This window comes from Bufo gargarizans, chromosome 5 (assembly GCF_014858855.1).
Source record: "Bufo gargarizans isolate SCDJY-AF-19 chromosome 5, ASM1485885v1, whole genome shotgun sequence".
In the NCBI taxonomy this organism is placed as follows: Eukaryota; Metazoa; Chordata; class Amphibia; order Anura; family Bufonidae; genus Bufo; species Bufo gargarizans.
The window spans coordinates 463,877,353-464,021,531 of NC_058084.1; the positions used below are offsets into that span (position 1 = coordinate 463,877,353).

At 46.1% G+C, this 144,179-nt stretch overlaps 5 protein-coding genes across 11 annotated transcripts; 3 read left to right on the forward strand and 2 right to left on the reverse strand.

The window, feature by feature from the left end:
* Positions 1-14,055: 14,055 nt before the first annotated feature.
* Positions 14,056-23,817, forward strand: EFCAB1 (EF-hand calcium binding domain 1). 2 transcript variants are annotated; one of them, XM_044295791.1, is made up of 6 exons: positions 14,056-14,217; positions 18,061-18,216; positions 18,295-18,399; positions 19,630-19,781; positions 22,701-22,805; positions 23,598-23,817. In XM_044295791.1, exons 1-6 carry the CDS (start codon positions 14,139-14,141, stop codon positions 23,646-23,648), a joined length of 648 nt encoding a protein of 215 aa, XP_044151726.1. In that variant the 5' UTR covers positions 14,056-14,138; the 3' UTR covers positions 23,649-23,817. The 2 variants fall into 2 exon arrangements, with proteins under 2 accessions (XP_044151726.1, XP_044151725.1); XM_044295790.1 differs by having other exon boundaries at positions 18,061-18,399.
* Positions 18,244-34,278, reverse strand: RBM48 (RNA binding motif protein 48). 3 transcript variants are annotated; one of them, XM_044295785.1, is made up of 6 exons: positions 33,850-34,277; positions 31,128-31,318; positions 30,808-30,953; positions 28,937-29,424; positions 24,010-24,143; positions 18,244-18,380 (listed from the first exon to the last, which is right to left on the reverse strand). In XM_044295785.1, the coding sequence occupies exons 1-5, from the start codon at positions 33,952-33,954 to the stop codon at positions 24,054-24,056; spliced, it is 1,020 nt and encodes a 339-aa protein (XP_044151720.1). In that variant the 5' UTR covers positions 33,955-34,277; the 3' UTR covers positions 18,244-18,380; positions 24,010-24,053. The 3 variants fall into 3 exon arrangements, with proteins under 3 accessions (XP_044151720.1, XP_044151722.1, XP_044151719.1); XM_044295787.1 differs by lacking the exon at positions 18,244-18,380 and adding an exon at positions 18,416-19,344 and having other exon boundaries at positions 33,850-34,278; XM_044295784.1 differs by lacking the exon at positions 18,244-18,380 and having other exon boundaries at positions 23,964-24,143.
* A 183-nt stretch (positions 34,279-34,461) lies between these two features.
* PEX1 (peroxisomal biogenesis factor 1) lies at positions 34,462-91,566 on the forward strand. Of its 4 annotated transcripts, none has more exons than XM_044295771.1 (24): positions 34,462-34,627; positions 37,509-37,649; positions 49,810-49,893; positions 51,159-51,273; positions 52,868-53,565; positions 55,891-56,010; positions 56,477-56,600; positions 57,924-58,027; positions 58,953-59,041; positions 59,794-59,926; positions 61,503-61,599; positions 62,142-62,312; positions 64,108-64,262; positions 67,407-67,596; positions 68,583-68,749; positions 68,911-69,045; positions 78,863-78,927; positions 80,706-80,848; positions 80,931-81,034; positions 82,148-82,324; positions 82,770-83,009; positions 87,248-87,424; positions 88,495-88,622; positions 91,400-91,566. In XM_044295771.1, exons 1-24 carry the CDS (start codon positions 34,511-34,513, stop codon positions 91,473-91,475), a joined length of 3,750 nt encoding a protein of 1,249 aa, XP_044151706.1. In that variant the 5' UTR covers positions 34,462-34,510; the 3' UTR covers positions 91,476-91,566. The 4 variants fall into 4 exon arrangements, with proteins under 4 accessions (XP_044151706.1, XP_044151707.1, XP_044151709.1 ...); XM_044295772.1 differs by having other exon boundaries at positions 82,770-82,997; XM_044295774.1 differs by lacking the exon at positions 87,248-87,424.
* On the reverse strand, positions 41,176-45,379 carry LOC122939647 (E3 ubiquitin-protein ligase UHRF1-like). Its single transcript, XM_044295776.1, has one exon. It carries the CDS (start codon positions 45,266-45,268, stop codon positions 43,001-43,003), a length of 2,268 nt encoding a protein of 755 aa, XP_044151711.1. The 5' UTR covers positions 45,269-45,379; the 3' UTR covers positions 41,176-43,000.
* Positions 91,567-100,456: 8,890 nt separating the features above from the next.
* LOC122939648 (E3 ubiquitin-protein ligase UHRF1-like) lies at positions 100,457-104,248 on the forward strand. The gene has a single exon (XM_044295777.1). It carries the CDS (start codon positions 100,565-100,567, stop codon positions 102,821-102,823), a length of 2,259 nt encoding a protein of 752 aa, XP_044151712.1. The 5' UTR covers positions 100,457-100,564; the 3' UTR covers positions 102,824-104,248.
* Positions 104,249-144,179: the final 39,931 nt, after the last annotated feature.

Below are 144,179 nucleotides of genomic sequence, written 5' to 3' on the forward strand. Positions count from 1 at the left end.
CACAAGGGTGAAGTGTTTCTGCACTGTAAAAACCCTTCTGCATAGGCAACAGTCATGATTTACACCCTAATTTCTGATATGCACCTCATTCTGATTCTGTGCGTTCTCCAGTGTGCAGAAGCCTGTTACAGAATGGAGGCTCTGCAGAGCACTGCTTGAAAGAGGCATTCAGGATGTGGAGTCCCCCTGCAAGCTGTGCAACGCAGGAGGATTTTATCTGGTTATAGGGACCGTACGCACAAGTTAGAGGACACCTCTGATGTCTCCTGCCAGAAGTTTAAGGGTACATGCACACGTTCAGGATTCATGTGCGGAGAATCCGCACTGAAATCCGCAGGTGTTCACAGGCAAATCCGTGCGGTCAATCCGCATTAATTGGTGCGGATTTGCGTGCGGATTCGGTGCGGATTTTCTGCATGCGGATTTCACTAAGTGACTTAAGAAAATCCGGTCAGGAAAAAAAATATTAATTGACATGTCGCGGATTTTAAAATCTGCACCGCAGGTCAAAATCCGCACGGAAAAAATCCGCATTGTGTGCATTGAGAATTTCAAATTCTCATAGAATACAATGTACATGACCTACGGTGCGGATTTTCCGCACGCAAATCCGCGCGGAAAATCCGCACGCAATCCTGATCGTGTGCAGGGGGCCTTAGGGTCCTTTGCTACACAGTTTCAGGGTGAAATCCACAGTGAACACCCGCAGTACATTGATATGCTGCGGATTTGTAACCCACCCCAGCATGTCCCAGCAAGTTGAGGCAATGCAGGGAACATGCAGTTCTTCAGAACATGGTGAATTTGTTTGACAATTTCTTGGACACTGCTAGAAGCTACACATAAATGGCGGTGGCGTGATGTCACCGTAATGCATATTTATGGCCATCGCGTCCCCAAGGGAGGTCAGACGGTCTACGGTCCGCTATCAGTAGTGCAGATCGGTCTAGTTCAGTGTTTCCCAACCAGTGTTCCTCCAGCTGTTGCAAAACTACAACTCCCAGCAGGGCATGCTGGGAGTTGTAGTTTTGCAACAGCTGGAGGCACACTGGTCGGGAAACACTGGTCTAGTTGACCTCTGTGGACTCGTTACTGAATTCGTCAGCTTGTATAAAGTTGCATTTGTTTTGTATTTTTTTATATATATATTAATATTTTAACGGCTTCATATTGAAGCTGAGCTACTTAGATTTTGGTACCAGACGCCTTCAGAACTTGTCCTGTTTTATGAAAGTGAATTATGAATTGAAATAAAACATCTTATAATGATTGCGTTTTACTGTTGTCATCAAGTATTTTTTTTATATATATATATATATATATATATATATATATATATATGTATATATATTTCTTTACAGAGCACTTCAGAAAAAAATGGCCACTTAAAGGGAATTAAACAATGATGACCAATCCGCAGGATCGGTCATTATATTTTGATCAGTGGGGGGGTCGACTCCTGAAACCAGCGCCAGTCCGCTATTTGTGTCACAGCGCTCGAATTGGTGCTTTGGCCACTTCATTGTACACCAAGCACAGCGCCGTACATTGTATAGTGGCTGTGCTTGGTACTGCAGCCCCGGTCCATACACTTGAATAGGACTGAGCTGCACAAAGGCCATGTGGCTGATGGACGTGATGTCACAGGACGAGAGAGACTGCAGCGCTCAACCAGAGTCCGTTCAGACACCTGAGGTGTATACATTGTTGTTGAATGCATGCTGCGTTTTTTTTGCAGATTTCACCCTCTGCGTTGCAAAAGGGGGCAATTCACAGTGAACACCCGCAGTACATGGATATGCTGCGGCTTTGTAACCCACGCCAAAGGTCAAGTTGTGTGTCTGGATTTCGTTGGGGATTTTTTTTATTTATTTTTTTGCAGCTTTTTGATTAGATTTTTCTAAAATCTCATCCACTTTGCTGCTACTGTAATATACTGTGGACTTGCTCTGCTTACATTGTTCCATGACTCCATTCGCCTCTCACGGGGTCCATCGGGTTTCCATCACACTACAAGAACTGGTTGTAATGTGAAGACGCCTTTTTGATTTTGTAGTTTGATGAGACTATTTCAGAAAAAGCTGGTGAAGGGGCCAAAAATGATGATATTTCATACACCCTGATCTGATTCTGCCTCCTCATTCCGGCCGGGGGAGGGGGGGGGGGGGTTCTTCCCGGACGTGTTGTCCCGTGTGCAGGAGTGGCGGTTCTGGACGTGCATAGAGGTGAAATAAAATGTGGAATAAAACTTCAGAGGAGTCTTCTAGATCTTCTCTTGACGCCATCGTACCTCCCAAAACTGACAGATCAAGTAAGACTCAGACCTGGGATACCGCCCTGTCCTGCCGGGGGTGGTCAACGCAGCATTTCTGTACTTACAACTGTGCTGACCCCTGGCAACGGAAAACATTGCAGGAGAGGTCAGTGTGCGATTGCGCTGTTTGATAATGTTATGAAACTACCTGGCAGTCATCTTGGTAAGATGGACACTGGCTGTAGCTGGCAGCGTTATGGGGGTCACTGGCTGTAGCTGGCAGCGTTATGGGGGTCACTGGCTGTAGCTGGCAGCGTTATGGGGGTCACTGGCTGTAGCTGGCAGCGTTATGGGGGTCACTAGCTGTAGCTGGCAGCGTTATGGGGGTCACTAGCTGTAGCAGGCAGCGTTATGGGGGTCACTAGCTGTAGCTGGCAGCGTTATGGGGGTCACTAGCTGTAGCAGGCAGCGTTATGGGGGTCACTAGCTGTAGCTGGCAGCGTTATGGGGGTCACTAGCTGTAGCTGGCAGCGTTATGGGGGTCACTGGCTGTAGCTGGCAGAGTTATGGGGGTCACTAGCTGTAGCTGGCAGCGTTATGGGGGTCACTAGCTGTAGCAGGCAGCGTTATGGGGGTCACTGGCTGTAGCTGGCAGCGTTAAGGGGGTCACTAGCTGTAGCTGGCAGCGTTATGGGGGGTCACTAGCTGTAGCAGGCAGCGTTATGGGGGTCACTAGCTGTAGCTGGCAGCGTTATGGGGGTCACTAGCTGTAGCTGGCAGCGTTATGGGGGTCACTAGCTGTAGCTGGCAGCGTTATGGGGGTCACTAGCTGTAGCAGGCAGCGTGAGGGGGGTCACTAGCTGTAGCAGGCAGCGTTAGGGGGGTCACTAGCTGTAGCAGGCAGCGTTAGGGGGGTCACTAGCTGTAGCAGGCAGCGTTAGGGGGGTCACTAGCTGTAGCAGGCAGCGTTAGGGGGGTCACTAGCTGTAGCTGGCAGCGTTATGGGGGTCACTAGCTGTAGCTGGCAGCGTTATGGGGGTCACTAGCTGTAGCAGGCAGCGTTAGGGGGGTCACTAGCTGTAGCTGGCAGCGTTATGGGGGTCACTAGCTGTAGCTGGCAGCGTTATGGGGGTCACTAGCTGTAGCTGGCAGCGTTATGGGGGTCACTAGCTGTAGCAGGCAGCGTTATGGGGGTCACTAGCTGTAGCAGGCAGCGTTATGGGGGTCACCAGCTGCAGCTGGCAGCGTTAGGGGGGTCACTAGCTGTAGCAGGCAGCGTTAGGGGGGTCACTAGCTGTAGCAGGCAGCGTTAGGGGGGTCACTAGCTGTAGCAGGCAGCGTTAGGGGGGTCACTAGCTGTAGCAGGCAGCGTTAGGGGGGTCACTAGCTGTAGCTGGCAGCGTTAGGGGGGTCACTAGCTGTAGCTGGCAGCGTTATGGGGGTCACTAGCTGTAGCAGGCAGCGTTATGGGGGTCACTAGCTGTAGCTGGCAGCGTTATGGGGGTCACTAGCTGTAGCAGGAAGGCGTTATGGGTGTCACTAGCTGTAGCTGGCAGCGTTATGGGGGTCACTAGCTGTAGCAGGAAGGCGTTATGGGTGTCACTAGCTGTAGCTGGCAGCGTTATGGGGATCACTAGCTGTAGCTGGCAGCGTTATGGGGGTCACTAGCTGTAGCAGGAAGGCGTTATGGGTGTCACTAGCTGTAGCTGGCAGCGTTATGGGGGTCACTAGCTGTAGCAGGCAGCGTTATGGGGGTCACTAGCTGTAGCTGGCAGCGTTAGGGGGTCACTAACTAGCAGGCAGCGTTAGGGGGGTCACTAACTGTAGCAGGCAGCGTTATGGGGGGTCACTAGCTGTAGCTGGCAGCGTTATGGGGTCACTAACTGTAGCTGGCAGCGTTAGGGGGGACACTGGCTGTAGCTGGCAGCGTTAGGGGGGTCACTAACTAGCTGGCAGCGTTAGGGGGGACACTGGCTGTAGCTGGCAGCGTTAGGGGGGGTCACTAACTGTAGCAGGCAGCGTTAGGGGGGTCACTAGCTGTAGCTGGCAGCGTTATGGGGGTCACTAGCTGTAGCAGGAAGGCGTTATGGGTGTCACTAGCTGTAGCTGGCAGCGTTATGGGGATCACTAGCTGTAGCTGGCAGCGTTATGGGGGTCACTAGCTGTAGCAGGAAGGCGTTATGGGTGTCACTAGCTGTAGCTGGCAGCGTTATGGGGGTCACTAGCTGTAGCAGGCAGCGTTATGGGGGTCACTAGCTGTAGCTGGCAGCGTTAGGGGGTCACTAACTAGCAGGCAGCGTTAGGGGGGTCACTAACTGTAGCAGGCAGCGTTATGGGGGGTCACTAGCTGTAGCTGGCAGCGTTATGGGGTCACTAACTGTAGCTGGCAGCGTTAGGGGGGACACTGGCTGTAGCTGGCAGCGTTAGGGGGGTCACTAACTAGCTGGCAGCGTTAGGGGGGACACTGGCTGTAGCTGGCAGCGTTAGGGGGGGTCACTAACTGTAGCAGGCAGCGTTAGGGGGGTCACTAACTGTAGCAGGCAGCGTTAGGGGGGTCACTAACTGTAGCAGGCAGCGTTAGGGGGGTCACTAATTGTAGCTGGCAGCGTTAGGGGGTCACTAACTGTAGCTGGCAGCGTTAGGGGGGACACTAGTAGAGTTGCCACTCGACCGGTATCTCGTCGGCAAGGCTGGTGTTTTAGTGGCCCTACCGATGCCAGTGATTTTTTTTCTACCGACAATGTTAGAAATGGAGAAGGTGAGTGTGTTTTGTTTTTTGTTTGCAGAAAAATAGAAGGGGGCACTAATGGGGGACATTATTCTAAATGGGGGCATTAATGGGGGGCATTATTATTGTGGGGGGCACTAATGGGGGGCATTATTATTGTGGGGGGCACTAATGGGGGGCATTATTTTTCCTGGGGGCACTAACGGGGGCATTATTTTTCCTGGGGGCACAAATGGGGGGGCATTACTCTTACTGGGGGCATTAATATTACTAGAGGGCACTAATGTGGACAGTATTAATTCTAGGGTTGCTAATATTCCAATCCCTTCAGTGAAGAAGGGATTGGAATATCCCGAAACGCGTCTGGGTAACAGACACTTCGCAACTACCTCCGCAATAAGGACTTTTAGCATGGCCATGCTTTAAAGAAGATCTATGAACAACTGCCTCTCCGTGCTGACAAATACTGTCCGGGATATCCGAGTAAGCGCTGCTACGAAACGATAGCTCCGCTCCAAACGTCGCGAGACTTGAGCGAGACCAGCGTGGAACCCGTGGAGACAGAGCGGCGGACATAACAGTCTACTCAGCGTCCTCAAGAAACTTCGCCTGAATATAGGAGACCAGATCTCGGACGGCTCCTTCCAGGCAGAGGTAAGACTACAGCTGAGTTCATTACGGGACTGCATTCAATATAGCCAAGTCTTTCTGTGCGATAGCCAAGTCTTTCTGTGCGATAGCCAAGTCTTTCTGTGCGGTGGCATATACACCACAGATTCGGACTTATCCACTCCCCACAGGAACTTTCTAATCAGCGAATACTTTCAGCAACTTGCGCTATTACGCGCTGGATTTCAATCACTATTGTTCACAATAATGTCACTTTATTGATTTTTTTCACTTTATTTATTAATGCAATTATATTATAACTAAGTTCATAATTTAGCACTTTTCATCTCATCACCCAAATTTTATTGGAATCCTTATTATTTTTTGCTGTATAATCTTATGGTCGACCATAGCTATTGTTTTAATTGATTTGTTTTATATTATCTTATTCATTTTATGTCATTTTAATTAGTGATATTTTAAATAATAAAATCTGAGTGTGTGCCATAGCCTTGAGTGCTCGCTTCTATATTTCTGTTATTGTCTTTCCACTTGAGGTGTGGCGTCCTCAATTTTAGTTTGAAGCACCATACCGTCCATTACCAGCAGTGAGCCACTTCATTTAATTATTTCACTAGCAGGTGTAGCTGGCAGTGTTATGGGGGTCACTAGCTGTAGCTGGCAGTGTTATGGGGGTCACTAGCTGTAGCTGGCAGTGTTATGGGGGTCACTAGCAGGTGTAGCTGGCAGTGTTATGGGGGTCACTAGCTGTAGCTGGCAGTGTTATGGGGGTCACTAGCTGTAGCTGGCAGTGTTATGGGGGTCACTAGCTGTAGCTAGCAGTGTTATGGGGGGTCACTAGCTGTAGCTGGCAGTGTTATGGGGGGTCACTAGTGTTATGGACTATTGATACAAAATGGATACTTGCTTGTTGAGCTAAGATGGTGGCCAGGCATTCAGCCTACACCTATAAACTAGAATCTTACTTTGTGTTTTTATCATGTGTTTCTTTGTGGTTTCTGTTCAGCTCAAGCAAGCAGCTACAAAGAAAGAAGTAACGGTTTCACCCAGGGGGGAGGGAGAAGGAATTTCCTCTGGCCGTCAAGGTTACAGAAAAGTAGAGAGTTCATAGCCAATAGAAAATATATACTTTATCTTTCACCCCCCTCCCACTCCCTCCTCTCATGAAACCCATGTTGTTTTCAGAAATAAACCAGAGATACTGATTAACTCCATGTAGTGAGTTGTCTGTCTGATCTCTCCGTGCACGTATCTTAATTAATTTGGAGCAGTACATCAAATCAAACTGGCAGCTTTGTCAGAACCAGAACAATTTTGGCACCCAGCGTGGGGCTCGAGGATTGGACCCTCTGTTCCCGTACCCCCAGAGACCAGACGAGGAGAGGCGCACTAACGGACACCGGGATCGCAACCCGTGATATGAGGTAGGAAAATTGAGTCATCTTGCCTATAAAGTGTCCCCTGGTGTAGCCTCTTGGTGTTCGTCTGAGAGAGGGGTGCGGAAGCAGTCTGGGACGTCCTCGAGGGCATGAAAGTAAGAACCCCATATGTTTTCTTAAAGTCTTGATGTACTGTGTTGTGCCTATAAGTTGTGAAGACCCTGTTGACAAGTATCATTGACTGAGACACGGAGTTCTCCTGTGTGCCTGTATCGGAGTTCAGCCCGGTGTCTGACTCGAATCTCCATAAAGGGGACGATCACAGATGGGTGGAGAGCGGTTCGCGGTAGCCCAGAGTGTGCTGACCGGGACTCAAAGGTCTTCACGTCCAGTGATTACTCTATGCAGAGGTCTTTAGGCGGCTTCAGTAGGTACGAGAGATAATGGGAAATGAGGAAAGTGTCCCGAAGGGTTACTGTTCACCTGAACAGTACGTGGCGGACAGGAGAGGCAAACGTTTCATAAAAGGATTAAGTAAGTTGGAGAAGAGTTAAAGGTGTCTGTAAAGGAGGCATCCTATGTAGTGCCACCTGGCAAGTGTTAAACGAGAAGAGAGGGAAGTTAGAAGATGATGAATTGACAGACATGGTCCGTGTGTGGTTGGACTGTAGTAAAGAATTTGAACAGACCGGGGGGGAACTAAATTTTGATGAGAAAAGACAGAGATATTTCTGTGAGCCTGGTGTTGCATTGATACATGACTAGCCACCACCCTATAATGGCGCCGGGAAGAAAGCAGGTGGGTGGACCTGCAAAACATGTGGTCAACAGAATCCCTCCTCCCGTGATACGTGCCTTCCCTGTGGGGTTCCCCACCCACAAAACCACACCTTGGTAACTACTCCCCGGCACGTCCCATCACTTCCCGCGTGTTAGCTACAGCGCCATCTTGTCCCCAGGCAACGCCCATGAACGGACCTTTAATATCATTCGGTCCGGACCCCCCCCCGTCACTCCTATGTCACCCTTGCCCCTTCCTACTACCTTGTACCCGATGATAAACCCGGACGGTACATTCATGCTACCCCACTCACCTGCCACCCTTACTCCTATAATGGTAGGGGGGCAACCTGATGAAGCAGAACAGGGGGATGCAGACGGTGCTGCAGAATCCACAATGGGCATACAAAATGCACCGGGTAATATGCAGACTCCTTCGCGGGGTACCCCAACAGACTACGGTGATCCGCCAACTTTACCCCTGGCACCACAGTGGACTGTACCCATGACCGTGCGCCCATCACGACGTTCACAAGATCAAATACTGCAGGGTCAGATTACAGAGTTACAAAAGAACTTACAGAAAATTGAGCAGGGAAACCTTGAGACACTGAAAGAAGCCCTAGCACTTAACCGGCCACAGGGACCACCAAAATATGTGTCTTTCACCCCACAACAGTTATTCACCATAGTGAATTTACTGCCTGACCCTGAGACCCATCCCATGCCCTTTTTGAGGAAACTGTCCCAAGTGCATCAAACCTATGGGTGCACATGGTCGGACCTGCAAAGTATAGTGGAAAACAAGACAGGTGAATACTTCTCACTGATAATGGATCAAATCCACATCCCTGAACTTAAAGGTGCTAACTTTGACCCCCGGGATCATGAGTCTGGAAAATTCTTTATAGAACAACTACAGAAATGGACAAAAGCTAAAATAGCAGATCATTCCACATTGCAGGACAGCTGCGGGGGATCAGTTGACCCCCACCTTTTTTCTTTTCACAGAAATGTTAGTTTCTTCTGTGTTAGTTTAAGCTCCTCTTTCTGATAAGAAACTGTCTCGCTTCTTGGTCTTTGTGGTTTTCACTCAAATTATGTGACACCCACGGCTGCCGGATGTCTGACAATAAAATTCTGCACTGATTTATATGAGCAAGGGGATTCGCTGCAAACCATTTTGCACCTCATCCCCAATACTCTCTGGGCCAGAGGACCCCAGGATATTGGATACCTCAGTGTCCCACCAGTCACTGTGACCCTGAAGGACCCCAAAGTCCTACCATACAAAGAGACTGGACCCAGTAGCCAGAGAAGCCCCTTCCTGTGTCAGAGCTATCCATGCTGCCAGCTCTCTTCTAAACGTCACATCTGACGTTGTGCTAGGTCATCCCCTCACTATTCTGGCTCTCCATGACATTTCTGCCATCCTCCAGCAGACTCAACCTGAACACCTCACTGCACAGCGCCACCTCCGGCTTCCGTGTAGTTTGCTTCTGCCGGATAATGTCACCATTCAGAGGTGCCACATCCTCAATCCTGCTGCACTCCTTCCTCTTCCAAGGGGGGAGTATACTGGAGAATCTGAAGATTTTATTGATCTACAGGCACACTCGAGCTGACACCTCTGAAGCCAGAGGAAAAGCCCTAGCTGATCAAGCAGCAAAGGAAGCAGCAGTGAAAGAGGAAAGAGTCCAGTCAGACCAGATTATGATAACACAGGAAGACCTGGAACAAGAAGAAATCACATGGGACCTCCTGAAACAAATACAGAAACAGGCCACGCCACAAGAAAAATTGGATTGGCTAAAAGAGTCAGCCCAAGAAGAGAAAGAATCTGGACTGTGGACCCAAGGAAAGAGCATCTCTGCCCAAAGCTCTCTATCCTCTGATAGCTTCAATAGCTCATGGGCCCACCCACCAATCTAAGACCATCATGAAAGAACTAATAGACAATGGCCCCAGGGATAACCCCTGTCCTGGTGAGGCATACTCAGTCTTGCCTCATCTGTGCGCAGTGCAACCCGGGAAGACCTGAGCCTACACCAACCAAATGTCTCCCCAAAGCCCAGTACCCGTTCCAACGGATTCAAATTGACCACATCCAGATGCCAATGTGCCAAGGGTTTCAATATGTGCTAGTAGTGATAGACTTGTTCTCTGGGTGGCCAGAAGCCTACCCCGTCCGAAACCAGACAGCAACCACTACTGCAAAAAAAAACTGATGCAGGAGCTTGTCTGTAGGTTCGGAGTACCTGAGGTCATTGAGAGTGATCAGGGCCCAGCATTCACTGCTAGATTAACCCAAGAAGTCTGGAAGATGGTAGGGTCACACTTAGCCTATCACACACCCTACAGACCCCAAAGCGGCGACAAAGTCAAACGACTGAACGGGGTACTGAAGTCCAAGATGCTGAAAATGACTGGGGAGACAGGGCTCAGTTGGGTACAATGCCTGCCAATAGCACTATTTTCAGTTAGACACACCCCTAGGCCTACCACACCAAATTTTGTTTAGGACACGGCCTAGGATGGGACAGTACTTCCCACAGCAATTGCAAATGCATTATGAATCTGTTGCTAAATATGTGATTGCCCATAGTAAACAATTGTCTAACATATGTGCACAAGTTTTCTCTTCCATTCCAGATCCTGACTCCCTAGAGGGAATACACAATCTCAAACCTGGAGAGTGGGTGGTGGTAAAGAAACACGTCAGAAACACCCTCGAACCACGATACGAGGGGCCTTACCAGGTGTTGCTGACTACCCCGACCTCTGTGAAACTCGATGGAGGCTTACCTGGATCCACGCCTCACATTGTAAAAGAGTAAAGGCTGTCCCGACGACCCTGGAACAATAAGCCATGAGGATTCACATACTGATCATGACTTTGACAGTGGGCATATCTGCAGTGTTCACACCACTGGGTAATGAATGGGACACTGGGCTAATGTCACATGTTTTCCTAGCTGGACACACTGTTATTGTCTCCAAGTACAAACCAAAGGTATGGCATTTAGTCCACACATACACTCAGGTTGCAATGATTCAAAAACAGACAGCCACGTGCAGTGTATTGGTGTAGATGCTGAGAACGGAAAGGATCTGCCCTGTAACAACCGTACTGTACAGGATCCCTGGACAGGCATATTAGCTAACGACACCGAAAGTCAGTCAAAAGGATATGAGTTGGTGAAAGGGATACAATTAGCCAAACTAATTACCCGATTATTCAATAGCACAGAAGTTCCAGAAGATATATACTTAGTTTGTGGACACAAAGTGTACAAATGGTTATCCGAGAATGTCACAGGACTGTGCACCATCGCCAGGCTTACTCCTGCTACCTTTATAGTACCACACTCTGAAATTGGCATAAATGCAGTACCTAAACACACCTTGAATCGTAGGGCCAAAGATAACACACCCAGACCAAATGGCAAGCCACATGTAGTAGAGATGAGCATTACCAACAAAATTGTTAGTTCCATCTTCATATATCCCATGATAGCGCAGATGTGGGATCATCTGGTAGTAGCAACAGACTACCTGGATGACCAAATATGGGAAGTGATGAGACTTATGAATACCTCAAACATTGTGCAAAACCAGTTAATCATTGTCACCAACCAACACACATTAGTTCTAGATTATGTTACAGCTAAAGATGGAGGTATGTGCCAGGTTGTGGGACCCTCTTGTTGCCATTACATAGACCCGCAGGGTAATTTGCAAGTTAAGGTGGGTATAGAGAAGAGGGCGGATTTAAGGGATAAATGGCTGGACGCACATAAAGCTGGTAAAGATACATGGTGGTCTGATACCTTCTCTTCCCTTAACCCCAATAACTGGTTCAAAGGTATTGGGGGTTGGCTCATGGGAATTGTCCAGGTAATATTGCAGGTAGCCCTAATAATATTGGTGATATATGTAGTGATTAAGCTCGTTCTTATTTGTGTGACCCGCTTTTCAAAAAGAATGAAGAAAACTGATGAACGACCTATTATGCTCCTCTACGATGAGGAAGGACAGAAGGAAACATCGTTCAACACAGCTCCCCCTCCTCACAATGATGCCTGGCTGAGATAGGGTGAGATGAATCCCAGGGTATTACCACAAGTCCGAGCAACCGGGAGCCTACCTATAAGGGGTAGGTTGTCGCCACTGCGGGTGAAGAGGATACGAATGGTATGCCCAGGGGATTCGCTAGGCGAAGGGAAAGTCTACAATCAAGTCTCCAAGGGGGGACTGTTATGGACTATTGATACAAAATGGATACTTGCTTGTTGAGCTAAGATGGTGGCCAGGCATTCAGCCTACACCTATAAACTAGAATCTTACTTTGTGTTTTTATCATGTGTTTCTTTGTGGTTTCTGTTCAGCTCAAGCAAGCAGCTACAAAGAAAGAAGTAACGGTTTCACCCAGGGGGGAGGGAGAAGGAATTTCCTCTGGCCGTCAAGGTTACAGAAAAGTAGAGAGTTCATAGCCAATAGAAAATATATACTTTATCTTTCACCCCCCTCCCACTCCCTCCTCTCATGAAACCCATGTTGTTTTCAGAAATAAACCAGAGATACTGATTAACTCCATGTAGTGAGTTGTCTGTCTGATCTCTCCGTGCACGTATCTTAATTAATTTGGAGCAGTACATCAAATCAAACTGGCAGCTTTGTCAGAACCAGAACACTAGCTGTAGCTGGCAGTGTTATGGGGGTCACTAGCTGTAGCTGGCGGTGTTATGGGGGGTCACTAGCTGTAGCTGGCGGTGTTATGGGGGGGTCACTAGCTGCAGCTGGCGGTGTTATGGGGGTCACTAGCTGTAGCTGGCGGTGTTCTGGGGTCACTAGCTGTAGATGGCTGTGTTCTGGGGGTCACTAGCTGTAGCTGGCTGTGTTCTGGGGGTCACTAGCTGTAGCTGGCTGTGTTCTGGGGGTCACTAGCTGTAGCTGGCTGTGTTCTGGGGGTCACTAGCTGTAGCTGGCTGTGTTCTGGGGGTCACTAGCTGTAGCTGGCGGTGTTGTGGCGGTCACTAGCTGTAGCTGGCGGTGTTGTGGCGGTCACTAGCTGTAGCTGGCGGTGTTGTGGCGGTCACTAGCTGTAGCTGGCGGTGTTGTGGCGGTCACTAGCTGCAGCTGGCGGTGTTGTGGGGGTCACTAGCTGCAGCTGGCGGTGTTGTGTGGGTCACTAGCTGTAGATGGCTGTGTTATGGGGGGTCACTAGCTGTAGATGGCTGTGTTGTGGGGGGGTCACTAGCTGTAGATGGCTGTGTTGTGGGGGGGTCACTAGCTGTAGATGGCTGTGTTGTGGGGGGGTCACTAGCTGTAGATGGCTGTGTTGTGGGGGTCACTAGCTGCAGCTGGCGGTGTTGTGTGGGTCACTAGCTGTAGATGGCGGTGTTCTGGGGTCACTAGCTGCAGCTGGCGGTGTTGTGTGGGTCACTAGCTGTAGATGGCTGTGTTATGGGGGGTCACTAGCTGTAGATGGCTGTGTTGTGGGGGGGTCACTAGCTGTAGATGGCTGTGTTGTGGGGGGGTCACTAGCTGTAGATGGCTGTGTTATGGGGGTCACTAGCTGCAGCTGGCGATGTTGTGGGGGTCACTAGCTGCAGCTGGCGGTGTTGTGTGGGTCACTAGCTGTAGATGGCGGTGTTCTGGGGTCACTAGCTGCAGCTGGCGGTGTTATGGGGGGTCACTAGCTGTAGATGGCTGTGTTATGGGGGGTCACTAGCTGTAGATGGCTGTGTTGTGGGGGGGTCACTAGCTGTAGATGGCTGTGTTGTGGGGGGGTCACTAGCTGTAGATGGCTGTGTTGTGGGGGGGTCACTAGCTGTAGATGGCTGTGTTGTGGGGGGGTCACTAGCTGTAGATGGCTGTGTTATGGGGGGGGTCACTAGCTGTAGATGGCTGTGTTATGGGGGGGGTCACTAGCTGTAGCTGGCTGTGTTATGGGGGGGGTCACTAGCTGTAGCTGGCGGTGTTATGGGGGTCACTAGCTGTAGCTGGCGGTGTTATGGGGGGGTCACTAGCTGTAGCTGGCGGTGTTATGGGGGTCACTAGCTGTAGCTGGCTGTTGATACATCCTCTCATTATAAACCCTATTGGTAGTATCTGTCTGTGCATGCGGATGCCGGTAGATATGAATAATTCTGTAGCTGGCAAGAGCTTTATATATAGTCACGTGGTATCCATACTACAGCAGGAACGACCAATGAGGTAAGTGGCGCAGGCGTGATGACGTTACCACAACGCAGAAGCCGATTGGCTCGGGTTGTCACCATGGCTACGCTTGTTGTGGTGCGAGAAGTGTTGCTGAGGAGTCCCGAGTAAGGACCACGGACTACGAGACCCAGCAGACCGCACCATGTCCCAGCAGGTGGCTGCCATGAACCGCAAGAACCTGCAGAAGCTGGCCGAGACGCTGAGCAAGAGCGCCCGACACTGTAGGTATTCCACGGTAGAAGTACTGTAGGGGAAAGGCACAAATGCTGAGAGTTGTAGTTCCTCAGCAGCAGGTATACTTTAGTAGATCTAGCATGCTGAGAGTTGTAGTTCATCAGGCCGGAGTGCCTTTCCAGTCCTGGTGTCTGTGGATCCCCACAGCTGAGGGTTCGCTGCAGTTGTGTTCATTGTATACAGTCCTGAGCTCGGTACAGGAGCAGCACAGCTCTCCCAGGATTGCCTGGACTGGATACAACTGTAGCGAACTCACAGCTGTGAGAAGTATAAGGGGTAGGTTCACCAAAAATCCACCGGATTTTGCCCAAAATGCCAGTGAATCTTCAGTAAAAACGGTCTGTGTGACGCGGATGTTGCCGGGGATCCACCGCACTGTTACGTGCCAAAATCTGCATGAGGATCCTGCCATGTAAACGCGTCCTTAAAGAAACGGAAACTGCGACGGGTTAGGGATTAGCCCCACTGAATGGGTGTATTCACACAAGAGTGTTTTCCATGCGGAAAAAATCCTGATGCAGAATCTGCTTCAGGATTCCTGGTGGTTGTTTAGGACGCGGTTTTATTGCAATGCGTTTTTCACGTGTTTTCGATGCAGTTTTGACATGGCTGTTCATCCTGCCCATTTTGAAATAAACTGTGGATAAAGAACGGACACAGAACTTCTTCTCTTCACGGCAGAAAAAAATAAGTGAAATATGAATTAACTAGACCTTCCTCCATTTAATTCAGAGGAGATTAATTGGATTTATGGGGCATTTTTTTGTGTGCGGAATCGGAGCCAGAATCCATGTCAAGTAAACTCCATGTGAACATGGCCCAAGGGGGCTAATCCATGAGCAGATCTGCCGCAGAAATCTGAAATATTCGTAGCTGGAGTACACCCGTAGGTCGGGTTTAGCTGTCTGGATGTTAGGGAATTCTGGTTACAGGGCATCTGTCAGCAGTTTTGTGCCTATGACACTGGCTGACCTGTTACATGTGCGCTTGGCAGCTGAAGGCGTCTGTGTTGGCCCCATGTTCCTATGTGCCCGCATTGCTGAGAAAAATGATGTTTTAATATATGCAAATGAGCCTCTAGGAGCAACGGGGGCGTTACTGTTAGGGCTCATGTACACAAACGTATTTTTTATCTGTCCATTCAGGTTTTTTTGCGGCCTGTATGCAGAAAAAATACAGATGTAGTCACACGGATGTCATGCGTTTTTTTGTTTTTTTTCTGATCTGTGTTTTGCAGACCACAAAATACATACAGTCATGTGCATGAGCCCTTAGACCTAGAGGCTCTGCTCTCTCTGCAACTGCCGCACCCCTTGCACTTTGATTGACAGGACCAGACAGTGATGACTAGGGATGAGCGAATCGACTTCGGATTAAACATCTGAAGTCGATTCGCATAAAACTTCGTTCTAGTACTGTACGATTCGCACATCTCTAGTGATGACATTTTCACAGCCTGGCCCTATCAATCAAAGTGCACAGGGCTGAGCAGAGCCTCTAGGTGTAATGGTAACGCCCCCGTTGCTCCTAGAGGCTCATTTGCATATAATAATTTTTCTCAGCAGTGCGGACACATATAAACATGGGACCAACACAGATGCCTTCAGCTGCCAAGCGCACATGTAACAGGTCAGCCAGTGTCATAGGTACAGATCTGCTGACAGAGGCCCTTTAAAAGAAGGGGCATTCCATGCTCAGGACCCTCATCTGGCAGTGAGAGCAGCTAAAAACATCCCTCCTGCGAAGGATCGGGGACATTACACTGACAGTCCATTGGTCTCAATGAACACTTACTGCCTGGTTCCCCCACAGGCTCCAGCTGGTCACTAGGGGTCCCAGCAGCGAAAGCCCCCCCTGCAGTCAGTTTATAAATATGTTACCCTTTCTGAACAAAAAGGAATTATTCTAGGCAACCAAAATAATGTTTTGCTGTTTACCATTTATATTTGTGGGGTTTTTTTATACTTGCAAAAGTAAAACATTACAGTCGGTTACCTATTTTATTTTGATGCATAATCTGCGCAGTGCGGGGGGGCTATTGTGCTGAATTGTTTTGGTTGTGTTTTTTCATTTGTATATTACTGTTTACTTATATTTGTGTACAGTATATATTACATCACATTCACCCTTTATATATTTATTTTGCTTTTTTCCATTGTAATGTAGCAGTAGGAGCCACCAGCTGAGAACTGGGGACAGATAATCAGCAGCGCTGATTTGGGTGTGCTAAGATCCAGCAGCTCTGCTAGGCCAGACAGCACCCAGTCGATACTCATGTTTATCAGGTCCAGTTGCAGCAGCTGCATTGCTTCTTCCTCTGCCCTCATTGACCACTGTGTACCCTGCAGAACAGAAGACAGAAGCAGCGATAAACCTCTTCAGTCTTCTTCTAAGGGCTGTTTCACAGGAGCGTGGGCAGTGCGGGAATCATGTTCCGCGTCAGAATGGAGAATCACGCTCACACCTTGAACGTGAAACAGCCGTAAGGGTCCTGCAGTGGACAGGGGCTGTTCCGCCAGTAAACTGCAGAACGAACAAGAACACTTTCCTGGCGCTCCCCTTTTCAGGGGCAGATCTGCTGATTCCTCAGCTCTTCTTCTGCCATCTAAGATGGCAGCACCGCTTCTCAGACTACCCGGCGTACATTGTGCATTTGGTAGTTCAGGACACTTCCTGCTGCTCTCGGATTTTCCAAGGGCAAGGCTTTGTCAGCAGGAAATGGTAGCGGTGCGGCCATCTTGGATGGCAGGAGAGGAGCTGAGGAATTGGCGGATCTGCAGCTGAAAAGATGGAAAGGAAGGCACCTGGTAAACGTTCTGTTCCTTTCCCAGTTAAAGGGATTGTATAGTTTTCTGATATTGATGATGTATCCTAAGTATAGGTCATCAATATCAGGAGCCTGGAAACCCCTTTAACGTGATTTTTATTTTTTTCTTCAACCAGCAGTCACTTTTTTTTTTAACGGGCTTATCCCATGACTAATGTAAAAAACTAAAATCAGACATCATATAATACATAATAATCTTTCTAACAAAGCTAGAACCAGCCCTGTACCTCACATGGGTCCAGAGACCTCCCCATTTATTGCTCTGCTAGATCTATATCAAGCTGGCAGCTCAGGGGGCGTGTCCATGCTCTCCCTATCACAGCTCAGGGGGCGTGTCCATGCTTTTCCCATCACAGCTCAGGGGGCGTGTCCATGCTCTTCCTATCACAGCTCAGGGGGCGTGTCCATGCTCTTCCTATCACAGCTCAGGGGGCGTGTCCATGCTCTTCCTATCACAGCTCAGGGGGCGTGTCCATGCTCTTCCTATCACAGCTCAGGGGGCGTGTCCATGCTCTTCCTATCACAGCTCAGGGGGCGTGCCCATGCTCTTCCTATCACAGCTCAGGGGGCGTGCCCATGCTCTTCCTATCACAGCTCAGGGGGCGTGCCCATGCTCTTCCTATCACAGCTCAGGGGGCGTGCCCATGCTCTTCCTATCACAGCTCAGGGGGCGTGCCCATGCTCTTCCTATCACAGCTCAGGGGGTGTGTCCATGCTCTTCCTATCACAGTTCAGGAGGCAGTTGAAGGATGAAACTGAGCATGTGCGGCCTTCTGAGTGAGCAGGACAAAGAAATAAAAAAACAAAAACAAACAGCAGGTGGCGCTGTACAGATACATTTTATTTAATAGCTCAGTTGCTGTGCTACATTTTTGATGACATACAATTACAAACTTATTCAGATCCAGGTGCTGGTATCATAACTGTAGAATATTTTTTGTGGGACAACCCCTTTAAGCTTTATTTCTAAGTTTAATCAGGAGTTGTGGTGTGATTCTTGCAGTCACTAAGCATGAAGTGGAATGTCTCATACGGCTGTACAACACGATAGTCAGGCGTCCTATAGATCCAAACACCAGAGGAGGCATCGACAGGAACACGTTCAGGAACATCCTGCATAACACCTTCACCATGACGGACGACATGATCATGGACAGGGGTGAGTGCGCCTCGGTCAGCAGCAGTATGGGCACGCACGTGGCACTCTGCATAGTAACCGCTGTGCTTCTATCACCAGTCTTCCGCGGATTCGACAAGGACAACGACAGCTACATCAGCGTGAGCGAGTGGATCGAAGGCTTGTCTGTATTTCTCCGTGGAACGCTGGATGAAAAGATTAAATGTAAGTAACAGGTATAAAACTGTACGAGAATTTAAAGGGAGTGTTTAAGATTAGAAAAAAGTTTTCCTGTTTCCCAGAAACAGCGCCACTCCTATTTCATAGGTTGTGTCCGTTATGGCCGGTCTGGGCTGCAATACCACACACGGCCCCGGGTAAGGGTGGCGCTGTTTCCAAAACACATCAGACCTTTTGTCTTATCACTGACATCCCCTTTAAAGGAGAACTTACCTGTTTTTCTAAGTTGCCATTAAAGGGATTGTCTGAAATTGGAGGAAAAAATCCCAGGCTTTTTCCTCGTCTCATCGGCGGGCTGTGTCTGGTATTGCCAGCCCCATTCAAGTGAAGTGGTTAAGCTGCAATACAAGCCCTATGAAGCCATCACCCAGCTTTCCTCAGTGATTCACTGTACCCGTATTTAAAGGGGTGCTCCAGCCAAAAACATGTATCACCTATCCACTTGGATAGGTGATAAATATCAGGTTGGGGTCCAACAGACCTTCAGTCATTGATAGATTGAGGGACCCCAGTACATCACCTTCACCTCCAGGAACCCAACTGAGCATGACCACTGCCACTCCAATCAAACTTTTTGGGACTGCGGGAAACAGCCATACTTGATCATAATGTAATTCCTGTGTGCTGTGCTTACGGTCAGTGAATGGAAACATTTTTGTGATATATACAGATCTGATACTTCAACACAGCTGGGGTTTTGCTACACTTGCATCCAGTCTAGACAATCCTCCTGCAGCTGAGCAAGTTTTCCATTTCCCTTCAGCGTTCACTGATTACATTCAGTGGACGTCAGCAGTCCTTCAACATCCGCTCCATCTGTCAGATCACGTTGTTTGCTCGGGATGTACAGGAGCAGAAGCAGCGCCTCCGTCGTCCGCAGGCTGTGTATGGTATTGCAGCTCAGCCCCATATCCTTGTACACCAGACACACTGCAGAGTGAGAGCGGAGCCATTTCATTTCTGATCTCACAAACCCCTTTCTGTATAATAGTGTGCGCTCATCTCGCCTGAACATAGGGGGAGATTTATCAAACTGGTGTAAAGTAGAACTGGCTTAGTTGCCCATAACTACCAATCAGATTCCGCCTTTCATTTTTCTCAGCTCTATTGGAAAATGAAAGGTAGAATCTGATTGGTTGCTAGGGGCAACTAAGCCAGTTCTACTTTACACCAGTTTGATAAATCCCCCCCCCCCCCCATTATTTTTTGCTGCAGATTGCTTCGAGGTCTATGATCTGAACAGTGACGGCTTCATCTCCAGAGAAGAGATGTTCCACATGTTGAAGAACAGTCTACTCAAGCAGCCGACGGAGGAAGACCCAGATGAGGGCATAAAGGACCTGGTAGAAATTACACTGAAGAAGATGGTATGGAAGTTTTATATGTATCAGTCTTGATTACAGTTCTCCCTGTCTATCTTTACTAACCTGGGAATTACAGTCAGGTCCATAAATATTGGGACATCAACACAATTCTAACATTTTTGGCTCTATACACCACCACAAGGGATTTGAAATGAAATGAACAAGATGTGCGTTACCTGCAGACTGTCAGCTTTAATTTGAGGGAATTTACATCCAAATCAGGTGAACGGTGCAGGAATTACCACAATTTGCATCTGTGCCTCCTACTTGTTAAGGAACCAAAAGTAATGGGACAATTGGCTTCTCAGCTGTTCCATGGCCCGGTGTGTGTGATTCCCTCATTATCCCAATTACAATGAGCAGATAAAAGGTCCAGAGTTCATTTCCAGTCTGCTATTTGCATTTGGAATCTGTTGCCGTCAACTCTCAAGATGAGATCCAAAGACCTGTCACTATCAGTGAAGCAAGCCATCATTAGGCTTAAAAACAAACCCATCAGAGAAATAGCAAAAACATTAGGCGCGGTCAAAACAAGTGTTTGGAACATTCTTAAAAAGAAGGAACGCACCGGTGAGCTCAGCAACACCAAAAGACCCGGAAGACCACGGAAAACAACTGTGGTGGATGACCGAAGAATTCTTTCCCTGGTGAAGAAAACACCGTTCACAACAGTTGGCCAGATCAAGAACACTCTCCAGGAGGTAGGTGTATGTGTGTCAAAGTCAACAATCAAGAGAAGACTTCACCCGAGTGAATACAGAGGGTTCACCACAAGATGTAAACCATTGGTGAGCCTCAAAAACAGGAAGGCCAGATTAGAGTTTGCCAAACGACATCTAAAAAAGCCTTCACAGTTCTGGAACAACATCCTATGGACTGATGAGACCAAGATCAACTTGTATCAGAGTGATGGGAAGAGAAGAGTATGGAGAAGGAAAGGAACTGCTCATGATCCTAAGCATACCACCTCATCAGTGAAGCATGGTGGTGGTAGTGTCATGGCGTGGGCATCTATGGCTGCCAATGGAGCTGGTTCTTTTGTATTTATTGATGATGTGACTGCTGACAAAAGCAGCAGGATGAATTCTGAAGTGTTTCGGGCAATATTATCTGCTCCTATTCAGCCAAATGCTTCAGAACTCATTGGACGGCGCTTCACAATGCAGATGGACAATGACCCAAAGCATACTGCAAAAGCAACCAAAGTGTTTTTTAAGGGAATGAAGTGGAACGTTATGCAATGACCAAGTCAATCACCGGACCCGAATCCGATTGAGCATTTCACTTGCTGAAGACAAAACTGAAAATGCCCCAAGAACAAGCAGGAACTGAAGACCGTTGCAGTAGAGGCCTGGCAGAGCATCACCAGGGATGAAACCCAGCGTCTGGTGATGTTTATGCGTTCCAGACTTCAGGCTGTAATTGACTGCAAAGGATTTGCAACAAAGTATTAAAAAGTGAAAGTTTGATTTATGATTATTATTCTGTCCCATCACTTTTGGTCCCTCAACAAGTGGGAGGCACATATGCAAACTGTTGTAATTCCTGCACCGTTCTAATGCTACAGATGCCGTGCTTGCTATTGACAGTGTGGTTACATGACCAGGATCAGAGTCATCTCCGTTCCCAGTCACAGCTGGCAGGTGTCCGCTCTATAATGCAGCCGACACCTGCCGTATATAGAGCGAGCTGAGCACATGAACCTGCTCCAGTCCACACAACCTCTTAATGCAAATCACGTACCCCTCAACTTTCCTAGTTTTGCTAAATCCATTGTTCTATTAAAAGGGTTGACTCATCAGAATATGGCCCCAGCTGCTCAGCCAAAATCTCAATCCTAGCAAAGTTAAACGGGTGGCCGGGAGCACGCATAGGCTGGTGCTTTTTCCTATACTGTGCAAGCACGACCACCATTGATCGATTGCAGGGTGGTCGTAACTAAGGATGAGCGAATCGACTCCAGATGAAACATCCAAAGTCGATTTGCCTAATACTTTGTTTGAATACTGTACGGAAAGAGCGCTCTGTACAGTATTAGAATGTATTGGCTCTGATGAGCCGAAGTTATTACTTCGAAGTCTCGCGAGACTTCGCATTATAACTTCATAAATGAATTACTATTGTCAAAAAAACTTCCCGAACTCTGCTTTCGTTCCAAGGTACCACTTGGAACAGAAACTGAGTTCAGAAAATTGTTTTTTACAGTAGTAATTAATTTATGAAGTTATTATGCGAAGTTTCGCAAGACTTTGAAGTAATAACATCGGAGCCAATACATTCTAATACTGTCCGTACCTTCTGCTTTGTACAGTATTCAAACAAAGTATTATGCGAATCGACTTCAGATGTTCCATCTGAAGTCGATTCGCTCATCCCTTGTCGTAACCATGGAAACGAGCAGTGTATAATGTGATGAAAAAATGAATCCGGACAGCAAAGGTGGCAATATGGACAATCACAATACATTAGTAAGTGCCTTGTGTTACCGTAACTTTCTCGACATGATAAATGCCACTTGCTGAAGGGACGCAATCCCTTTAATTTTGCCATGGGAAGCTGCGGATAGACAGCAGTGGAAATATAGTATTACATGGCACCATTCAGATGACTGTACATCCATGTAGCACAAAGATGGCTCAAATCCGTCAGTGTGCTGGTAGAGATGCTGTTGAGGCTCACACAGGCAGATCGCTTCTATCAGCTCTTTATGCCGAATGGGTAATCTTCACTTGCACGATTTTGTTGTGAGTTTCTTTAGGATTGTTGGGGGTTCTGTATTTCTGACCCTCCACCGATCGCTGATGGCCGTGCAGTGGGAATGTGTGTAAACATAGAGTACAGAATTCCAGCCCTGGAGCATTTCTCATGTTCTGACCATGTAGTCAAGTACATAACACGCGTGTGCTCTGCTTTCCTCCACAGGATCATGACCATGACAGCAAGCTGTCCTTTTTGGATTTTGAGAAAGCGGTCAGAGAAGAAAACCTCTTACTGGAGGCATTTGGCCCTTGTTTGCCAGACAGTAAGGTGAGAAGGTGCACGATATGTTTTCAGCTAGAGTCCAGCCCCATGCACCTGAGCGTATGATCGTAATGTATTATACATTGGGGGACAGTTTTCTAAAACTTACGCAATAGAAAAGCATGGTACATTGTAGGACTGGGCAATTTTGCCTCCCTCAAAAAATAGATTAAAAAAAATAAATTGATAATTATGACCTATCCTCAGGCGCAACCGCCGATCAGCCGTTTTTAGGGAGCCACTGTGCCTACCGAAGCTTTGGTGAGAGCAGCCGCCTTCCGGCAGCTTTCCAAGGACAGCGCCGTACATTGTATAGTGGCTGTGTTTGGTATTGCAGCTGAGCCCCATTGACTGAGGCTGAGCAGCAACTAGGCCATGTGACCAATTTACGGTTACGTATTATTTTATCTCACAAGGTACACTTAGTTCATGACATAACAATGTACGGTGATGTCACATGGCCTAAGAAGAGGACGTGCCGCTCACGGAGCACCAGACTAACAGCGGATCGGTGGGGGTCTCGGTTGTTGTAACCCCCACCGATCTAATAATGATGACCTATCTAGAGGATAGGTCATCTATAGTAATACCCAGATAACCCCTTTTAAGTACGACTATCGCTGTAACCCTATGAGGGCTTGTTTTTTTAAGGGGCAAATTGTATTTTTGGGGAACGTATATTGATTATAGGTCATCACTTAGATAACCCTTTAATGCTCTGCAATAATCTGGTGCTTGCAGGTTAGTATGCAGATTGTTGTCATACTGTAAGTAATAACCTGTATTTTCTTTTCGCAGAGCATCATGGCATTTGAGAGTCAAGCATTTTCAGAGCCCAATGACCTATAGGCATGAACATTGCACAGGCAGGAGAGGGATTTGGATTTGCTTCAAGACTAAAGCAAGAAACAGGATTTTAATGAGAATATATCTGCAAATCGGGGAGAGTGGGGGTTCTACCCCAGTCTGCATAATACGACAGAGCGAGTACTACAGTATATATACCCCGCTATAGCTTTTCTGCTGACATCAGCTACACAAGGCTGGGTATGAAGGTCTACACCGGACTCTGTGGTTGAAAGGACCAACCAGTCCATGTTAATTTCTGTGGCTGGTGACACTGAACCCTGCACTACATGAATACAACAACCCAGGCACCACATGTCCTATAATCTACCATAAAATGATTTATTCTTGACTGTTCGCTTACTCAAATATACAAAAGTTTTTTTCCCACGTTCTTCCCTCCAAGGGTCATATTCTTCTTCTCTGTTTTACTGGAGGTGCAGATTGAGTGTCCACAGCCTTGTCCTCTGGTGCGGTTAGTGGAAAGAATTCAGAAACCTGTAGATAAAAAATAAATAAAATCAATTATCTATACAAAATCCACTGGTACGGAGTGTTTCCAATCATAGGTGATATATGTACGATCAGTTAGGGTCAAATGCCGTCCTGGCACCCAATGTAAGTCAATGGGGACGGATCAGTTTTCAGTGACAATATGGCACTATAGAAAACGGATCCGTCCGCCATTCACTTTCAATGGTGTTCAAAACGGATCCGTCTTGGCTATGTTAAAGATAATACTAACAGATCCGTTCTGAACAGATGCATGCGGTTGTATTATCGGTGCGGATCTGTCTGTGCAGATCCATGACGGATCCACACCAAATGCGAGTGTGAAAGTAGCCTTAGTTATGGTTTGCTAATGATCGTATTAGGATTTGACAAAGATTTTATGAGAGACCTTCCAGAACAGATTCCTAAAACCACCTTTAGACTTAAGATAATCGCCCAGATCGGAAGGCCTTAAGCCTGAGACTGCACTGCTGGAGAGATTCCGAAGACAACATATGATTGGAGGACAATTATAAACTATTGTGGCGTTAAAATGTCACACACTATGGCGTACCCCATATTTGCATCATAGTTTGCAATTTTCTAAAGTGGAGAAAAAGGTGCTCAGCGGGAGGTTTGGGGCTTAGTGCAGCGTTCTGGATTTACTATAACTTGTGCCAGAAACTGGTGTAAGTTACTGCACCGATAGATTTGAGTCTCTGGTGCAGAGAGTGAAAGAGATGCACCTCTTACTATAATATGCTAGGCACATCTGACTCCAGCGCACAGATCAAGAGTGGCCTACGGGAACGCCAGTCTTGATTCAATTCACCATATTCACCAATATCTACATCCAATCTGGCTCAAGAGGCAAAAAAGTGTGTCTATGTGTAAGAAATACTGTATTTTTCATAACTAGCCCCCCCCCCCCCAAAGTGGGGGGAAAAGAAAATGACAGTGTGTCTTATAAAGCGAATACTAATTACCGCTTCCCGTTGCTGGATTTACTCACCATTCCCTGGTCTTCTCCAGGTGCTCAAAGAGTACAGCATCAGGATGTAGTGCGCACTATGTGGAAGAGTGGTCTCCTGTGTGGTGGCAAGTTGTATATTTTTTTTTGTCTGATCTGAGGTCCGATGAAGATTTAGAGGTCTGATAAAATCACAGTGGGACATCATCAGGTTCTCTCAGTTCAGCAGCCTCAGGCATGGGGCCCAATATCTCTCTACATTCTTAATAAACTTATTTCCAAATATGTGTATACTATAACAGTGCTCCAGACTAAAAAAAATACCTAGTAGCCATTGGCTCCTGAACTGAAAAAATGTAGGAGCCAAATCAAAACCGAATCAAAATTTTGGTATCGTGACAACGCTACGCCGATCAGATCGGCATAGGGTTGTTTTGATACCAAAATTTTGATTAGCTTTCGTCACCATAAAAAAGTATTGCGATACTCAATACCGCGCAAAAAAAAAAACCACCAAAAAAAGCCGCATGCATTTCGCATTTTATGAAACATTCGGCCCATAATAGAACAGTCCTATCCTATTTTTTGGGGTGACAAGGTGACTAAAAAATGGCGAATGCTCACCGCATAGGAGATATTTTTTAATAATTTAATAGTTTGGACAGCGCTATGTAATATGTTTATTTATTTATTGTTTATTTATTTTATATGTAAAATTGGGAAAGGGGGGATTTAAACTCAATATTTTAGGGTACTTTCACACTTGCGTTTTTCTTTTCCGGCATAGAGTTCCGTCCTAGGGGCTCTATACCAGAAAAGAACTGATCAGTTATATCCCCATGGATTCTGAATGGAGAGTAATCCGTTCAGGATGCATCAGGATGTCTTCAGTTCAGTCATTTTGACTGATCAGGCAAAAGATAAAACCGCAGCATGCTACGGTTTTATCTCTGGCGAAAAAAACTGAAGATTTGCCTGAACGCCGGATCCAGCATTTTTTCCCATAGGAATGTATTAGTGCCGGATCTGACATTCAAAATACCGGAATGCACCCGCACCAAATCCTGACCCATTCACTTCTATGGGGCTGTGCACATGAGCGGTGATTTTCACACATCACTTGTGCGTTGCGTGAAAATCGCAGCATGCTCTATGTTGTGCGTTTTTCACGCAACGCAGGCCCCATAGAAGCTAATGGGGCTGCGTGAAAATCGCAAGCATCCGCAACTCATGGTTGCTAGGTGACAGTCTATTCACTATTATTTTCCCTTATAACATGGTTATAAGGGAAAATAATAGCATTCTTTAATACAGAATGCATAGTAGAAGGTCAATATAATAAACATTGGTGGCGCAGTGCGCCCCCCCCCCCAACACCCCAGTATGATAAACATTGGTGGCGCAGTGCGCCCCCCCCCCCCCCAACACCCCAGTATGATAAACATTGGTGGCGCAGTGTGCCCCCCCCCCCCCAACACCCCAGTATTATAAACATTGGTGGCGCAGTGTGCCCCCCCCCCCATATAATAAACATTGGTGGCGCAGTGCGTCCCCCCAACACCCCAGTATGATAAACATTGGTGGCGCAGTGTGCCCCCCCCCATATAATAAACATTGGTGGCGCAGTGCGTCCCCCCAACACCCCAGTATGATAAACATTGGTGGGGCAGTGCGCCCCCCCAATATAAGAAACATTGGTGGCGCAGTGCGCCCCCAACACCCCAGTATAATAAACATTGGTGGCGCAGTGTGCCCCCCTCAATACAATAAACATTGGTGGCGCAGTGCGCACCCCCCAACACCCCAGTATAATAAACATTGGTGGCGCAGTGTGCCCCCCTCAATACAATAAACATTGGTGGCGCAGTGCGCACCCCCCCCAACACCCCAGTATAATAAACATTGGTGGCGCAGTGCGCACCCCCCCCAACACCCCAGTATAATAAACATTGGTGGCGCAGTGTGCCCCCCTCAATACAATAAACATTGGTGGCGCAGTGCGCACCCCCCCAACACCCCAGTATAATAAACATTGGTGGCGCAGTGCGCACCCCCCCCCAACACCCCAGTATAATAAACATTGGTGGCGCAGTGTGCCCCCCTCAATACAATAAACATTGGTGGCGCAGTGCGCACCCCCCCCAACACCCCAGTATAATAAACATTGGTGGCGCAGTGCGCACCCCCCCCCAACACCCCAGTATAATAAACATTGGTGGCGCAGTGTGCCCCCCCCCTCAATATAATAAACATTGGTGGCGCAGTGCGCATCCCCCCAACACCCCAGTATAATAAACATTGGTGGCGCAGTGTGCCCCCCCCCTCAATATAATAAACATTGGTGGCGCAGTGCGCATCCCCCCAACACCCCAGTATAATAAACATTGGTGGCGCAGTGTGCCCCCCCTCAATATAATGAACATTGGTGGCGCAGTGGGCAGTGCCAATGAGGGTTAAAAAAAATAATAATAATTAACTCACCTCCTCCAATTGATCGTCTCCTGTTCTTTCTTCAGGACCTGTCAAAGGACCTGTGGTGACATCACTGTGCTCATCACATGATACATCACCATAGTAATGCACCATGTGATGAGCTCAGTGACGTCACCACAGGTCCCGAAGAAAGAACAGGAGACCGGCAGCTACGCGATCAACTGGAGGAGGCAAGTTAATTTTTTTACATTATTTTTTTAACCCTCATTGGCACTTCCCACTGAGCCACCAATGTTTCTTATACTGGGGTGTTGGGGGGGGGGGGGGGAGCACTGTACAGGGAGTCTAAGAAAGAATCAAATGAGTCACTAAGTCGGATCTTTAGATTCTTTTAACCTGAGACTCATTCGATTCTTTCTCGACTCCCTGCACTTGTGTCAGTGACTCAGACGCAAAGCTGCTAGTGCTTGCCTTGCCTCAGCTCTGATTGGTTGGTGGGCGGGGAGGGTGGGGCTGGCAGAAGCAGCTTCCACTCTAGGATCAGATTACACTCCTCCCGAGCCCCTCCCCTCCCTGCTGCCAGCGGCTCTGCTATTGTGTGCTGTGACCCTCCAGCTCTGATTGGTTGGTGGGCATGGAGGGGAGGGGCTGGCAGAAGCAGCTTCCACTCTAGGATCAGATTACACTCCTCCCGAGCCCCTCCCCTCCCTGCTGCCAGCAGCTCTGCTATTGTGTGCTGTGACCCTCCAGCTCTGATTGGTTGGTGGGCGGGGAGGGGAGGGGCTGGCAGAAGCAGCTTCCACTCTAGGATCAGATTACACTCCTCCCGAGCCCCTCCCCTCCCTGCTGCCAGCGGCTCTGCTATTGTCTGTGTACTGTGACGGAGCTGACTCAGACTGAGAAGAACATCGGCAGCGGCGGCGGGGCAGAGAACTATCAGCTCCTGTGCCCGTCGCTGTTCAACTGCAGAGCTACCGCGGAGGGTCTAGTCGCAAATGGCGACAAGACTAAAAAGTCTTGTCGCCATTTGTAAATTCTAAGTCGCATTGGCGACCATTTTGGTCGCCATCTGGAGCCCTGTATAAGATCCCTTCAGAAATGAAATAAAGGGCTTAAACTAAGTTAGCAAAATATGGTATGCTTTCTTCCAAAAACAGTGCCACGCCAGACCATAGGTTGTCTCTGGTATTGCAGCCCAGCTCTATTTACTTCAGTGGAGCGGAGCTTCAATGCCACACATAATCCATGGACAGGTGTGGCGCTGTTTCTGGTAGAAAGCAGCCATGTTTTCTTTGATCTTGTAATAACCCCTTTCAGTACCTAATGAATACCTCTGGCATTTCCTTGTAACACATATGATCACGTGCTCAGTCCAGGAACGCCTGTATGTACGCACCTTGTTTAGTTTTCCTCTTATTAATTTAGCAGATGTGTTCAGAGAATCGTCCTCCAGGTCTAATTTTGGCAGTTCAGCAAATCTTGGTCCTAGTACAACCTCTGGAGAGTCGGCTAGAGATAGTGAAAGTGCCAGGCTTGCCTCCCGTCTCTTTTGTCTCTCTTGCAGCTGCGTAGTCCTCGGCATAAACCTGGTCGGGTTACTCCTCAAAATGTTGTGCGCTGGATTGACTGTTCTCTCTGGTCCACAGCAGGGTGGGGGATGCACACTGCCTCCGGAAGGCGGGTTTCTGGAATAAGAGCTTGAGGGAGAAGTCGATCTGTATTCCTGGTAAGGTTCAGGGGGCATGGACGGCAGCATGGGTGAAAAGTCATCAGGCTGCGGAGAGGGGCCCCAAGTGGAAGTGCCCGGAGAGCTTGATTCCACAGATGCAGACAATAAATGGGACTTCTCAGGCACAACCTTTCTCTGTTCTGCACTTTGACAGTCTTTAATAAAAATAGGTGTATGTTAGGGTCTCGAGATGTCACAGCACAACATACAACTAACAAGGGAGACAAGTAATGTTTGTCCTTAACAATTTTCATACTGGAATAGGTAAGAATATAGCTACTATAATACTGCCTCCTATGTACAAGAATATACCTACTATAATACTGCCTCCTATGTACAAGAATATACCTACTATAATACTGCCTCCTATGTACAAGAATATACCTACTATAATACTGCCTCCTATGTACAAGAATATACCTACTATAATACTGCCTCCTATGTACAAGAATATACCTGCTATAATACTGCCTCCTATGTACAAGAATATACCTGCTATAATACTGCCTCCTATGTACAAGAATATACCTGCTATAATACTGCCTCCTATGTACAAGAATATACCTGCTATAATACTGCCTCCTATGTACAAGAATATACCTGCTATAATACTGCCTCCTATGTACAAGAATATACCTGCTATAATACTGCCTCCTATGTACAAGAATATACCTGCTATAATACTGCCTCCTATGTACAAGAATATACCTGCTATAATACTGCCTCCTATGTACAAGAATATACCTGCTATAATACTGCCTCCTATGTACAAGAATATACCTGCTATAATACTGCCTCCTATGTACAAGAATATACCTGCTATAATACTGCCTCCTATGTACAAGAATATACCTGCTATAATACTGCCTCCTATGTACAAGAATATACCTGCTATAATACTGCCTCCTATGTACAAGAATATACCTACTATAATACTGCCTCCTATGTACAAGAATATACCTACTATAATACTGCCTCCTATGTACAAGAATATACCTACTATAATACTGCCTCCTATGTACAAGAATATAACTACTATAATACTGCTCCTATGTACAAGAATATAAGTACTATAATACTGCTGGTATGTACAAGAATAATACTACTATAATACTGCCTCCTATGTACAAGAATATTACTACTATAATACTGCTCCTATGTACAAGAATATAACTACTATAATACTGCCTCCTATGTACAAGAATATAAGTACTATAATACTGCTCCTATGTACAAGAATATAAGTACTATAATACTGCTGCTATGTACACGAATACAACTACAATACAAGTCCTTTATGCTTATACGTTAAAGGGATTGTTTGGAATGTTCTAAAATTTGGTCCCGTCCTGCAGCGATGCATCATGTAAATCTTTTACATGACCGATGCAGCCAGGACAGGAGTAGAAGTGCTGTAGCGGTGTAGGACTGAATGGGTCAGTATATGTTATTCCTGTATTTTATATCACCTCCTACCGTTTTTCTCAGGTTTTTTAAATTCCAGGATAACCTCCTCAATAAGCCAGGACAGGACTGACCTCTATCAGCCGTTGCTCGGGCCACATACCGCCTTCTGTCTTGAAGCTTTTCTCTGGTCTCTTGTACGCTCTCGAACTCTGGGGCATAGCAGACATGAAGGACACCTCCGAAGAAACTGCATTCATCTAATTTCCGTTTGGCGACTCTGCCAAGTAAGGAGAGAAATAACAAGGAAATAATATACAAGGGGATCAGAGGGACATACAGCACACGGGGAGGAGGAAGGTCCTCCACAGCTCTCTGTAGAGAGGAGTTCTCTACCAGGGACATGGATCACACGATCCCAAGCGCACCCGCTGCCTGGCGCTGTGACTCTCACCGTGCGCTCTGCACCCTCTGGAATTTGATGAGATAGACCTCTGTGAACTGCTCGGCCGGGTACTCATCCAGGGGATTGTATTCTTCTATTGCTCCATAGAGAGCAAAATGCTCAATCAGTTCCTTCATAACCCCGATGGCCGGGACCCCCTGCACCAGCAAGTACCGAGATTCCAGATTAATGGTGTAAACCTAAAGACAAGAGGTCACAGCAAGTTACTAAACACTGGTCCATGCGCTGCAGCACCTAACCCAATAGTCACCATCTCACCGTCTATATAATTACAGAACAATCTTCTTATAAAGTAATTTGTGTGCATACTTTACTTATCCTATATTATACCCCAGAGCTGCACTCACTATTCTGCTGGTGCAGTCACTGTGTACATACATTACTTGTGCTGTACTGATCCTGAGTTACATCCTGTATTATACTCCAGAGCTGCACTCACTATTCTGCTGGTGCAGTCACTGTGTACATACATTACTTATCCTGTACTGATCCTGAGTTACATCCTGTATTATACTCCAGAGCTGCACTCACTATTCTGCTGGTGCAGTCACTGTGTACATACATTACTTATCCTGTACTGATCCTGAGTTACATCCTGTATTATACTCCAGTACTGTACTCACTATTCTGCTGGTGCAGTCACTGTGTACATACATTACTTATCCTGTACTGATCCTGAGTTACATCCTGTATTATACTCCAGAGCTGCACTCACTATTCTGCTGGTGGAGTCACTGTGTACATACATTACATTACTTATCCTGTACTGATCCTGAGTTACATCCTGTATTATACTCCAGAGCTGCACTCACTATTCTGCTGGTGCAGTCACTGTGTACATACATTACATTACTTATACTGTACTGATCCTGAGTTACATCCTGTATTATACTCCAGAGCTGCACTCACTATTCTGCTGGGGCAGTCACTGTGTACATACATTACATTACTTATACTGTACTGATCCTGAGTTACATCCTGTATTATACTCCAGAGCTGCATTCACTATTCTGCTGGTGGAGTCACTATGTACATACATTACTTATCCGGAGTTACATCCTGTATTAGGGCGCCTTCACACATGGCAGAAATTGTTGCCACTGAAAATCAGTTCCATTCATTTGAAAAGGGCAGCAAGCACATGAATTTCTGCAAGCCCCATTAAGGTGAATGGAATTGATTTTCAGTCACAGAATTTTCTGCCACATGTGAAGGCACCCTTATACTCCAGAGCAGTGATGAGCGAACTTCTGTTTTAAGTTCGGCGTCTAAAGTTCGGCTTCCGGTTAGCGGAGAATCCCGATATGGTTCCCGATATGGATTCCGACTTCCGTTGTGGTCCGTGGTAGCGGAATCAATAATCGGCCATTATTGATTCCACTACCACGGACCACAACGGTATTCGGAATCCATATCGGGATTCTCCGCTAACCGGAAGCCGAACTTTAGACGCCGAACTTAAAACAGAAGTTCGCTCATCACTACTCCAGAGCTGTGCTCCTTATTCTGCTGATGGAATCACTTTGTACATACTGTATATTACATCAGTTATCACTATCCGTCCAAAGCTACAGCCGTTATATAGTCCAGAGCTGTAGTCACAATATTGTAGACTTCTGAGCTGAAATCTCCCACAATTCCCTGTTTTTTCAATTTAGAACTTGCTCTGGTGCTTTGCATTCAGGGATGACCAGTCTTTATACCAGGTTCAGGAAGGGTTATGGGTCCTGTTCATGAGAGAAGTGATTCACAAAGGAGGAATTTATAGGAATTACTATTTAAGCAATTTTCCAATCGCTGTGCTTCCCTCGAGGGCAGGGATCAGCAACCTGCGGCGCTCCAGCTGTTCTGAAACTACAACTCCCAGAATCCTCATTTTATGGGAGTTCCAAGAATAGCCGAGTACGTTTTCATGCTGGGAGTTGTAGTTCCACAGCATCTGGAGTGCTGAAGGTTGAAGGGAATGAACTGCATGTAGTGACATCTTCCTTACAGGAGGGGCGCTATAGGGTAGCCAAAAGCAACACACATACACTACTCACTACAAAAGTTGCTTGTGGGTGAAATTTCAGGATAAACCTAAAATGCCCTCTTTGCAGGTGACAATAACATGACTTTCTCTAAACTTTTGAATGCACATGTCCAACGTGTCAGTACCTTTTGCACAACTTGCTGTTCTCTAACAAGGAGCTTAATGGCAAAATTCTCATACCAGGTGTTTGATCCATGAATCGCCCAATAAATTTCCCATTTCAATTAGAATTGGTAGTTAAACAGTCCTCCTCATCATGAGACCAAGACGACGCCTAACAATTGATCAACAGTACCTCAGCATTGCGGGGCTTCGTTGTCAAGCTGTAATTGATGACAAGGCCACATGACAAGTTACTGAGACACTGACATTTTGTGGCGGTATACCCAGCACTGGGGTCAGCTTTGGTGTCAATAAATTGTTTGAGATGAGGCAATCACCATTGCTGCTTCTACTTAAATGCCCGACTTTCATCATATAATATCACTAGAGCGGGAACTTTTTATATTTTCCATAAATTTCACCTGAAAGTCAAATATCCCTTACTTATTGTATGTTACGGACTACCCGAGTATCGCATAACGTCCAACTATATGACTGCTAGGACTACAAGTCTCATGCTGGGGATTGTATTTCCACAAGTGGCAGCGTTAGCGCTCTCATAATAACTCCACGCACTTTGACTGCTCTCGGCTTCCGTCCATCGCGGTACTTGGCCCGTGAGGCGCAGATCTTCCGCTGCTCGTGGTGTGGATGCACCTCTAGTTGAGAACGAGGATCCATCGCTTTTCACCCGGGGGAAACAAACCACGACTCGAGGCCGTTTTCCCTACTACTACATCCGACTACCGGTACATAGGACAGCATCGCTGTGGTGTCTGCGAGGAACCATTTTACCGAAGCTAATTTGCTTAGGTGGTAGAACTATCAGCCTTCGGAAAGATGGCCGCCGTGGTGTTTGGAGGCGGGGACATCTCCTGTCACATGCGAGTCATTCTCTAGGAACCCCTGTGACCACAGCACCCGGATATAGGAACTACGAATTTGATTGGACAGGAAGCAACCACCATTCAGAACATCGCAGGGGGAGCCAGTTTTCGTTGTAACTGATTTAAATAAAGTAGTATTTCACGACAAGGCGATATTTTGTTTCATTCCCTTATTAAAAATAGAGTGAATTGAGGCTGACGTCACCCGGGATTTGCTGTTAGAACCCGTGTCTGACACCTGTAAGCTGCTATCCTCCCCCCCCCCCTTCCCGATAGAATGCGGTGTCCCAGTAGCGGTGTGTTCCCCTGCACACTTGGAATGATGTTGTGATCCGGAGCCGCTGCGGGGAATGCTGGGAGGGGGGATCACGGGGGCTGCTGCTGCTGTCACCCTGACCTTAACCGGCGCTAAGGATGCGTTTCTGCGCCTGGCCCCCGAGCTCAGGGCACAGCTGCGCCTGGAACAGGTGAGACACCGCCGTGTATGGAGGGGCCACACTTACATCCTTATATCCAGGTGCTTCTGGTTTCCAACTGTTGCAGTATGACAACACCCAGCATCCTGCTGTCAGGACCTGCTGGGGGTTGTAGTTCTGCAATAGCTGTAGATCTAGGGTTTGTGACTAATTGATAAAATGACTGCAAATGAGCACTTAAAGGGGTATTCTGGTTGTTTGAAGTCATCGGTTATTTTTTTGGTGGGAATCCTGCCGCTGGGTCCTCCGTATCCTGTGGAGCCCCCCAAAATGAGCAGAACAGCGAAAACTCCCATAGAAAGGAATGGCGTGGCAGCATGCATGTCTGACTGGTCGCTGGTTAATGACTGGTGGGGTTCCCAGTGGTAGGACCCCCACCAGTCTAATAGTTATCCCCTGTGCTGTGGGTAGGGGATCATTTAAAACAGTTGGAATACCCCATCAAAGGGGTTGACCCAAGATTAGTGTTGAGCAAACTTGTGTTTTAAGTTTGGCGTCTAAAGTTTGGGTTATCGAAGAATCGCGTTATGGTCCATGGTAGCGGAATCCATAAGGCGATTGTTCGATGACGCCGAACTTAAAACACAGGTTCGCTCAACACTACCGAAGATCAATGCTTCTTCCCCTGTCCAACCATGGGGCCCCCCATCGATCATAACAGGGGTCTTGTGTATGAATGAAGCAGTACTTGTTCATGCGTGCTTTGTCTATGGGACTGACGGAAATACACGAGGGGGTGTTCCCATCTTGGACATTACTATGTGCCCCTAATGTCTGATAGGTGCAGGACTCATACCTATCTTTAGAACAGAGCCCTCAAAATGCTGAAGGGTGCACTGCGCATGCGCGGCCACCCTCCAGTCATTCCTCCGAGAGTGCCGAAAATAGCCGATCAGTGAGCCCCATAGAAGTGAACGGAAGCGGCGGCCGCTGAGGTGGGACATGCAAACAGCGGGTCTGCAACATACGGGCACCGGTCGTGTGCGTTCCATATCAGGGATGTGTACACATTGACTTGAATACCACAAGATATGGAGCGCTGCGGAGGCGAGGCATGGAGTGGAAGCACTGCAAAGCGCTTCTGTGGGATTTCGGTCCGCGCCTTCTCGTCGCAATAAAATAGAACGTGTCTTGTTTTGTTTTTTTGTGGTGCGAGACGTCTCTTGTGGATAGCAGTGAACATGGCCGGTGTCTGTATACTGCAGACCCGCTGTTTGTGGTCCGCAATACAGGCACGGGGCACGAGTCCCATTGGTGGATAGTATCGGTGATGAGCGTGGGTCTTCGTACAACCAAAGAGGAAATCCAGCCATAATGATCCGAGGTTTTAGACTTATGAATCTAGGCCTCCGTAGAACTCGGTTCCCTTCGGCACTGCTCAGAGATTTCCATTCTGGGTTATCGGACAACCTTCTGCAGGGACTGTGCACACAGCCATTTTCATTGCGTTTCCCCTTTGTCTGAATCTGCAGTGTTCTCCGCCACCTTGTGTGTTTGCTGGGTCTTCATTTCATTGCAGCAGCGATGCCCCCCCCACTGGTACGTGAGCTCCGTGGTGTAACTCCACACGATAATAGAACCTTTGCTCCTGGAGAACACAGTGATGTTAATGAGTAATGGCGTTCAGAGGCGTCCAGACTGGGGGAGGGTTCTGGACCCATACCCCTAGGGAAACCAGCTGATAAGGTGTATGTCGCTGTGATCTGGGGGCTGTCCGCATCCGTGCGTCCGTTCAGCGGCTTTGCCAAAGAAATAGAATATGTCCTATTTTTGTCTGTTTTATGGACAAGGACAGGACAGTACTATAGGGGGCAGGACATTTTGTAAAATGCGAAACGCATATGGACAGTACCATGTTTTGCGGATCCGCAATTTGCAGACAGCAAAACCGGCTAGTGTGCATGAGCCCATGATTTTCATACTGATTGCTTATCCTCAGGCTAGGTCATCAATATCCTATCAGTGGGGGCGCACCCTCTGATCAGCTCTATGAAGAGGCTGCGGAGCTCCGTGAGCACCACGGTCTCTTCTTACGCCAGTCACATTACATTCATCGGCAACGTGACGCAGTTTATTCTTTATGCAAATCAGTGCAGTAATGGAGGGGGGAGGGGGGGGGGGGGGTCCAGCACTGGGAAAGCTGAGAAGGCAGAGGGATTAGGGCCTCGGTGCACGGAAGCCTTCATTTGCATAAATTATAAGGGGTAATGATATCAAGACGGGTGTGTGCTGTGCCGACAGATGAGCAGCTTTTAATCCAGCACCTGGATCTGAATACTTTTGTAATTGCATGTAATTAAAAGTTTAGCATAGCCACTGAGTTATTCAATAAAATGTGCCCGTATAGCGCCACCTGCTGTTTTTTTTTCCTTATTTCTCTGCCGACCTCTCTGAGGTGGTCGCACATGCTCAGTTCCATCCTTCAACTGCCTCCTGAGCTGCGATAGTTAAAAGGCTACAGCAGAAACAACGTGTCCCAAGCCACGATAGGGAAAAAAACTGCAGCATAGAGGACATGCCCCCTGGGCTGTTAGCCTGATGTAAATCTAGCAAAGCACCATGTGAGGTACAGGGCTGTCATGTACTATATGATGTCTGATTTTCATTTTACATTATTCATGGGACTCATGACCGGTCACATAAGGCACAGCCTGCAGCATTCCTTGTACTCGGCCCGCAGTGCCTATGGACTGAGGATTGTCTGACCTGGCATCCATTGTACCCACCTCTCGGCAGTACCCTGTCTTTATGGCAGCCAACTCCAGTAAAGTTCAGTGGAAGTGAATTATGTTTTTAAAACTAGAAATAAATCAGCGCAGGTTTTTGGGCTTCTCAGGTTTGCATCTCTATTCATTGTAATTCTCTCTTCCAGGGCTGCGCGGTGGAGGTGACATGGGACGAGCAGCCGGTTTACCTCGGCTGGATGGAGAGCCGCAGCAGAAATGCAGACTACACGGCGGTGGAACTCAGCAGACACATGGCAGAGAAACTGGGTCTTGTGGACGGACAGCAGGTAGTCGCCGTGTAGCCCAGAGCTGGTCTCCAACCTGTGGCTCTTCACGTGTTGTGGTAACTACAACCCTCAGCATGCACAGTGTATGAGGGCATGCTGGGAGTTATAGTTTGTACAACACATGGAGAGCCACAGGTTGTGAACTAGTGCTCGGGGGGTATGTTCGTCTTTAAAATACTCTATGGCCCAAATTTATTGTTGTGGCTGCTGCTGAATTGTGGTGTAGTTTGGCGCATTTAAAATGTTTATGCCGCAAACAAGCCAAAAAGAACTCAGGGGACGTGGCCTGGGGGGATGCACCATTTTGCCACAGACTTTTGTCTCAGTCAGCCACCCTATAGGTGGTATAAAGTGAGACAAGTGTCTAGTCCCCTCCAGCCTGAGCCCCATCTTGTCTGAGGTGATGTTTCTGTCCAGTCAGAACACGGACCCATTTATTAGAAGACGTATAGTCACATGGGCGATCCGCTGTGCACACCATTGGTCTGCATAGTAAAAAAATAGTTTTATCTTTTGTCCATTTTTCCTGCAAGATTTATTCAAATGGCTATGCAGGAAAAAGATTGGCGGTTCGATTTAACACTTGTCCACGTTTCCAGTCCGGGCCTGAATCTCCACGGGATTAGTCAATCTGACCCCTGACAATCAGTTTCCTCCAGCAGGATTCCCCTGCACATTTGAATACAACTACATCCAAAACGCCTTAAGGCCTCTTTTAGACGAGCGAGTGTCACGCTCTGGACTCGCAGCGTAGCACCCAGCCTGGACTTCCAGGGTCCCATAGCATTATATTGATTTATGATGCCATGTTACCCCTACAGTACTGGATAACACTGATATAATAATGCTATGTGACCCCGGCAGTGCTGGATGTTCGGGCGACTCTGCAGCGTGACTCTCTCTTCTGAAAGGGGCCTTAGGCTACCTGCACAGAGGCGCGGTTAGACTTGCAGAAATTCCACACAAAAATCTGCATGTGTAACTTGTGGATTTGAGGCAATTTTGCTGCAGATAAAAAGGCTGAAATCCACACCAAAAATTCATATGCGGCAGATTGCAACATCTACACGAATGGGAAAAAAAGAAAAAGCCTACATGAGATTTATCTAATCTCAAACTTTGCAGGTACTGTATCACGCTGCAGGTTTTTACACACGAGAATCCAAATGGAAAAGCTGTGAGTAATCCGCACTGTGTGCAGGCAGCCTTAGGTCTCATAAGAGGGCATGGCAAATGATAGTTATTGGTAAGTGTGTGGAGACCCCCATAATTTTTTGGGAAAAAAATAGTAGTCCCTTTGTGCTGTCATAAAGCAGCTTAATTCTCGCCCTCAGCACTAAAAGGTACACGTTCCCCATCATTGGCCCATATAAAAGGTGCCACCAGTCACCCACTGAAAGTGTAAACACTCATTCATCGGCTGAAATAACAGATTGTGCTGCGTGAACAGAGATCTGTTGCCCAGAAGCATCAGCAGTAGCCATCGCTCATCCCAATGTAGTGGAGGTGATTGTAAGTGCAACTCATCTCCTCTGAGGAAGAAATGGTTCCTTCTCCAGCGCATGTAGATGCACCATTAGGCTACATTCACACGACCATAGATTTTTGCACTGATAACGCCCCGTGCGCGTTCTGCAATTTGCCATCATAGAAAATGCCTATTCTTGTCTGCAATTGCGGACAAGAATAGGACATGCTCTATCAATTTTGCGGGACTGCAGAACGGAAATACGGATAGTACACGGTGTGCTTTCCACATTTCTTGTGGACCCATTTATACGGTGGTCTGAATGAGCCCTTAGACTCCCACCAGTACTGTATGAAGACAGAAATGTGTAGTCACCCACAGATGCCCCACCACCATAGAGAACATGGACTGTTTGTATCTTGCATAAAAGGAAGATAAATTACAACATCATGAATGCAAGAGAGTGTATTTATCGCGAAAGAACCAAAATATATAAAAGTGTACAGACAGAGCTAAAGAATCAACAAAATAAGAAATAAGTGTCCAACCTGAGTGAGAGATCAGTGACGATTAGCACTGGGATTATAATTATACCATTGTATTCAGTGTGGCAGAAACGGGAGAACCGTGCCCGAAACTGCCAATGGTCATTACAGTTTATATAACTTACAAAACATTGGATATGAGAGGAAAGCAAGGAGAAGGACTGCAGTTTAAGGGCTGTGCGGGTAATCCGCTGCGTGAAAGAGCCAAGCCCCATTCCGGACAGCAGAGACCCGGAGCAGTAACATGAGTGAATGCTCCGTGCTTCTCGATTTTTATTTTTTGCTACAAAATCGCAGTGACAACTTTATCTTAGGCTACATTCACACGTCAGTATTTTTCTATAATCCGAATTTCGGTCCGTTTTTTGCGGATCCGTTGTTCCTGAAAATGTTTCCGTGTGTCATCCGTTTTATGCGGATCCGCAAAAAACGGAAACATGTATACATTTCAATAATCAAATAAAGTTGTTTGGATTTCTTTGAAAAAAAAATATATATATCCGAGTGGCACGGAGCAATATCAATCGTGTTAATGCTCCGTGTCTATGCTGTCCGGAGCGGAGCTTGGCTCTCTTTCACACAGCGGATCCGCTTGTGTGAAAGAGCCCCTAGTGTAAGCTGGCTGCGAGACTCAATGTACCAGCAGTTATTTAGCCTAGCTGCCCTCATACTAGAATAGGACATCCTGAATGTTTATTTAAAGGGGGTTTTCTGAAACTTTCATATCATGGACCTATCCTCTGGATCTGTCATCAGTATCTGATTTGGGGGGGGTCTGAGACCTGAGGACCCCCCGCTGATCAGCTATTTGAGAAGGCATTGGCTCTAGCAGTAGCGCCACAGCCTTCTCTCAGCTTTCCGTAGGTCATGTGACATCACGTTAATCGGTCACATGACCTAGGCGTGGCTCAGCCGCATTGAAGTGAATGGAGTTGAGTGCAATACCAAGCACGGCCACAATGCAATGTACAGCACTGTGATTGGTGAGCTGAGGGAAGGTCACGGAGCCCCGATCTCTTTTTTCTCAAACAGCTGAGTGTCAGAACCCCGCCGCTCAGATACTGATGACCTATCCTGGGGATAGGTTTGAGAGATCAGTGATGGCTGGCACTACGATGATAATCATACCATTGTATTCTGTTTGACCATGTCCAGAATGGACAGTATAAAAGTCTTGGAAACCCCCTTTAAGACTGAAGACTTGCACATTGTAGATTGCAGCACATGAAGCACAAGGTGTCCACAGTGATGGGTTCTGGCATCTAGTTTGGACCTATAGTGCAGTCCTCAGGGCACCATTACTAGCAGATGATGTATTTGCACCTGGTGCTTAGCAGCCTGTAATACTTGCACATAACATGTGGTCTTATGAGAATGCTTATATACACAGCTTTTACGCTGGGTTCAGACCTGAGCGTTTTACAGCGCGTTCCTACGTGCTGTAAAACGCCCGACGCTCAAACAAGTACAGGAGCTTTTTTTGGCGCGCGTTTGGGCCATAGACTCTTTGGACAACACTGCTGTCAATCACTCAAACGCGCGTTCACTATTAAAAAAAACGCGCGTTTGAGAAACGCCTAGGTGTGAAACCAGGGTCAGGGTTTGGTCAGATTTCCTGATGCAGTTTTGGAAGACCATGACTGGATAATAAAAGGAGAGAAGGTATAAAAGGACTGATACTACATTTTCTGGACTCAGTCCTGGTTTTAGAAACTATATCAGCAACATGACCATGTGGCCGCACCCTTAAAAAAAAAAAAATTCATCTGACATTGTACAATAACCTCTGGAGGATCTGATTTCAATGGATTTAACACTTCTGCTGACACAAAAATTGCACAACCTTGCATAAATACAACGGAGACAGGAAATGTCTGCAAATCCAGCAGGGGGCAGCACAAACAGTATTAAGTGTTTTCTCCCAGCAATATAGATATGATATGCCGTCTGATCTGCAGCACGTTGTAGAGCTACGAGAAAGATTTATAGTTACTTACAATTTATTCATCAGTGTTCATTCTGGGCTTAGTCTCATTCAGCGACCACTAGCTTTCCCTCTGAGGCTACGTCCATCCAGCACGGTTGTGACGCGGCCGTAGATGGCTCTTATTTGCCAATAAAGACTGCGCTGTTTGGTCAGTCTGCGTTGTTAATGTCTGTGTGGTGTTGAAGGGGGCTGCACCACCATTAGTAATGCAGAATGACTAAATACTAAAGCTAAGTCATCATTAGTTAAATAGAGCTGACTGCGTCACAACCTCGTACCCCAGGACATTGCTGCCAGTCAGTAAGTACGACCAACTGGACCCCCCCCCAGCCATAAACAGGCAGGGACTTCAAGCTATGACTAGAGATAGCTTATGAAATTCGTTTGTTAAAGGTGAATTGCGTTCTAGATTCCGTCACCACGGACCATAACACAATTCTATGACTGAATGCCTTTAGAGGCCTTCCATAATACTAGAAGCCTATGGGCTGCAAAACTGATCCGTCCCGTTATGCAGAGGAGGACTCCCCTGCATAACTGAAACGGGATGGATCAATTTTGCAGCCGATTAGTCTTCTATTATGACAGAAGGCCTCTAAAGGCATTCAGTCATAGAATTGCGCTATGGTCCATAACGCAATTCACCTTTAACCAACAAACGAAGCGTGAACAAATGTCAAAATATGACATTCGCTCATCTCTAGTTATAATGAATCTTTTCACACAAACCTGTATTTCTACGTCACTCCTATCAGGGACAGTTCTCTTAACAGCAGCACTGGAAGTATTCACCTCCCCGATTCTAACTGGAATATTAACATGTCAACCTCTAGGACCCCACTGACTGTGAAAATGTAGGGGCAGGAGCAGCACACCTTTAACATTGCTCCCGTGGACAGCAGTGCTCCTGTGCAGAGACCTGTAGCAGCGTGGCATCTAAGCTGGCTGCAGGTCCCCGGATGGCGGGGGCACAACAGAAGGGACGTAGCATTAAACCAGCTCTGCCGTCTCTTCGTTTTCAAGATCATTGTGAGTCCCAGAGGTCACCCCCCCCATCATGATGGCATAGCCCAGCAATATGAGATAGGAATACCCTTGTAATATGGGACTTAGTTTCAGATGTCTTCAAGATGCAGATTTGATGTCTATCCCAGGTTTAGAGAACCACACATGGAGAGCGTAGCCTCACACCCACATACAGGTAGACACGGGCGTGCTAGTAAGTTGTCATTTCAGAGTTCTTGAGAGGAATGGAGCGTATATTGTGGCCTCTGATCTCTTATAGGGTCGTAAAGGACAGAGCGTTTTCTGCTCAAAGAAGGGAAAGTAAGACACAGTGAATAAGCAGGAATTATCGTCCCCTCTCGTAGCCGGGGAAGAGCTGGCTGAGAAGGGTCTGCAGGGGCTTGTTCACACGCATGTTGTGGTTCTTGCCCAGGTCGTGCCTGCAGGCCGGACAGTTGTACACGGAGGCTTTGAAGGAGCGGTCGAGGCAGCTCTTGCAGATGTTGTGCAGACACTCGGTGGTGATGGGCTCATACACCACCTCCTGGCAGCAGATGCACAGAAAGGTCTCCTCCACCTTATCGATGAATCTTGGACCCTCCTGGAGATGTGTCATCACTTCATTCCACAACTTGACGTTCATCTCATCTTTTTCAATCAGCTCCTTCTGCTCCGGGGTCAGGTCATACTCTAGTTCGGTTTTGGTTTTCTTAGGCGTTCCCTCGTCGTCCTCTTCATCATCATCATCCTCAATGACCGATTTCCTTTTTCTCTTTCCTTTGACCGGAGTTTCCAGTTCATCCGAATCTATGTTTTCCTTCTCTCTCTCCTTGTTGGCAACGGATTCTAAGTAACCCGCAGGGTACTTCATGGTGAGGCCTAGTTTCTTTGTGCGCTCTTTGCCCTCCTTGGTCCATGGCGCCGGCTCTTCATCATCTCTCCTCAGCAGGTAGCGCCAAATGAGGAAGCCGGATTTACCCTGCTCAGGCCAGTACTTCACCACCTTGTAGATGCCGTCGTACCGGTTGCCGTCCTCTGGGGCGTATTTGCTGTGTTTCCTCCCCTTGGCATTGCGCACTACACGTACGGGTTTACCCGCTTTCCAGTCTTTAGCTTCAGCCCCTTGCTTGTCATTGATGGGGGCATTGCAGTTAAGGGCCAGGGCCCGATTCATGTTAGTGAGCTTCTGGTCACATGACTGCTCCGCCGTCCGCTTGTTCCCCGAGAGGTCACGACCTCCGCTCCCGGTGTAGGTAAACTCAGTCCCATCGTCAGCATCATCCTCATAACCTCCCGCCAGCACCAAAGAAAAGGAGCCATCATTGCTTCTTCCGTGGATGCCAGCCACATGAGGCCGGTGCACCCCCGCCTCGCTGACCTGCACCCTGAACTTCCACATGGTGCCAACGGGTACGCCGGGTATCGGGCCATAGTGATTGGACGGAACAATTGTGCATTCTCTGGAGCGCCCGACACATGCCATGCCTTTACCCCAGTCTCTCTGAGAGGATGAACTGGCAGACGCCATCTTGGCTTTCTTCTTGCTCTCCTTCAGCTTCTCACCGGCCAGCACCACCTCACTGGTATCGTTCCTACAGTCCGAGCAGTACCAGTCATCAACATCGGGCAGGGCGGACAGTGGAGGGTGAAGACAGAAGATGTGAAAGGCCATGTCACACTCGTCACACAGCAGCTGCTTCTCAGGGTCCTGTTTGCCCCCGCAGACGTGGCAGGCACACATGCGGCACTTTGTTTTGGGGTCATCCTTGCAGAGCTTGCACTGTGGACCCGTCTTGGGCTTTTGAGGAGACTCCTTCGGAGGCAGGGTCTCAGCGGGGACTGGGGTACCCGGCACCTCGATTTTAAACACCTCATCCACGAACAGGATTTTGCATTCATCTGGGGTGTCCCCTGTGCCCTCCAGTAACAGCTTAGCGTACAGCTCTTTGCAGGCTTTGCCCTCTTTTTTGCGGAGGATCTCTGCGTCATACCAGTAGCCCCTCTCCTTGGGGTCATCTGGGTTGAAGTTGACCATGACCACCAGTCCAGCACGCAGGTCCTCCCAGGATAACTTGGTCCTGGCCCGGGGTCTGACATCTTTGCCCGTTAGCTGCACCACCCCCTGCTCAGGATAGTCCTCGTACGTTATGTGGTAGATGACGTCATCAGCAGGGGTTCCCTGGGTCACACTGACCACCTCAGCCTCGAACCAGGCGCCCATGTGCAGGTCCCGGGCGTCCACCAGCTCCTTCACCCGGTACAGGCCGCGGGCGGGGGGCTCGGCGGGCGGCTGCTCCTCCGGCTTCAGCTCTTCGGGATCAGTCTCGGACATGGGGGTGTCGTCGGTGTCCTCCGCGGAGACCGGAGCAGGGCCCGGGGGAGGCGGGAGCTGGCGGACCAGCAGCTGCACGATGTCATTGAGGCCAACGCTGTAATCAAAGAGCGTGTGTCCGTCCTCCATCTGCTTCCCCCGGTAGAAGAGCCGCTGGCGGTCCTGCTCCACCCCGAACACCTCATGGATGCGCTCCCGCAGCTCCTCCACCTTGGTCAGCTTAGACAGGGAGTCAATGCGGTGAGTCTCCCGGCCGTCCATGGTGCGCACCTGGATCCACATGATGGCGGCGGCTCTGAGGTGAAGTTCCGCTGTTTTGTGGTGGCGGCTCCGGTTTTTCTGTGTGACAAATGCGCCTTGACGGTGGAAGCGTGCACCGAACTCCCGCTCTCCTCAGACTGCGCGGTTTATACATTGGCGGGAGTTTGACCCGCCTAGCGCCGATTGGTTAGATAACAGACAGCGGGGAGGGGCTTACTAGACGCAACTCCGCCCCCTTCTCACTGTCTCGAGCTTCCCGCCCTCTGTCACTGTTGGCATGGATACGTTGCTCGGTATATGGCAGCGCCAGGTCTCAGTCAGAACATGACGAGGCTGAAGTTGGTTTCTTATTCGTCAGTTTCTTATTCACATCATTTGTATTTAAAAAAAAATAATAATTAAGAATTTTGAGGAAACCTCATCAACAGTAACAGAAAAAGTTGCACCGTCCGTGCCTAACGTACATCAATTGAAAGCGACATTAAAATACAAAAGATGGGTACAAAGTGGGCAAAAAAAAGGTGTGATTTAAGGAATTAAATGAATTCGCACTGCCAACATACAGTTTGTGACGCCTCACATCGTATACAGTTGAGGTCAGTCTGGCCTGAACAGGTCCTGGATCTGAAAACTGGCATCAAAGTGGGCAAACATGCACTTTTCACTGATTTGAATAAGTGATGTTTTTAAGGGGTTAAATGATTTCAGGCCACTGATCTTGCACTGCCAACATACAGAGGGCGATGCATCAGATATAGTGGAGGTCAGTCTGGCCCAAACAGGTTCTGGGCATAAAAACTGGTCTGCCCATTTTGATGCCAGTTTTCATGCCTAACCTGTTCAGGCCAGGCTGAACTCCATTGTATATGATGTGGGGCATCACCCTCTGTATGTTGGCAGTGCGAGATCACTGGCCTGAATTCATTTAGGTTACTTTCACACTAGCGGCAGGGGCTGTTCCGGCGGGTGAACAGCCTGCCAGATCCGCGCTGCAGCTAGTGCACGCATGCCGCTGGAGGTCCGGACTAAAACTATGACATGTAATGGGGCCGGAGCGTACATCCAGCGGCACGTGTGCACTAGCGGTAGCACTGATCCGGCAAGTCTGCTGCTAGTGTGAAACTAGCCTTAAATCACACTTTTTTTTTTTTTTGCCCACTTTGATGCCCACCTTTTGTATTTTAATGTCAACTGATGTACGTTAAGCACGGACACTGCAACTTTTTCTGTTACTGTTGATAAGGTTTTCTCAAAACTCTTTAAAAAAAACTAAAAATACAAATGATGTGAATAAGAAACTGACGAATAAGAAACCAACTTCAGCCTCGTCAGTACATGTACCTCTCAGTATAATCCACGGGCCGTGTCCCGGTACATTCGCCGCTTGTGTTATCCTCATGACCTATTCATATAAAGGAATACACGGTTATTATACGGTGTCATTATGTGTCTTATTATGATATGGTCTCAATATTACAGGGGCGCAGCTAAGGCTCATGGGTCCTGGTGCAAGAGTTCACCTTGGGTCCCCTTTTCTCAGTAGTTTGTGGCCGGGGAGCACATAGCCTTCCTTCTGCCTGAGGAAAAAATTTAAATGGCACCCCAACTCCCCCCCCCCCCGTCCCAGAATGCCCGGGCCCCTCCTCTAGAGCCTACTTACCTGCTCCCCAGCGCCTGCGTCCCTCAGGATCCCTGCACAGCTGCTGCTGGATCAAAGCACTCAGCGATGGGGCAGGCAGCCAATAGCAGGCCCTGACGTTGACCAGTGGCATCACGGGTGCCCCCCCCCCCCCCAGTATTATTCTGTCTCCATTAGTGTCCCCTAGTATTACTCTGGCTCAGTTAGTGGCCCCCCAGTATTATTAAGGCCACCATTAGCAGCCTCCAGTATTAATAATGCCCCCCCATTAGCGGCCTCCAGTATTAATAATGCCCCCATTAGCGGCCTCCAGTATTATTAATGCCCCCCTCCGCCCTTCCTTCCCATTCTGCTTGTGCCTCCTCTATTTGATGGCGCTGATGACTGGATGCACAGGACAGGACCTGCTCTCCAGCTTGATGACATTTTGCAGGTCCTGCTGCTTTCGGTCACTCCCCGCCTAGCAGAATGGGAGGGGGGGAAGGTAAAGGCTGTACTAATGAGTGCTCCACAATGGACGTGCTTATTAGTAATAGTGCCCATCTGGAATCTGAATTATTTTTTTAGGTCCAAAAAATAGGATGTATGGTCACCCCAGGGGCTAGATCACCTTTTATTTTTCAGAACTCCTTTGGAAAATGAAAGGCAGAATCTGATTTGGTTGCTATAAGCCAGTTTTCTACTTTACACCAGATCTGATAAATCTCCCTCATTGCTTTACATTGAGGCCTAAACCACAAATTGCCCATTGAGAAAAGGTCATCAATATCGAAAGCTGAGAGAACCCCTTTAACGTTTGTGACCTCACACCAGGAGTTAGGGTCCATTCACACGTCCGTAAGTGTTTTGCGGATCCGCAAAACACGGAAACCTGCAATGTGCGATCCGCAATTTGCGGACCTCACATCACAGACACTATAATAGAAAATGCCTTTTCTGGTCCGCAATTGCGGACAAGAATAGGACATGTTCTATTTTTTTTTTAAGGAACGAAATTGCGGATCCCGAAAATGCGGATCCAGGAAATGTGGATTTGCATCCGTTCAAGCCCCATTGAAAGTAAATGGGTCCGCAAATTGCGGAACGAATGCGGACCCAAATTACGGACGTGTGAATGGACCCTAAACGTCCACCTTGAGGCGAGCAATCACAGTAAGGTCACCTGTAAGCGCTGCAGATTTTCTGTGACTTAACACTCAGTTCCATTCCTCCAAATTGGGTTAATTTGAGGGAAAGCACATGGATTTCTCTAAGCATCATTCAGGTGAATGGAACAGATTTTCAGTTGCAGACATTTTTTACAACACAATCTGAGGCGTGTGAAGGTGCCCCAAAATCCGCTGCGTGGAGCTAAACCGCAAACAGGCCGCCGCTGTAGACCTGCGAGATGTCCACTTCAAGAATGAACCTGTACAATCCTGGCACGGTCTGGAAATCTCTGCATGAACTGCGGCACAGTCTTCCATGGAAAACCATCCGCACTGAAACCTGCACCCAAAAAAACCTCCATCCCCAGGTCTGATACTGATGGGAGAGGTCCCAAATCCTGACACATCAGCTTTGATTATCATCCCTGAGGACAGAGAACATCATCCCCAGATCTCACACATGCGTCATTGTGTCCAATCTGCAGTGAAGAGGGGCGTATTGCGCATGTGCCAGAATAGGTATCGTGAGTGTCCTCAGGGACGTCAATCAGAAGTGATGGAGCAGGATTTCTAAGGCGAGCGAGCTTGACTTCAGTTCTCAACGTCTCCACCTCCTTGACTCCAAACGGCTCATTTGCGTATGTCGAGAGTGGTGCTTAAAGTGGAATTTTTGCAAAAATAAGCCAATGTAGGACACCATAGGGCACGTGAATATCAGAACGGTCAAAGTCTTCCGGTGGACCACAATTTTTTGAATATTGTGGTCCAATATTCTAATGCACACGGCCGTGAGCGGTCCGTGGTAACACGGCCTGGATTCCGGCTGAGAGCAGGAGCGCACGGCGTAATTGGTTGCTATGACGCCGGGCACTTCATGCTGCACTACAGTAATACACTTGTACGAGTATTACTGTAGTGCAGCGGCTGCATAAAGCGCACGGCGTTATAGCAATTAATGATGCTGTGCGCTCCTGCTCTCAGCCGGAATCCAGGCCGTGTTACCACGGACCGCTCACGGACGTGTGCATTCGGCCTTAGTGAAGACAGAGGATCTAGTTTATGGCTCTCCATCTGTTGCAAAATTACTCCTGCAACAGTCAAGGCATGCTAGGAGTTGTAGTTTTGCAACAGCTTTGGCTTTCTGTTTGTAAGATCCATTCCGGGTTCTCACAGGCGGTTCAAACGGATTAGTTTTGCCCATATACATTCTGAATGGAAAAGGATCGGCTCAGAATGCATCCGTTTGCCTCCGATCAGTCACCATTCTGCTCTGGAGGCGGACGCCAAAACGGTGCTCCGGCTGACAAAACTGAGCCAAACGGATCCGTCTTGGCACACAATGTAAGTCAATGGGGACGGATCTGTTTTCTCTGACACAATCTGGCACAATAGAAAACGGATCCGTCCCCCATTGACTTTCAATCGTGTCCAAGACGGATCTGTCATGGCTATAGAAGACATAATACAAGCGGATCCGTTCATGGCGGATTCATGCAGTTGTATTATTGTAACGGAAGTGTTTTTTTAGATCCATGAAGGATCCGCAAAAAACGCTAGTGTGAAAGTAGCCTTAAGGAGTCACAGGTTGGAGACAACTAACTTTAGGGGTTTCTGTAATTCCTATAAATTGTAATAGAGATAGACCACGGATGGGTGGTCTTTTTATCCATCTAGAACTGGGAACAGTCCCTCTAAGTATCGAAGGGAGTCCCAGATGTAGTTATATGTGTGATTGCTGTACTAACATTTCACATTTTGTTTTGTTTTCTCTCCAGGTTATCCTCAAGCCGTGCAGCATGGTCCCATCTTGTAAGGAAGTGACTGTTGAACCGCTGTCTGCTGATGACTGGGAAATACTGGTAAAATGCTGGTTTTATTTTTACAGCATCTGCCACTAGGGGGAGCTCACTCCTAAATTTATATTAAGATCCTATTGAGGTCAATGGGAGGAATATAAATGCATAGTCAGCTGTGCTGGGATTTTATATATATCTAGGTCACCATTGTCTGAACAGTGGGGGTCTGACACCCGGGACCCCTGCCGATCAGCTGTTTGAGAAGGCAGCGGTGCTCGCAGTACTGCAGCCTTCTTTCAGATTTCCCTAGGCCAAGTGATGTCACGTTCATCTGTCACATGGCTAGGCGCAGCTCAGCCCCATTGGTTCTGAGCGCAATACCAAGCACAGCCACTATATGATGTATGGCGCTGTGCTTGGTAGGCTGCTAGAAGGCCACGGCGCTCACAGGAGCCCAGGTGCTTTCTCAAACAGCTGATCAGTGGGGGTCCCGAGTGTAGGGCCCCCACCGATCAGGTACTGATCCAGAGGATAGGTCATCAGTATTAAAATCTTGGAAAACCCTTTTAAAGAGGACCTGTCGCACTGTCTGCTAGAGTAACTACTTGCATCCTCCATGTAATAATAATCCTGGAGCATCTACTCTTATGACTGCTTGTTGTGCCGTTACTGTTATTTCTAGTTCTGATTGAATTGTCAGCAGTCTGCAGTAAAGGTACAGATGGGTGTTACCAGTTGGGGGGGTGTCCTTGTACAGTCCGACACCCGCAGCATTGATTGGACAGAGTCAGACTCACCAGCTAATGGTAACACCCAGCAGTACCTTTACTGCAGACTGCTGGCAATTTGTTTGTAAACTTCTAGCAGGAATAATAGAGGCATGGCACAGCAAAGAGTCATAAGAACAGAAGCTCCAGAATTGTTATTACCTGGGAATGCAAGGGGTTACTAAAACATGTCAGGAGAGGGGAGAGCTCCTCTTTAACCCCCACCCTTAAGCTTGCGATGAGGCAGGTTTTAGTTTTGAGTGTCCATTGCAAACTTGCTCACAGTCTTGATTTCCAGTCTTCTCCATTTGCAAAAAAAAAGTATGAGCCCCCCCTTTAAATATAACATGCAGGAAGAATAAATACAGACCATGGCAGCTCTCTGGCTCTATCACCGGTTAGAGCGGCCGCCGATTTCCTGCCGGCGCCTATATTTATCTCGGTGACGCAGGAGATTAATAGCCTCCCCATCAATCTGACAACCGCAAGTGCAAAGTCCTTGAGTCAGGTCAGATGTATTATATACCCATAGGCTGGTGACAACCTTCTGTGTATTCCCAGGAGCTGCATGCCGCTGCCCTTGAAATGCATCTCCTGGACCAGATCCGAATAGTTTACCCGAAAGCGGTGTTCCCCGTGTGGGTGGACCTGCACACCTGTATATACATTCAGATAGGTGAGTACTTCTGGTAACGGTAGGTTCACTGTGAGGGTCTCCACGGATTTATCTCTAATGCAACTGAAGAGTCCTGTGCGCCCAATGTACAAGCCTAATACAGTATATACGGCTGCAAGTATGCAGAATGTATGCGTACGTTGTACGTATACAAGTGTATAGGAGCGATCCGTACCACTGAAATGAAAGGGGCGGCTTGGGTGTAATTACTCCTGCTCACCGCTGCAGATGCAACGGCGAGCAGGTAAACAGTGAAGAGGAGGCTGCGCTGGCACGGTGCGCGCCTTCTCTTCAAACAGCTGATTGGCGGGGGTGCCGGGTGTCGGACCCCAGCCGATCTGATATTGATGACCTATCCTGAGGATAGGTCATCAATAAATATAACTTGGACAACCGCTTTAAAGGGCTATTCCTAGAGGCATATCGCTAGGATGTCAGATAGGTGTGGGTCCTCAGGGACCTGTTCCTATCTTCACAATGGGGACCCCTGAAGTGAAGGAGAGAACACTTCGCATCCACAGCCACCTCTACATTCACCCTATGCGGCTGCAGGAATAGGAGAGCCAGTGCTTAGCTATTTCCGGACTCCCATAGCGGCGAACAGAGGGCGGTCATGCATGCCTGTTCTAGAGATAGAAGTGGGTCCCAGAGGCGAGAGCCGCACCTCTCTGACATCCTAGCGATATGCTATTAGGAATACCTCTATAAATATTACTAGGAAATATGGACATCATGCTGAGAGGTTCTCACTCTGGAAACCCCCCCCCCCCTTCCCCGGTGATAAATCAGGTGATAACAGAGGATCTGCTGGTTGGTGGACAGGCTTCAGTACAGAAAGGTGGCTCAGTGGTTAGGGTACTTTCACACTTGCGGCAGAGGATTCTGGCAAACCTGACGCAAACGGATGGCATTTGTCAGACGGATCTGGATGCGGATCCGTCTGACAAATGCATTGAAATACCGGATGCATTTCTCTGGTGTCATCCGGAAAAACGGATCCAGTATTTTTGCATTTTTAAAGGTCTGTGCATGCGCAGACCGGAAAACTGGATCCGTTTTGCCGGAACACTTAATGCCGGATCCGACACTAATACATTTCAATGGAAATTAATGCCGGATGCGGCATTCCGGCAAGTGTTCAGGACTTTTGGCTGGAGATAAAACTGCAGCATGCTGCGCTATTTTCTCCGGCCAAAAAACGTAAGAGGGACTGAACTGATGCATCCTGAACGGAATCCTCTCCATTCAGAATGCATTAGGATAAAACTGATAATTTTTTTTCCGGTATTGAGCTCAACACCGGAAAACAAAAACGCTAGTGTGAAAGTACCATAAGAACTACGGGTCCTGGGTCCAGATCTGACCATGGACCACATCGGCATGGCATTTGTATGTTCTCCATATTCCCTCCATGCTGGTTTCATGTGAAACTGGTCCTTGTGTATGTATAAAAATAGGTAATTTAGATAGGGTGTGATGTAATCTCTGTACAGCGCTGAGGAAGATGTTGGCGCTATATTGGCGACAATAAAAAAAAAATTAAAAAAAACGTTTTGTGTTGCATATGAAAATCCTTTTTTTTTTTTATGTTCAGGAGCACTGACACCAGCTGCAAGTTATGGCCGACTGGAGCCCCTGACAGAGTTAATTGTGACTCCGAAGAGCAGAACGTCAGAGAACGTGCCATCACATTTGCCCCCTTTCAAAAGTGCAGACTGTGACCTTGGGTCCGGAAGAACTACTCATGGAACCACAAGTAGCAGCGATACCTCGTCGCTCAGAGACATCTCCGAAATTCACACTCCCCAGGCCTCCAGTGTATGGGACTCAATAGTAGATCTCTTTTCATGGGCTCTAGGGAAGAAGCCCTCACAGACTCCCGGTGCCAGCGATAGGGACGTGTTTGGAAGGACTTTGCTGAAAAGCGTTAGTCTCGAAGCGATTTTTCGAGTGTCCCGCCGCGTTCCCCCTATTATAAGTAATAGCCAAGCCTTCCTAGACCATACAAATGATAACACGGTCCAGGTGTTTCTGTGGTACCCCGAGCCCCCAGGTTTAATTCCAGACGTAGTCGTGTCCTATGGAACAATTGTAGAAATCCCTTCACCGAAGAGACGGAAAAAGAATGGCAAGGCGAGCGCAGAAGGATCAGGGGGGAAGAAGGAATCTGCTGATGCGGCCGCTGGGATACACGAAGCTGTGGTGAAGATTGTGTGGCACGGGTTTGAAGATATCAAAGATGTCATTGAGTACGACACCAGAAACGGGAACACTCATATTGCAAAAGTTTGGGTCAGTGAGTATATTGATTGTCCGATAATCGTATATAATTGTGTAGCTGATTGATAGAATTAAAGAGGTTATCCAATATCTAAAATATCCCCAGCAGTGCCCGGGCCCCTTGAATACATTTTACTTACCTGCTCCCCGGCACTCTCGTCGCTTACGATTCCTGCACGGCTGCCGCTGTATGTCCCCGTTGCTCAGATCAAAACATCTCGCAATCTGGGGGAGCAGCCAATAGCAGGCTGCAACTGGGACGAGTCCCCTTGAAGCTGGTCACCGTCTCGGCCTGCTGTTGGCTGCCGGATGTTTTTATCCGAGCGACAGGGAGATGCAGCCGAGCAGGGAACCGAAGCGACACAGGTGTTGGGGAGCAGGTAAGTATAAGGATACTTTCACACTTGTGTTTTTCTTTTCCGGCATAGAGTTCCGTCACAGAGGCTCTATACTGGAAAAGAACTGATCAGGCATATCCCTATGCATTCTGAATGGAGAGCAATCCGTTCAGGATGCATCAGGATGTCTTCAGTTCAGTCGTTTTGACTGATCAGGCAAAAGAGAAAACCGCAGCATGCTACGGTTTTATCTCCGGCGAAAAAAACTGAAGACTTGCCTGAACGCCAGATCCGGCATTTTTTCCCATAGGAATGTATTAGCGCCGGATCCGGCATTCAGAATACCGGATCCGTTGTTCCGGCATGCGCATGCGCAGATCGGTAAAAATGTGAAAAAATGTACAAGACGGATTCGTCGGTCCGCATGACAAGCGGAGAGACGGATCCGTCCTTGCAATGCATTTGTGAGACTGATCCGCATCTGGATCCGTCTCACAAATGCTTTCAGAGATCGGCGGATCCGGCGGGCAGTTCCGACGACGGACTGCCCGCCGGATCACACTGCCGCAAGTGTGAAAGTAGCCTAATCCATACAAGGGGCCCGGGCATTACTGGGGATATTTTAGATATCAGATAACTCATCTAACCCTTAGGATACCAGAGGTGTTTTCATATTTGACCTACATCATTCGCCGAATTGAAAAAATATTTTTATATTTTAAAAGTACAGGTGTTTTCGATCACGGCGATACCCATGATGTTTATTTTTGTGTTATTTAGGTACCGAATTATTTTTTTATTATACAGAAAGGGAGGTGATTTAAATGTTTATATTTTTTTTATTTTTTATATATTGAACAGTTTGTTTGTTTTTTGTTTTTTTGTAATGATTTTAAAGCTCGTATTTGAGAGTACAAAATCAATTTTTTTATTTTTTATTTTAAACAATCATGGATTTTTAAAATGCATTTATTACTGACTATTGCTCATCTCTTATGTTGGCCTGCCACGTGGTGGCCAAAATAAGAATTGCAGCTTGAATGCCCTCGGCCTCTTCAGCGAGGCTGACCGCATTTAAGTCATTTTCCGGCATCCTCATTGGCCACAGAGGATGCCGGTAACAAGCCCGGAATTGTGAGTTTTTGACCCTTTAGATGCCTTGATCTCACGGCATCTAAAGGCTTTAATTACCGCAATCGACATTATTGCCGGTTGCGATAATTAGCCGTGGGTCTCTGCTGTTTGAAGCAGCAGAGACCTGCCAGCCATGATGCCCGCAGCACATGCGAGCGGGCGCCATGTTTGCCTATTGCTCCAGCGCTGTACATGTACGGTGCTGGTAGTGAAGGGGTTAAGGGGGGTTTTGCACCTATGACACTGGCTGACCTGTTACATGTTGCACTTGGCAGCTGAAGGCATCTGTGTTGGTGCCATGTTCATATGTGCCCGCATTAATGAGAAAAATGATGTTTTAATATATGCAAATTAGCCTATAGGAGCAACGGGGGCGTTACTGTTACACCTAGAGGCTCAGCTCTCTCTGCAACTGCTGCACCGTCTGCATTTTGATTGACAGAGTCAGGCATTGCAAACGTCATCACACCTGCCCTGTCAATCAAAGTGCAGGCGGCGCAGCCGTTGCAGAGAGAGCTGAGCCTGTTTCTTAAAAACATAATTTTTTGTCAGTAATACGGCCACATATGAACATGGGACCAACACAGATGCCTTCAGCTGCCAAGTGCACATGTAACAGGTTTCATAGGTACAAATCTGCTGACAAAGAGATGTCTAGACCCTATATGCATTTTTAGAGAGACTTAGGTGGATTTTCTCAAAAGCTAACATACTAATATATAAGCAAGCAGAGCTACAGGGTACAGTATGGGGGAAGGAGAGAGCAGATGTGGATTATCGGTCTTGTGTCCGCTCTCCTGTCATATTATGTCACCACTGTCTGCTTGATCATTATATCATTTTCCTGAATATTATCTTTATGCAGATTCCGGAGAGGTTAAGAAAGAGCTTGAATATTAATATTTCTTCAGCTGTCAGGATACAGTCATTAGAAGCACAGCCCAAAATCCCGTCATCGATCATGCTGCAACCGAAGCAGCGCTTGGTGAGTGACTGGAGCCTATCTGTACATAGAAAAGATGTGCAGGAATGAAGTGCACGCTTCTCACCATTTTTGATGGGCCAAAGTCAGGTTATTATTGATATGATAAAAAACAATTATGGAATTTTAAAATATACTCTTTGTATCACTTCCTCATAGTTTTCAAGACCTCTGGTTGCTGTCATTCAATGAGAACCTTTATTGTCCTCTTCCGGGTCATGTGATGGACGCGCGGTTACATGGCTCGTTACAGCGCAGTTATCAGAGCTTCTAACGAGCCGTTCACCTTTGCGTCCATCACATGACCTGGACAGATTTCTATCCACTAGAAGTGAGCACTACAGGATGCTATGGAATGACGGCAAGCAGAGATCTTGAGTACTGTGAGGAATCGATTCTGAAAGTAGATTGGAAAATTGTAGAACGCTTCATTACACAGACTGAAATCCGCTCTTGCTATTCTCTGAAGGATAAGGACGTTGCAGCGGAGGATGTAAAGGCTGCGTTCAGCGCGTGGCTGCAGTCGCACAGTACCTCATCCTCGCCTTGGATTTCAGGGAAAACTGATACGGCACAACTTTCTCTGGGTGAAGGTAAGTGATGGGAGGACGTTTCTCTACTGACATAAATACTTGTAACTTTCTGTTCTGTGTCATGAGACCTTTGATAATTGATTATTGTCATTTATTGGGCCCATGTAAAGGTCAGAGAAGGCTCCTCTGCAAAACATTTGTGGGGGCCCCTTTCTCCAGGGCATGCGGTGCCATTTAACCCCTTAGTGACCAATAATACGCCCTTTTACTGACGTAAACAACGTTTTTTTTAGCTAAACAGCTTGCTTTAATCAATCATTACATGTACTAAAAACTATAAGTTGTCCTGCAAAAAATAAGACCTCATACAAGTACATTGATGAATAAACAAAAAAGTTATAGCTCTTGGAATGCAATTTTTTTTTTTTTAAATGTGCGTGGTAACTAAGGGGTTAATACCTTCACACAATTCCCAGATAATACTGCAAAGCAGTGCACAATTATGACAGGATTACAATGTTCCAATAATACTGCCATACAGTGCGCAAAATATCGTTGGAGTGTGCCTAAATAATAACTCCATAGAGTGCCTAAATAATACCGCATACAGTGCCCAAATAATGCCACCATACATTGGTCAAATAATACTACAGTACAGTGCCCAAATAATACCACCATACATTGGTCAAATAATACTGCAGTACAGTGCCCAAATAATGCCACCATAAAATGCTCAAATAAAACCCACAGTGCCCAAATAATACTGCATATACTGCCTAAATAATGCCTCCATACAGTGTCCAAAAAATAGCAGTATGGAGTATCCAAATAAAATTACCACAGATTGCCTAAATATTAACTCCATACAGTGTCCAAATAATATCGCATACGGTGTCCACATAACACCACCATACAATGTTTAAATAATACCTATATAAAATGTCCAAATAATACTAATGCCAAAATACCAGTATACGCTATCCAAATCATGCCATCATAGAGTGCCTAAATAATGCCGCCATACAGTGTCCAAATAACTGTGCCAACTCTGCAGGAAGGAGTTCAAAAAACGAATCCCATTCTCTATTCAAATCCTATTCCCCACTGTGCAAACTACTTGAGAACACCCCAACCTCCCCCCCCCCCCACCCCCCCTCCCTAAGTGCTCTGCTTCAAAGTGGTTGTCGCACCATTGGATCGGACTACTGAAACCAGCTGCAGCCACCGCAGGGCCGGGTCTTCCAAAGCATGACCTCTGCCCTGACTTAAGAGCCATGTTTCGGCACCGTGCTCATGGCTGAGACCCCAGGGCAGTTCCTTTTGACTCCCGCTTCATTCCTCCCCTGAGTTGCGCTACTGAAGGAATATGTTTTCTTTTTACAGAAATTGCAGAATTCACATTAAGTCTTGATGATTCTTCCGAACCGACAAACCAGGACGAAATCTTCCTGTTATGTCAGGACTCCCTGCAGAAGACTAAAATTCATGTAAATATCAAGTAAGATCATTTATTAGAGCAAAGTTGCGCCCAGTGCTGTCAGTGGGGGCCGCTGGATAGCATGAGGGGCATCATCCGCCAGATGCGATCATCCGACCGTAACAACTTCTCACCTATTCACAGGCATCTGATCAGTGGGGGGGGGGGGTCCGACTGCTGGGAACCCCACCAATCCCAAGAACTGAGGTCCCCTAGTAAATGCAGTGGTGGTCCTGTATGCATGCTGCCGCTCCATTCATCTCTGTAGGACTGCCGGAGGTTGCCAGACACTGTATTTGGCTTCTCTTCGTCAGTCCTAGTTCAATGGTTCGGCAGTGTGCATGCATGAACTTCGATGAATTCACCCCAATCAATGGGGTTCTCGGTGGTCAGACTCCCACTGATCACATACCTATCACCTATCCTGTGTTATGGTGGGACAACCCCTTTAAAAACATATCTGTACCAATCATTAAAGGGGTATTCCCATGTCAGTCATTAATGTCATGTCAGATACGTGCTGGCCCCACTTATGGCCACGGTGCTCGTGCTGCCATTTTTGGAACTCCCATAGTAGTGAATGGCAAGCACACCGGTGTGCCCTTTTTTCATTGCAGGGGGCGCCATTCTGGAGATCGGAGCTGGGTCCTAGAGGTGAGACCCGCACCTATCTGACATTGATGGCATATCCTAGCAATATGCCATCAATGTGTGAGATGGACCAACCCCTTTAAGAAAGTGTGCCCTGAGTAACCTGAGGCTGTATGAGTTTCGTTGGCTAAGTTTACAGATTCGGGTGAATCAGAAAGGGGCGACCATGTTAAAAATTACTTACTGATCCTTTTGCCCCATTCAGAGATCTAGCGGTATATACGGTAATATATTTTAAAGGTCTCTTTTATATGTACCGCTAAAAACTCTTTTATCTTATGCAGGTGAATTTAGAATTTACTCCCCCTGAAAATGCTCCAACTCTTCCTCAGCCTGACCAAAACCTCACTTACCTGCAGATGAACAGATTGGGGTATGCAAAAAAGTCACTTTCCTTTTATTATTTTTGGAATTTATTCAGAATATTCTGACCCATGAATGTAACGACATACCGTACGTTGCAGATGCAGCAAGGTTTCCCTCTGTAGAGGTAAGTCTACTTTCACACTGGCGTTTTGGCTTTCCGTTTGTGAGATCCGTTCAGGGTTCTCACAAGCGGTCCAAAACGGATCAGTTTTGCCCTAATGCATTCTGAATGGAAAAGGATCCGCTCAGAATGCATCAGTTTGCCTCCGATCTGTCTCCGTTCCACTCTGGAGGCTGCCTGCAGCGTTTTGCTGTCCGCCTGACGAAGCGGAGCCAAACGGATCCGTCCTGGCACACAATGTAAGTCAATGGGGACGGATCAGTTTTCTGTGACACAACCTGGCACAATAGAAAACTGATCCGGCCCCCATTGACTTTCAATGGTGTTCAAGACGGATCCGTCATGGCTATTGAAGACCTAATACAACCGGATCCGTTCATGACTGATGCATGCAGTTGTATTATTGTAACGGAAGCGTTTTTGAAGATCCATGACAGATTCAAAAACGCTAATGTGAAAGTAGCCTTAATGGTAAAAAAAAAAATTCTGTCTGCAGCAGCCACTAGAGGGAGCTCCTTACATACAGATTTACTAAGGCGTTCCTGCACCTGTGTGCACCCCCCCCCCCCTCTCCTTAGCCTCTGGACCCTTTAGCTGTTGCAGGGTAACAGTACAAAATCATGTATTTTCTATTCCAGTGGTGTGGATGGCTTACGGACAGCCTGCTACGAGCACATTGTTCACTGTCTAATGGGACGTCCATTGTCCAGACAGTTTGTCTCCACAGCCTCTGGACTCCGCAGCGGAGCCGTCCTCCTTTCTGGACCAAAGGTATCATTGCCGGTTTGCCACTGGCTTCTATTAAAGTGAAACTCTTAAATAAGGAATGTAATAGACATCACCTATTAAGGTGAATGATTAACGTTTATAGCATTTAACAATTTAAAGAGAACCTTTCACCGGTCCTGACATTACAATATAAGTACCTGGCACTGTAGGGCATGTTCAGGAGATGTCTTCGATCTTCTTTTTTTTTTTTTTTTTTTTTTTTTTTCAATGGGCTGCTCTGTTACCCCCACTGTGCCCCCTGTTCTGGTTTCCTACCCTGTATTCTAATCCATACCATCGGTACAGGGAGGAGGAGACGGACATGTTTCTCAGGGGCGTCTCCTTCTCCCTGGCGGTGACACGCTCTGCTGCGATTAGACAGCTCACAGCCAGGGAGAAAGGGACGCCCCCTGAGAAACATGGCCGTCTCCTCCTCACTGTACCGATGCTATGGATTAGAATACAGGGTGGGAAACCAGAACGGGGGGCACAGCGGGGGGAACGTAGCAGCCCATAGGAAAAAAAAAAGCGTGAGGACATCTCCTGAACATGCCCTACACTGCCAGGTACTTATATTGTAATGTCAGGACCGGTGAAAGGGTGGGGGTGGGGTTCCTACCATGAACAGATTGCATATTGATATAAAAATGCTGTCAGTGTCTGGTCGGTGGGGGTTTGACTTTTGGTAAGGGCCAATTCACACGGCCGTATGAACGGCTCCACACCCTTTCCACAATTTTGCGGGACGGATGCGGACCCATTCATTTTAATGGGGCTGCAATAGATACGATCAGCACACCGTGTGCTGTCCACATCCGTAGTTCCGCAATTGCAGACAAGAATAGGCATTTACTACGATAGTGCCGGCCACGTGCGGTCCACACACGGGCCGGCATCCGAGTTTTGCGTATCCGCAAAACACTACAGTCGTCTGAATGAGCCCTAACTCTGCAGTTTCTCAGCACGTACACTACATGTGAATGGGGCCTTACACGGGTATTGCATGTAGCTTTGGATGTGATTGCAGAATTGTGCAGTGATATTCCTAAGTTAGGCCTGTTTCCCACTTGCGTTGTTAATTCCGGTACGGAGACCCGGCAGAGGATCTCAATACCGGATTTAAACGGATCCGTTTTGATTTTGCACATCAGGATGCATCTGTTCCGTTAGGATACGGTTGTATGAAATTAAAAAAACGGGAAAAAAACAGATCCGTCACTTCAAACATTGTAAGTCGGTGCGTGACGGATAATTTTTTTTAGGCTCCTTGACTTAAATTGTTGTAAGTGACGGATCTTTTTTTTTTTTTTTCCCCGTTTTTATGACCGGACACAAAACTGCAGCTTGCAGCGGTTTTGTGTCCAATCACAAAGCGCAATACTGACGGAACGGAAGACGTCCTGATGCATCCTGAACGGGTCTCTTTCCATTCAGAATGCATGAGTACTAAACGGAAACGTATTGAGATCCTCTGCCGGATCCACCGGAAAACAACAAACGCAAGTGTGAAAGTGGCCTTACCCGTGTGAGCAGTGCTCAGTCATAGTGATCGGTGTCCATTCACTGCTCGTTTTCACAGGGCTGTGGAAAGTCTGCTGTAGCGAAGGCGTTATGTAAGGAGGCGTTTGACGGCCTGGAGGCTTACGTGGAAGAAATCAACTGTAAATTGTTAAAAGGTATTGGATGATGAGTGACCTATATCTGTAGCTGTGCGCCAGCAGGAACATCTCAGGAGGCCCTGCCGCCCTCCTCCATCTCATCACTAAAGGAACCAGTGCATTCTGTACTACACACCTGTCATATGTTAAACTTTTTTTTTTATGCTTGTTTTTTTTTTTTTTTTCAAGTAAGCAGCAGGATACATTTTTTTTAATGCTTTTTTTTTTATTTTTTACAATATTCTTAATCAGGGAGGTGCTGAATTTCTTCATTCTATTCCTCCTTACCTCTGTCATCTCAGCTCAACTGAGCATACATGTGCGGGCCTGTGGCCTGAGCAAAGGTTCAGGTATGTTAAATTTAACATGTCAGATCCTTCTTCTGACATCTGCTGGCGGGTGGAGACCCCCATACACATTAGATAGCTGTTCGGGCTGAAATGGGGGGGGGGGCCTGTACTTTTAGTGGAGGCTCTGTCTGATATTGCCTACAAAGTGTGCGGTGCTGTGCCTGGAAAACAATGAACTCCTGTGAACTCTTGAATATGGTGATTTTTCAGGAAAGACTCTAGAAAGCTTATGCCAGACTCTGGAAGACGGATTTGCAGAGGCAGCGTGGAGGCAGCCGGCCGTCCTTTTACTGGATGACCTGGATCAGATTGCTGGAGTGCCAGCGACACCAGAACAAGAGCAGAGCCCGGAGGCCATGCACAGCAAGCAAGTTTCACATGGTAAGTCCTATACTAAAAACACTAATCATTTAGTCTCTAAATATATCTGCTTGGCTTAATGGGAACCTGTCACCGGGATTTTGTGTATAGAGCTGAGGACATGGGTTGCTAGAGGGCCGCTAGCATATCCGCAATACCCAGTCCCCATAGCTCTGTGTGCTTTTATTGTGTATAAAAACTATGTCATACATATGCAAACTAACCTGAGATGAGTCCTGTCCCTGACTCATCCCAGGGACAGGACTCGTCTCAGGGACAGGACTCGTCTCAGGGACAGGACTCGTCTCAGGTTAATTTGCATATGTATCAAATCTGTTTTTTTTTAAACACAATAAAAGCACACAGAGCTATGGGGACTGGGTATTGCGGATTTGCTAGCGGTGATCTAGTAACCCATGTCCTCAGCTCTATGCACAAAATCCCGGTGACAGGTTCCCTTTAATGGTTAGCACTGGGGTCCTGGGTGGAAATCCAACCAAAGGGACGTCTGCAGGGATTTTAGCTTTAACGAATCCCAATAAGCCTTTATACAGCAAGGAGTTTTCCCACAAACAACGCTATAAGTAACCAGTTAATGGAGATGCAATCACTGGAGTCCTCCCCCAATCACAAGATAGGGGCCCCATGTTTTCCTGTATGAAGGAAGCTAGGCCATTCAGCAATATGGGACTGGAAGAGATCGCATTGTACAGTGCTTGGCTACCTCCTGTAATCCCAGAGAGCTGGGGAGCAGCAACGGACATGCCCAACCGCTGCTCCTTTAAAACGTTGAAACAAGGCGGCCCCGTTTGCGTGATCAGTTTGTGCCCCAGTGGTCAGTGCCCGCCAATCAGATACTTAAAGGGCTTCTGTCACCCCCAAAACACAATTTTTTTGGGGGGGGCTTGTTAAAATCCCTATTTAACGACTATTCCCTATATAGGGTTCTTACCTTTTGTCTGTGGCTTCGTTTCCTTAAAAATCGATCTTTTAAAATATGCAAATCACTTCACTACCAGCAAGTAGGGCGTCTATTTGCTGGTAGCCGCTGCAAAAAAACGCCCCCTCCTTCTGTTGATTGACAGGGCCAGCGAACGCTCTCCTCTTCCAGCTGGCCCTGTCAGCATTTCAAATCCCGCGCCTGTCTTCATTCGGCGCAGGCGCTCTGAGAGAAGGAGGCTCACCTCCTCAGCACTCCCTCAGTGCGCCTGCGCCGATGACGTCACCGAAAGAGAAGACGTAATCGGTGCAGTTATCTGCTTATCTGTTATTCTAATCCTGCCTGTACAGATATCACCTCTATGTATAGATAAGACACTATCCATCATTCACAATAGGCGATTGTCAAAGTTTATCTATTCCTGCCCTGTACAATGACCTCTGCACAGGTCACAGAGCATGCCTAGAAAACTCTCCCATAGTCAGTGAGGTCCCCTCCTGACCATGGGGCTGCCATAAAGCAATTCTTCAGATGCCTTCTAAATGCTGTAAAGGACAGCACAGACAAGATGGCCATCCCCATAATCCTGTTCAGGAAAGAGAATAAAGAAAGCTACAATCCGAAAATAAAATTAGATTACAAAAAAGGAGACCTGCTGCTATCTGGATTTAACTGGCAGAAAAAAAAGTTTCCCTTTAACCCGTTTTGCCAAAAATATTTTGTCCCGCCAGACTTACCCTTTAAATGTCTCTGGCCCTTGTGCGTGTTACAGGAATACAGGGAATGATGTGTGTACAATCAGTACCACCAGCCTTCTGATGAGGTTATGCTGAATGGTAGGAGCTGACAACGTGGTTGATGATTTGTGTATTTCAGTTCTGAAAGATTTAATGAAGGAAATAATTAGGATGGAGACCCAGATCGCGGTCATCGCCACCAGCCAGTCCGAGCATTCCTTGAATCCCATCCTTATTTCATCACAAGGAGTTCACCTTTTCCAGTGCCTTAAACTCATCCACCCTCCAGCACAGGTAACCAAGTCTGTCAGTGAGGAACCTGCTGAGCCTTGTACTTGTTGCCATTGGGGCCCTTCTTGCATCCTCAGGAGACACGGAGATCCGTCTTGTTGTTTTCGCAGACGGGGGTCACATTTTTCGGCTGATTTGCATCTTCATTTAGAATGAAAGATGCTTAATTATCGGAATCACATGATCAAGTTCTTGCGAGAATCACATCTCCTTCTCCCTGGCTAAGAGCGGAGCGCTCTGAGTGGATGCGCTCGCAGCCAGGGAGAAGATAACCGCGCCCAGGAGAAATGCAAGGCCACGCCTAGTATAACCGAGTCGCCACATTAGCATATGAGGCACCAAAAGACACAGGGACCACAGCGGACGAATGGGAGGTTCTTTAGAAAAAGAAAAAGTAGCAAGACATCAGTGGGGGCCGCACTATAAGGTAGGATAATAATTAGATTAAGGATATCCAGGTGAAAGGTCCTCTTTAAGTCTTCCTTTCCCTTTTGTATTTTGTTTGGGTTTGTGTGTTGCATTTCCCCATTGTTTGTATTAGGCCTGAAGGAGACTCCTGTTCGTCCTTCCTTTTGGAGGAACAGGTAGTCTCGTCCCTGCCATTAGTACCAGGGTCCTATAGGGCTAGATAGGACTCTAGGTATTCCTGTGTATGAACACACCTACCTCTGGGGTCTGTTCATACTGGTAGTCAGTCAGGATTTTGGTTAGGGTTTTACTAGGAGGTGTCCATCTTCCTTCCCTAGTTCTCAGGCCTGATTCCCTGTTCCCCCCTTCTCTCCTATGCTCGGTGTGGAGTTTCCCTCCCACACCAAAGCGTGACAGGTCCCTTAATAATATGCTGATTACTTGTCCCGCTGTTGGAATCCTCACCGATCAGCTGTAAACCTGGGAGTAAGTTTTCCGTTTCTCTGCAGCACCTCCACAGGCGAAATAAGGCATTGCACAGTGTCCATTCACATCATGGGGATTGCCTGTGTATTGCAGGACAAGACAGGTGCTGCAGAGAGAGAGACCCTCTTTGTAACGACTCTCCACTCTTGCCAGGAGATGAGGACCCTCATCTATTCATTCAGTGGGTTTAATAAACTGGGCAGCCCCTTTAACCCTTTGGATACAGGAGGTTTTTTAATTTTTGCGTTTTCATTTTTCTTTCCTGTTTTCCTGGAGCCATAACTTTTTTATTTTTCTATTCACATATCCATATATGTGACAAGTTGTACTTTTAATATGGCATACTATGTAGTAGGAAGCAAGAAAAAAATTACAAATGGGGTGGAATTGGAAAAAAAACGCAGTTCTTCCAGTTTTACGGGTTTTGTCCCTATGGCGTTCCGTTTGCGACAAAAATGACCTGTGCCCTTCATTCTCTGGGTCAGTAAAATTACAAAGATACTACATATGTATAGGTTTTATATGTTTAAATACTATACAAATAAATTAAAACTTAAAAAAAAAAATTGACATCACCATATTCTGACCCATAACTCTACTGAGCTGGGGGGCAGGGGCTCATTTTTTGCAGGACCATCTGTAGTTTTTATTGAGACTTTTTGATCATTTTGACACTTTTTCCGTTACACCATTCACCGTATTAGAAAAATATTTTTAGATTTTAATAGTACGTGATGCCCATGTTTTTATTTTTTATTTAGGTCAGGCATGCTCAACCTGTGGCCCTCCATCTGTTGTAAAGCTACAACTCCCACAATGTGCTGCTGTAAGCTGATAGCTGTAGGTTGTTCTGGCATGCTGGGAGTTGTAGTTTTGCAACAGCTGGAGGGCCGCAGGTTGAGTATTTTTATTCTAAGGAAAGGGGGTGATTTAAAATGTTAATTTTTTTTTACATTTTTTATATCCTTTTTTTTTTTTACTTTGTACTTTTAACTATGTTTTTGTAGCCAAGTTCACAACTTTTTTTTTTTTTTTATTCAATATTACCGTACTAAAATTGGAGCATAGTTATATGTGAATTGCTGATTTCTTATGTTGGGCTGCCCTCTCCTGGCCAACATAGGAATTGCAGCTCCAATACGCTGGGTCTCTTTAAAGCAGGCATGTCCAAACTGTGGCCCTCCAGCTGTTGCAAAACTACAACTCCCAGCATGCCCTAATAGCTGTAAGCTATCCAGGCATGCTGGGAGTTGTAGTTTTGGAACAGCTGGAGGGCTGCAGTTTGGACATGCCTGCTTTAAAGAGATCCAGGCTGTTAGGCTATTTTCACATTAGCGTTTTTGCTGGATCCGGCAGGGTTCAGCAAAAACACTTCCGTTACTGATAATCTAACAATCAGCATCCATTATGAATGGATCCGGTTGTATTATCATTAACATATCCAAGACGGATCCGTCATGAACTCCATTGAAAGTAGTACCCAAGACGGATCCGTTTTCTATTGTGTCAGAGAAAACGGATCTGTCCCCATTGACTTGCATTGTGGGTCATGACGGATCCGTTTTGCTCCGCATCCCATGACGGAAAGAAAACAGCTGCAGTTTGCTCTCCGGTATGGGAATGGAACGGAATGCATTTTGAAGCATTCCCTTCTGTTCCGTTATGTTTTGTCCCCATTGACAGTGAATAGGGACAAAATGGAAGCGTTTTTTTCCGGTATTGAGACCCTATGACGGATCTCAATATTGGAAAATAGAAACTCTAGTGTGAAAGTAGCCTTAGAGTGAATTACCGGCATCCTCACAGGGATGCCAGTATTAACCTGGAAGCGCGCGCTTCTGGGTTTTTCACTCTCTAGATGCTGTGATCACACTTGATCATCACGGCATCTACAGGCTGTAATGACCGCGATCAGCATTATTGCCGGTCGCGGTCATTCGCCGTGGGCCTGTGCTATTTGAAACAGCAGAGACCCGCCGGCCATGGCACCTGCTGCACACACGAGCAGGCGCCATGTTTACACATCGCTCCAGCACCATACATGTATGGCGCTGGTAGTGAAAGAGCTAAAAGCTATAATATAGTGCCTACCGGGAGCAGCGAAGCAAAATTATTTAATTGACAGACTAGGTACCAGTATTGAGTTGGCTGGGTACTTGTATCCGATTGTACAGATTTAGTATTATACACTTTCTAATTTATGGAAAAAAATAAAAAATCCTTCAATCCTCAAATGTTGTGTCTATTCCGCAGAAAGAGCGATCAGAGCTGCTATGCTGCATTGTAGAAAACAGACTTTCATGTGACATTGCTCGATTTAGCGACCTTGATCTCCTTCAGCTGGCAAAGGAAACGGAAGGTTTTGTAGCCAAAGATTTTGTCATGCTTGCGGAACGAGCCATAGAGTCCAGTGTGGCTACAAGGAAGATCTACAGTAAGCAAGGTAATGTGTTCTCAAGTCTGCTGGGTCGGTGTGTAGGGGCGGCCTGCAGGAGAAATAGTCTCTTCATGATGGACAGTTTTCTTAGGCCTCATGCACACGACCGTGTCCATATTGCGGTCCGCAAAACATGAACACCTTCCGTATGCAGTGCACATTTTTCTCATTACTAGAAATTACTATTCTTGTCTGTAATATGGACAAGAACAGGACATGTTCTGTAATTTGCGTAACAGACACATGGATGTAGACAGCACACGGATGACATCCATTGACATTTCAGTTTTTTGTAGATCCACAGAAATTAATGTGCAAAAAATGCGGATCGGACACGGATACAAAACACAGTCATGTGCATGAGCCCTTAGGGCATGTTCACATAACAGTTATGAATTTCGTTATTACATGGTTTCCGTTATGCAGGACGGAAAACAAAAGTCTTGTCTTTTTCGTCCTGCATAACGGAAACCAGACTGGCTGAACGGCATTACGGGCGATCTCACGTTCCAGGGCTTCTTACTTTCATTTTGTAACACGTGCAGCCACCATTTTAGGAAAAACTGATTTGTTGCCGTGAAGCGCAAGGAAATTTGATTTGTTGCTTCGCTTAACACTATTTATGAGGTCAGGAGAACAGAGATAAGAACCACACGTGAGCTGTCAGACGGAGGAAATTCAAAGACTGTGACAGCTTGCAAACAGACTGATTTTTAACCCTTGTATCTCAGAAACGGCTGAACGGTTTTAATAAAGACCAATTGAAAAAAAAATATTTTTGCCCAAAATGAGTAAAATGCAGTCACCCGAAGGTGTCCATAGCCTTTAACCCTTCAACCAGGGGTTACTAGGATTTTTTTCAGCTCACTTATTCCTTCATTCACTTGGCCCTGATGGACATATTTCTTATATAACCTAAAGTGAACTTACACACCTCCCATATTTGTACATTTTCCGCATTTAAGGTTTTCGTTTTTATTTTATTTTTTTAGATTTAGTTTTGTCGACATCAGACTTCAAGAAAGCCCTTAAAGGTTTCACCCCCATGTCCCTGAAGAACGCCAATTTACACAAGCCAAAGGACCAGGGCTGGACTGTGGTGGGAGGACTGCACTCTGTACGGCAGGTTCTGAAGGACACCATTGAGTTACCGGCCAAGGTGCAGTCTCAGAAATCTAACATATCTTTTCTTACATTACATCATGGCTGTTATTTATTTCTCATATATATGATCTGAAGAAGAAAACTATATAGAGAGAAAATAAAATATTTAAATGAAGATGGTTCATGTTTTTTTTAATTTTTATTATTATTTTTTAGTATCCAGAGTTATTTGCAAACCTTCCAATCCGGCACAGATCTGGAGTGCTGCTGTATGGGGCACCGGGCACCGGGAAGACTTTGTTGGCTGGTGTTATTGCTCATGAAAGCGGGATGAATTTCATCAGTATTAAGGTGATAACCGTGTTTTTTTGTAACGCATGCAAACACAATGTGCATTCAGTACTAATAATGTCACATATCATGAAGGGCTACTTAAAGGGGTTATCTCATGAATAAGGCAAAAAATGAAAATCAGACATCATATAGTCCATGACAATCTCTTTCCAACAAACCTAGAACCAGCCCTGTACCTCACATGGATCCAGAGATCTCCCCATTCATTGCTCTGCTAGATTTCTATCAAGCTGGCAGCTTAATGGGAGTCTCTACTCTGCTGCAGCTCAGGGGGCGTGTCCATGCTCTCCCTATGACAGCTCAGGGGGCGTGTCCATGCTCTCCCTATCACAGCTCAGGAGGCAGTTGAAGGATGAAACTGAGCATGTGCGACCTTCTCAGTGAGCAGGTCAAAGAAATAAGAAATTAAGTGTCACTATAAACATACATTTAATGAATAACTCAGTGGCTATACAACATTTTAATTACATGCAATTACAAAAGTATTCAGATCCAGGTGTTGGTTTGAAAACTGTGGAATATTTTTCGTTGTTCAACCTCTTTAACCTCTTAAAGGGGTTTGGTTTTCCAGGATTTTAATATTGATGACCTATCCTCCGGATAGGTCATCAATATCAGATCAGCGGTGGTCCAACACCCGGCACCCCCGCCAATCAGTTGTTTGAAGAGAAGACCGCGCTTCTTCTTATTCAAGTGTATACTACAGAGCCGTCCTATAGAAGTGAATGGGACGGCTTCTTGGAATTACACTGCTCGCTGCTGCGATGTTCACGGCAACCAGGAAAACAATGAGGTGAAGGATGCGCTTACACAACCGGCTGATCAGTGGGGGTGTCGGACCCCTACCGATCTGATATTGATGACCTTTCCTGAGGATAGTTCATCAATATTAAATTCCTGGAAAACCGCCTCCGGACCGCCTAACGCAGGATCGCGGTCCGGAGGCGGCTGTCCCAGGCAGAGTGACGCATCGGTGTGTCATCTCGCGAGACGCGAGACTTCCTGTGAACGCGCGCACACAGGCGCGCACGTTAACAGGAACTGCAGGTAAGCGAGCTGATCTACAGCCTGCCAGCGGCGATCGTTTGCTGGCAGGCTGTAGATGCGATTTTTTTTAACCCCTAACAGGTATATTAGATGCTGTTTTGATAACAGCGTCTAATATACCTGCTACCTGGTCCTCTGGTGGTCCCTTTTGCTTGGATCGACCACCAGAGGACACAGGCAGCTCTGTAATAAGTAGCACCAAGCACCACACTACACTACACCCCCCTGTCACTTATTAACCCCTGATCACCCCATATAGACTCCCTGATCACCCCCCTGTCATTGATCACCCCCCTGTAAGGCTCCATTCAGACGTCCGTATGTGTTTTATGGATCCACGGATCCATGGATCGGATCCGCAAAACACATACGGACGTCTGAATGGAGCCTTACAGGGGGGTGATCAATGACAGGCGGGTGATCACCCATATAGACTCCCTGATCACCCCCTGTCATTGATCACTCCCCTGTAAGGCCTCTTTCACACGGGCGTCATGTTTTTTGCCCGGATAAGAGGCGGGTGCGTTGCAGGAAAATGCACGATTTTTCCGCGCGAGTGCAAAACATTGTCATGCGTTTTGCACTCGCGTGAGAAAAATCGCGCATGTTTGGTACCCAAACCCGAACTTCTTCACAGAAGTTCGGGCTTGGGATTGATGTTCTGAAGATTGTATTATTTTCCCTTATAACATGGTTATAAGGGAAAATAATAGCATTCTGAATACAGAATGCTTAGTATAATAGTGCTGGAAGGGTTAAAAATAATAAAAAAGTTAACTCACCTTCTCCTCTTGTTCGGGTAGATGCCGGTCTGTTCTTTAGCTGTGGGCTGAATGACCTGAGGTGACGTCAGATCACATGCTCCAATCACATGGTCCATCACCATGGTGATGGAGCATGTGATCTGACATCACCACAGGTCCTTCAGCCCACAGCTAAAGAACAGACCGGCATCTACCCGAACAAGAGGAGAAGGTGAGTTAACTTTTTTTATTATTTTTAACCCTTCCAGCACTATTATACTAAGCATTCTGTATTCAGAATGCTATTATTTTCCCTTATAACCATGTTATAAGGGAAAATAATACAGTGAATAGACTGTCACCTAGAACCCATGCGTGAAAATCGCACCGCATCCGCACTTGCTTGCGGAGGCATGCGATTTTCACGCAACCCCATTCATTTCTATAGGGCCTGCGTTACGTGAAAAACGCACAAAGAGGAGCATGCTGCGATTTTCACGCAACGCACAAGTGATGCGTGAAAATCACCGCTCGTGTGCACAGTCCCATAGAAATGAATGGGTCAGGATTCAGTGCGGGTGCAGTGCGTTCACCGCACGCATCGCACCCGCACGGAAAACTCGCCCGTGTGAAAGGGGCCTAAGGCTCCATTCAGACGTCCGTATGTGTTTTGCGGATCCGTAAAACACGGACACCGCGCATCCGCAAAAGACATACGGACGTCTGAATGGAGCCTTACAGGGGGGTGATCACCCCATATAGACTCCCTGATCACCCCCCTGTAAGGCTCTATTTAGACATTTTTTTGGGCACAAGTTAGCGGAAATTTTATTATTATATTTTTTTTTTTCTTACAAAGTCTCATATTCCACTAACTTGTGTCAAAAAATAAAATCTCACATGAACTCCCCATACCCCTCACGGAATCCAAATGCGTAAAACTTTTTAGACATTTATATTCCAGACTTCTTCTCACGCTTTAGGGCCCCTAAAATGCCAGGGCAGTATAAATACCCAACATGTGACCCCATTTCGGAAAGGAGACACCCCAAGGTATTCGCTGAGGGGCATATTGAGTCCATGAAAGATTTAACTTTTTGTCCTAAGTTAGCGGAAAGGGAAACTTTGTGAGAAAAAATAAAAATAAAATCAATTTCCGCTAACTTGTGCCCAAAAAAAAAATCTTCTATGAACTCGCCATGCCCCTCATTGAATACCTTGGGGTGTCTTCTTTCCAAAATGGGGTCACATGTGGGGTATTTATACTGCCCTGGCATTTTAGGGGCCCTAAAGCGTGAGAAGAAGTCTGGAATCCAAATGTCTAAAAATGCCCTCCTAAAAGGAATTTGGGCCCCTTTGCGCATGTAGGCTGCAAAAAAGTGTCACACATGTGGTATCGCCGTACTCAGGAGAAGTAGGGCAATGTGTTTTGGGGTGTATTTTTACATATACCCATGCTGGGTGAGATAAATATCTTGGTTAACCACCTCCGGACCGCCTAACGCAGATTCGCGTTCCGGAGGTGGCAGCCCTGCGCACAGTCACGCATATATGCGTCATCTCGCGAGACGCGAGATTTCCTGTGAACGCGCGCACACAGGCGCGCGCGCTCACAGGAACGGAAGGTAAGCGAGTGGATCTCCAGCATGCCAGCGACGATCGTTCGCTGGCAGGCTGGAGATCCGAATTTTTTAACCCCTAACAGGTATATTAGACGCTGTTTTCATAACAGCGTCTAATATACCTCCTACCTGGTCCTCTGGTGGTCCCTTTTGTTAGGATCGACCACCAGAGGACTCAGGTAGGTCAGTACAGTCGCACCAAACACCACACTACACTACACCCCCCCCCCCGTCACTTATTAACCCCTTATAAACCCCTGATCACCCATGATCACCCCATATAAACTCCCTGATCACCCCCCTGTCATTGATCACCGCCCTGTCATTGATCACCCCCCTGTCAGGCTCCGTTCAGACGTCCGTATGATTTTTACGGATCCATGGATACATGGATCGGATCCGCAAAACGCATACGGACGTCTAAATGGAGCCTTACAGGGGGGTGATCAATGACAGGCGGGTGATCACCCATATACACTCCCTGATCACCCCCTGTCATTGATCACCCCCCTGTCATTGATCACCCCCCTGTAAGGCTCCATTCAGACGTCCGCATGATTTTTACGGATCCGATCCATGTATCCATGGATCCGTAAAAATCATGCGGATGTCTGAATGGAGCCTTACAAGGGGGGTGATCACCCCCTGTCATTGATAACCCCCCTGTAAGGCTCCATTCAGACATCCGCATGTGTTTTGTGGATCCGATCCATGGATCCATAAAAAATCATGCGGATGTCTGAATGGAGCCTTACAGGGGGGGTGATCAGTGACAGGGGGGTGATCACCCATATACACTCCCTGATCACCCCCCTGTCATTGATCACCCCCCTGTAAGGCTCCATTCAGACGTCCGCATGTGTTTTGTGGATCCGATCCATGTATCCATGGATCCGTAAAAATCATGCGGATGTCTGAATGGAGCCTTACAGGGGGGGTGATCAGTGACAGGGGGGTGATCACCCTGATAACCCCCTGTCATTGATAACCCCCCTGTAAGGCTCCATTCAGACGTCCGCATGTGTTTTGTGGATCCGATCCATGGATCCATGGATCCGTAAAAAATCATGCGGATGTCTGAATGGAGCCTTACAGGGGGGGTGATCAGTGACAGGGGGGTGATCACCCTGATCACCCCCTGTCATTGATAACCCCCCTGTAAGGCTCCATTCAGACGTCCGCATGTGTTTTGTGGATCCGATCCATGTATCCATGGATCCGTAAAAAATCATGCGGATGTCTGAATGGAGCCTTACAGGGGGGGTGATCAGTGACAGGGGGGTGATCACCCTGATCACCCCCTGTCATTGATAACCCCCCTGTAAGGCTCCATTCAGACGTCCGCATGTGTTTTGTGGATCCGATCCATGTATCCATGGATCCGTAAAAAATCATGCGGATGTCTGAATGGAGCCTTACAGGGGGGGTGATCAGTGACAGGGGGGTGATCACCCTGATCACCCCCTGTCATTGATAACCCCCCTGTAAGGCTCCATTCAGACGTCCGCATGTGTTTTGTGGATCCGATCCATGTATCCATGGATCCGTAAAAAATCATGCGGATGTCTGAATGGAGCCTTACAGGGGGGGTGATCAGTGACAGGGGGGTGATCACCCCCTGTCATTGATAACCCCCCTGTAAGGCTCCATTCAGACGTCCGCATGTGTTTTGCGGATCCGATCCATGGATCCGTAAAAATTATACGGACGTCTGAATGGAGCCTTACCAGGGGGGTGATCAATGACAGGGGGGTGATCCGGGAGTCTATATGGGTGATCACCCCCCTGTCATTGATCACCCCCCCCTGTCATTGATCACCCCCCCCCCTGTAAGGCTCCATTCAGACATTTTTTTTGGCACAAGTTAGCGGAAATTTTTTTTTTGTTTTTGTTTTTTCTTACTAAGTCTCATATTCTACTAACTTGTGTCAAAAAATAAAATCTCCCATGAACTCACCATACCCCTCACGGAATCCAAATGCGTAAACATTTTTAGACATTTATATTCCAGACTTCTTCTCATGCTTTAGGGCCCCTAAAAAGCCAGGGCAGTATAAATACCCCACATGTGACCCCATTTTGGAAAGAAGACACCCCAAGGTATTCGCTGAGGGGCATATTGAGTCCATGAAAGATTGAAATTTTTGTCCTAAGTTAGCGGAAAGTGAGACTTTGTGAGAAAAAAACCAAAAAAATCAATTTCCGCTAACTTATGCAAAAAATAAAAAATTTCTAGGAACTCGCCAGGCCCCTCATTGAATACCTTGGGGTGTCTTCTTTCCAAAGTGGGGTCACATGTGGGGTATTTATACTGCCCTGGCTTTTTAGGGGCCCGAAAGTGTGAGAAGAAGTCTGGGATCCAAATGTCTAAAAATGCCCTCCTAAAAGGAATTTGGGCCCCTTTGCGCATCTAGGCTGCAAAAAAGTGTCACACATCTGGTATCGCCGTACTCAGGAGAAGTTGGGGAATGTGTTTTGGGGTGTCATTTTACATATACCCATGCTGGGTGAGAAAAATATCTTGGTCAAATGCCAACTTTGTATAAAAAAATAGGAAAAGTTGTCTTTTGCCAAGATATTTCTCTCACCCAGCATGGGTATATGTAAAATGACACCCCAAAACACATTCCCCAACTTCTCCTGAGTACGGCGATACCAGATGTGTTACACTTTTTTGCTGCCAAGGTGGGCAAAGGGGCCCACATTCCAAAGTGCACCTTTCAGATTTTGCAGGCCATTTTTTACAGATTTTGATTGCAAAGTACTTCTCACACATTTGGGCCCCTAAATTGCCAGGGCAGTATAACTACGCCACAAGTGACCCCATTTTGGAAAGAAGACACCCCAAGGTATTCCGTGAGGGGCATGGCGAGTTCCTAGAATTTTTTATTTTTTGTCGCAAGTTAGTGGAATATGAGACTTTGTAAGGAAAAAAGAGAAAGAAAAAAAAATCATCATTTTCCGCTAACTTGTGACAAAAAATAAAAAATTCTAGGAACTCGCCATGCCCCTCACGGAATACCTTGGGGTGTCTTCTTTCCAAAATGGGGTCACTTGTGGCGTAGTTATACTGCCCTGGCAATTTAGGGGCCCAAATGTGTGAGAAGTAGTTTGCAATCAAAATGTGTAAAAAATGGCCTGCAAAATCTGAAAGGTGCACTTTGGAATGTGTGCCCCTTTGCCCACCTTGGCAGCAAAAAAGTGTGACACATCTGGTATCGCCGTACTCAGGAGAAGTTGGGGAATGTGTTTTGGGGTGTCATTTTACATATACCCATGCTGGATGAGAGAAATATCTTGGCAAAAGACAACTTTTCCCATTTTTTTATACAAAGTTGGCATTTGACCAAGATATTTTTCTCACCCAGCATGGGTATATGTAAAATGACACCCCAAAACACATTCCCCAACTTCTCCTGAGTACGGCGATACCAGATGTGTGACACTTTTTTGCTGCCAAGGTGGGCAAAGGGGCACATATTCCAAAGTGCACCTTTTGGATTTCACCGGTCATTTTTTACACATTTTGATTGCAAAGCTCTTCTCACACATTTGGGCCCCTAAATTGCCAGGGCAGTATAACTACCCCACAAGTGACCCCATTTTGGAAAGAAGACACCCCAAGGTATTCTGTGAGGGGCATGGTGAGTTCCTAGAAATTTTTATTTTTTGTCGCAAGTTAGTGGAATATGAGACTTTGTAAGAAAAAATAAAATAAAAAAAATCATCATCATTTTCCGCTAACTTGTGACAAAAAATAAAAAGTTCTATGAACTCACTATGCCCATCAGCGAATACCTTGGGGTGTCTACTTTCCGAAATGGGGTCATTTGTGGGGGTTTTCTACTGTTTGGGCATTGTAGAACCTCAGGAATCATGACAGGTGCTCAGAAAGTCAGAGCTGTTTCAAAAAGCGGAAATTCACATTTTTGTACCATAGTTTGTAAATGCTATAACTTTTACCCAAACCATTTTTTTTTTGCCCAAACATTTTTTTTTTATCAAAGACATGTAGAACAATAAATTTGGCGAAAAATTTATATATGGATGTCGTTTTTTTTGCAAAATTTTACAGCTGAAAGTGAAAAATGTCATTTTTTTGCAAAAAAATCGTTACATTTTGAATAATAACAAAAAAAGTAAAAATGTCAGCAGCAATAAAATACCACCAAATGAAAGCTCCATTAGTGAGAAGAAAAGGAGGTAAAATTCATTTGGGTGGTAAGTTGCATGACCGAGCGATAAACGGTGAAAGGAGTGTAGTGCCGAAGTGTAAAAAGTGCTCTGGTCATGAAGGGGGTTTCACCTAGCGGGGCTGAAGTGGTTAAATGCCAACTTTGTATAAAAAAATGGGAAAAGTTGTCTTTTGCCGAGATATTTCTCTCACTCAGCATGGGTATATGTAAAATGACACCCCAAAACTCATTGCCCAACTTCTCCTGAGTACGGCGATACCACATGTGTGACACTTTTTTGCAGCCTAGGTGGGCAAAGGGGCACACATTCCAAAGAGCACCTTTCGGATTTCCCAAGGCATTTTTTACACATTTTGATTTCAAACTACTTCTCACACATTAGGGCCCCTAAAATGCCAGGGCAGTATAACTACCCCACAAATGACCCCATTTTGGAAAGAAGACACCCCAAGGTATTTCGTGATGAGCATAGTGAGTTCATGGAAGTTTTTATTTTTTGTCACAAGTTAGTGGAATATGAGACTTTGTAAGGAAAAAAAAACAAAAAATCATCATTTTCCGCTAACTTGTGACAAAAAATAAAAAGTTCTATGAACTCACTATGCCCATCCCCGAATACCTTAGGGTGTCTACTTTCCGAAATGGGGTCATTTGTGGGGGTTTTCTACTGTCTGGGCATTGTAGAACCTCAGGAAACATGACAGGTGCTCAGAAAGTCAGAGCTGCTTCAAAAAGCGGAAATTCACATTTTTGTACCAAACATTTTTTTTTTATCAAAGACATGTAGAACAATAAATTTAGAGAAAAATTTATATATAGATGTCGTTTTTTTAAAAAAAAATTTACAACTGAAAGTGAAAAATGACATTTTGTTAAATTTCGATTAATAACAAAAAAAGTAAAAATGTCAGCAGCAATGAAATACCACCAAATGAAAGCTCCTATTAGTGAGAAGAAAAGGAGGTAAAATTCATTTGGGTGGTAAGTTGCATGACCGAGCGATAAACGGTGAAAGTAGTGTAGTGCAGAATTGTAAAAAGTGTTCTGGTCATAAGGGGGTTTAAGCTAGGGGAGCTGAGGTGGTTAAAGAGGAAACAATTTTCCATTTCTGCATTTTCCATTTTTTATATTTTTTATATTTTTTATATTTTTTTTTATTTTTTATATTTTTTATATTTTTTTTTTTACTTTTCTGTTGACCTAGCCATATGAGGCTTATTTTTTACAGGACAAGTTGTGCTTTCTAATAGCACTAATTAATATTCCATATGATGTAGTGGGAAGCTGGAAAAAAAATCTAAATAGTGTGGAATTGGAAAAAGGAAATTCTGCCATAGTTTTATGGGTTTCGATTTTATGGTGTTCCTTATTTAGTAAAACTGATTAATTTCCGGGTCAGTGTGATTACAACGATGCCACATTTTATATAGTTTCATATCTTGTGTTTTATTACATTAAAAAAATAAAAAAAAAATTGTTTGCATCGCCATATTCTGACCCCCATAACTTTTTTTATATTTACGTCTATGGAACTGTGTGAGGGCTAATCTTTTTGTTTGCGGGATGATCTGTAGTTTTTATTGATTGAACTGAGAACTACAAGGCTGATAACCAAGCACTGGAGCATTTACCGTTTAAAGGGGGGTATCTGGGCTCTAGATACCGATGCCCTACCCTCGGGATATGTCATCAGTATCAAAACAATGGGGGTCCGATACCAGACATCCCCACAATCAGCAATTCTGAGCAGCCATTCAGTTGAATGGGAGCTGAGCTGCAGTACGCCAGCACGGCCATTACACAGAGGACTGAGCATTCCGCCTCCAGCTCCGTCCACTGTGTTATTTCCAGTGACAGAAGCTGCAGATAAACAGCTGATCGGTGGGGGTGCCAGGTATCGGACCCCCATGATCGGAAATCGATAATCTATCCTGGTCGACATGCTGCCCACCTAGCACAGCAAATGCTGCAATGGCTTATATCAGTCCACAGCTGAAGAGGTCTATACAAACTTACAGCCTCTGAATCATCAAAAATGTTTCCAGCTGCTTCAGCAAGCAGAGATCTTATGGTCAGAAAGTATATCAGAATGTGAGAGAAACAGGAAAAACGATATACTAAAAAAAATGTTAGAAAACCTGTTTGGGTCATTGAAAACAATGTGTTTTTTTTTGTCTAGTTGTCATGTAATATCTGTGTCCTCTAGGGTCCTGAGCTTCTCAGCAAATATATTGGAGCCAGTGAGCAGGCCGTGCGGGATGTCTTTACCAGGTAACACTTAGCTTCACTGGTAAGAGATAAAGATAGCCCATAGACTATAATACAGTCTAATGCCTGTCATCGTATTCCATGAGTGAAGGCAAGAGAGGCTGATGGGAGTCAGAAAGTTATGGCAAGCACTGCAGCCCCTTTATACTAGTAGATCCTCTCCTATATTACAGATGACCCCTGGGGGGAAAGGGGGTCCCAGCATCAGGGCCTCTGTGATCAGCTTATCCATGAGGACCCATCTTAGGGCTCGTTCACACGAACGTTGGTGTCCCGTTCCCATATTGCGGACTGCATTTGCGGATCCGCAATACACGGGCACCGTTCCATTGTCATTCCACATCACGGATGCGGACCCATTTATTTTAATGGGTCCAAAAATGCGGAACGGAATACTACGGAGTGCTTTCTGGGGTTCCGTTCCGTGCCTCCGCACCGCAAAAACATAGAACATGCTCTATCTTTTTGCGGAACGGAGGGATCGCGGACACATTCAAGTGAATGGGTCTGCGATCCCCATGCGCCTGCCCCACGGAAGGGGGGACACTAAGCCTAGAAATTACCAAAATTTGTAAACAGGAGATAATCTCTCCCGCACTGTTTGTGTGTTTCCAAGATTTTCTGCATGTTCCTAAGGCCACATTCACACGACCGTAGTGTTTTGCATATCCGCAAAACACAGATACCGTCTCGTGTGCGGTCTGCAATTTGCAGACCGTATAAGGCCACCGCTACCATAGAAAATGCTTATTCTTGTCTGCAATTGCAGACAAGAATAGGACATGCTCTATTTATTTTGCGGGGCCACGGAACTATGGATGCAGACCACGCACGGTGTGCTGTCCGCATCTTTTGCAGCCCTATTGAAATGAATGGGTCCGTACACGTTCCGCAAAATTCATACGGTTGTGTGAATGTAGCCTAAAACACATGGGAGATTTATCAAAACTGGTGTAAAGGGAAACTGGCTTAGTAGCCCATTGCAACCAATCAGATTCTACCTTTCATTTATCAGAATTGAAAGGTGGAATCCGATTGGTTGCTATGGACGACTAAGCCAGTTCTCCTTTACACCAGTTTTGATAAATCTCCCTCATAATCTTCCATTTTTTGCTGGTGAGCGGCTGAGGGACAGGTCTTAGCCAAGTGGTGGTGCTTAGTCGTCACTGTGTCCTATTGCATTTAGAACTGAGGGGGGGGGGGGGGGGGGGGGGGGCTCCTGCTGCAGCCACATTCAGGACAGTGAGGATGAGGAGCAGGGGATGGCTGACCTCTTGGGACATATTTTTAATAGTAATATGAAACAAAACAGGATAAAGGGAAAGGGTGGGATTAAAGGGGTTGTCTAGGGATGGGTATTTGGACAAAGCGGGTTATAGGGGTTGTCCGGTTAGGGCATATAAACGTAACAGAGAGGAGTGCCTCCTTCTGGTGGACTCAAGCTGCCCTTGTATTACATGAACCCACATTCACAGTGCCCCCTTTTAGGCTTTACCCAGTAACCTTGCCCCCTTTGCCCGATCACTTTTGCTCTATGACTAAAGCAGCCCTGATTCAGGTAGTAATAACTCTTAGGGGTTCACTTACCCTCAGCACAGTCCAAGCGAACATGCCTATGTGACTGCATAGGATAGAGGCCACCATATAACACGAGCAGTGCCCATGTTTCTTCGGTGTGCCCTGCCTTAGCAGTTTGAACTAAAGTGATGTAGTATATTAGTGATTGCATAGATAGCAGTTCCCCAGTTTAGCCTTCATCTATGGATGTTGTGTGCTTGCAGAGCCCAGGCGGCCAGGCCCTGCATCTTGTTCTTTGACGAGTTTGACTCCATTGCGCCACAAAGAGGACACGATAATACAGGAGTCACTGACCGAGTGGTCAATCAGATGCTGACGGAACTGGATGGGGTGGAGGGGTTACAAGGTAAAATCTTTATCATAAAGGGCCACCTATACTGTATGGACCGGCTGGACTTTTTATAAATGGTCTTTGATTATTCTGTTAGGAGTTTATGTTCTGGCAGCCACCAGTCGCCCAGATTTGATTGATCCTGCCCTACTTCGACCTGGACGCCTGGATGAATGTTTGTACTGTCCGCCTCCAGACCAGGTCAGTCAGCAATGTTTGGAGTATGTTAGGCCAGTGTTTCCCAACCAGTGTGCCTCCAGCTGTTGCAAAACTACAACTCCCAGCATGCCCGCACAGTCAAAGGCTGTCAAGGCATGCTGGGAGTTGTAGTTTTGCAACAGCTGGAGGCACAATGGTTGGGAGACACTGTGTTAGGCTATGTGCATATCGTGTTCCACCAAATGGTTCTGTTGTATAAGCTGAACACATCTATGGACTCACTCTGACCCGATGCATGAGAGAGGTGGCTCAGACTCCGCTGCCACGTCCATGCAAAGCAAAGGGCCCACTATTAGATCATTAGTAGTATTGCATATACTTTACCCCTGTGTTTCTGGGTTGTACTGGCCTACTCACCTTTTTATCATGAATTCTCAGATCTGGGAATAAGATAGGCTTAACAATGCTTAGGTGCATAAATAGTTTACTAAACTATGATAAAATACATACAAAAAATAACATCCAGAGAAAACTAAGTAACAGTCACCAAAGTTGTGAAGAAATAAGTGAGCTCCCCCTCAACCAGTTCCCAACATGGGATCTGGCTGATGTCCGTATGATACAAAGAGAAGTAGTTATGGCAAGACACATCTTAGGGTCCATTCACACGTCCGTTGTTTCTTTCCTGATCTGTTCCGTTTTTTGCGGACCAGATCTGGACCCATTCATTTTCAATGGGTCCTGAAAAAAATCGGACAGCACAATGTCCGATTTTTTTTTTATTTTTTATTTTTTATTTTTTTTCAGGTCCCATTGAAAATGAATGGGTCCAGATCTGGTCCAGATCTGTTTCAGCAAAAAACGGAACAGATCAGGAAAGAAACAACGGACGTGTGAATGGACCCTTACCCTGATAATGTCCTCAATGGAACTCTTTCTTACATGCCTAGATGTTTTCTAGCTTCCTGGCCCCTACTAAAGTTTATAGCAGTACATTTACTTCAGAACCACTAAAATAAACCTTGCCACACATCACTACCTAATGGGAGTGCTGAGAAGTCTGAAAGCCATCTCCTGTTATCTCCTTGGCTCAGGCTGCTGCTGTGTCCCTCATGATTTATATTGCATCTCTGATTGCTGTTTATTTTTATACAGGTGTCTCGGTATGAAATCCTGAAAGGTCTCAGCTGCTCCATGATGTTAGACCATGATGTGGATTTTCAGTACATTGCTAGTCGGACAGAAAACTTTACAGGAGCGGATCTGAAGGCCTTGTTATATAATGCTCAGCTGGAGGCCATCCATTCAAGCCTAGCACCCAGTGCACCCCAGGTATGAGCACCCCCCCCATTTCACTATCTCGCTCTTTTAGAAAATCCCATACCAGTGAATGGAGAGAATGCTGTGTGTGCGTGGTGCTCTCTGCATTTGCTGCGGGGCCTTGTTCTCCAGATAGGAGCTGTCCCAGAGGTGGCACCCACAACTATCATACAATTATGGTATATCCTAGTGATATGCTATAAATGTCAACATGGGACAGCCCCTTTAAAGGAGTTTTCTCATGAGAACAGTCCTTGTCTGTATGCTGTGTAATGGCATATGAATGTCACAGAACAAATCCCCCACTCAGGGCCCCCTTTATGAGCGGGAATGCTGTGTCGGATGCGGCCCATCCATGCATTCCATCGACTGCTTCCTCTTTTGTGACAACCCCTTTAAGTTCTTCTGCAGTTTTTTGTGTGTGTTTGCCAATGAGACATTAACTTACCTGTTTTAGGACAGCGGGTCTGGATCCGACAGTGACGCCAGCTTATCATCAATGATTTTCCTGAACCACAGCAGTGCATCAGATGAATCTTCAGGAGAACCAGACAGTGCCCTGGAACAGTCTTTTACCTCCCTGGATATGGTGAAAATTCCTCCGGATGATTCAAAGTCCAATATATGGCGCCTTTATTTTGGCAGCTCCAATGACTCTGACTTGGGGAATGGCAGTTCAGATCAGGTACTAGCCTTGGTAAGATTGTGAGCACTATTTGTCCACACATGCAGGGGAAAGTGCTTATGATCCATTTATCACATTTCTTCATCTCCAATAAAAAATACAAATATATAATATACTATAATATATATATATATATATATATATATATATATATATATATATATATACTGTATATTTTAGCCATAACATTAAAACTGCTTGGGTAGTATTGTCCTGTAAGGTACAATTTGGGAGTTCCGGTTTAGTGTTTTTCCAGCACAGATGACAATTGGAATGAGATCTCGTGAATTTGGAGACAAGTCATCACCTTGCACCCTTTGTCATGTTCCTCATTCCTGAGCAATTTTTTCAGTGTGGTTCGGGCATTATCCTGCTGAAGGAGCCCACTACCATTCAATGTCACCACTGCCATTAAGGGCACAATGTTTAGGTAGGTGGTACATGGTACACATTCAGGAGCCGTGTTTAATATCGATTGGACCCTGGGCAAGAATTTACTTGGGCCCCCTGGATGCTGCCTTCCCACACCCTAAAAAAAAAAATCTAAAATCTTATACTCCTCTGTGTCCTTTTGCTGGCGCTCGCTAGCTGCTGGAACGGCCCGGGATGGTGCAACGCAGATGCGCACACCTCACTGCTGTGCGTCCTGGCACAGGCGGGCGTGATGACATTATCACGCCTGCTTGCGCTGGGATTTCACTACCAAATAGACCTCAGGCCTGTAGCCTATGACAAGTCTTGTCGCCATCTGCAAATTTTAAGGCGCAGTGGCGACCACTCTCCACATATAATGATATATTACATCAGTGACATCACCGCTGTCCACATATATGTGATATATTACATCAGTGACATCACCTCTCTCCACATATATGTGGACAGCGGTGATGTCACTGATGTAATATATTACTTATATGTAGACAGCGGTGATGTCACTGATGTAATATATTACTTATATGTAGACAGCGGTGATGTCACTGATGTAATATATTACTTATATGTGGACAGCGGTGATGTCACTGATGTAGTATATTCCTTATAAGTGATATATTACACCAGTGACATCACCTCCCTCCACATATAAGAGGCATATTACAGCACTGACGTCATCCCTCTATATGACATTACAGTTCGTTCTCTTGTATGACACAGGAGATTATAAATGCAGGGTGAGACATCAGACATGTGCCTGACGCACACAAACTGTCTAGAGTGCGGAGCTCCGATACACGAGCAGGCGGCGGGGTTGGTCTCCATACAGTATATATATCTATATGTACACGGGATGAGGCACCTGCTCCGCTGCTATCTGCTTGGCCACCGCTGACACTATCTTCCTTCTCTTGTAGCTGAGAGCCATTGCTCCGCACACCTAAAGCCTCAACAGTCACGTGACTTTCGGTCGCGCTTCTGCAGTCATATTGAGGGAAAGCGTCCGATGGGGGGTGGCCGCTGGGACGCACAGTGCGCAGCTCCCATGCCCAGCCGCAATATTCGGCTACAGTGCAGCAGCCCTGTCACAAATGACGACAAGGCTAAAAAGTCTTGTTGGTCGCCATCTGGAGCGCTGCTTGGGCCCCCCAGGAGCAACTGGGCCCGGGGCACCTCCCCCTTTTTGCCCCGCATTAAAGATGGCCTTGTACACATCCACTTTATGCCAGGGCCTAAGGTTTCTCAGGAGAACATTGTCCAGAGCATCATACAGTCTCCTCCAGCTTGTCTTCTTCCATTAGCTGGTGCCCTGTCTTTCCCACACATACATCTAGCCTTTCACATGATGTAATATGGTTCATCAGACCAAGCCACCTTCTTCCATTGCTCCGTGGTCCAGTTCTGATGCTCACTGTAGGCGTTTTCAGCTGCGGACAGGGTTCAGCATGGGCACTCTGACTGCTCTGCGGGTCCACAGCCTCATACACAGCAAGCTGCCATGTCCTGACTCCTTTCTATCATTGACAGCAGGAATATTTTCAGCAGTTTTTGCTCCAGTAGCTTTTCTGTGAAATCGGACCATATAGATCGTCCTTCACTCCCCTCATGCATCTATGAGCCATGGTCGCTCATGACCCTGTTACCTGTTCACTGACTCTCCAAGCTTGGACCACTTTTGGTAGGTACTAACCACTACCTACCAGGAACTCCCTGCAGGACCTGTCGTTTCAGATATGTTGTGACCCAATCTTCTAGCCATCACAGTTTGGCACTTTTCGGAGTTGCTGAGATCCTTACTCTTGCCCATTTTTCCTGCTTCCAATACATCAACTACAAGAACTGACATGTTGCCTAATATTGCCCACCTGTTTTCCTGGGTCATTGTCACAAGATATTATTCACATCACCCATTTTAATGTTATGGCTTATCAGTGAACATGTGTAATATTCATGGATTCTGTAATGAGCGGTTACGTTCTTCCTTTAATCTGGCGTCCATAAGATCATCGCTGTATGCTGTGGTTCTTTGTATTACTATCCCCTATTGCTGTTTGCGTCATTGACCACTAAGCCATTCATCAAATAATTGTCATATCCACAGCACATCTGTTCCGGTGAATATCGGGGCACCAGCTAGCATATATATCTAGATCCTTTCAGATCTAGAAACAAGCCTTTCAGAAATTCTGATATCTACCTTCCTTCCAGCATTGCAGTCCCCTCATTATCCTCGCACAGTATAAAAAAACACAACCCCCCCTTCCTCCCAAGCTGACTGTCCAAGAAGAACCATGTTCCTAACACCCCAAGACATATACATGAAAAGAGTCAGTATGATAACTGCACGGCAGTCGGCAAAGATAGGTGCATTGATTAGCATACAGTGCACACCTTAGGGGGAGCTGTCGAGTGGGTGCACCCATGGGCACCAGTTTAGTAGGACATCTAGCTAGTAGGACATCATCAGGCAAAGCTCTATGTTATGCCTTGTGCAAAGCCTGAAGTGGGTAGGGCTTGACACTGTCATGCACCGCCCCTTCAGGCTCAAACCATGTAGAAATGTTGTCTGGAGTGTTCCTTTGAACTTCCAAGTATTCCATATCTAGTGCAGCCAATGCATTTCTCACCATGTCAGCCCCTGTCCACTTGCATCATTAGGGCTTATGAACACCATCATGGAGGGTACTGCGCCCAGGATCCACTTCTGTGTGCCAGAACAGATTGCTGCTCTGGCAGACCCAGCCCGTCCAAAACATTTAAATATTTAAATGGTTAACATATACTAATGCGTACGGGTATCCTCGGCTCCCCCCACACACACCCAATAACATCTCATTGAGAAGTGGAGAAGCTGAACCTTCAGTGATCGATTGATCACCACACCATCTTTATGGGACACTTTGCACTTAAAGGCATTTTCTGAGAATTTCATATTGTTGGCATATCCTCCGGATATAGTCATCAATGTGAGGTCGGTGGGGAGCCAACTCCTGGCACCCCCGCCGATAAGCTGTTCGGAAGAGCCGCAGCGCTCCGCAAGCTCTTAGGCCAGTGACCTCACGATTATGGGCAGGGTCGGACTGGGAACTAAAAGTGGCCCTGGAAAAAAAGGTAGAAGTGGCCTCATGTTGTAGGAGGGTCCAAATTGGCAGAAGGCAGGACAGAAGTAGGCAGGGCCAGCAATACATTAGTGCAGGGCAATATACCACCCCAACTGACCCAAATATCACGATGCAGCTGAAAATACTGCAACCACCGCCAGAGGATTCAACTGTATCGCTGTCCTGAGGACACCATAGTTGAATTCAGGAGGGCACCTGTGGCTGCTGACCAGGTGCATAAGAGAGAATCAGATCATTATGAATCTGTCTGGCAGCTTGGGTGGCCCTCCTAGGCATTGGCACATCAGGAAATGTCCCTGAAGGGTCTATGGTCAATCCGCCCCTGATTATTGATCATATGGCCTAGGTGCAGCTCAGTCCCATTGAAGTGAAAATCCTGGAAAAACCCTTTTAAAATTTGCTGCACAAATCGTTATCCTAGGCACTGTTAACCCCTTAATACACCAACATGTAAATGTATGTCACCGAAAAAGTCATTACAATACAAAAAGAGGTTTGGATGTTTGCCGAATGTGAACGGACAATGCCGGCTTCAGTTATGGGACCGACTTTGAACACAGACCATGCTAGGAAATTAATGCAGTAATCTGTGACAAAAAACACCAAAGAACTCCTTTAACTGCAGGCGTCGGTGCATAATCATAGCGATATTGCGGCCATTACAGGTAACATGTCTTCCTTCAATTGTCTTTACAGACCTGCCACAGCTTATCTGGAAGCAATTCCATTACATATGATTTCACTGGCTTGTCTGTAGGAGAATTGGTGTCTTCCCAACCTCTAGTGTTCCTAACTTCCTCCTCACAAGAAGATCTCCCGGAGCACTGCCAGAATGCCCGTGCCGAGACCGCTCTTACCAACTACAAGAACTTGGTATAACCACCTCACCAATAGCTATCTCGCCCGTCATCTATAGAGGCAGCTCAATTAGACGATGTAGTGGACGCAGAAGGTTTTGGGATATACCACTCATAGTGCAAGCAACATTTATAGCTGACAGAGCATTGGTAAAACTTGGTAAAGGGATTGTCTCAGAAAAGACAACCCCTTTTAAAATGCAGACACCACAAATAACCCTCCGACAACCACTGATTTTGCTGGCAGAAGACATGGGCAACCAGGCATTTCCTCGGCCATGGCTGCTGCAGGTCAAACGTGGTATCCCATGGAGGCCATTGAGATGATTTCCATGTAATGGGGGGGCTGCTCGAGTCTGCCAGTGTGGGTGCCGCTCTCATACAGCAGCTCTCCATGGTAATAGAGGAAAATCTTGGGTGGGTAGGATCACCCTCTATGACATCTCTATGCCCTTACAGGCCATATGGACATGAGTTGTCTCAGCTCTTGCTTCATTATTGCATGAGCTACCTGAACAGAGGACCCCAGAAGTGAAGTCTGTGCCTGTAATAAGCATAACTAAACCAGACACCCCCTTTAAGCTCAGAGGGGCTGATACATTGATGATTAAAGGCATCTTAAGGACTAAAGACTTCAATAGGCACGCTAATGTCTTTTAGGGAGAAAATAGACTACAGTAGTTGGGTCACATTTTGCTGGGCTCCTTTCCCAAGGGGATCAGTGGTGTTAGCATTAGTCCAGGCTGATCAAAAAGATCATTTTGGTCACCACTAAAAAAGGCTGCATTCAACCTGTAGCTTTGCAGACTACTACATTGCAAGCCTGTCCTTGTCCTGATAATTGGCTGCCCAGCAGATCAGCGTCGGGTGAAAGGTTGTGCACCCCTGATCTATACAATGTGCCCATACACAGCGTTACCTAGTATACGGCAGTAATTATAATTAAACTACTAACCTCTTCTGAGTTGTCCATAGTACATCATCTACAAGCATCTCATAGTTTACTTATTAATAACTCCAGAAATTGTATGTTATTTTAGATTTTTTTTTTAAATAAAAAATATCTGTTTATATTTGATCAATCAGGAGGAGCCGCCTCACTGCCAGATGGAATCAAAGAAGAAAATGTGCGTTGGCCAAAAGCACCTTCTGGCAGCACTTGCCACTACCAGACCGTCTATAGGTGCAGAAGACTGGAGGTTCTTCAACCATCTGTAAGGAATGTCTAATATATAATAACACAGATAAGCAGTGGTGCAGGGGGGGACAAAAAGAAAGAGATGAAAAAGATACTTTGCTGGAAACAGTTCAAAGTACCATATTTTTCAGACTATAAGACACACTGGACTATGAGACACACCCAGGATTTAGAGGAGGAAAATAAGAAAAAAATATTTTTCATTAGACTGTAGATCAGACCCCCAATCTTCATCAGACCTCAGATCAGACTCCCAAATTAGTCCCCCATTCTTCATTAGACCTCAGATCTAAACCCTAAGCTCCATGATACTCAGATCAGACCCCCCCCCCCCCCCCAACCTACATCGGCCTCGGCTCAGACCCCCATCGGCCTCCGCTCAGACCCCTATATGACCTCAGATCAGACATAAAAATAAATAAACTTACCTCTCCTGCTCCGGACAGCGCTGTCACTCTGCAGATCCACTCGCCCTCCATGGCTTTTTTCCGACCCGCGCTGCACTGTGACCTGACGTCGCACAGTGTCAGGTGATAGTGTGCATTTACATGCACTACATCCTGATGCTGTAAGCGTCCAGAAGAAGACCAGGGAGGGTGAGTAGAGCCAGCACAGCGCTTCCCTCACTGCTCCCGCGCCTCCCGCAAGCCGATGACTGTTTTAATAATGGAAGCGGCCATTGGCGTTCGTACTATAAGATGCACTGCCACTTTTCCCTCACTTTTGAGTGTGTCTTATAGTCTGAAAAATACAGTTATTTCAAGATAGCGTTTAATAGCATTTTGGGGCTTTCAATATAAACTTGGATAACCCTTTTAAAGAAACCCTTCAGCACTCACCTATAATTCTGCTAGCTAAATAGGTATTCACATGGGCCGAGGATCAGGGCAGTTATCCTATGAATGCTCATTCCCGATAATTGGCCTGTGTAAATGCGCTATCGATCGCTCAGCAAACGCTCATTCGTCAGTTGTCAGCAGCACATCTCACTGTGTGAACATGGATATGCTGCCAACAAATAATGAATCTGGGGATGAACGATCACAGTAGCAATCATTCATCCCCCATACATAGGGTATGATTGCTGCATGTAAACAAGTGGGCAATGATCAGGAATGAATGGTCTGTTCCCAGTCTTTTCCCAGTGTCTCGGCCCATACACATTTATGGCAGAGCCACGGTATACGACGGAGACACCTCTTTATTGATTTGAAGGGTAAAACTTTCCACGGTGAATGGGGGATCACAAGGTCCCGGTATTGCAGCTAATTGAGGGTCACATTGGTGGGATCCCAACATATCAGGCATTTACAGCATATCCTGAGGATGTGCCACGTCTGTAAGATGGAAAAAGCCTTTAACAGTTACATCCTGAACTATTTCACTTTTGCTTTCTTAGCCCAGCAGCCATGTTGTTTCTACCGGGGAAGTTTTTGCTTTCATTGTTTAGCTGTATTTAGTCCTTTGTGAATGGCCGGTTTCAGCCATTCACACAGGAAGGCAGTGTTATCTGTGCGTAAATCATTCTGTAGGCACAAGGGTGTACTTCTTCTCCTCTAGTGAGGTGACCACCACATTGCTCGTTCATTGGTTGATCGGCAGCACATTTACTCAGGCAGATTGTCGAGGAACATTCGCAGAAACGTTCATTCCTGATAATCTGCCCGATATTCATGGAGTGTAAATCCACCTTCACTGTGAAAAACATTTACACTGGACTGGAGTGTCTTTTTTCTAGTGTTTGTCCCATTATAACGTATACCTTATGCACAGGAGTGTCTGATGGGTGGGTGTCCAACTGCTGGGGGCTCGTGTTCACCTGTTTGAATGGAGTGATAGACATTCATGTATGTCTGCAGTTCAATTCAAGTCTATGGGACTGATGGATATAGCTGAATACAAAGTGCTCATAGAGCTGAATGGAGCGTCAGTGCACATGCACGCCTGCTGCGTCATTAGGATGAGGGAACATGGGCCACTACTTCTCGTGATCAGCAGGAGCCCCAGCAATCGGACCCCCGTCAATCAGGCACTTATTCCTTACCCTGTGGATAGGGGATACGTTGTTATAATGGGACATCCCCTTTAGAGAGGTACACCTGCCTTTTAAATTGATGAGATAATGCTAGATTATGCTAAACCTTTATGTCACTTGTTATGATTGTGGGGGGGGGGGGGTGACTTTTGGGAGCCCCAAGATTGAAGAATGAAGGAGCCTGTTAGATCTGGCTACCCACAGTGCAGGGGATTTGAAGCACAGCTCCATTCACTGTTCCCTGTTGGGTGGCCAGGGCGTCCGCATCCGCACTTCCGTTCCGCGGCCCCGCAAAAAAATATCCACAGCCACAGACAAGAATAGGCATTTCTATCATAGTGCCGGCCATGTACGGTCCGCAAAATGCTGAACACACATGGCCGGTGTCCGTGATTTGCGGACCGCAAAACAGTTGCGAACGTGTGAATGGACCCTAAAACTGTGACTAGGCCATAGCGCTGATTTATTCTCTAGATTGGTGGGCGTCACAAGTATCACGCCCCCTACGATCATAGTGATGCCTTCACTTTAGAATATGGAAATACCCCTTTTAAGTTAATGGACGGCTGTGAGTGCTATCATGATCTTGTAGATCTGAGGTGTTGTTCCGCCAGCTACAAGGGAGTGCAGAAGTAGTATTTGCAGGTTGCAGCTGGAGATTACAGGGTTTAAAGGGCAGCTGTCAGCAGTTTTGTACCTATAAAACAGGCTGAATCGTTGCATGTTTAATAACAGTTCACTTAAACTTGTATTTACAGCTATGAAAAATTCCAAAATCCGAAGAGCTCAAGTGGACAGACGCACGGAAGAGGACAGAAAGTGACATTAGCCTAATTAATGCAATACTAATAATTTATAACGCAGACCGCTGTAATAAGCCACGTCCTGTGTATAATTAGAATTAATAAATGTGTTTTATTTTTCATGAGTCAATTCTTCTTTTACGTATAAAGGGAATTTGATATGAATAAAACCAGAGGCTCAGTGGTCGTCCTGGTGCACTGGGGTTGTGTCTCCTCCTACCTTTCAAAAACATGTGGACAGGTTAATAAGGCTTCATATTATGGTCCATTCATACGTCCACAAGTGTTTTGTGGTCTGTAAATTGCGGATCCACAAAACACGGATACCGGCCATGTGCGTTCCGCATTTTGCAGACTGCACATGGCCGACCCTGTGATAGAATTGCCTATTCATGTCTGTGGCTGCAGACAAGAATAGGACTTGCTCTATCTTTTATTGTGGGGCCGCAGAATGGAACTACGGATGCGGACAACAGACGGTGTGCTGTCCGCATCTTTTGAAGCCACATTGAAATAAACAGGTCCGCACCCGTTCCGCAAAATTGCAGAACAGATGTGGATCCATAAATGCGGACATGCGAATGGACCCTAAAAGTGGAGTAGTTCGTGAGACATGGGGTCGCTCCTTCTTCGCCTTTTTAGCATTTGAAAGCCCATTGTGCAGAATGGATCTACACACGGTGGTAGTTTGTAAATGCTGAGTGTACCATGGGGCTTAATGATGCACCTTATAGGAGACCCAACAATCACTGGATGAAAACCCGCAGGTTCTTCACCCCTCTGGAAACCAGCTCCACCTTCCAGAGTTTTAACTAAACCTAAAACTTTGAGGCGGGATAGGAACACCAGAACACAAAGGGTCATTCTAAAGGTGGTCGTACACTATGTAAATGACTATCAAATGAGTGCTTGATTAACGGCCATTCCCCTTCCCCCCGCAATACCTGTGTCCTGGGCTCAGCGAGTGCGCATGTGTTCTCACTGGGGAGAGGGGAATAACCCACTTGTTCAGTAGACAGCTATTCCTTCTAGTCCTCCTTTACATGCATGCTACACTTGGCCAAGTGAGCATGTGTTTTCAATAGGGAGACCCCAGTGGCAGCAACTTATTTCATTGAGAACAGAGGATCGAACATGTTGAAATCTGGGGGGGGTCAGAAAACCAGTCATTATCTGGTGTGGCCACCATGTGTCTCACGCAGTGCAACACATCTCCATGGCATAGAGTTGATCAGGTTGTTGATTGTGGCCTGTGGGATGTTGGTCCACTCCTCTTCAATAACTGTGTGAAGTTGCAGAATATTGGCAGGAACTGGAACGCGCTGTCGTATACGCCGATCCAGAGCATCCCAAACATGCTCAATGGGTGACATGTCCGGGGAGTATGCTGGCCATGCAAGAACTGGGATGTTTTCAGCTTCCAGGAATTGTGTACAGATCCTTGCAATATGGGGCCGTGCATTATCATGCTGCAACATGAAGTGATGGTCGTGGATGAATGGCACAACAATGGGCCCCTGGATCTCGTCACGGTATCTCTGTGCATTCAAAATGCCATCAATAAAATGCACCTGTGTTCGTTGTCCATAACATATGCCTGCCCATACCATAACCCCACCGCCACCATGGGCCACTCGATCCACAACATTGACGTCAGCAAACCGCTCACCCACAAGATGCCACACACGTTGTCTGCCATGAACAGTGAAAACCGGGACTCATCCGTGAACAGAACGCCTCTTCAACGTGCCAGATGCCATAGAATGTGAGCATTTGCCCACTTAAAGCGAACCTTTCACCTCATTTTCACTTTATAAACTAGCAACAGTACCTTATAGATTATCTTGAGTGTGTTGTTATCCATGTTACTGCCGCTTTCCTGCGCTGTTTATTCATAAAAAAATGGTCTTATAAAGTTCACATTTCGTGCTCCAACAGTCAAGCAACAAGTCAAGGGGGTAGCCCTTCCCTCTCCTCTGGCCGTACCGCCCCTGCCCTAACGCCGCCTCTATGCCTTGTAATTGACAGCCGGCTCAGTCGCCGGGACGGCGCTTCTGAATCCTGCGCATGCGCCGTCCTCCTCATTCGCCTGAAGATAGTGGAGCGCGCGCACGGGAGGGAGAGCAGACAGGCAGGCATCGCGTACGGCGCATGCGCGATTCTGTTACATGGTCGCGCTTGTGTCCGCCAGAAAGACAGGATCGAGCGGCGAATGAGGAGGACGGCGCATGCGCAGGATTCAGAAGCGCAGTCCCGGCGACTGAGCCGGCTGTCAATTACAAGGCATAGAGGCGGCGTTAGGGCAGGGGCGGTACGGCCAGAGGAGAGGCTACCCCCTTGACTTGTTGCTTGACTGTTGGAGCACGAAATGTGAACTTTATAAGACGATTTTTTTATGAATAAACAGCGCAGGAAAGCGGCAGTAACATGGATAACAACACACTCAAGATAATCTATAAGGTACTGTTGCTAGTTTATAAAGTGAAAATGAGGTGAAAGGTTCGCTTTAAGTCGGTTACGACGACGAACTGCAGTCAGGTCCAGACCCCGATGAGGACGACGAGCAGATGAGCTTCCCTGAGATGGTTTCTGACAGTTTGTGCAGAAATTCTTTGGTTATGCAAACCGATTTGTTGCTGCAGCTGTCCGGGTGGCTGGTCTCAGAAGATCATGGAGGTGAACATGCTAGATGTGGAGGTCCTGGGCTGCTGTGGGTACAAGTGGTCTGCGGTTGTGAGGCCGGTTGGATGTACTGCCAAATTCTCTGAAACGCCTTTGGAGACGGCTTATGGTAGAGAAAGGAACATTCATTGCACGGGCAACGACTCTGGTAGACTTTCCTGGAGTCAGCATGCGAATTACACACTCCCTCAAATGTTGCGACATCTGTGGAATTGTGCTGTGTGATCAAACTGCACATTTCAGAGTGGTCTTTTATTGTGGGAAGTCTAAGGAACACTTGTGCAATATTCATGCTGTCTAATCAGCTGTCACCGCCAGCTCTGTGAGAAGGTCTGGCAGACGTTCTTCTCTACCTGTTGTATGATGTTCTTTGTTTTGGTTTCACTTTCTCATCTCCTTTCCTGCTCCCAGCTGTCACCTATTTGCACTGATTGTCTCCCTTTATATTCCCTCCCATACTGCCTCACTTTGCGGTTTATACTACTTCCTGGATTGTGTTCTCTGCTGGAGGCTGCGTCTCCTGATTCCTCAGATAAGGCTGTTTCCTTTATTTGTGGTTCCTTGCTGGCTTGATTGTAGGTGACCCTGACTCCGTCCGTATTAAGTGCAGGGAGCCAGTGGTCATGTCCCCTCACTATTATAGGGTTTTCAGGTGTCACATAGTATAAGGTACGAGGGCATGCAATCGTCTACCATTAAGACCTTTACATGGGCATAGCAGTCAAGGAGAGCTCTAGGGGTTTTATAGGGCTCACCCATATGCTCCTTAGTTTGGTATCAAGCCAGTCGGATGTTTATTTATAAGTTCCAGCTTTTTGCAACACCATCCGTGACATCAGCACCTTGATATGCCACACCTGTGAAGTGGGATGGATTATCTCGGCAAAGGAGAAGTGCTCACTAACACAGATTTTGACAGATTTGTGAACAATATTAGAGAGTAATGGGTCTTTTGTGTACGTAGAAAATGTTTCAGATCATTGAGTTCAGCTCATGCAAAATGGGAGCAAAACCGCAAGTGTTGCGTTTATATTTTTGCTGAGTGTATATATCACGCTCCTTGTTTGTATATCAATGCTGAACCCACAATTTGCCCTTAAATGGGCGCAAATCCTAAACCCAATATTGGTCTGCAGGTAAGTTTTTCTATTTTGCCGCTTCTCCATTTATGTTAGAAAGTGCATTTTGTATATTAATGCTGTGATGGTACGTTGTGGCCAAAATATGCGGGTAGATGTACAAACCGGATTCCCAAAAAGTTGGGACACTAAACAAATTGTGAATACAAACTGAATGCAATGATGTGGAGATGGCAAATGTCAATATTTTATTTGTAATAGAACGTAGATGACAGAGCAAACGTTTAATCCGAGTAAATGTATAATTTTAAAGGAAAAATACGTTGATTCAAATTTTCACGGTGTCAACAAATCCCAAAAAAGTTGGGAGAAGTAGCAATAAGAGGCTGGAAAAAGTAAATTTGAGCATAACGAAGAGCTGGAATACCAATTAACACTAATTAGGTCAATTGGCAACATGATTGGGTATAAAAAGAGCTTCTCAGAGTGGCAGTGTCTCTCAGAAGCCAAGATGGGTAGAGGATCACCAATTCCCACAATGTTGCGCAGAAAGATAGTGGAGCAATATCAGAAAGGTGTTACCCAGCGAAAAATTGCAAAGACTTTGCATCTATCATCATCAACTGTGCATAACATCATCCGAAGATTCAGAGAATCTGGAACAATCTCTGTGCGTAAGGGTCAAGGCCGTAAAACCATACTGGATGCCCGTGATCTCCGGGCCCTTAAACGACACTGCACCACAAACAGGAATGCTACTGTAAAGGAAATCACAGAATGGGCTCAGGAATACTTCCAGAAACCATTGTCAGTGAACACAATCCACCGCGCCATCCGCCGCTGCCAGCTGAAACTCTACAGTGCAAAGAAGAAGCCATTTCTAAGCAAGATCCACAAGCTCAGGCGTTTTCACTGGGCCAGGGATCATTTAAAATGGAGTGTGGCAAAATGGAAGACTGTTCTGTGGTCAGAGGAGTCACGATTCGAAGTTCTTTTTGGAAATCTGGGACGCCATGTCATCCGGACCAAAGAGGACAAGGACAACCCAAGTTGTTATCAACGCTGAGTTCAGAAGCCTGCATCTCTGATGGTATGGGGTTGCATGAGTGCGTGTGGCATGGGCAGCTTGCATGTCTGGAAAGGCACCATCAATGCAGAAAAATATATTCAGGTTCTAAAACAACATATGCTCCCATCCAGACGTCATCTCTTTCAGGGAAGACAATAAATGGAATACAACGGCTCACCCCTATTTTGTATGGATAGGTGCTCACCCTCCGGTCCTACCCTCACGTATATAGAAGTGAGGGGGCACACTCAAGAGGGAAACACTGTATGGATGATTAAATAGTAGTTTAATATTCTAAAAACAAACCCCTAAAATACACATAAAACATGATGTATATTTTTTTATGTATTTTTTTATGTATGTTTTTTTGTTGTATGTTTTATGTGTATTTTAGGGGTTTGTTTTTAGAATATTAAACTACTATTCAATCTTTCAGGGAAGACCCTGCATTTTTCAACAAGATAATGCCAGACCACATTCTGCATCAATCACAACATCATGGCTGCGTAGGAGAAGGATCCGGGTACTGAAATGGCCAGTCTGCAGTCCAGATCTTTCATGGGACGTGGGAAGTGATTAGCTTCAAAGAGGCTCCACATGTGATTTTTCTTCTGGGCCTTTGGGGCCCACCAGTCTGAATCTGGGTATGGAGAAAAAATACAAGTCCAGTTAGGCCTCATGTACACGACTGTTATGTGCATCCGTGTCCGTTGTTCAGTTTTCCGTGATTTTCTGCGTACCCATTGACTTTCAATGGGTCCGTTGAAAACTCAGAAAATGCCCCGTTTGTCATCCGCGTTCGTGATCCGCGTTTCCTGTCCGTCAAAAAAAATATGACCTGTCCGATTTTTTTTTGACGGACAACGGTTCGCGGACCCATTCAAGTCAATGAGTCCGTGAAAAAGCACGGAGGCACACAAGATTGTCATCCGCGCCCGTGATCCGTGTCCGTTTTTTTCCTATCATTTTCAAGACAAACTTGACTTAGATTTTTTTTTTCACTTTTCTGGTCTGGTGATCCTCCAAAAATCAGGGAAGACACACGGAAGAAAAAACGGACACGGATCACGGAACCCCGTTTTGCGGACCGTGAAAAAATACTGTCGTGTGCATTAGGCCTTACTCTGACGTATTACCTGGATGAATGAGAACCTTCACAGACTTTCTGGGTATTCGTTTCACAAACCCTAAATTTCAGGTCACCCCACAGATAACAGTTGCATACCCTTAGGCCTCGTTCATACTTCAGTGTTTGGTCAGTGATTTCCATCAGTGATTTGTGAGCCAAAACCAGGTGCAGCTCTAAACATAGAACAGGAGCAGATCTTTCCCTTCTACCTAATGTCTATGGAGGCTCCACTTCTGGTTTTGGCTCACAAATCACTGATGGAAATCACTGACCAAACACTGAAGTGTGAACTAGGCCTTAGGGTTAGTGACCGTGGAGGCCACAACCCTTTGCTCACCACACATTCTCCTGTGAATGCCGCATAGACTCGGCACAGGGACACATGCGATATATAGCAAGTCGTCCCGTCGTGGTGATATATGCAATACTCACGCTCATTATCTGATAATTGTGCATCGAAATGCTGGAAGACGTCTTTTTACTGTGTACCCATAGCCGCACGCGAAACACCGTTTTTTGGATCGTGCAGAGGCTGTTGGTGCAGCTTGTGTGAATTTTCTATGTGCCCAGACCAATTCTGTGAATTTACACAATACAGCTAGATGGAAACGCGCTTCATCGGACATGACAGGTCGTGACGGGTCTAAATGTCCGTCCACAATCGCATACAGTAGCATATATGCCAACTATTCCGAATTTGGCGGGACAGTCCTAGGCACAAAAAATGGGCGGGGTTAGCATAAACTCGGCCCATAAGTGTGTGTTCTCTGCAGGGATTTGGGTGTTCCTGGGGGGTGGGGCTTATATGCCCCGATTTTACCAACCGAAACGTTGGTAAGTATGCAGTAGCAATACGCAGCAGACTCCTGACACTTCGTATTGGCTTCAGGTGAAGTGATTTCATCACTCAACAATACGTGCACCTGCTAGGATCAGTTTGTGTCGATTACTTCTCTCATCCTAAGGCCGAATGCACACGGCCGTGAGCGGTCCGTGGAACCACAGGCTGGATTCCTGCTGAGAGCAGGAGCGCACGGCATCATTGGTTGCTATGACGCAGTGCGCTCCCTGCTGCCGCCGCAATACAGTAATACACTGGTATGATCTATACACTGGATGTCCGAACACTTGGTTCCTGTATTACGCCACTTACACACCAAACAGTATGTAATGTTTTTATTAGAACAACTAGATCTGGAAACTGACCAATTGTGTGTTCTTGGGGGGAATGGGTGTCCACTCTCACAATATGGACACGCACAAAATATCATACTAGGGTTCCCTGGGCCATCAAATTTTAGGGGCCCAAACCCCATATCATCAAAAGTCTAAGGCCTCATGCACACGACCGTATGTATTTTGCATTCCGCAAAAAACGGATCCACAAAAAATACGGATGACGTCCGTGTGCATTCCGTATTTTGCGGAACGGAACAGCTGGACCCTAATAAAACAGTACTATCCTTGTCCGTAATGTGGACAATAATAGGCCATGTTCTATTTTTTGCGGAACGGAAATACGGAAACGGAATGCACAATAGTAACGTCCGCTTTTTTTTGCGGACCCATTGAAATTAATGGTTCCATATACGCAAAAAAATTGGAACGGACACCGAAAGAAAATAAGTTTATGTGCATGAGGCCTAATTCAAAGAAGATTTTGATTCAAATAAAGTTATATTTTTCTTGACCTTTGGGGGTCCACTATGGTACAAGACCCTGGCCCCACTGAAGGATCATCAGGTGGGTCAGTCCGACGCCAGAGTCACACACAACACTACTGCCCTCCAGAACGAGAACCACTCCACTGGCAGGGAAGGAGACCATAGGCCTCATTCACTTGTTACACTGCTGAGGTAAAATGAAAGCTGAGCTCTGATTGGCTGCTGTGAAGCTGAGCTCTGGTTGGCTGCTGTGAAGCTGAGCTCTGGTTGGGTGCTGTAAAAGCTTAGCTCTAGTTGGTTGCTCTTTTAGCTGTGCTATAGTTGGCTGCAGTTTTAGCTGAGCTCTAATTGGCTTCAGTGAGAGCAGAGATGTGGTTGGTTGCTATGGGCAACAGTTTAGATGACTGAGGCCTTATAAGCATTATTAGGGGCAAGTTATTGGCTCCAAATATTTTTTTTTTTCTGGACCTTTGGGGCCCACTATGGCATCAGAGCCTGGCCCCACTGGTGGATCCTCAGGTGGGTCAGCCCGAAGACACACACACACACACACACACACACACACACACACACACACACACACACACACACACCAATACTGTCCTCCAGAACAAGAACCACTGCCAGGGTAGGAGACTATAGGCCTCATTCATTTCTTATACTGCTGAGGTAAAATGAAAGCTGAGCTCTGATTGGCTGTTGTTTTACCTGAGCTTTGATTGGCTGCTGTGAAAGCTGAGCTCTGGATGGCTTCTGTGAAAGCTGAGCTCTGGATGGCTTCTGTGAAAGCTGAGCTTTGATTGGTTTCTGTGAAAGCTAAGCTCTGGTTGGCTGCTGTGAAAGCTGAGCTCTGATTGGTTTCTGTGAAAGCTAAGCTCTGATTGGCTGCTGTGAAAGCTGAGCTCTGATTGGTTTCTGTGAAAGCTGAGCTCTGGATGGCTTCTGTGAGAGCAGAGAACAGTTTCGATGACTGGGGCCTGATAAGCATTATGCTGTGTACACCAGGAGGCCTCCGCTGTATAAGAAGTTCAGTTTACTTCAGAAGACGCAAGTGTCCGAGTTTTTTTTTTTTTTTTTTATCTGCGTTAAATACATGTTCCTCAAAACGCTGCCAAAAAAAAAATAACTCATCCCTCATAAATACAGCAACATCGGCGTAACAACAACTGCTTTGGTCCATAAGGGGTTAAGAATTCAGGAATTTCACAGAACGCAAGGCGGAAATGGAGTTGAGGTGTGTGAATGGAAGCCGTGACAGGGCGGGCTATCTCCCATAACCCCGCCCCGCTGGCTCTCCTACAGCCAATCATCGGCGAACGGGTCCGTTTCCCGCCAAACTATAAACCGCGCCAACTAAAGAGCGCGGGAGTTCTGTACGCACTTCGCCTGTGTAGCGCCCTGTCACGCCGAGAGAACCCGGGCCACAGCCTAGCCGCCTGAACAGAGACACCCGACACAGCGCTATCACTACACCTCAGAGCAGCAGCTGCCGCAATCATGTGGATCCAGGTGCGCACCATGGACGGCCGGGAGACTCACCGCATTGACTCCCTGTCTAAGCTGACCAAGGTGGAGGAGCTGCGGGAGCGCATCCATGAGGTGTTCGGGGTGGAGCAGGACCGCCAGCGGCTCTTCTACCGGGGGAAGCAGATGGAGGACGGACACACGCTCTTTGATTACAGCGTTGGCCTCAATGACATCGTGCAGCTGCTGGTCCGCCAGCTCCCGCCTCCCCCGGGCCCTGCTCCGGTCTCCGCGGAGGACACCGACGACACCCCCATGTCCGAGACTGATCCCGAAGAGATGAAGCCGGAGGTGGAGGAGGCGCAGCCGCCCGCCGAGCCCCCCGCCCGCGGACTGTACCGGGTGAAGGAGCTGGTGGACGCCCGGGACCTGCACATGGGCGCCTGGTTCGAGGCTGCGGTGGTCAGTGTGACCCAGGGAACCCCTGCTGATGACGTCATCTACCACATAACGTACGAGGACTATCCTGAGCAGGGGGTGGTGCAGCTGACGGGCAAAGATGTCAGACCCCGGGCGAGAACCAAGTTATCCTGGGAGGACCTGCGTGCTGGACTAGTGGTCATGGTCAACTACAACCCAGATGACCCCAAGGAGAAGGGCTACTGGTATGACGCTGAGATCCTCCGCAAGAGGGACACCCGGACCATCAAAGAACTGTACGCTAAAGTCTTACTGGGGCAGGTGGGCGACTCGCTGGATGACTGCAGGATCAGATTTGTGGATGAAATTTATAAGATTGAGGAGCCCGGCAGCAATGCCCAGTCTTCAGAGCCTCCCCCGAAACGTCAGAATGGTCCCGAATGTAAGCACTGCAGGGATAACCCCAGGGCAAAGTGCCGCATGTGCGCCTGCCACGTCTGCGGGGGCAAACAGGATCCCGGGAAGCAGCTGCTGTGTGACGAGTGCGACATGGCCTTTCATATGTTCTGTCTTGACCCTCCTCTTACTTCTCTGCCCCAAGACGATGAAGACTGGTACTGCCCTGAGTGTAGGAACGATACCAGCGAGGTGGTGCTGGCCGGTGAGAAGCTGAAGGAGAGCAAAAAGAAAGCCAAGATGGCGTCTGCCAGTTCATCCTCTCTGAGAGACTGGGGTAAAGGCATGGCATGTGTGGGGCGCTCCAGAGAATGCACAATTGTTCCGTCCAATCACTATGGTCCGATACCCGGCGTACCTGTTGGCACCATGTGGAAGTTCAGGGTGCAGGTCAGTGAGGCGGGGGTGCACCGGCCTCACGTGGCCGGCATCCACGGAAGAAGCCACGATGGCTCCTATTCTTTGGTGCTGGCGGGAGGTTATGAGGATGATGCTGATAATGGGACTGAGTTTACCTACACCGGGAGCGGAGGTCGTGACCTCTCGGGGAACAAGCGGACGGCAGAGCAGTCATGTGACCAGAAGCTCACCAACACGAATCGGGCCCTGGCCCTCAACTGTAATGCCCCCATCAATGACAAGCAAGGGGCAGTCGCCAAGGACTGGAAAGCGGGTAAACCCGTGCGTGTTGTGCGCAATGCCAAGGGGCGGAAACACAGCAAATACGCCCCAGAGGACGGCAACCGGTACGACGGCATCTACAAGGTGGTGAAGTACTGGCCTGAAAAGGGCAAATCCGGCTTCCTTGTTTGGCGCTACCTACTTAAGAGAGATGACGACGAGCCAGCACCATGGACCAGGGAGGGCAAAGAGCGCATGAAGAAACTAGGCCTCAGCATGCAGTACCCTGCGGGTTACTTAGAATCCATCGCCAACAAGGAGAGAGAGAAGGAAAACGCTGGTGGTAATGGCGCGGAGGAGACTCCAAGCAAAGGCAAGAGAAAGAGGAACTCTGAGAATGCCAAAGCTCTGACGCCCTCAACTGGGACCCCGAAGAAAACTAAAGTAGAATTCTACAAACTGACACCAGAGCAAAAAGAGCTGATCAAAAAGGATGAGCCGAACACAAAACTGTGGAATGAAGTGAAGTCCTACCTGAAGGAGGGGCCGAAGTTCATCAGCAAAGTGGAGGAGACCTTCCTGTGTATCTGCTGCCAGGAGGTGGTGTACGAGCCCATCACCACCGAGTGTCTGCACAACATCTGCAAGAGCTGCCTCGACCGCTCCTTCAAAGCCTCAGTGTACAACTGTCCGGCCTGCAGACACGACCTGGGCAAGAACCACAACATGCATGTGAACAAGCCCCTGCAGACCCTTCTCAGCCAGCTCTTCCCCGGCTACGAGAGGGGGCGGTAGAGCTTCCCAATGACAATGCTGTCCAGGATGTATAGCCAATCATGCTCTTCCTAGTGTTATCTGTTCTGGGGTTAAATTATCAATGTAGTACGTCATCCTTTTGTGTCTGGCCCCTTCCCCCCCACCCCTCGTTCTCTGCTTTTGTCCCGTCTCTCCAGACTTTCTCTGTGTATTCTACCTCTGTGTATCCTCTCCCACCATAGCACTCTTATGTGTTCTTTTAGTGCCTATGTGAGAATCTATGCATCCTATATTGTTTTTATGACTTTTTTTTTTTTTTTTTTTTTTTTACCTTGCGGGGCATTTTGTTCATCACTTACAGCTGTACTGATTACGGAGCGCTGATTTCGGCTATCTCCCATAGTAACGAATGGAGTGTCCGCATGCATGCCCAACCTGCTGTTCTATTCATTTCAGGCGGGTTTGCAGCGTCTGTGGGGTTCCCAGTGGTAGGATCCCCACGACTTAAGTTTTATAGGATGGGGGATAACTTTAAATAACCGGAACACTGAAAGTGTCAGGACTGCTGTGCATGCATACATGAGTCCTCCCTACTATATTAGCGCATCAGTCCAGTATATTTCAGCGCAGCTTTGACTGACAGTGGGACAATGGGGAAAAAAATTTATGGTGATACGGATTCCTTATGTGCTGTCCACTAGGGATGAGCGAATCGACTACAGATGAAACATTCAAAGTCTATTTGCATAATATGTTTAAATGCTGTATGGAGCAGGAGCTCCGTACAGTATTAGAATGTATTGGCTCAGGTGAGCCGAAGTTGTTACTTTGTGAAGTCTTGCGAGACTGCATAATTAAATATATTAATTACTACTGTAAAATAAATAAATAAAAAAACTCCTGAACTCTTTGGAACTAAACCTGAGTTTGGGGAATTTTATTTTTTTTAAGTACAAATTAATTTATGAAGTCTCGCGAGTAATAACGTCCGCTCATCGGAGCCAATACATTCTAATACTGTACGGAGCGCTCACTCCATACAGTATTTAAACAAAGTATTATGCGAATGTTTCATCCGAAGTCTATTTGCTAATCCCTAATGTTTACCTTGGTGGTGATGGATTCCCTTTTTAAAGGGGTTATGTGTATAGTGCTAGAACGTGGTAATGCTGGTAAGTGGCTGTGGTTCTGGGAATCTTATCGCAGTGGATTTCCAGCTCTACAGCAAAGAGCATCGTGGGATTTGTAATTTTGTAACAGCTGCAGAAAGCATTGTTTCTAGCTTGTGGCTTTTATACTATTGCAAAACTACAGCTCCCAGCTGCATTCAGTCATGCTGAGAGTTGTAGTGTCACAACAGCTACAGAGCCATAGCCTGAAGAGAAGTACTGCTGCATTCAGTTTATATATCAGGGCTAACTTAAAGGGGTTCTGCACTTTGTTTAAACTAATCTATCTGGATAGATCATCAGCATCTGATCGGCGGGGGTCCGACACCCGGGACCCTCGCCGATCAGCTGTTTGAGAAGTCAGCAGCGCCACAGCCTCCTTACTGTTTACAGCTGGCACAGTGACGTCACGACTAGTATCAACTGGCCTGGGTGGGGCTAAGCTCCATTAAAGTGAACAGAGCTTAGCCGCGCCCAGGCAAGTTGATACAAGTCGTGACGTCACTGGGCTGGCGGTAAACAGTGAGAAGGCTGAGGTGCTGCTGACTTCTCAAACAGCTGATCGGCGGGGGTCCTAGGTGTCGGACCCCCGCCAATCAGATTCTGATAGTTCATCAGTTTAAACAAAGGGCATTGAAGAGCGCCTCTGTTTCTCCGGTTGTGCCTGGAATTGCCACTAAATGTGCTAGAGCTGTAATGCCTGTCATAACCCATTGACAATGGTGGCGCAGTTTCCAGAATAAAACATAGCAGATCCAGTATTCGAACCTCCCACAACCCCTTTAAATTACCTTGCCACAGTCCAAGGGATCAGCCTTTTGTGATGACCCCTTTGTTTGCAGTCCTTCAAGCCTTTAGGTCATTTGTTTAACGTTGGCAGAAATGTGATCTACCTCAATCAGACAAGGGCCGTCTCCCGAGACAACTATATTATGTTAATTCTTTCATCTAGGGCCCGATAGGAGCCAGAACTGTATAAAAGAGGGTGCAGATTTTTAATGAAGACAAGTCTTAGCTTTTGTGCTGCAGATGATCGTTGTGACTGTAGGTTCAGAGACTTTAGGTGAAAGTATCAGGAAGTGAGGAATTTGATGTCCCCGTGTGATCTTCTGTTTTTGTTTTAATCTGTATATCGATGTTACAAATGTGGCTGCATTGCTAGGAAGTGTCATATTACTAGTTATAAAGTGGTCCAGTTTTATTGGGAAGAGGTAAAAATGACCAAAGTTTGTTCCCCCCACAATCTTACAGCAGACTGCATCCCACAGACTAAGGCCCGATTGAGACGACCGTGTGAACTCCGTGCTGAATTGACCAATGCAACATACTGCATATCTTTTGCTGTACGGAAGCACTAAGCTCTTATGTGGACTTCCAGGTCTGTGGCTCCGCACCGCAAAAGATAGGACGTGTCCTTTCTTCTGCTTTTATGTCGTGGATTGCGGACCCTTTCAAGTCAATGGGTCTGCACCACAGCACTGAGTTCACAGCTGCCTGTATTTTGCAGACTGGGTGTTTGTGGTCTGCCGCACAGACAGGCACAGCAGCCATACGACCATCTGAATGGGGCCTAACTGTTCACTTGTTCTGATCTGGTTCTAGATCTTCAACTAGAACTCCTCAGAAGGCCATAACTGCATGATGGGAGAGGTGGCCTCACAGCAACTGGAAAACTGTTAGTGGCGTGTATGATAAGCAAATTATTAAATTAGTGGCCTTGAACTTGTGGTTCTTCAACTGTTGTAAGACTACAGGCTGCAGCTGTTAGGACATGCTTGGGGGTTGTAGTTTCATAAAGGCTCAATAATAGTAGCTTAGACTGACTAGGTTTCCCTTATTTCGTCTTCCAAGGGTATTGTTTCTGTATTGTCTGCCTTGTGTGTGAGATGTCGGCTGAGTTTTATCAAATTTGGTTTCATGATTTCTGTCCCAGGTATTTTGTTTTTATCATTTTACGTCACATTGGAGATGTGCAGAAGTTCTTTAGAATGTTTTTTTTGTTTTTTATATAACTTTTACACTTTTGTAAATTTTGTTCTGATTGAAACAATAAAAAAATTTTTTTTAAAACCCTTCAGCGGTGAAGTCGTTCACTTGCAGATTTTGAAAGTACCATACATTTTAGCAGTCTTCCCACTAACATTACGTCCAGCTGGAAAGTATGCTGACATGCACGATTTAAGGGGTTTTCCGGGATGTTTAATATTGATTTATCCTCGGATAGGCCATCAGTATCTAGTCAGTGGAGGTCCGGCACTTCCTTCAATTCGCTGATAAGGCTGCGGTGCTTTAGTGAGGGACACTGCCTCTTGGTGTTGCACTTGGCCATGTGACAGATGAACATGACATTACTGGCCTAGGAAGAGGCTGATGTGGTCTCTAAAACCAGCTGATTGGCAGGGGTCTGACTCCTGGCAATTCTGCCGATCTATAGTGGTGACCTATCCGAACCTCAATATCAAACTCGTGGAGAACCTCCTATAAAATGTATAAATGTCTATTCTGTTATATTGATGATGACTAGGGGTGAGCGAATAGACTTCGAATGAAACACCTGAAGTTGATTTGCATAAAACTTCGTTCCAATACTGTACAGGGCAGGAGCTCTGTACAGTATTAAAATGTATTGGCTCTGATGAGCTGAAGTTGCTGCTTCGCAAAGTCTTGCCAGACTTCGGGTAATAACTTCTTAAATTTGTACTGTAAAAAAAACGTTTAGGCTACGTTCACATCACCGTTCAGCCTTTCCGTTCTCCTGCTCCGTTTAGGGGCAGGAGAACGGAAAGGACGGATAAGCACATAACTGACTCCAAACTGAGCCCTTAGGACCCCATAGACTATAATGGGGTTCGTTATTTTTCCGCTCAGAAGATGATTTTTAAGCGGAGACAAAAGTCCTGCATGCACAACTTTTGTCTCCGCTTAAAAATCATCTGAGCGGAAAAATAACGAACCCCATTATAGTCTATGGGGTCCTAAGGGCTCCGTTTGGCTCAGTTTGGTGTCAGTTATGTGCTTATCCGTCCTTTCCGTTCTCCTGCCCCTAAACGGAGCAGGAGAACAGAGAGGCTGAACGGTGATGTGAACGAAGCCTTACCAAACTCTGGTTCGTTTCTAAGGTACCACTTGAAACCGAACCAGAGTTCGGGATTTTTTTTTTTTTTACAGTACAAATTCATTTATGAAGCTGTTACCCGAAGTCTTGCGAGACTTCGCGAGGCAATAACTTTGGCTCATCGGAGCCAATACATTCTAATACTGTATGGAGCTCCTGCTCCGTACAGTATTGGGACTAAGTTTTATGCGTATTGACTTTGGATGTTTCATCCGAAGTTGATTCGCTCATCCCTAATCATGACCTCAAAATCACTAGTGGAGATGAGCGAATTTCAGATTTTGAAATTTGTTCACACTTCGTTTGGTGGTAAAAGCAGAACTGCGTTATGCATTGTTACCACGGACCATAACGCGATACTATGACGGAATGCCTCTAAAGGCATTCCGTCATAATAGAAGTCTATTGGCTGCAAAACGTATCCGTCCCGTTTCAGTTATGCAGGGGAGTCCTTTCCTGCATAACGGGACGGATACGTTTTGCAGCCAATGGACTTCTATTATGACGGAATGCCTTTAGAGGCATTGCGTTATGGTCCGTGGTAACAGAATGCATAACGCAGTTCTGATTTTTACCTCCTAACGAATTTCAAAATATGAAATTCTCTAATTGCTAGTACCGGAGGATCTCCGGTTCTCTGCTAGTCATCAACACATCCTGTGTTTTAGAAGCACTTCTGGATTCATGCAAGTGACTAGAATAGGATTCCCCTAGGGGTGGGTGAGGAGGTATTTACATGGACCAGATGATTGTTGGGGAGGAAGCAACAATGGCCTTGTCAGGTGAGGAGACCACTGCTGTTACCTGCAGGGATCTCCTCCACACTATGGGGAGTAGTGATTTCTAATGCCATCAGTTGTCCCCATACAGATTCAGTGTTTGCTGACAGCAGAGTTTGTTTACACAGCAGGATCTGCAGCTGGTAAGCGATTTAGGTGACTGCACCAACTGTCCTATTATCCGATGAATGAGCGTTTTGTTCGTTCATTGGTTTATCGGCAGCACCTTTACACAGGCAGATTATTGCTAATGAACGTTTATATGAATGTCCTTCGAAATAATCTGACCAAACGTCAGCCTGTTAGGCCCCTTTCACATGAGCGAGTATTCCGCGCGGATTGAACGCATTGCACCCGCACGGAATACCGACCCATTCATTTCTATGGGGCTGTACACATGAACGATGATTTTCACGCATCACTTATGTGTTGCGTGAAAATCGCAGCATGCTCCTCTTTATGCGTTGCGGTGTGATAATCCACGCACCGCAGGCTCCATAGAAGTGAATGCGGTTGAGTGAAAATCACAAGCAAGTGTGAATGCGGTGCGACTTTCACACACGGTTGCTAGGAGACCCGATCATTATTATTTTCCCTTATAACATGGTTATAAGGGAAAATAATAGCATTCTGAATACAGAATGCATAGTAAAATAGCGCTGGAGGGGTAAAAAAAAAAATTTAAAATTAATTCGCCTTAGTCCACTTGTTTGCGTAGCCGGCATCGCCTTCTGTCTTCATCTTAGCTTTGTGTAGCAACAAGGACCTTTGGTGACGTTACAGTCATCACATGATCCATCACATGATCTTTTACCATGGTGATGGATCATGTGATATCACCAAAGGTCCTTGTTGCTACGCAAAGCTAAGATGAAGACAGAAGGAGATGCCGGCTACGCGAGCAAGTGGACTAAGGTGAGTTTAAAAAATTTTTTTTAACCCCTCCAGCGCTATTTTACTATGCATTCTGTATTCAGAATTCTATTATTTTCCATTATAACTATGTTATAAGGGAAAAATAATACAATCCCAAGCCTAAACTTCTGTGAAGAAGTTCAGGTTTGGGTACCAAACATGTGCGATTTTTCTCACGCGAGTGCAAAACACATGACAATGGAAAAATCGCGGGTGTTCCCGCAATGCCCGTGTGAAAGAGGCCTTAGAGTGAAATGCACTGAATTTGAGACTTCCACCTCTAAATAAATTTGAGAACTATATCAGTCCTTGCTCCAGAAAATTGAGCTGGTGTAGATTTGAGCCTTGAGAAAATGAGGAAGCAGCACACTGTATAAACGAGGGGTGCACGTCCGGCCAGTGTGGACCAGCACCTAGGTCCAATGAACTAGAAATAGAAAATAGCCAGCAGCACTCCGAATCAATTTAAAAAATGGTGGTTTATTGGACCCAAAGTCAGGCGACGTTTCAACAGCTTGTTGCTGTCTTTATCAAGCACAGTGCACATGTGTTACAGACACACTTTAAATAAGGGCATCAATCCAACATAGATTAACATCAATTAAACATTATATAATCAAAATACAGTGATCGGACAATACATGTGGTTACAAAAAGTACATATATCAGATTGCCGACATTTGGCAAAAATAGTGCATCAATAAAACATTAATTCCGCATCTCATGCTTTCTGTGAAATAGATCATAATAAGTGCCAGTGATTACCCTAATAAAGTGAATTAAAAATCTCACTGTCAGGTGGGCAGCTGTATGTTGGCGTTGATCATGCTCCTTGGCGTCCCCATTCACTAACCGCGCATGCGCGAGAGGGCCAAATCTCGCGATACCTCCGACGTCAGGAGGCTGAATAGCGGCCACAACTAAGATGGCCGAAACTGACTCAAATGTATTGTGCGCATGTCCAGACGGTAATGGGTGCCGCCCAACAGTCGCTACGTAATCGTACTCATGGGAATAGGAAACAACAAATTCATGGAACCTGATTCTAACAGTTAGTATTAAAAAATTGGGTCCAGGGCAATGTCACTCGGCGATTCACATGACAAAGCGCGCATGATGACCGGGCACAGTGTCCTATCAACCCAATACTTAGACTATAGGGGAAAAGTTCAAAAGGTGGGAAAAGGGTGTCACCATACAAATGACAGCTCATAATAATGAGGCATCAGCGTAAATTTGGGAGAAAGTTGGCGCCGCCAGGCAATCCCCACGGACCGCCACGAATCTCCCATAAGGGAACACCACTGACCCACCTATGCATATAAACATCCAATTCAGAAAAAAGGATAACAATGATGACACAGGTGCCATAGAAAAATAAATAAAAATGAATCCATATATAGACTGTATGAGTGGGCATCCAGTACAGTGTGCAACAAATTCCGCATAAATGATGTATCAATGATCCAAGCATATTATAGTCGGATAAAGTGAATACAAATTGGGGAGCCAACTGGAACCAGGATATACGTCGCGTCATACAGCACCTCAATCAGGGCAGTGAGATAAGAATAAATCTAAAAACAAGAAAAGAGAATACTTTAACAATTCTCATATGAATATATACTTGATTGAATATAGTAATTCAGATACACACATGTGCATTTAACCTACAGCAAGGGATAAGGATCCAGCAGAACAGAGTAAGACAGCGGATGTGGGCAGTACCAGGGCCAAACTACACTAATCCACCCTAAAGTCCACGTTTAACCCATTGGGTCATAACGTTTTTAACGTATGAATCCAGTATAACTCGCGCTTTTTAAGTCTGTCTGTCTCCCCCACGTCTCCCCAGACAGGCTCTCCTTAAAAAGCGCGAGTTATACTGGATTTATACGTTAAAAACGACTGTTGGGCGGCACCCATTACCGTCTGGACATGCGCACAATACATTTGAGTCAGTTTCGGCCATCTTAGTTGTGGCCGCTATTCAGCCTCCTGACGTCGGAGGTATCGCGAGATTTGGCCCTCTCGCGCATGCGCGGTTAGTGAATGGGGACGCCAAGGAGCATGATCAACGCCAACATACAGCTGCCCACCTGACAGTGAGTTTTTTAATTCACTTTATTAGGGTAATCACTGGCACTTATTATGATCTATTTCACAGAAAGCATGAGATGCGGAATTAATGTTTTATTGATGCACTATTTTTGCCAAATGTCGGCAATCTGATATATGTACTTTTTGTAACCACATGTATTGTCCGATCACTGTATTTTGATTATATAATGTTTAATTGATGTTAATCTATGTTGGATTGATGCCCTTATTTAAAGCGTGTCTGTAACACATGAGCACTGTGCTTGATAAAGACAGCAACAAGCTGTTGAAACGTCGCCTGACTTTGGGTCCAATAAACCACAATTTTTTGAATTGATTCGGAGTGCTGCTGGCTATTTTCTATTTCTGGTGTAGATTTGAGCTATAATTTGTGGTGTTAGTCCTCATGCACACGACCGTTGTTCTGGTCCGCATCCAAGCCGCAGTTTTTGTTTCTGCAACGCACACGGATGCCGTCTGTGTTTTGTGGATCTGCAATTTGTGGACTGCAAAACGCACAACAGTGGTGTGCATGAGGCCTTATAGTAAGGGCTCATGCACACAACCATTGTTTTGCGATCCGTTTTTCACGGATCTGTTCTGTATCTGAGTTTTTTGTTTTTTTTTTCTCTGATTTAAGTCCTCTTCCGTTATTCCACAAAACATATCCGTATGCGATCTGTTTTTTTGTGGATCGGAAACAGTAACTTATTAATCGCCAAACACGTGGGCAATATGGTCTGGGCATAGCATTTCTACAGTATGGATCCACGACATACGGATGTGTTCCAGGTGCGTTCCATATTTTATTTTTATTTTTAGCGGACCCATTGACTTGAATGGGGCCTCGGACCGTGATTTGCCGACAATAATAGGACATGTATGAGGTAGATATATCACCCGTGGGGGATATATGACATCAGCGCTGATACACAATCAATTCAGCTAGTCCTATTGGGCTGACACTATGCTTGGTGTCAGTCCAATTCTTCATATGAATTTGCTGTGTGAACTAGTTGTGTTAGGATGTGAGTGGCTGTCCTTGTCAGTTACGGTGTGTGGTCGGTCGCTGGGGGTGAGCAGACACTGAAGTTGTTAACACTGGGGATAAAGCGGCAAGTCAGAGATGGATGTTAGTATAAACTCTATCCTAGGTACCTTGTTAGTTCGTTGTCTGAAGCGTTCCTTATTTCGGTGTTCTTCTTAAGTTGTTGTTCTTATTCTTCTATGTTGTTCTTCTTTCTTCCGTTCGGTATTCCTTCAAGTCCCGGCGTTCTTCTTGCTCTCCTATCTGCAGCAGCGCGGCCCCGGCCGGAAGCACGCGCGTCGCGAGGGAGCTTGGTCCGTTACCCGGGAAACCGCAATAAAAATCATGAAAATGGCTCCATAATATCACCGAACAGGTATGCCATATTAGAAGAGATAGAGGAAGACTTGTGCACTGAAGATGAGGTCCCACCATTAGGAACCATGAATCAAACCAGCAATACCAAGGATCCGGAACAACAAGCCAGCTATGCCACAGTTGCAAAGCACCGATTAGGGCCGGAACAAAGAGGGAACTCTATACAAACCAGAGCACACAGCACCACCACTAACAACAACAATAAAAAAATAATAAAGAAAACCATTAAGAAGGATTTTTTTCACGCACGAAATCCAACAAAAAGAAAAAAACAAAAAGAGGGAAAAGAGGCCGAGGATTAACTAAAACATTATTGAAACAGAAAACCATGGGAGAAGGGATATTCAATTTAAGCAGTCACCCCCTTAGTATGGAAGAACTCTCCCTCCTTCACAAAGGCCTAAAATTTGCCCCCACCTCGAAATTTAACAGCTTCGACGCCTTTATTGGGGTCAAGAAATTTCTGCGAAATTTAGCCCTAAAAAAATTCTTCATTAAAAAAGAAAAATTTACTAAAATGAATAAACAAGTAAACCACCCCGAAAAAAACACCATTGAAATGGAAAGAAAAAAGAGCGATTCCATTAAAACCGCGAGCACCCATCAAAGGATCAGATCTGATAAAAATATAAATAAAAATAAAAATAAAGAGTACACCAGATCAGTAGAAAGTGATACAAATATTACACCGACTTCAGATGACAAATTCAGACACACTGACCTAAAACCAGTATCAAAATTTAATCCAATCACTGAATATTCAGATTCATTTATTACCTTCCAATCATTGGTTACTAGAGACCTCCTCCATATGAATCAAAACAGGAAAAAAGGTCCTCAGAATCTCACCAAGGGGGAGACAAGTGCTATTAGATCCTTACAAACAAACAACCAGATCATTATCAGGCCAGCCGACAAAGGAGGAGGCCTAGTAATATTAAATATAGATGATTACCATAGAGAAGCTTTACGAATACTCTCAGATACAAAAACTTACAAAAAATTAAGAGATAATCCGACAAATCAATACACTTTCAAACTGAAGAAATTAATATTAAAAGGTAAAAACTTGGGTGCACTCTCAAAAGACGAGATCCAATTCACTAACAACCAAACCCCCAGAATACCCATATTTTATTACCTACCCAAGATCCATAAAAATAAAACCAACCCCCCTGGTAGACCCATAATCTCCGGTATAGAAGGCCTCACTTCCAACCTATCAAAATATGTCGACGTTATGCTGCAGGACAAAGTAGTCAAATTACCCGCTTACTTGAAAGACACAAAACACATCCTACAAATATTAGAAGGTATCCAGTGGCAGGCAGACTTCATTTTGGGCACTCTTGATGTGACCGCCCTTTACACAGTCATTGAAAAAACGAAGGGACGTGAAGCCGTAGAATACTTTTTAAACAAAGATAGTACCATGTCAGGCGACCAAATAAATTTTATAGGTGACTGCATCACGTTCATTTTAGATCATAATTATTTTAAATATGGACCTGATTTTTACCTCCAGACGTGGGGGACCGCGATGGGGACCAGATTCGCGCAGAGTTTCGCAAACCTCTATATGGGCAGATGGGAGGAGCTTACCATCTTCCCCCGTGGGGGACTCGGTGCGGGTCTGGTCCTCTGGAAGCGATTCATCGATGACATTGTTTTTATTTGGCAGGGGGATACCATATCACTTGATAACTTTTTAATCAATTTAAATAAAAATGACTTTTATCTACATTTTACTTCGACTTACGACAAGGCACAAATAAATTTCCTTGACCTGAACATATTTGTCGAAAATGGGAAACTACATACGAAAACATACCATAAACCAACGGATACCAACGGATTTATTCCCCTGGACAGCTGCCACCTACCCATATGGCTTAACAATATTCCCTACAGCCAATATATATACGAGCCCGTCGAAACTGCACCACCAATACCAATTATCAAGAAGAGGCGAACATGCTAAATACTAAATTCATAGAAAAAGGCTATAAACTAGAAAAACTAACCCCCATCAGCAAAATTGTAGAAAACCTTGACCGCCATACCCTACTAGAAGAAAAAAAACCTAGGGAAAAAGAAAAAGGGGAAACAAACGACCCAGAGAGCCACGAAGATATCAAAATTCCCATTATTACAACATATAGCGTAGGGGTTAAAAACTTCAAAAGAATCATACAGAAATATTGGGACATCTTAAAGTATGACAAAATTATTGGTAATAAGATCCCCAATAATCCCACCTTCATTTTTAAAAAGGCTCCCAACTTGGCCAATCTGGTGGCCCCCTCCATCAAGAATGACACAGTAAACCCGAAAACATGTACCAAAAAGGGCTTTTTCCCCTGTAGATTGTGTATCAATTGTAAAAGCACGAAACATCAGGTAAAACCAACATTTCAAATAAACACCCCACAAGAGAAATATATGATAAAGGACTACATTACCTGTCACACTAAGGGAGTAATTTACTACATTAAGTGCCCGTGTAACAAAATGTATGTGGGGCGAACTAAAAGAGAATTGAGAATTAGAATAAGAGAACATGTTAACAATATTAAAAAGAAATCAGATAATCATCCACTATCACGTCACTACACAGAACTCCACCAGGGGAAATTTTCAGGATCTTGCTTTGGTGGTATAGAAAAAGTGAAGCAAGATAGGAGGGGAGGCGACTATATTAAAATTATGTCCAGAGCCGAAAGCAAGTGGATTTTTAGATGCAACAGCCTAGCCCCCAATGGATTAAACCAGGAAATTGAATTGTTCGCCTTTCATTAACAAATAACCACCAACAAACATCTAGATATATAACATAAAATATATATGTATATATATACAAAAAATTATTATACTACAATCCAATAATGAACAATGTATTTCACAAGAATAATTGCACAACCGCATATTGGATTATGTAATCCATGAGGAAATTAACGCATCCAATATATTCATTACAAACCAGCACTTCTTACACTCCAAAAACAGTGTTTATCCGTTGCCATGGGAAACCAGACGAGCTATTTAAACCTCCGGCACATAGCAAGTAGACTGACCCTGACGAAGGAGCCCGCTTTGGCTTCGAAACGCGTAGGTCACAGTCTTTTGCCCCACGGAGGCCACCGTACTCGTATCAGGTGACGTCACCGCCGGCGGTTTCCCGGGTAACGGACCAAGCTCCCTCGCGACGCGCGTGCTTCCGGCCGGGGCCGCGCTGCTGCAGATAGGAGAGCAAGAAGAACGCCGGGACTTGAAGGAATACCGAACGGAAGAAAGAAGAACAACATAGAAGAATAAGAACAACAACTTAAGAAGAACACCGAAATAAGGAACGCTTCAGACAACGAACTAACAAGGTACCTAGGATAGAGTTTATACTAACATCCATTTCTGACTTGCCGCTTTATCCCCAGTGTTAACAACTTCAGTGTCTGCTCACCCCCAGCGACCGACCACACACCGTAACTGACAAGGACAGCCACTCACATCCTAACACAACTAGTTCACACAGCAAATTCATATGAAGAATTGGACTGACACCAAGCATAGTGTCAGCCCAATAGGACTAGCTGAATTGATTGTGTATCAGCGCTGATGTCATATATCCCCCACGGGTGATATATCTACCTCATACAATTTTTATTAGGGAGAACAATAGCTCCCTCAAAACATTTAGCAGCAGAGTCTCCCCCACAAAGGCAGACTGACACGTATCAATTCAACAGGAGCGTAGGAGGATCTCTATATTTTCCTTAATAATAGGACATGCACTACTTATTTGCGGAACAGAAATATGGAAACAGAATGCATGCGGAGTACCTTCCATTGTTTTTGCGGCTCCATTGAAGTGAATAGTTCCGCATACGGTCCGCAAAAAAAAACGGAAGCGGAAAGAAAATGTGCATGAGCCCTAAATCTGTTAGGCTGCAGCAGGCCCCACCCTTCCCGCTACACCTCCCTCTTTTCTCGCCACTTTTGAATCTAGAATTTTTTGCTCTGGAACATTAGCAGAGATGTCAATTACTGCATTGATTACAACAGGTTTTATTCCATCACTTGACAAACTAAGGCCACTTTCACACTTGCGGCAGGATGGATCCGACAGGCTGTTCACCATGTCGGATCCGTCCTGCCGCTATTTCGCCGCACAGTCCCCATTGACTATAATGGGGACGGGGGCTGTGCACGGCGAAAGCCGTCGGACATGCAGGACTTTTTAGTCCGGCGGCTTTTGCCGTGCTGCGGCAGGACGGATCCGACATGGTGAACAGCCTGTCGGATCCGTCCTGCCGCAAGTGTGAAAGTACCCTAATATGAACTTGTGTCCTTGCGCATGTCTGAATAGACTGGTCTGTGGGTGGAAGCGCACATACCGGCCTTGGAACGCAAAAGTTATCATAAAAAGCTCTTAAAGGGAATGGGCCAAATTGATCATTAGATGGGTTATGTCAGAAAAGATAATAAGGATACGTTATCACATCAGCGGGGTCAGAGACCCGGCACTCCCCTGATCAGCTGTGTCATAGAGCTGCTGCGCTCTCTGGAGCTCTGGTGAGCACGGCAGGCTCCCGCCAGCTTATCGAGCACATCGTGTATAGTATTGTGGCTGTGCTTGGTATTGCAGCTCATGTGTCTAGGCCACATGACTGATGTATGGTGATGCCACTGGCCTAGGAAGAGGCTGGGGTAGCTCAGAGCACTTGACTTCTAACAGCTTAACCACTACAGGACCGCCGCACGCAGGATTGCGTCTTTGCGCCGGCCCTGTTATTCCTCCTGGACGCGCCGGGGCGTCATCTCGCGAGACGCAAGATTTCCCGTTCACAGGAGCGGAAGGTAAACTAGCTGATCTACAGCCTGCCAGCGGCGATCGTTCGCTTGCAGTCTGTAGAAGCGATTTTTTTATTTTAATTTTTTATTTATTTTTTTTATACCCCAAAAAGGTATATTAGACGCTGTTTTGATAACAGCGTCTAATATACCTGCTACCTGGTCCTCTGGTGGTCCCTTTTGCTTGGATCTACCACCAGAGGACACAGGCAGCTCTGTAAAAAGTAGCACCAAACACCACTACACCCCCCCCCCCTGTCACTTATTAACCCCTGATCACCCCATATTAGACCCCCCTGTCATTGATCACCCCCCTGTAAGGCTCCATTCAGACGTCTGTATGTGTTTTACGGATCCGATCAACACATATGGACGTCTGAATGGAGCCTTACAGGGGGGTGATCAATGACATATAGCTCATTTAGACTCCCTGATCACCCCCCTGTAAGGCTGGCTCCATTCGGAGGTCCGTATGTGTTTTGCGGATCCATGGATCGGATCCGCAACACACATACGGACATTTGAATGGAGCCTTACAGGGGGAATGACAGGGGGGTGATCACCCCATATAGACTCCCTGATCACCCCCCTGTCATTGATCACCCCCCTGTAAGGCTCCATTCAGACGTCCGTATGTGTTTTGCGGATCCGATCCGTGGATCTGCAAAACACATACGGACCTCTGAATGGAGCCTTACAGGGGGGTGATCAATGACAGTGGAAATAGATTTTTATTTTTTATTTTTTCTTACAAAGTCTCATATTCCACTAACTTGTGACAAAAAAATAAAATCTCACATGAGCTCACCATACCCCTCACGGAATCCAAATGCGTAAAACCCCAAGGTATTTTGTGAGGGGCATGGCGAGTTCATGTAAAATTTTATTTTTTGTCACAAGTTAGCGGAAAGGGAGACTTTGTGAGAAAAAAAAAAAAAACAATCAATTTCCGCTAACCTGTGCCAAAAAAAAAAACTTCTATGAACTCGCCATGCCCCTCACGGAATACCTTGGGATGTCTTATTTCCAAAATGGGGTCACATGTGGGATATTTATACTGCCCTGGCATTTTAGGGGCCCTAAAGCGTGAGAAGACGTCTGGAATCCAAATGCCCTCCTAAAAGATACTCATTGGAATGTGTGCACCTTTGCCCACCTAGGCTGCAAAAAAAGTGTCACACATGTGGTATCGCCGTACTCAGGAGAAGTTGGGCAATGTGTTTTGGGGTGTCATTTTACGTATACCCATGCTGGGTGAGAGAAATATCTCTCTATAATGACAATTTTGTATAAAAAAAAAGGGAAAAGTTGACTTTTAGAGAGATATTTCTCTCACCCAGCATGGGTATATGTAAAAAGACACCCCAAAACACATTCCCCAAATTCTCCTGAGTACCCAACTTCTCCTGAGTACGGCGATACCACATGTGTGACACCTTTTTGCAGCCTAAGTGGGCAAAGAGGCCCAAATTCCAATGAGTACTTTTAGGATTTTACAGGGCATTTTTTACACATTTGGATTCCAGACTACTTCTCACGCATTAGGGCCCCTAAAATGCCAGGGCAGTATAACTACTCCACAAGTGATCCCATTTTGGAAAGAAGACACCCCAAGGTATTTCGTAATGGGCATAGTGAGTTCATGGAAGTTTTTATTTTTTGTCACAAGTTAGTGGAATATGAGACTTTGTAAGGAAAAATTAAATCATCATTTTCCGCTAACTTGTGACAAAAAATAAAAAGTTCTATGAACTCACTATGCCCATCAGTGAATACCTTAGGGTGTCTACTTTCTGAAATGGGGTCATTTGTGGGGGTTTTCTACTGTCTGGGCATTGTAGAACCTCAGGAAACATGACAGGTGCTCAGAAAGTCAGAGCTGCTTCAAAATGCGGAAATTCACATTTTTGTACCATAGTTTGTAAACGCTATAACTTTTACCCAAACCATTTTTTTTTTTACCCACATCTTTTGTCCGCATCTTTTGCGGCCCCATTGAAGTGAATGGGTCCGCCCCCAAGCCCCAAAAAATGCGGCTCGGATGCGGACCACAAAAACGGTCGTGTGCATGAGGCCTAAGAGCCATAACCTTTTTATTTTTTGGCTTGTTATTTTTTGGCTTTTTGTTTTTTTTTATGGAATAATTTAAAAGGGTTTTCTGAGACTTTATTCTGATGACCTTTCCTCTGGAGATGTCAGTCCCTGATCGGTGGGGGACTGACATCCAGGACTCCAACTGTTTTAGAAGGCACTTGTGCTCATGTGAGCGCCCCAGCCATCTCCATGCTCACTAAGCACTATGCCATATGGCAGCTCAGCCCCATTGACTTCAATGGTGCTGAGCTGCGCCTAGGCCACGTGACCAATGAACGTGACGTCACTTGGCTTAGGCCCTAGGGAAATCTGAGACACGTCTGTGGCAGTACTGCAAGCACAAGTGTCTTCTCAAACAACTGATTGTCCGGAGTCCTGGGTGTCAGACCCCCACCAATCAGATACTGATGACCTAGGATAAATCATCAGTATATAATTCTCTGAAAACCTCTTAAACCCCTTAAGGACTCAGCCCTATTTCACCTTAAAGGGAACCTGTGATGTGGATATTTGATTATAATCTAACTAATTATATACAATCATTAACTACTAAAAAGTGCCTTAGATGTATTTACTTACTGGTGTGACAGATGATTACCTCATAATATACACACAAAGATGCCACATGCTAATGAGCTGATTTGAGTCCAGCGTGATGTCATTGAGTCCAGCGTATATTTAATTCCGAGCTATAGCCACTCCCCTGCCCACCTGCTGCTGATTCATATGGAAAATAACTGTCAATCCGCCGCAAGTAGGCGGGAAGAGTCAGGAGCTCATGAATATTCATGACTCATTATCAGCTGGAGCTTTTCAATACAAGATGTTGGCAGATTGACTGGGTCAATGTAAAGAAAGTGACCCAGCATTTTGCTAGGAAAATCAGTCACTTATTTATGTTGCCCTTAGTTAGGAGACCATAAAACTGGTGACAGGTTCCCTTTAAGGACTTGGCCATTTTTTGCAAATACTGACTTATTCAGGCCATTCTGAGATTGTTTTTTCGTCACATATTGTACTTCATGACACTGGTAAAATGAAGTAAAAAATAATAATTTTTATTTATAAAAAAATAAAAAATTACCAAAAATTTGTAAAAAATTGCAAATTTACAAGTTTCAATTTCTCTACTTCTATAATACATAGTAATACCTTCAAAAATAGTTATTTCTTTACATTCCCCATATGTCTACATCATGTTTGGATCATTTTGGGAATGATATTTTATCTTTGGGGGATGTTACAAGGCTTAGAAGTTTAGAAGCAAATCTTCAAAAACCCAATTTTTAGGGACCAGTTCAGGTCTGAAGTCACTTTGCGAGGCTTACATAATAGAAAATCACAAAAATTTGGTCAGTCAGGAGGGACAGTCAGAGCTTCCCTGAAATACTGCTCATTAAAAAGAAAAACTGAAAGGGGCAGTAGACTTAATAAAACTTCGCTTTTAATACATAGGAGATAAAATATGGCCCCTACCGACATACACCGAGTAAGACGTGCCCTCTCAGAAGGGAAAGGTGAGAGAGCTAGAACAATGACAATACATACAGAAATATCGCTAGGGAAATGGACAAGTAACACGTGGAGGGTCAGGCGGGGGGAAGTGTAGTGTGTACTACCCACTAGCCCTAATACCTCCCTGCTTGTCCTATTACACCCTAGGAAGTGTTTCCAAAGGACGGGGTCCAAAAAAGCCCCGCAAGGGGTGGCCCAGACAGAACTCTGATCCTGACTGTGAGGCCCTAGTCAATATCAATTGACACAGGAAACAAAAAATTCACACTTTGGACCAATACACTGGTAGGCAGAAAACAAAAAATACGAATAACTCCACCACAGAAACCAACAAAGATCAAAATGAGAAAATACTCAAGTGTCCCGACGCGTTTCTTCAGTTGTAGCCCCAGGATTCATCAGGGGACACGGGGCTAGACGGTGGTTAACCCTGGCGACTAGTAGTCCGGTGGGCAGGGTATGGCCTATACGTTTGCTGAAGTCAGTATGTGACTAAGCTCACTGATGGCTGCGGTCAAAGATGGCTGTAGGCACACTAGACGGCGAGACCCAGAGAGGTGGTGTCTGCTATGATGGTGACCGGCAACCTTGACGTTGCCGGTCACATCATAGCAGTCACCACCACTCTGGGTCTCGCCGTCTATTCGATATCCTAAATAAATAATTAGAGGTTTGAAAAATCGGCAAGTGTGAAGAAGAAGAAAAAATCGAAAGTCCTCAATGAATATAAGTCCAAAGAATTGAAAGTTCAAAAAATCGAAAGTACCGAACTTTACATAAAAAATCGGAAGTACCGAATTTTAATTCTGGACTTAGGATCCGGTGCCCAGGTTTTGACAAAAACTCTACAGAGTATATAAGGTGGATATAGATAGGTGTGGCGTAACCACTGAGGAAGGGATAAGCTACATTTCCCGAAACGCGTCTGGTAAACGCCATACACCTGTCGAAATTAGTCGCATGGCCATGCAGACACTACCATAATATTTGGAAGACTGAATATCCGAATTTTTGATACGACATAGTAGAGACGTCATCACCGGACGAAATAGATAGTCACGTGAGTACGATCCCGCGAGAACTGGCAAGCGCGGCTATCGAGAAGTGAGACGCAGGAGTCTCCTGTATCATCCGCTCCCCGACAAACACCGCGGACACACGTAGACTATCCCTGAAAGGAGGAGGTAAGCGGCTGATAAGCCGAGAATATCATTTTGAACACTATCCTCATCCTGATTAACAAACCAATGGACTGAATTTGAACGGCACTGATTATCTCTATAAGGAATATTAGGACTCGGCTGTTCTATACAAATAATACCATCTGTGGACTACATATCAACTACTCTAGCGTCATAGAGGCACCTACAAAAATTAAAGAAATAACCTCTCTGCTGGAAAAGGACATAATATAGGGCCCCATTAGGAATACCTAGTACCAAATGGTAGAATAGCCCCTTGTGCACAGTTCTATCAGTCCCCATTGTGGTTATTGATGTATTTTATTCATTTTATGTAATTGTTTTAACTTGATTGACATTTTATCCGATTAAATGTGTGCTTTATGTTAGAGTGCTCGCCCAACATACTTCTATGTTCCATTTGAAGCCCCCTGATGCAACCCTAGAGTAGAAACTCCATAAGGCTGGGTTCACAGGGTTGTTCAGGGAAAAGGTGCGGGCGCGTTGTGGGAACATGCATGATTTTTCAGCGCAAGTGCAAAACATTGTAATGCATTTTGCACGCGTGTGAGAAAAATCGGCATGTTTGGTACCCAAACTCGAACTTCTTCACAGAAGTTCGGATTTGGGATCGGGGTTGTGTAGATTGTATTATTTTCCCTTATTACATGGTTATAAGGGAAAATAATAGCATTCTGAATGCAGAATGCATAGTACAATAGCGCTGGAGGGGTTAAAAAATAAATAATAATTTAACTTGCCTTAATCCACTTGCTCGCGCAGCCGGCATCTCTTCTGTCTTCTTTGCTGTGTACAGGAAAAGGACCTGTGGTGACGTCACTCCGGTCATCACATGGTCCATCACCATAGTAAAAGATCATGTGATGGACCATGTGATGACCGGAGTGACGTCACCACAGGTCCTTTTCCTGTACACAGCAAAGAAGAAGACAGAAGGAGATGCCGGCTACGCGAGCAGGTGGATTAAGGTGAGTTAAAAATGTTTAAAAAAAATTTAACCCCTCCAGCACTATTGTACTATGCATTCTGTATTAAGAATGCTATTATTTTCCCTTATAACCATGTTATAAGGGAAAATAATACAATCTACACAACCCCGATCCCAAATCCAAACTTCTGTGAAGAAGTTCGAGTTTGGGTACCAAACATGCCGATTTTTCTCACACGAGTGCAAAATGCATTACAATGTTTTGCACTTGCGCTGAAAAATCGCGCATGTTCCCACAACGCACAAAATCAGGGAGGGGGGGGGGGGCACTGAATAGTTCTGTGTTCAGGAGCAGACAGTCTGCTCTACAGTAGCTTTGTGTGGGTGGAGCTTGATCCCATGAAGCTCTGCTATTGGCTGGCAGCATATGTTATAGTAAGTGTTGTGCCAGTACTTCGGAACCCAGTGTCAGAACGGCCATAGGAAGAGGAGGAGACGGTATGGAGGAAGTGTCCTGTGTCCTCACTGAGCAAGGACCTTCAGTGGGAGGAGCTATAGCGCTGCAGCTCCAGTGTCTGCTCCTATAAAGTACAACACAGCTGTAAGTAGGGCCAACATGTAGATATAATAAAACTGCAGGGCTGGGCCAGGAGCCCTTATTTTCCCCGATTCACTTGCTGACAATAAAATCATTAGTACTGCCTGCTTTCGGACCCCAAAGCACCCCCTTCCCCTGCTTTCCTGATATTTACGTCACTGCTTAAAATCTACTCGAGTTAGGGGCTGGAGTAGATTTCAATCTAGGTGCACGGGCCAGAGGGGAATGCTCCTAATTTATGAAAGGCCTGTTCCTCGCCGTACATTAGGTGCGTTTGCGGCAGTGCAGGGGTAATCAAAGACCAGAGTAAAACGCAGGTCTTTGATCAATGATCCTCATTGTCTTTATGATATAAGGTTGGATGGTACTCCAATTGATAGAGTGTGTGGGCAACAGGAGATGGTTACCAGACCAAATAATAATGAAAATTCAGACTCCTGTACTCCACTTTGCTATTTAGGTAAATGCTTTATTTCAAAGAGCGGTTTCCAGTAAAAAAAATAATGTTTTTCGGCATATAGCCTTCTTCAGCATAACTGGAAGGGCATACAGAAATATCTTAGTAAATACATGACATTAATCTTGGATACAAACTAAAAATTTGGTCAATATAACATGCGTATAGAAGAACAAAAGCAGCAATATAAATGTACACTTAATTGCACAAAACATATAACCGTCTGGTTAATCCAGACTCTGACAATATTGTTCTCAACAGATGCATCACAAGAAGTCCAAGAGGGGGCTTTTTTTTGGTTTGCAAGGAAGGACACGGATGGTATGTTGATCCGCATGGATGATAGGCCTGAGGTCGGCATCATAAATCGCAGTAATGTGGAAGCTCAGGATGGGGTGAAAGATGTTAAGGAGGGCAAATGATATGGGAAATCATGTAGTATACATCAGCTACCAGATTCATATACAGAATACAATACATATGTATAATATACAGTAAGCTATATAATCGTACTAAAATACGATATTGTGAAGACTACATCCTATAGATGGGAGGTACATAGCAATCTTACCTGGTTGAGCCCCATGGATAGAAGAAAAAGCGTAGAGTTGAAGTACCCACAGTAGGTTGCAGTTTTCTGTATGGGTGTCACCGCCAGACATCTGAGAAGCTCTGACAGACGTTCTTCAGAACCTCCTGCTTGAGGTTCTTTTGTTTTGCCTTCGTTTTGTCATCTCGTTTCCCTCTCTCAGCTGTCATCTAGTTGCACTGATTGCATCCCTTTAAATACCCTCCCATACTGCATCACTTTGCGGTTTATACAACTTCCTGGAGTGTGTGCATGCTGGATGCTACAACTGAGGCTTCTACAGATAAGTCTGTTAATTTATTTGTGTTATCCTGTTTGCTTGATCCTAGGTGACCCTGACTCCCTCCGTATTAAGTGTAGGGAGCCGGTGGTCGTGTCCCCTCACTATTATAGGGGGTTCAGGTGTCATACAGTCGAGGAACGAGGGTATGCAATCATCTACCATAGAGATTTTTGCATAGGCTGAGCAGTAAGGCAGAGAGCTAGGGCTGTTACAGGGCTTACCCTTTGGTTCCTTAGTTTTGGATCAAGTCAGTCGGATCTTCATTTGTGTCTTCTAGTCTTCTGTAACACCTTCCGTGACAATGGGGCTCTGTGGCCCTGGTTGGCGTGCGCTAGAATAAGGCAGTGGCCTAAAAGAAAGGGCGCCATATCGGTGGTGGTGTATCTCACCATTAAATAGAGATCACGCTGAAGAGGAAGTTGGGGGCGGAGTCTAGCTGACGTAGTTCCGGTTGGTATGTCATAGGTATATGCAATGAGATAAACAAAGATGGCGGGCGCATGCGCAAGAAAACCCAGGAGAAAGGATCATGACTGGCGTGCAGTGGGCATGCGCTAGATAGCAGCGCATGCGCAAGAGTAACTTCATAGAAGACGGTGTCCGATGACGTAGATTGGAGTCGTCATGTGCAGTAGGGGTGGACAGTAAGATGATAGAAGATAGCTGCTGTGTGGGCACGGAGCATGCGCACAATACCTGAGAGTTAATGGAGTGCATGGAGATGACAGTGCTGTTAAGACTAGGACAGCGTGAGAATGGAGCTCACCTAGATCTTGTTCCAGGGTCTAACCTAGATCTTGTTCCAGGGCTCGGTGGAGCTGATGTTGTGCTTTATCCTAATGAGAAAAATTTCATACTAAGGATTTGGAGAAGGGGCAGAGGGATAGCAGAGCAGGGAGAGGCTGGTGCTGCTACTAGGGGGTCATACCATGGGGGAATAATAAAGCCCATCATAATGCCCCCCCCCCCCCCGTAGTAATAATTCTCCTTATAATGTGCAAAACATACCCCTTTGTAATGCCCCCAGTTGAGCAAATTTTCCCATAATGTGCCAATATAAAATACCCCTTCTCAGTGCCCCCGTAGATGACCCCGATAGTGCTCCTCCCCCTTCCCCATAGTACCCACCATAATGTGTCCCAGTATAAAATGCCCCTATACAGAGCCCCCCATATAAAATACCCCTTCTATTTAGCCTCAGTAGATGCCCCTATAGTGCCACCCAATAATCCGCCAGTAATAAGTGCCCCGATAGATGCCCCCAATCATGTGCCAGTAAGATGTGCCCCCATAGATGCCCCCAATCATGTGCCAGTAAGATGTGCCCCCATAGATGCCCCCAATCATGTGCCAGTAATAAGAGCCCCCCCCCACCATCATGTGCCAGTAGCCAGAGCCCCCCCATATCATGTGCCAGAGTGCCCCCCCATCATGTGCCAGTAGCCCCCCTTATTATGTGCCAGTAGCCGCCCCTTATCATGTGCCAGTAGCCCCCCTTATCATGTGCCAGTAGCCCCCTTATGTGCCAATAGCCCCCTTATGTTCCAGTAGCCCCCCTTATCATGTGCCAGTAGCCCCCCTTATCATGTGCCAGTAGCCCCCTTATCATGTGCCAGTAGCCCCCCTTATCATGTGCCAGCCCAGTAGTCCCCCCTTATCATGTGTGTCACGGCCACGGTTATGGTCGTGACTCCTTGGGAGCCGCATACAGTTGCCCGCGGTTGTGGTTGTTGTGTCAACCGCGGCTGAGGCATAATGTAGTTGGCCTCAGTGCGGTTGCCGCGGACAACAGCTATGTGTGCGGTTCCCGGGGATTTGTGTGCGTGTGTGGATGCACTTTGTTTGTATGTCTGTTGTGCACTGTAGTTTGTTTGGTGCGCACGGACATCGTCCTTTCACTGTGGCTGCCCGTGGCAACGTTTGGTATTATGTACATGTGGTGGCAGTGTCTCGGCCTTCGGGCTGTCTCCCAGGACGGCTGCCACCCATGTCGTTGCCAGCGGCAACAGCCACAGGGTGATCTTAGTTTGGTCACTTCCCCTGTATGTTTGGTGTTTTCCTTTCCTGTGGTGCTGGAAGGGTTAACCCTCTTCCCAGTGTGTGAGTGATGTCACTGGGTGTGTCCGACTGTGGGTGTGGCTTCTTGGCCTATAAAGCCTGAGTGTCTTGCATGGTTCAGTAGGTTGCTTCAGCCCTGCTAGCTGGAGCAGCCTCCTGTGTATTTGACCTGCCTGTGAGAGCCACCCCTGTGGTCATTAAATTATAGTTGTTATGCCTATGTCTTTATGTGTGTGGTGTAGCATGTTGTTCTGTTGGGACCTTCTTATGTTTCTGTGCAGCATACGGTTCTGGATCCCTGTCTGTTTAGGGATCCAGTCAGCAAGGCTGTGGCAGGTTGGTGAACTTCTTGTTCGCCTGCCATTTCCGTATTGCTGGTTGTGTTCCCCTTTTCCCAACAGCTTGGCCATTGAGGCTCCTGCTCCTCCGTGCCAAGGAGGAGTAGGTCGTCTTACCCAGGTCCTAGCGCAGGGATCTGCAGAGGGTGAGATAGGGCTCCGAGGTTCCTGCGCATGGGTCCTCCTACCTTAAAGGTCGGCCCAAGCTGGTTAGGAGTTAGGGTCAGGTTAGGGATGCGTTGAGGAGGTGACCTGCTCCCTATCCTGTGCTCATGGCCGAGTAGCCACTACAACATCTGGCATCGCACGGCTGAGGGTTTCCCCCATCCTCAGCCGTGACAATGTGCCAGTATTGTACCTATATATATATATATATATATATATAAAAAACGTATACTTACCTCCAGCGATGCGATGCAGGCCTCTTCCGGCCTGTGTCCCTCGCTATACGGCTCAGGTGGCGCGATGACGTCATCACGCTGCCTGCACCGGCCTCTGATAGGCTGCCGGCCTAGTGCTGGCAGCCTATCAGAGGAACAGGAGGGGACACACCTCTCCCTCCCCTGCAGCAGCATAGACATCTGTATCGCCGTCCTGAGGACGGCGATACATATGACTATGGAGATAAGTGCTTCCACAATGGAAGCGCTCATCTCCTGCTGTGCCCTGCCGCCAGCCGCCCCCACTTGTCACTAGGGCCGCGGCCTTGCGGCACTCAGGCCTGCCGGCCCTGTGTGTGGTGGCAGTGCTACAGCCTTAGTGAAGACCCACCATTATCAGCTGCACCAGTGGTCGGACAACAGGTATCCTATATACCCTATACGTCCACACCAAAATGGGTGTATGCCGCAAACTCTTGGAGCTACAGGCTAGACCAGGAATGGCTGGACTGAACATACGATCAGCTCTACAGCATTATAGAGGAGAGACATGGAAACTTCCAATAGCTCAGACACTGCCTAGTGCATACATATGTACGCTCAGTCTTATCTCCCCACCCCCAGATGCACATAACACTTACAATTCTTTGCATTGCAGAAACAGCACAATCTTAGAAAACTGTGACTTTCAGAGAGTGCAATTACAGAATCTGGCCACAAGATGTCACCACAACCCACCAAAGCCACTGTCTCCAAGTTGTACTTAGGCTTCGTTCCCATCTCTAAAAGAAAAATCACTGAAAATACTGCACTCATACAATAGATTATACAAACCGGATTCCAAAAAAGTTGGGACACTATACAAATCGTGAATAAAAACTGAATGCAATGATGTGGAGGTGCCAACTTCTAATATTTTATTCAGAATAGAACATAAATCACGGAACAAAAGTTTAGACTGAGAAAATGTACCATTTTAAGGGAAAAATATGTTGAATCAGAATTTCATGGTGTCAACAAATCCCCAAAAAGTTGGGACAAGGCCATTTTCACCACTGTGTGGCATCTCCCCTTCTTCTTACAACAGTCAACAGACGTCTTGGGACCGAGGAGACCAGTTTCTCAAGTTTAGAAATAGGAATGCTCTCCCATTCTTGTCTAATACAGGCCTCTAACTGTTCAATCGCCTTGGGCCTTCTTTGTTGCACCTTCCTCTTTATGATGCGCCAAATGTTCTCTATAGGTGAAAGATCTGGACTGCAGACCGGCCATTTCAGGACCCGGATCCTTCTCCTACGCAGCCATGATGTTGTGATTGATGCAGAATGTGGTCTGGCATTATCTTGTTGAAAAATGCAGGGTCTTCCCTGAAAGAGATGACGTCTGGATGGGAGCATATGTTGTTCTAGAACCTGAATATATTTTTCTGCATTGATGGTGCCTTTCCAGACATGCAAGCTGCCCATGCCACACGCACTCATGCAACCCCATACCATCAGAGATGCAGGCTTCTGAACTCAGCGTTGATAACAACTTGGGTTGTCCTTGTCCTCTTTGGTCCGGATGACATGGCGTCCCAGATTTCCAAAAAGAACTTGGAATCGTGACTCGTCTGACCACAGAACAGTCTTCCATTTTGCCACACTCCATTTTAAATGATCCCTGGCCCAGTGAAAACACCTGAGCTTGTGGATCTTGCTTAGAAATGGCTTCTTCTTTGCACTGTAGTTTCAGCTGGCAACGGCGGATGGCGCGGTGGATTGTGTTCACTGACAATGGTTTCTGGAAGTATTCCTGAGCCCATTCTGTGATTTCCTTTAGAGTAGCATTCCTGTTTGTGGTGCAGTGTCCTTTAAGGGCCCGGAGATCACGGGCATCCAGTATGGTTTTACGGCCTTGACCCTTACGCACAGAGATTGTTCCAGATTCTCTGAATCTTTGGATGATGTTATGCACAGTTGATGATGATAGATGCAAAGTCTTTGCAATTTTTCGCTGGGTAACACCTTTCTGATATTGCTCCACTATCTTTCTGCGCAACATTGTGGGAATTGGTGATCCTCTACCCATCTTGGCTTCTGAGAGACACTGCCACTCTGAGAAGCTCTTTTTATACCCAATCATGTTGCCAATTGACCTAATTAGTGTTAATTGGTCTTCCAGCTCTTCGTTATGCTCAAATTTACTTTTTCCAGCCTCTTATTGCTACTTGTCCCAACTTTTTGGGGATTTGTTGACACCGTGAAAATTTGAATCAACGTATTTTTCCTTTAAAATGATACATTTACTCGGATTAAACGTTTGATCTGTCATCTACGTTCTATTACAATTTGTTTAGTGTCCCAACTTTTTGGGAATCCGATTTGTATATGGACTAATCCCTCACTCTGATATGATAAAATCTGAGACTCTCAGGCAATATATTGTGATTTAAACATGTCTGTGCCCGCCCACCAGCGCCAATGTGGTCTCAGTCAGGCAGTCCTACTCTAAAACTACATATGCCCAACAGTCTCTTTTAGGGTCTCCAACACAGCAATATGGCCACTAGTTTAGTAGGACACAGAGGATTTTGATCCTGTTCATGATGACAATTTTTATGCAGGAGCTGGAGTGGAGGATGGGAGTGGTAGTGGCTCTGGCTGTCACACTGGCTTTCCTCACACCGTTGCTCCTTGGGGCCTTGCAGTGAAAGAAAGGCGCACCCTGGTTCTGGGGCTCCTGCCTTATCGTAGCTGGGGTGCTGATGATATTAGGTGTTTCGATGTAAGGCAGGGAGTGTAGAGTGCAACGGCTGACATATGATGCTGGAGTCAGTAACCTGACCAAATGTGGCAGAATAAACATTTCTCTTTACTTAAAGGGAACCTGTCATGTGGATATTTGATTATAATCTAACTAATTATACACAATCATTAACTACTAAAAAGTGCCTTAGATGTATTCACTTACTGGTGTGACAGATGGTTACCTCATAATATACACACAAAGATGCCACATGCTAATGAGCTGATTTGAGTCCAGCATGATGTCAGTGAGTCCAGCGTATATTTAATTCAGAGCTATAGCCACTCCCCTGCCCACCTGCTGCTGATTCATATGGAAAATAACTGTCATTCAGCAGCAGGTGGGCGGGGAGAGTCAGGAGCTCATGAATATTTATGACTCATCATTATCAGCTGGAGCTTTTCAATACAAGATGTTGGCAGATTGACTGGGTCAATTAAAGAAAGTGACCCAGCATTTTGCTAAGTGAATCAGTCACTTATTTATGTTGCCCTTAGTCAGGACACCATAAAACTGGTGACAGGTTCCCTTTAAGTGCAAAATGGGTGTTGTAGTACATCGGATAGCAGAAACATTTCCCACAATATACAGTGTGAATCTCCCCGGACAGTTTTGTATGGATATGAGCAAGAATGGAAATTATCCTACTCTTTCCTCTCTATCTTTCTCATATCTGTTCCTGAAGAATCTCTCACCTTTACAATTGTGCCTCTAATTCGCAACTTAAGCATTATTCCCCTCACTGCAGTAAAGTCGAAATAGCTTTGGTAGCAGGATACCTTACTGATTCCAATGACCAGCAGTGCAGATTTCTGAACTCTCTTATCTTCCTTTCTGTAGATCATCCAGAGATCAGTGAATTTCTGAAGTTTTAGGGCTCTTTCACACTTGCGTTCTTTTCTTCCGGCATAGAGTTCCGTCGTCGGGGCTCTATGCTGGAAGAATCCTGATCAGTTTTATCCCAATGCATTCTGAATGGAGAGAAATCCGTTCAGGATGCATCAGGATGTCTTCAGTTCCGGACCAGAAAGTTTTTTTGGCCAGAGAAAATACCACAGCATGCTGCGCTTTTTGCTCCGGCCAAAAATTCTGAACACTTGCCGCAAGGCCGGATCCGGAATTAATGCCCATTTAAAGGCATTAATCCGGATCCGGCCTTAAGCTAAACGTCGTTTCGGCGCATTGCCGGATCCGACGTTTAGCTTTTTCTGAATGGTTACCATGGCTGCCAGGATGCTTAAGTCCTGGCAGCCATGGTAAAGTGTAGTGGGGAGCGGGGGAGAAGTATACTTACCGTCCGTGCGGCTCGCAGGGCGCTTCAGAGTGACGTCAGGGCGCCCCATGCGCATGGATCACGTGATCGCATGGCACGTCATCCATGCGCATGGGGCGCTCTGACGTCATTCTGGAGCGCCCCGGGAGCCGCGCCCCGGGAGCCGCGGTAAATATACTGCTCCCCCGCTTCCCAATACTACTATGGCAACCAGGACTTTAATAGCGTCCTGGCTGCCATAGTAACACTGAACGCATTTTGAAGACGGATCAGTATTGAAATGCTTTCAGTTCACTTGCAGTGTTACGGATCCGGCAGGCACTTCCGGCAAATGAAGTGATAACATGCAGAAAAGTTTGTGTATCCTTCCCCTCCCCCAGGTCACTGGAGGCTGTAAAGGGGGATATATGGCAGTTCCAGGGGTGGTAATATGAAGAAAGGTTCCTGTATTTTACCCACAGGGTCACTGGAGGATGTTCAGTGGGAGAGATGACTATAACAATAACATGCTGTGATGTTTCTTACAACTTCCCACTTCTCATTTACACACACACAAAGAACCAAGGAGTAAATCTTCATCCTGTTCCCTCATCCTTAAATGAATCCTGCTCCCCGACTATACAACCTAGAGCTTGTATGCAGGCCGCAGCAGCATTTAAATTCATGATGTAATACATACAGTACGTTCATTGCAGTTAAAGGGGTTGCCTCATGAAGCGGAATTGATTAGCTGTCTATATAATGCATGGGCGGGCCGGGTCCTCCAGAGTCAAATGTGGGACCTTCCTTAATGGAGTCCATGTGCCCTTAGAAGGGATATATACGGACAGGGCCTTTTTCTTGAGACAAGAACCATAGGGAGTAGACTAACCAAAAGGAAAGGATTAGATGTAGTGAGAACCAAGCTAAATCTGTCCATGGGGGTGGCATTCAGGGCAAAGTACAATTCCTGTGTAGTCATACCGTGCTATGCACATGTAATAATTAACCAGGTACGTTATCGGTTTACTGTACTGACTCAGTAGGTCCTCTGTGCTGCGGTTACATAAGGAGACATTATGGTTCTTATCTTACTATTGTTTCCGTTATTTTGCATCTCTATTGCACAACCATCCTCTACTCCTATGTATAGTCATAACGCACATGATGAAGGATCGGCAACTAACTGCTTAATCTTTGTGTCAGCTCTTGGAGTTAATAGAGGGGATTCGTCTCTTCAGGACCATCTCTTGGTCGGAGTGGAGAGCAGTTGCCAAGATCATCTCTTTCTCTGGAGGACCTGTCCTGTCCTGCATTACACAGACATCCCATTATTGTGAATGTGCATTGTGTAACGCCTCCTGTCTCTCCTGCGGTGGCAATGCAGGAAAGCAGAGGACTTTCTGCGTAGCCCCTGAGATGCCCACAGCGGCGGACCTCCAGGATGACCCCACAAAAGAGAGCTGGCCATGACAAACTCTACTCCTGGCTAATCAACCCTTCCATGTAGTTGCCCCGTCTCATCAGAGTCCTCTTCATCCATAGCAAGATGGTGGCCACATTAACCAAACATGGTGCCATGGTTAAATGGGATTCATTTTATAGCTCCATGTTCACAAGGCCATCATCTCTTGGTTCATGGTAGGTTTCAGATGCGTTTGGCACCTCACTAGGCATTTTTGTAAAGTGACTAGAAAAGGGGGAATGGCGGGGTGGATTCATAAAATTAAGCAGATTTATTAACCCTTTCAGGGCCTAACCACTTTAATTGGCAGCCTTTTCATCATATTTTGTAATCGCGCTGTTTAATGTTCCATAAAGTGTATTGAGAAACTGTCCAAAAAATTGTTGTGATGTGAAATGTAAAAAAATAAATAAAAATGCAATTGAGCCATTGTTTTTCATCTATAAAAATGACACATTGCCTTTACCTTGTCAGCGCGATATCAGCACTTCCAAATTTTTATAGTTTTTATGTTTTGCTAATGTAAAAATTATATTTGTTTTTAAAATCTGTTTTCTGTCACCATATTCGAATACTCATAACTTTTTTTATTTCTCTGTCAATAGAGCTGTGTGAGTGAGCTGAGTCTTTTTTGATACCATCATGGGGGAAAACGTGTTGATCATTTTGTATTCCATTTTGTGGAGTGGGGCAATTCTGACTGGGATTTTTAGAAGAAATCGTTTTTATTGGCATTTTCTGTAAATTGGCAAGATGAGCCATAATTCGCAATATTTCAAAGTATAACAATACGTGCCTATGCAGTAGGCTTGCTCATAAGACAATAGTATACAAGTATAAATTGCATATCTGGTGAGGTCTGTAACAAATAGACCATAACATTGAGGGGTAAGGGGGGGGAGGAAAAAAAAAAGGGAGGAAATAAGGGGTTTGGGATGATCCCTAACGCAGTCTACCCAAGTTCGAGAGACCTGTGTCCACTAGGCGTACCCTACTGTCTTCACTCTCAGTGCAGGAACGTCTTGGTTATTCAGGGGGAATAGTTGGAGTTATGGAACCATGGATCCCAAGTGAGTATCCTGGATTTAAGGGAGATAACAGTGGGAGGCTGTAAACTCTCATATCTACATGACTTGTTAATCTCCTGTATAACCTCTGCTATAGTCGGTGAAATGGATTGCTTCCAATAACGTGTAACAATCAGTTTAGCGCTAAGTAGGACGTGACCTACCAAGTTCCTACAATCTAAGGGGATGGTGTGTATACCCAAGAACAAGAGAGCCAACTCAGGGCAAGGATCCACAGCCCGAGCTAGTATCCCTGAGATCAGGTCAAAAACACTGTGCCAGTAGGGGGTAATTACGGGGCATGCCCATAGGATATGGAGTAAAGAACCTCTAGCACCGCATCCTCTCCAGCAATTGGGGGAGGATGCAGGATAGATTGTATTTAGTCTCTGTGGGGTGAAATACCAGTGTAGGAGGGTCTTCAACCCCGCTTCGTAGTGGGTAACGCATTTGAAATTAGAAACCAGAAATCTGATAGCTTGTGCCCAATCTTCTTCTGGAAATGACTTCCCCAGTTCTGTTTCCCATTTTTGGATAGGTAAGGTTTTGGCAAAAGTGGCTTTGTCCCCTAGAACATCGTATACATATCGCGTGGTATGTTTTTTAAAAAGGAGCGGGAACTGGAATAATCTCAATATGTCGGAATTTATTGAAGGTGGAATCTGCGTAATCTGCGCAATAAAGTGTCTAATCCTAAGGAAATTATAGAATTCAGTATGCGGCAATGCGAATAAACGGTGAATAGAATCAAAGGGGAGAAGACAGCCGTCTGACAAAATTTGAGATATAGAAGTAATCCCTTTTTCCCGCCAATTTGTCAAATTGATGTCAGGAATGGTTAATTCCAGTGTTCTCATAGTGGCGTGTGTTAAGAGGGTAGATATCGTGTCTTTCTGAACAGTGTGAATCGTGGACCACAGGTTACAAACATGCTGTATCGTGAGCAGATTCCTGCGCGACTGGGATGGGTTCCACAGTTGATGAATTAAGTAATCTTTCAAAGAAGCGTGCTTTATAGTGGATGATTCAATCTGAATCCAGGCCTTTGTGTCATCAGGGATCCACCATTCCCGGGCAAAGGAAAGCGCTACCGCTCGAAAGTAGTCCCTAATATCAGGAAGGCCTAGTCCGCCAGCGTGTTTTTTCTTAGAGAGTAATGCTCTCGCTACTCTGGGTTTGGTTGGACCCCATATGTATTTACCCAAGTTCAACTGCGCTTTCTTGAAAAATGTCATAGGGATCGGGATTGGGAGAGCTCTAAATATATATATAAACTTAGGAAGGGTCATCATTTGAAATGATGCCACTCTACCCACCCAGGATAATGCTTTCATAGAGAAGCTGTTGAGATCGCTCAACATGGTATCTAGGAGAGGAAGGTAGTTCCTATTGTACAGTAGAGAGCAAGGAGAGGTAATCTTTACTCCCAAATACGGGAGCTCTGATGTTTGCCAGTCCAAATCATGAGAGGATTTTAAAGAGGCCACCTCCGCTAGTGGCATATTAATAGGGAGAGCTTGAGATTTGGCATTGTTGATTTTATAATATGAAAGGGACCCATAATCTGCAATCATTGAAAGGGCAGCGTCTAGTGAGTTACTGGGGTCAGTTAACGTGAGAATAATGTCATCTGCGTATAGCGTGATTTTGTAGGACTTTCTACCTATTTCCATTCCAGCTATTAAAGGTGAATTCCTAACAGATTGCGCCAAGGGTTCCAGTGCCAACACGAACAATAGAGGCGATAGGGGGCAGCCCTGTCTGGATCCGTTAGTAATTCTAAATGGATCTGACACCACTCCATTAACCCATACCTTCGCAGACGGAGAAGAATATAGGCTATGAATAGTCTGTAATATTTGCCCTGAGAATCCCATTTGACGGAGTGTAGAGAATGTGTAGTCCCAATGCAAGCGATCAAATGCTTTCTCTGCATCTAATGTGATTGCCAGCATTGGGAGGTTATGCAACTCAGCATAATTGAATAAGTCTACAATTCGTCTAGTGTTGTCAGATGCTTGCCGACCAGACACAAACCCAGTTTGGTCAGGGTGGATCAGGGAAGGGAGAAGAGGAGCTAATCTATTGGCGATCATCTTGGCAAAGATTTTTATGTCGGAGTTAAGCAATGAAATAGGGCGGAAATTCTGGGGTACATCAGGCACTTTGCCAGGCTTTGGGATAGTGACTATTAGGGCTTCTAACATGTCCGAGGGGAAAGAGTGTCCATCTTGCACCAATTTAAACATCTCGTGCATGTAAGGAGCAAGGATATGCTGAAAGTGGCGGTAGTATTCATTAGAGAGTCCATCAGGACCCGGGGATTTACCCAGCTGGAGAGACATAACAACCTTTTGAATTTCTGTAAGTGAGAATGGTGCATTGAGGGACTGCAATTGTGTTTGAGTGAGAGTAGGGAGAGCCGCCTGTGAGAGAAAATTCTCCACCAAGACAGAGTAATTGTCAGGAAGAGGAGTGCTATCTTTAAGGTTATAAAGAGATTGGTAATATAATTTAAATTGGTTGGCAATCTCGCGGGGATCTATCAGTTTTGCTTTATTTATGGGGTGGATCAAGTGTGATATTTTAGACTTTGCCTGTTGGGTTTTTAGTTGTTGCGCCAATAGTCTACCTGCTTTATTGCTCTGAGAGTAGTATTTGGAGCGAAGCCGTAGGAGTGATTTTTGGTAATTTTGGGAGAGTAGGCTACTAAGCCTATTACGTGCGTCCCGAAGTGCAGTAGAACATTGAGAGGTAGGAGCGGGCTTATTTGTGGCCTCTAAGTTAGCAATGTGTTCTAGGGCTTGGGTAATGTCTCGTTCTCTGAGCTTTCTCACAGTAGAATTAAGTTTAATCAAAGAGCCTCGCATGTACGCTTTGTGGGCCTGCCACAAGATAAACTTGTTCGAAACTGAGCCGTCGTTAAATTGAAAATACTCATTCAACTGCGTAGAGAGCTCTGACACATAGTTTGGGTTGTTAAAGAGAAATGTAATATTCCTCCAAATAGGGGGTCTAGTCGATTGAAACTGCTCCTCAAGGGTAATGGTAATCGGGGCGTGATCTGACCACTTAATAAGGCCTATGTCAGTGGAAATTGTTTGAAGCAGAGCAGTGTGATCTACCATAAACATGTCTATTCGCGAGTAGGACATATGTATTGGGGAGAAAAAGGTAAAATCTTTTTCGAGGCTATGCTGCGCTCTCCACACGTCCGTAAGGCCCTCAGAATGTAAGAAGGAGGCAACCCCTGCATCTGGTCGCCTGGTAGGAGAAGTGGAGTCAATAGTGGGGTGTAAGACGGTGTTAAAATCTCCGCAGAGGATTACCTTCCCCTGTTTGAGTTTATTCACATTGCGCATAAGTTTACGTAAAAAAGCCAACTGATGAGAGTTAGGGGCGTATAGGTTAACTATAGTGTACGTAATGCTGTTGATGGAGCAAACTAGAATAACATAACGACCTTGCGGGTCCGTTCTAGACTTAATCAGGGTATAGGCAACAGTGTTTTTGACTGCGATCAGGGTACCTCTCTTTTTCTTGTCACAGTGCGAATGCAGGACCGCAGGAAACAGGCGGTGGTGTATTCTATCAGCGTCTGCTTGCAGTAAATGAGTTTCCTGTATACACAAAACATCAATGTTAGCTGTCAGAGCTTCTTTCCACATATAAGACCTCTTCTGAGGGCAGTTGAGGCCCTTAACATTAAGGGACATAATTTTGAGACCCATAATGTCAAAGGGAACTGCTAAGTCGACCTCTAGGTTAAGTAAGGGAATACAATGTTTTGCTTCAAGATCAATAAGGCAGAGTTTCAGGCACTAAGGTTATGGAGGGAAGAGGGGGGAGGAGAGTGGTAGGGCGGAAAGAACAACAATCAAACAAACAAATGAGACGGAGGTAACCGCCTGAGACTTTGTAGAATCTTCTCTGTATCGTTCCAATTTTAGTATATGTGCTGCCGAAGCGAGCACGACAGTGGGATTTTTAATTAATATTTTAATATATATATATTTTAATATTTTAAACGTTTTTAGAAATGGCAATACCAATTATGTTTTATTTTTTTATTTTTTTTCTATATGATCCAGTAGATTCTTTTTTACATTTTTAATATTTGTGTTTAATATAGCTACTAAACTTGGCATCTGAGCAGGTAAATGGCCAGGATCAGAATGGGGTTCAGCTCCTCAGCCCGCTCCATACATTGCTCGCGCCCTTGTGATGCATGTGTTAGTCAGGGTGAGCAAAGGGGCTAATAGAGTGCACCAGTTTTATTTAAATACAAAATAATGATTAAAAATAAGCCAAACCTAAAAGGGTTTTCCAGCGTTATGGGTGTTTTTAAATCATAATCACGTGCTCCCTGCTGCTCCATTCCTCCAATTTCTGGTGCCCAGCCTGTAAACTTCCGGACAAGGAAGCGGGACATCACTGCTTGGGGACACACCCCTGCTGAGACCAAACTGCAGTGGTGCACGTGACCCCATCCGGAAGTTTACAGGCCAGAGACCAGAAGTCTTATAATGTTCACCTTCAGTCACTATGCCTTCTTCGCTGTGCCTCTTATGGCTGTTTCACAGGAGCGAGTCCAATACAGGAATCACGCTCCGTGTGTGAACGTGATCCTCCGTTCTCGACGCTGCTGATCTTGCAGGAGCACACAGCATTAGGCCTTATGCACACGACCGTTGTGCAGCCGTTACATGTATTGGAGACTGCAATTTGCGGTCCCCAATGCACAGGCAACATCAGTGCGGCGGCCGGGGGGACGGATCGAGACCCATTCAACTTAAATGGGTCCTTGATCCGTCCGCACTGCAAAAAAATAGAACACGTTAAATTTTTTTTGCGGTGCGGAGGCATGAGCGCACGCTTCTAAGTGCCGCTCCGAGTCCCGATCAAAATCCTCCTTCATCCTGATTGACAAACAGCCGCAAAAATAGAGTGGCAGGTGCAGAAGAGGAGGGGGACTACCCGCAGGAGTAAAATGAGCCCAAGCAAGGCGCAAGCGGCGACGGAGCAGCTCAAAGAATATGCCAGAGCCGAGAACCAACATGGCGCCGCATCCCCATCTAACCCGCGCGCCCCGGCGACTCGTGGTAACTCGAACATGCAGCAAGACCCTCCCAGCGAGGAAGATCCCGAACTCTCGCCTAAGGTAGCCCATGAGCAGTTGATGTCTGCTATATCTATGTGCCAGACCTCTCTTACAAGTAAAATTGAGGAGGTAAAAGTGGATGTTGGACTCCTCAGACACGATGTGCAGCAGCTGAGGGAGAGGGCGAGAGAGACAGAGCACAGGGTATCAGAGCTGGAAGACATTACCCGCCCAATGCAAGCTAAGCTGTCGGATTTGGAACAGAAAGTACGGTACATTTGTGGCAGCAGAAATGCGATGATTTGGAGAATAGATCCAGACGAAACAATGTCCGAATCCTGGGCCTCCCGGAAAGGGCAGAAGGAGTGGATCCGGCGACCTTCATAGAACAGTGGTTCAAGGCCATGTTGTCACAACCAGACAGCTGAGAAGCTCTGACAGAGGCCTTTCAGAACCTCCTCCTTGAGTTTCTGTGTTGTGGTATTCAGTTCCTCCTCTCGTTAGCCTCTCTCAGCTGTCATGTGTTGGACTAATTGCTTCCCTTTAAATTCCTCCCCAAAATGCTTTTCTGGGCGGCTTATACTACTTCCTGGAGTGTGTGTGCACGCTGACTCAGTCCTCCTGTTTGCTTCAAAGCTAAGTGTTGTACCTTTATCTGTTATTTTCTGTTTGCTGGATCCCAGGTGACCCTGACTCCCTCCGTATCTTGTGTAGAGAGCCGGTGGTCGTGTCCCCTCACTATTGTAGGGTGCTCAGGGCTTTATAGTCAAGGTTCCTGGATATGCAAACCTCCACCATTAGGATCTTTGCATAGGCTGAGCAGCCAGGGAAAGTGCCAGTTCTTCTGCAGGGGTCTCCCTTGGTTCCTTAGCTTTTGGATCCAGCGAGTCATTTATACATGTTGCTTTGCCTTGTTTCCTGTACACCGTCCGTGACATTATAAGCCGCCATAACCGTCTCAAGCATGGATCCGGTTTCACTTTTGGCTGAACGCTCCCAGGGTCTTTCATTGGAGGTAGCTGATCTCCGTAAGACTTTTTCTCAGCTTCAAGTGACCGGTTCAGCTTGCGTTCATGGAGTTTGTTCTGAGCCTAAGATCTCGCTCCCGGATACGTTCTCCGGGGGTAGTGAGAATTTTGTGCGTTTTAGAGAGGCTTGCAAACTCCATTTTCGCCTTCTTCCCCACTCCTCTGGTGATGAGGAACGGAGGGTGGGGATCATTATATCGCTGCTCAGGGGTAACGCTCAGTCCTGGGCCTTTTCGCTGCCGGAGGGGGCACGGCCTCTCCGTTCAGTGGATGAATTCTTTTTAGCCCTGGGTCAGATATATGATGATCCGGATCGTATTGCTCTGGCTGAGTCTAAACTACGTCTATTATGCCAGGGTAAACAATCCGCAGAAATATACTGTTCAGAATTTCGGAGATGGGCAGTTGATACTGGTTGGAATGATGCTGCGCTCCGAAGTCAATTTTGCCATGGTCTTTCAGAGGGATTGAAAGATGCATTTGCCTTTCATGAGAGGCCTATTTCTTTGGACTCTGCTATGTCTCAGGCCGTTCGTATTGACAGGCGTCTTAGAGAGAGAGGAGAGATGTCCCCTTCCTGTCATACGCAGTCCCAGGACAGTGCAGCGGTCCCATTCTGTGCGCAGGGGTCTCAGTCGCTGTCAGCCCCTTCTGAGCAGGAGCCCATGCAGCTGGGGTTGATTGCTTCTTACAATAGAAGATTCAGCCCGCATGGGAGGGTTTGTTTTTGTTGTGGAGGTATAAATCATTTGGCAAATATTTGTCCCTCTAGGAGATTCAGGCAGTTTTCTGGGAGTAATAAAGAAACAAACAGGAAAAAAATCTTTTAAAAATGTTCCGTCTGTTACTATTGGCAGGGTTGAGGCGGAAATTGAAGGTTTTCCATTTGCTTGTAGTTCCCGTTTTGTCCTGCCGGCTAGGGTGGCGCTAGAGAGCAAGAACATTTTTTGTGAGATTTTTGTGGATAGTGGAGCAGCGGTCAATCTCATTGATAATCAATTTGCGATAACTCATGGTTTCCAGGTGCGCACTTTGGGAAAGGATATTCCTGTTTTTGCTATCGATTCCGCTCCACTTTCTCAAAAATCATTAAAGGGCATAGTTCACAATATCCGTTTAATTGTGAGTGATGCTCATGTTGAGGATGTGTCATGTTTCGTTCTTAGCGGTTTACCTACCCCTCTGGTGTTGGGGCTGCCCTGGCTCACTAAGCATAACCCCACCATTGATTGGCAAGCGAGGCAAATTAATGGTTGGAGTGACTTTTGGAGAGAGAATTGCCTCACGACATCTGTTTCTGAGGTTGCTACTAAGACTGTACCATCTTTTCTCTCTGAATTTTCGGATGTCTTCTCTGAGAGTGGAGTTCAGGATTTGCCCCCGCACAGGGAGTACGATTGCCCTATTAATCTCATCCCAGACGCCAAGCTGCCTAAATCTCGTTTATACAATCTTTCCCAACCTGAGAGGATCGCTATGCGTGCTTATATCTCTGAGAGTCTGAGAAAAGGACACATACGACCCTCGAAGTCACCTGTTGCCGCTGGTTTTTTCTTTGTTGAGAAAAAAGATGGTTCTTTAAGACCTTGTCTGGATTTCAGGGAGCTGAACAATATCACAATTCGTGACCCTTATCCGCTTCCTCTGATCCCGGACCTGTTTAACCAGGTTGTTGGGGCTAAAGTCTTTTCCAAATTAGATCTAAGAGGGGCATACAACCTGGTCAGGGTCAGAGAAGGGGACGAATGGAAGACGGCCTTCAATACCCCTGAGGGCCATTTTGAAAATTTGGTTATGCCTTTTGGTTTGATGAATGCCCCAGCCGTTTTTCAGCATTTCGTGAACAGCATTTTTTATCATTTGATGGGAAAATTTGTATTGGTGTATTTGGATGACATTTTGATTTTTTCTCCCGATTTCAAAACTCATAAGGAACATTTACGTCAGGTCTTGCTCATCCTGCGGAAGAATAAATTATATGCGAAACTGGAAAAATGTGTGTTTGCGGTTCCAGAAATTCAATTTCTGGGGTTTCTTCTCTCCGCTTCTGGTTTTCGCATGGACCCCGAGAAGGTCCGCGCTGTGCTTGAGTGGGAGCTTCCTGAGAATTAGAAGGCGCTGATGCGTTTTTTGGGCTTTGCCAATTATTACAGGAAGTTCATTTTGAATTATTCTTCTATTGTTAAACCACTCACTGATATGACCAGAAAGGGGGTAGATTTTTCTTCTTGGTCAGTAGAGGCGCGTAAGGCTTTTTCTGATATCAAGGAGAGTTTTGCTTCCGCTCCCATCTTGGTGCAACCTGATGTTTCTTTACCCTTCATAGTTGAGGTTGATGCTTCTGAGGTGGGTGTGGGGGCGGTCTTGTCTCAGGGTTCCTCTCCTGCCAATTGGCGACCGTGTGCCTTTTTCTCAAGAAATCTCTCCTCCGCAGAGAGAAATTACGATGTGGGAGATAGGGAATTGTTGGCCATCAAGTTGGCTTTTGAGGAATGGCGCCATTGGCTAGAGGGAGCCAGACACCCTATTACCGTATTTACTGACCATAAAAATCTGGCCTACTTGGAGTCAGCCAAGCGTCTGAACCCGAGACAGGCCAGTTCTTTTCTAGGTTTAATTTTGTTGTCACGTTCCGCCCTGGAGTTAAGAATGTGAAGGCAGATGCCCTGTCACGTTGTTTTCCGGGAGGCGGGAATTTTGAAGACCCGGGTCCCATTTTGGCTGAAGGTGTGGTGGTCTCTGCTCTTTTTTCTGAATTGGAGGCAGAGGTGCAGGCAGCCCAGTCAGAGGCTCCTGATCTTTGTCCTCCTGGGAGGTTGTTTGTGCCTCTCGCTTTAAGACACAAGATTTTTAAAGAACACCACGATACGGTCCTTGCTGGGCACCCGGGGGTAAGAGCCACACTGGATCTCATCGCTCGGAGATTCTGGTGGCCTGCGCTTCGTAAGTCGGTTGAGGGTTTTGTGGCAGCCTGCGAGACTCCCTCATTCACGGCCATCAGGTCCTCTCCTTCCCTTACCCATTCCTTCCCGTCCTTGGACACATCTGTCCATGGACTTCATAACGGACCTGCCTCGTTCCTCGGGGAAGACCGTGATTCTGGTGGTGGTGGACCGTTTTAGCAAAATGGTGCATTTCATCCCTTTTCCTGGTTTGCCCAATGCTAAGACGCTGGCGCAGGCATTTATTGATCACATTGTCAAATTGCACGGTATTCCTTCAGACATAGTCTCTGATAGGGGCACGCAGTTTGTTTCCAGATTCTGGAAGGCTTTCTGTTCTCGCTTGGGGGTTCGGTTGTCATTCTCTTCTGCTTTCCACCCGCAGTCGAATGGCCAGACAGAGCGCGTCAATCAGAATCTGGAGACATATCTGCGCTGTTTTGTGGCGGAGAATCAAGAGGATTGGTGTTCTTTTTTGTCCCTTGCTGAGTTTGCTTTAAATAACCGTCGTCAGGAGTCCTCTGATAAGTCACCATTTTTTGGTGCATATGGGTTTCATCCGCAGTTTGGGACTTTCTCGGGAGAGGGGTCTTCTGGTTTACCTGATGAGGACAGATTCTCCTCCTCTTTGTCATCTATTTGGCAAAAGATTCAGGATAATCTAAAGAGCATGAGTGAGAGATATAAGCGTGTGGCAGATAAGAGACGTGTGCTTGGTCCGGACCTGAATGTTGGTGATCTGGTGTGGTTGTCTACCAAGAATATCAAATTGAAGGTTCCCTCCTGGAAGTTGGGTCCTAGGTTTATTGGGCCTTACAAAATCCTGTCTGTCATCAATCCTGTTGCATACCGTCTTGATCTTCCTCAGACTTGGAAGATCCATAATGTTTTTCATAAGTCCTTATTGAAACCTTATGTTCAACCCATTGTACCCTCGCCTTTGCCTCCTCCTCCGATTATGGTTGATGGGAATCTTGAAT

Bases quoted from the DNA above. Each gene is read 5' to 3' on its own strand.
- EFCAB1 (XM_044295790.1), top strand. From the start codon at position 14,139: ATGTCCCAGCAGGTGGCTGCCATGAACCGCAAGAACCTGCAGAAGCTG. The intron at 14,218-18,060 runs GTAGGTATTCCA...TGATTCTTGCAG, and splicing joins GAGCAAGAGCGCCCGACACT to TCACTAAGCATGAAGTGGAA. The intron at 18,400-19,629 runs GTAAGTAACAGG...TTTTTGCTGCAG, and splicing joins GCTGGATGAAAAGATTAAAT to ATTGCTTCGAGGTCTATGAT.
- RBM48 (XM_044295785.1), bottom strand. From the start codon at position 33,954: ATGGATCCTCGTTCTCAACTAGAGGTGCATCCACACCACGAGCAGCGG. The intron at 29,425-30,807 runs GTCAGTCCTGTC...TTTTTATTAAAG, and splicing joins CCGAGCAACGGCTGATAGAG to ACTGTCAAAGTGCAGAACAG. The intron at 24,144-28,936 runs GTGCGTACATAC...TTTTATCTACAG, and splicing joins TAAGAGGAAAACTAAACAAG to GTTTCTGAATTCTTTCCACT.
- PEX1 (XM_044295771.1), top strand. From the start codon at position 34,511: ATGCTGGGAGGGGGGATCACGGGGGCTGCTGCTGCTGTCACCCTGACC. The intron at 59,042-59,793 runs GTATGCAAAAAA...TTTCTATTCCAG, and splicing joins CTGCAGATGAACAGATTGGG to TGGTGTGGATGGCTTACGGA. The intron at 81,035-82,147 runs GTCAGTCAGCAA...ATTTTTATACAG, and splicing joins ACTGTCCGCCTCCAGACCAG to GTGTCTCGGTATGAAATCCT.
- LOC122939647 (XM_044295776.1), bottom strand. From the start codon at position 45,268: ATGTGGATCCAGGTGCGCACCATGGACGGCCGGGAGACTCACCGCATT.
- LOC122939648 (XM_044295777.1), top strand. From the start codon at position 100,565: ATGTGGATCCAGGTGCGCACCATGGACGGCCGGGAGACTCACCGCATT.